The 144,179-nt window shown below is 39.6% G+C and overlaps 1 protein-coding gene across 2 annotated transcripts; it reads left to right on the top strand.

The window, feature by feature from the left end:
• The first annotated feature begins 52,151 nt into the window (after positions 1 to 52,151).
• Positions 52,152 to 140,992, top strand: LOC149237555 (auxin response factor 4-like). Of its 2 annotated transcripts, XM_089372691.1 has the most exons (13): positions 52,152 to 53,026; positions 53,215 to 53,310; positions 53,500 to 53,556; positions 53,667 to 53,828; positions 55,042 to 55,126; positions 55,278 to 55,368; positions 55,501 to 55,665; positions 104,586 to 104,705; positions 104,837 to 104,912; positions 138,646 to 138,772; positions 138,921 to 139,951; positions 140,054 to 140,244; positions 140,491 to 140,992. In XM_089372691.1, exons 1-13 carry the CDS (start codon positions 52,844 to 52,846, stop codon positions 140,675 to 140,677), a joined length of 2,571 nt encoding a protein of 856 aa, XP_089228817.1. In that variant the 5' UTR covers positions 52,152 to 52,843; the 3' UTR covers positions 140,678 to 140,992. The 2 variants fall into 2 exon arrangements, with proteins under 2 accessions (XP_089228817.1, XP_089228818.1); XM_089372692.1 differs by lacking the exons at positions 52,152 to 53,026; positions 53,215 to 53,310 and having other exon boundaries at positions 55,029 to 55,126.
• Positions 140,993 to 144,179: the final 3,187 nt, after the last annotated feature.

Raw genomic sequence — 144,179 nt, 5'->3', positions numbered from 1 at the left:
ACTTTAGCACAAATAACTTAGTATGAAAACAATGAAGAATCATTATATAAATTAGTTCCTTGGAGAGCCCTTAAGTGAAAGTCATTGCAAAGCTAGATTCCAATATTTTTACTCATGAAATCTATTTGGATAATATTTATATTTGATTATTCCATGAGTCCTTCTAAAGGAAAATTGGGTTTCAAATTTTTATTAAAGACAACCAATGGCTCAAGGAGTATAAACCATCTTGTCATAAGAAACTAAAAGAGCAGGCATATTGGTGATCAACTTGCGTACTTATACAACCCACTAAAACTAAAGTGACAACTGATAACACTTTTCTGCCATTTGGGAGAAAACAACCTTGTGGGAAAATTGGCTCAAATTATTTGTGTCGTTACTCTAGAGAAACTCAATTATGGTTATAAAATTATTGCAGAATGAAAAGTTCCCAGGGCCAGAAGGCTAAAAAGGTTCCCAAATATTCTTGGCGAGGATATTATCAGTGTAAAGGGGAACTTTTAAGGATCTCAACTCCACCTTTAATTCCATTGTACCCAAAACAAATGATCCGATCTTTGATCGCTTCTAACCTATTTGTTAAGTGCATTTACAAGCTTATTGCTAGAACAATTTACTGCAAAATAAAGCCAAAGATTCACAGAGGACTAGGCTAGAACCTCCCACGTAACTATGAAATAGGAGATAATGAAATTCAGATCTATCAATATAAATAGATTCATTGATGAAATGAGAATAATGGAAATTACGAAACATGATTATTAAGAATATCCAAAGAACTGGAACTCTAACAATTCATGATGGTAGGATATGACCATTTTGTGAATGATCATAAACCATGTCCAAAATATATTCAAGAGTATGGAGAAGCAAATCACTATCAAAAGCATTCATGACAAGAGTATTCAAAATCAATCTCGAAAATACTCAGTCAGTAATCTGTATAAGAAAGTAAACTAGAGAGAGCTTTAGTCTCCTTTAGGAACTAATGTTGTACAAAATAATTGTGTTTATTGTAATAGAAAAAAGTTGGGAAAATGGGTACACCACAAACCATTACTATATCTTAGAGATAAGTTTGCGAGGAGAAAAATATTGCACCCTTAGATGTTTGGACACCAACACAATCAATAAATCACTCCAAAGAGTTTGCAAAGCTTGTTGTTATTATAAACTAAATTTGTAGTTCACAAACATACCTAATTCATATCAATAGGCACGACCAATTTAAAGGACTGAAATTAACTTAAACTACTGGCTTTAGCTTCTTATAAAGCAACCTACAAAATTTGAAATGGAACTTCTTGATTATGCATTATTTTTTTTTTTTTGTTCATATTCAGACATCACTGTTGATAATTTACTATAGACTTTATAGGCTTTTGATAAATTTTCCTATGCACATAGATCATCATCAACTTTTTTGGACTTTACAAAATAACTTTGCGACTATACAAGAAATACTCTACCTTTATTTCATTAAAATTTAATGAAGCAATGGTAAACCTTCTTTACCTTCTGAGGTTGTCTTTGTAATGTCCAAAATCCACTCATATTATTCATTCCTAATATAATTTTCATAAAAGTAACTAGGCATTAGAAGTTATTTAAGATCAATGTTTGAGTGTTTCCAAACATGCCTCGACGAGATACAATGATCTTATGCACCTATGAGGAGACAATATTTATCTAAGCATATTGGATTAGCTTTGTTAAATAACTTGAGCATGCATGTAAGTCTTGGTTTTGTTGATAGAAGCAAATGTTTGTTTTGTAGATACAAAGGTACAAGTTGGACTATTATATCTGTAGGAGGTTAATAGAGTAAAGTTTACAATACCTCAACCTGAGATGAAAATATGACTAATGATCCTTGAAAACTAGGTCGAATTGGACTTCTAGGCTGGTTGTTATCTCACAAGTTTCATTCTTGGTTTTCACATGGTTTCTTCTTTAAATATTTGTCCTAAAATGAATTTGTTGGTGAAATGTTCATGTTCAAATCCCTTATATAGGGAATAATCAGTGAAGGTAGAGTTATGCTTGTCATCTCCATTCCTTTTTAACATTGTGATATGTAACATGTGAGAGTGCAATGTACAATGTGCATTATTTGTAGAGCAATCAAATGACTGAGGTACGCCCTATCTAGTGTTACAAGTTACACACCATTACTTTAACAATGTGATATGTAACATGCAAGAGTGCAATGTACAATGTGCATTATTTGTAGAGAAATCAAATGATTGAGCTATGCCCTGTCTAGTGTTGAAAGTTATACACCATTACATTAAGGATGTGTTCTTCCTATAGATATATATATATATATATATATATATATATATATATATATATACATATACATACATACATATATATATACATACATATAGTCCGGAAATGGACAACTATCCATATCCCATTGCACATAAATTTCTCTCTTAATAGTAAATTCCATGGTTGTTATGCCAACAGAGTTAACCATAACACTTGGAATTCGAAAATTCAAACCATGTGAAAACCTTGAAACAGATCGTCCTCTGTTCGAGTCACAAGAAAGTATGTCTTGATTCCCTAAAATTGTTTGAGGCATTAATTTATGAAGTGGGTTCGTGGTTGATACAACACAACTCATATGCTAACTTGGACACATGTTGGACATTAAGGGTTCTCATTATCGCAAGTGCGTTGAAACTACAAATGGTCTTATCACTTTGAATTCGCAGAGCAATTGTTTCTGTGAATAAAAAAAAATCGAGCTACTGGAAAATTTCTTGGTGGAGTTCAATGTTGTAGTGAGTATTTCATATATTTTATACACTCACATTTCAAAGCATAACATAAGCTATACATAATACCTTATGAATATTCCAAGCATGCCAAACACACACAGATTGTTGCATAAATCATACATAACATCTCACATCTCATGAACATTCCAAGTGTTCCATATAGACATAGTTCATTACTCAAAACAAAGTTTTACATGATATAACATCAACCAGGGACCACATTTCAAATATACATAGGTAGTCACGTTACACCACATATCCAACATACCAATAGCAACAATAATTCATTGTATATTCATGAGAGATTTTTCTCAAATGAAAACAAGCATCTAGGTCAGGGATAGTAACTCACCTCCCAACCATAGAAGGGCTACAACTAGGCCTCTTATGCAACTATCACACCCGAGCCAAATTCCATGGCTTAAGAGGATGATCCAAGGACAAACCAATTTGTCAATTGAACCAGGTATTCTAGACGTTCCAACTACTTCCACCCTTTACTCATAACATGACTCAACCCCATGCTAGTCCAGGGTATCCAGAAGTCTGCTACCTCCACCCACCAACCAAGGTGGGAATCTAGAGGTATGAGCCTCCACCCTCAATCAACACCAGGGACACCAAAGGCTTCACCTCCACCCTGAGTTAGTTTTCCACAATGGATCCACTCAATGAAGCGAGTCCATAGTATACTACCAAGATAGGCACTTTCTTTTCACCAGGAGTTCAAAGTGAAATCTACACCCTGACTGTCAAGGGAATCCAGATATCACTACCTCCACCCCGAAGCCTTAGGGGATCCAAAGATTTTTCAACCTTGCAATTACTAGCTCTTTAAATCTTGCAATTACTAGCACTTCCAATCTTGCAATTACTAGCTCCTTCAAATGATTGTTATGTAAAGTCACTCCTTACAGGCAAGGCATTACTTTAGGACAAAGTTTAACCTTGCGTTGGTGTTGTCATTCTAATATTATATGTGCAGCTTCCTTCATACAATTTCCTCCTTGAATCTTTAACCTATTGCACTATCACATGAATATACAAGGGCAAGAACTCAAGTCGACTACTCCCCCAGAGTGAGATAACGCGAACCTTTTTTTCTACATGCGCCTTCACTGATGATCCCCCCTATCCTTTTGCTGTCAGAATTATGTTCCTCGATGATTATTTCCATGGCCTAGGCCATATCCTATAGAATCAACCTTCATCCATTTGTCCCCTAAGGTTCCATATTCTTTTACTATTTGGCCTAGTCATCACTTAGATAGTTTTTATGTCTACTTGCTAACTCTTGTAGGCCAATGATCTTAATACCACATAACCTCCTGCTCCTTACCTACCATCTGTCCCAAACATAATACCCTCCTCAACCTTGAAATAATTTTTCCCTCTAATTCAACCCATATCTATATATATATATATATATATATATATATATATATAGATATATATATATATATTGCAACATTTGCATAAGGTTTTGTTGTAGTGGCTACAACCACCCTCCAAATTTTTTCCTTAGCCTTGTTTTGGAGCCTCCCTTATAACCTTCACAGCAGCTTGCCTTACTTTGTCAAGTTCACAAGCTTCAGTGTCTTTCTTGCACAAAGGAAACATGTCGGTCATAGCTTAACCCATTCCCCTCACAAGTTATTCACCTGAACTTGGTCCAGCTGCAAGCTGAGCAGCTTCCCCTTGAAAATTGGGAATTTCTAGAGGGCAACCAACCTTCCCTCCAAAAATTGTGCAATCCTCCCTAGCAACATGCTGGGCTCCAGGATTGTGCAATCCTGTGTGCAACCACTCCCAACAGGATTTGCGCAAATTTCCCCAGCAAGGCTACTCAGCTCAAAATTTGCGCAAATATGGGTAGTAGTCAGCCGCTCTGCCCAGAAATTATGCAAATCTCTTGGGAAGTCAGCCCAACTCCCAGTCAGAAATGCGCATTTCCTTCAAGCAATCAAACAGCCTCTTGCATGTGCAACTGAGTTAACTGGTTCCCTATGGGACCGAGCAAAACAGGCCTACATGCATAGGTTGCTTCTCCTAAGGCAGCATGCAAAGGCATCCCTTGTCTCAGGGATCTATGTTTAGCATTCAAAGGTTACATGCAAGGAGCAATTCAGAAACCTCCCACCAAGTATCGATTCGCTTCGATTTGTGGCATGCATGTCACAATCTTGATGCTATCAAAACTCATAAACCGGACGCTGTAGAGCTCATTCCTCATATCAACCTTGTAGCTCTAACATCCCACATCACATCTAGGATCAGTCAGCACATTCAGCTCAGCTGTTTTAGGGTAAGACCGCTTCCCATGCCTTATGCTACATTTCTGTTGCTTTTTGTGTTTTCGCTTGTGGGAGTATTGTTTGCTTGATTTCTTTGAGCACTTGCTGTCGTTTACATGTACACTAGCTTGTCCTAGCTCTGTTTCAGTTTTTGTTGCTATCTCACTGTTGTCGCATGCATGAAACTGTTTTCAATGGACGTTCGCCCAATCGGAGAACTGCCTCACCCACATGCATGTTGATCTATTTACTAAATCTTTCATTCATGTTTTGCATGCACAGTCAATCACTTTTGTTATCACTTAATGTTGCCATGCATTTACTATCTTAGTTTCTTTCAGTTGCCCGTCGGCGAGTCGGGCCAACCTTGGCACGGACTCTGCCTTCACTAAGGCTGCACTGTGCAATTTGGGGAAGGAAGGCTCACCTTCATCCCCAAATTTGCGCATTCCTGCCCAACACTGGCATCCATGACTATTTTGTGCATTTTTGTAGGACAGTGGCTGGTTGGCCCAAGAAATTGTGCAAATTTATCCCTAGGCCAACAGTCCTTCCCAGATGAAATTACAAATTGTGCAATCCTAGCAATCAACATCCAAACTAGACTGTGCATTGCATAGTTCCAGCAGTCAGTCAGTCTCCCAGCGGCCCAGATTGTTCCTTGTGCAGTCTTGGCAATTGGTCTCCCGACCTTCCGACCGAAATTGTGCAACCTTCATGATCAGTCACACAGTTATGTTGTAAGTCGGTTCTCAAAGTTCATTTTGGTTTTCGACAGACACATTGCTTGCCATGAGTGTTGCCATGTCCCCAAGTATTGCAGGTGCTCATCTGCCTCTCAGCAGTGCAGGTACAATGATTTCCAAGAGAGCAGAATTGAAGACACCGTTCAGAGCACACCTGGAGATGCAGTCGATCAAGTGTATATGAGCTTTCCTTCTCACGACGACGTCAAGTAGTACATAGACAAGGACATCAAGTAGCAACATGACATTGAGCAGCATCATGAACAGCAGTTGAAGGGAGCATACCGAATGCAACGAATGCAAGAGGAATGTTGTTGACAACACACAAGCGAAACAAAGTTGCAAGATCAAGCAAATCCACTGATAATGAAAGCAACTTTGGAGACTCGGGCTATGAGGTGACAGCACGTCATGAAGGTCTCGCGAAGACAGAAAATGGAACGAACAAGGAGTTGCATGTGCCGGAGCAGTAACTCAAGGAAGAACATGAAGTTCCACAGATAGATGAATGAGTTGCAGTAGGATCAGGAACAACAGTGGGCGCAACGTGCACTCACGGATGAAACTGTGCCCGTACAAGTTAAAGATCCATCCCAGCAGCTCACATGGAGTAGAAATGGTGGGCAGTGTTGTTGATCGCATGCAAGGGATTCAACGGCATGCATGTCATTGTGTGCACGCATGTAATCCAACCCATTCAACACACTCACCAATGGTAAAACAAGAAGCAAGTCCAACTGAAGCTGAACATGTACTTCGGCAAGTTGATGTGCATGACCACCAACACACACTTGAAGATCAGCACAGACACTATGCATCAGTGTGTTTCTGGTTCAACAGCACCCAAGAAGACCATGCACATGTTAGAAGATGAGTTGGATGAAGGAGCCAAACCAATGCACCGGTTGCAATGGAGGAAAGAGTTCGCTTCAGCAACATGTCACCATAAGGTGCATGCACACCATCACAGATGACCAAGCTTAGCATCATCTCACCACCTTCACCATCACAAGCATGTCAAAAGAGTTGGACTCATCACAACAGATCGAGTGTTAGTGATTTCTTGCAAGGCTTGCTCAAGCCATGTTGTCTCACATGAGTACATGTGCCTTGTAATGTTGAGTCATGTCAACTGTAATTCAAGTGTCAATAGTTGGATGTAACATTCATAGAGTAGGTGAAGAGTCATGAGGGTACTTGAACTGCCACAAAGGGGAATGTAGAGGTTCACCCCACCCTCTGCTATAAATAGCCCCTCACAACTCATTGTAAAGTCTTTTGGTCATCCAAGCTTCTATTAAGCCTATCTAGAAGAAAGCTTGGATAGTATTGTAACGCACCTTGGCTTCTCCACTGGAAAGAGCTAGTACATCTCTTTGGAGGAGCAGGCACATGTGGCTGTAACGTTTCACTGATGGGGCTAGCAGGTTTACATGGATGTATTGTATGATTGGAACTTACACTTTTTATATAATAAGAGCCAACACATTTTCATGCATATGTTGTTATTGTAGTTGGACTGCTCCGGTTGCCTTAATGATATATGTTGTTTAACTTACGTATTTGTGTATGAACTGATTCGTATGAAATTATATGAATCTTGTTGCAAATGTGTTGTATATGCTGTTAATGTTGTCCCATCCGTGTCGACTGCTCTGCCGGACACTAGACAGACCTTTCACATGAACCTTGTTGTAACAACCGTTGCACTCGTTTGGACTGATTCATGAGTGTTGTATATGTTATCTTACCTTGTATGTTGTGACTACCGCATCGGAATGGATTGCTGCGCCGGAAGTTGTGTATTCCCTTTTGTGTTTTGTGTTCCTAGTTGAGTTGGGACTGATCCCTTTCAACCTATAACTCACCTTCACCCTTATCTCCCCCCTTACGTGTTAGAACCTCTCATACACCTTCCTTGACTCACTGCATCAGTCACACCCTTGCTACTGATAGAGTTATCTTACTTGCCTCTGTGCGACATTATGGTCAAGGCATTACCTTACGACCCATTGCTGGGACTCCTACACCAAATGGTCCGAGGTCTAATTGGGAATTCTTACCGGGGAGATCCCCTTGACATATTGGGGGGTCCAGCACCATCAACATTTCTGGTGCTAGAAGGAGGGCCTGATGACAAGTTGTGTCCTCTCATCCAGTTTTGAATATTTGCACATCTTTCATGGAGTCTTGCATTTTTCTTCCCCCGCGATGTTTTTTGAATCGTGAAGATGTCTCCATCACGGGGAAGCTTTTCAATCTCTTGTCCACTCACACATATGATGGTGAAGGCGAAGTGGCCTGGCATGAGCATTTACATAACTTTATTTCCATGATTCATGAGCAAGATGAGTTTTCTGATGAACATGTTGGTTTGCTACTTGCATACACACTTCACGAATCTCCATTTCGTTGGGTTATCAGCCTACCGACTGACGTCGTGCACTCATTTGAGCACTTTTGTGATCTCATTGAAGACACATTCTATCATTTTTATCCAGACCATCTTGACCGGAAAATGTTACAGCAACGGAGGCCTCCGCATGAATCAATTATTGATTTTTGGCAGCGCTTCCTTGACTCGTAGTTTCAAGCTCCGAGGAGCTAGATGAAATTTGCTTATCTTTGGGACGAGTTTGAGTATTGCCTTAAGAAATCTGCCCATCCCAAGAGAATTTTTGAAATCAAGCCTCGCTCAACATTCTTCGTTGATGGAAATGCGCAATCTCATGTGTATGCGGACACTATCTCAACTGATTGTCGCCTTCCTCTCATTCAACAGCTCCACCACTACCAAGTGATGCTGAAGAGCATACTCACACACATGTTCATCCTTCGTACTCTCCCAACATCACTTCACTCAATTTTTGCACAGATGTGGTTGTGAGTCCTTTGAGTTCTCATATGAATGCTTGTCTACAACCTTCGTCTTCACAATCGGGTGTTCCTCTGAATGATGTTCTTTTGTGTTCGTCCATTCCAGACTCTTCACTTGTTGTGAACGAGGAACAACCCATTGACAGAGTTGGAGTTGCACAACCAACATGTGTTGTCATTCATGAAGAGTATGAGTGGGAGCTTGAGCATCAACACTCGGCCAAGGATGACTCCCTTCCATCCGAGCCCCCTCCGTTCTTTCCTAACCTCTTTGGTGAACTTGCCATCCATGATTGTGCATGTGTGTCTTCATCCACAGATGCACCCATTTTTTATCACTCGTAGGACTCACCGAATGTTCGTCCATCATTCAACAACGCAAGATATAAGTTATTCGTTAATAATCCACTTGATCCTTCATCTGTATTTTTCAAAAGCACAGAAGATGATTTTGTTCACTTTTCATTTACCCCTTTGTTCGACTCATCTGATCATGAGGATGTCGAAGAATTCATTGATTTTCTTGATTGTGCCGGTCGTGATCCATTTACTTCCATTTTTTATCACGGTCATGACTCTATCGCAGTTGATCTTTCGAAGCCATCAGTTTACGATGATTTACTTGATGATGAAGTTGAGACACCCAAGACTGTCGAGGCTCTTCAACTCGAGCTTATGGTTATGTCAAGTCCTCGCTCTCTTGGGGTTAGTCTCACTTCCGATCATGAAATTGTTCAATCACCTAAGGCTCCTCATCACTCATCTGTATGCATTGAAGATCCATCTCACACACAGATCACACTTCCTCCACTCGAACTGCGCGATCCCATTGCTCATGCAATGGAGGAGTCTTACATTGCAATCACTCGTGCACGACGCAAGTTATCTTTGTTTCTTTCATTTGCTTGTATGTCACAGTCAATAGTGTGCTTATGCTTCAAAGTTGCACGTAATGTCACACAACACCATGATAAGTCCACGAACTGCCCGTCATGCACTTGCACTCATCTATGTCCCATGGGCACTTTAAAACACGAAGTGTGGTTGTCTTCATTGTTATATCTTTCTTGCTTGCTAGTTCGCACAACTAGGTTACTCATGGACCAAGCCTTCACCAACATGGGTCTACCAATGCGCTGGTGGCTGCATTGGAAGTATCACTTCACGTGATCAGGCCCATGCACTGTTAGTGTAGGAGTAGGAGTAGTGTTTGCTTTCAGTTGTTTTCTTGCATGCTTGTTTGCCTACATGCTTTATTTGCTTGTTTTCTTACTTGCTTGTTTGTTTACTTGCTTCGCTTTCACTTTTCTTCCGCTCTTTCTTTGCTTTGTTGTTTGTTAGTTCGCTTGTTTCGTTCGTAGGTTAGTTTTGCATGAAATCATGTATGAATCTTGAAGCAAGCTGGGTAAAGTACAAGAGGGCTTGTACAACTATTACTACTTGGTTATCTGTGATCTTGCCTCTGTATGATGAGATTTTCCATGATACGTCAAAGGAAAATACGTACTGTTCGAAGTGAACCTTGGTGAAAGCACAACGCTTGCGCACTAACTAGTGTCACCTTCTATAGTCGATTGTTTGGGTTAAGCCTTGTCAGCTCAGTCAAGTAGAGTAAGGTGAGGGGGAAAACCTTAACATGCACGTCATAGATACAATAAACTACTTCTCTGTTGGAACAACCTCTTCTGCTCTCAATAAGTCGGGATCCCTCTTTCGCCTCTGAAATGAATAAGTGTTATGCACAGTGAAAATGAAAAAAGTAAAAAGTAAAAAGGTTCAAAATGAAAAATGAATAAGGCAAAAGAAGAGAAAGGCTTCCTGCACAGGGGGGTGATGCAAGTAACTCTGTCAGGGTACTGACTAGGCTCACTGGCAACAGAGCCATGCTTTTGTTCCTATGTGACTCCACCGGGGTACTGTTTAAGCCTGTTGGCAGTGGAGCAACACCTGAGATGAAATTAAGACTCTAACGACTATACTGCTTGTGCACCTATATACCCCCCAACACCAATTGAAACAATTGTGTTGCCTTGGCTTGGAATGCATGTCAATTGAACAAGGGTTTGGTGGATGCTACATCTTACAATCAAGTTAGTGTGAAACCAATATGAGCTAAGAACTGAACAATACTTTAGGAGGTGTTAGACTTGCTTTTCACGAACGAGGTCCATTCAGAGAGCTAGAGTTATACAAGTGTGTCACCAAGTGTTGTAGTGGGTACAACCACCCTCCAAAATTTTTCCTGAGCCTTGTTTTGGAGCCTCCCTCCAAACCTTCACAACAACTTGCCTTGCTTCGTCAAGTTCACAAGCTTTAGTGTCTTTCTTGCACAAAGGCAGCTTATCAGTCACAACTTGATCCATTCCCCTCACAGGTTGTTCACCCGGACTTGGTCCAGCTGCAGGTTGAGCAACTTCCCCTTGGAAATTGTGCATTTCTGGAGGGCAACCAGCCTTCCCTCCAGAAATTATGCAATCCTCTCTGGCAGCTTGCTGGGCTCCAGGATTGTGCAATCCCGCCTGCCAACACTCCCAGCAGGATTTGCACTAATTTCCCCAGCAAGGCTGCTCTGCTCAGAATTTGCACAAATTTGGGCAGTAGTCAGCCTCTCTGCCTAGAAATTGCGCAAATCTCCTGGGTAGTCAGCCTATCTCCCAGCCAGAAATGCGCATTTCCTTCAAGCAGTCGAACAACCTCTTGCATGTGTAGTTGAGTTGACTGGTTCCCTCTAGGACCAAGAAAAATAAACTTGCATGCATAGGTTGCTTCTCCTAAGGTAGCATGCAAAGGCATCCCTTGTCTCAAGGATCTATGTTTAGCAGTCGGAGGTTACATGCAAGGAGAAATTTAGAAACCTCCCACCAAGTGCCGCTTCCCCTAGATTTGCGGCAGGCGCGTCACGACCTCGATGTTATCAAAACTCATCAACCGGATGCTATAGATATCATTCCTCACATCAACCTTACAAATCTGATATCCCACATCACATCTAGGATCAATCGGCACATTCAGCTTAACTGTTTTGGGATAAGCCCACTTCCCATGCCTTGTGCTACATTTCTGTCACTTTTTGTGTTTTTCGCTTATGGGAGTATTGTTTTCTTGATTTCTTTGAGTTCTTGTTGTCGTTTACATATATACTAGCTTGTCCTAGCTCTGTTTTAGTTTTCATTGCTATCTCACTGCTGTCGCATTCATGAAACTGTTTTGCACGGACATTCGCCCAACCGACGAACTGCCTCACCCACATGCATGTTGATTTGTTTACTGAATCTTTCGTTCATGTTTTTCATGCATTATCAATCACTTCTTCTATCACTTAGTTTCGCCATGCAATTACTATCTTAGTTGCTTTTAGTTTCCCATCGGCAAGTCGAGCCAACCTTGGCCCGGACTCTACCTTCACCAAGGCTACATTGCTCAATCTGGGGAAGGAAGGCTCACCTTCCTCTCCAGATTTATGCATTCCTACCCAACACTGGCCTCCAGGACTGTTCTGCGCATTTCTAGAGGACAGTGGCTTCTTGACCCAAGCAATTATGCAAATATGTCCCTAGGCCAGCAGTCCTTCCCAGTTGAAATTGTGCATTGCGCAATCCCAACAGTCAGCAGCCAGACTGGACTATGCATTGTGCAGTTCTAGCAGTCAGTCAGTCTCCCAGCAGCCCAGATTATGCCTTGTGCAGTCTTGGCATTTAGTCTCCTAACCTCCCGATCGAAATTACGCCACCTTCATGATCAGTTACATAGGTATGTTGCAAGTCGGTTCTCAAAGTTCATTTTGGTTTTCGACTGAAAAATTGTTTTCTATCAGTGTTTCCATGTTCCCAGGTATTGCAGGTGCTCATTTACCTCTCAACAGTGCAGGTACAATGGTTTCCAAGAGAGCAGAGTTGAAGACATCATTCAGAGCACACCTGGAGATGCAGTCGATCAAGTGTTTATGAGCTTGCCTACTCATGAAGACATCAAGTTGTCCATAGATAAGGACATCAAGCAACAACATCATGAACAACAGCTGAAGGTAGCATACCGAATGCAGTGAATGCAAGAGGAAGGTTGTTGACAACACAGAGGCGGAACAAAGTTGCAAGATCAAGCAAATCTACTGATAATGAAAGCAACTTTGGAGACTCGGGCTATGAGGTGACGACATGACATGAAGGTCGCACGAAGACAGAGAATGGAACGAAGAAGGAGTTTCATGTGCTGAAGCAACAACTCAAATAAGAACATGAAGCTACACAGGCAGACGAATGAGTTGCAGCAGGATCAGGAACAACAGTGGCCACAACGTGCACTCACGGATGAAACTGTGTCGGTAAAAGTTAAAGATCCATCCCAACAGCTAACATAGAGTAGACAGGGTGGGCAGTGTTGTTGATTGCATGCAATCTATTCAACAACATGCATGTCATTATGTGTGTTAGCTACCTATACTAATAGGTTTCATATTTCATGATTGGCAAAGAAAGGTCCAAATATGCTCTGCTTTGGTGATGCAAAGATCCCATATTTCCAAGAGAAAACAATGTGTGTACATAGCTTGAGGTTGACTAAATTTTGATGGGTGGTCCAACAGCCTAATCTGGATCATACCATATTTCAATTTTCTGTTGTAAAATAGAGAAAGAAGTCTGTCCAAACTGTTTAACCTTGGCAGACAAGTAGCTTAGGTAGAGAAGTAAGGTTCCCAACTGCTTAATCTGGGACCTTGGAAGCAATAAGGGTGGTTCTAGATAGAAAATCAGAAGAAAAAAGCCAAAGAAAAGAAAAGGCACATAAGGGTCTGCAAGTCTAAGTGCACCCTCCAGGAAGTAACAAAAAATGCTAGGAAATAGATGGGTAAGTAAATGGGGTTGCAGAAATCTCATTCCTTTCAAGTGAGTGTTTGATAACATGTTTGCAAAGGAATATCAGTGGATTGAGAAGGTTCTCTTCTCCATCATGTTGCAGCAAAACAAAGGAGCATGTCTAACTTCCCATTTCCCCCTTTCACATTCATTTACTAACATCCCTTCATCAGTACAGATTAATGGAAGAATTTAAGGTTTTATGTTGGTTCTTGCTCCTATAAAAGCCACATTTCTTGTCTAAAAATTCTTTTCATTTTGATCTACTCCCTAATCTAAGTTGTTTTCATATAAACTTAGTGATATCACTCCTCATTCACCTTTTCCACTCATATTAACCCCTTACTTCTATTATCTAAATCCCCTATGTTACCTTTTCCCTACTATTATAACACCATGGTGTATAAATCCCTAGCTTTGTATAAATATCCTCCCTTTTTAGCACTATAGCTTAATAAGTTTGTCTAAAGGGAGACATTAGTCCACCAGGGACTATGGTCAACCCTGTCATGGGATTGCTCTAACCTCTGGTTGGAGTGATAACCTCCCCCTAAGCCCTCACCTCACCTCTGCTCAAGAATTCCACAAAAACCCCTTCCCTCTGGTTAAAACCCACTTTTTAACCCTTCTTCCCCCCTCAGATTAACCCTTGCCCCGAAAAACCCACAAAAACCCTTAAACCTAAAGTTCTCCACCCAAAATATTAATTTGAATATTTTAATATGTCGGCGGGACCCCCCCAACATGCACGATCCGTCGGGAGGCCCGCCAGCCGTCCATCGTCTGCCACCCCCGATCCAATGGTGGGCAGGTATTTTCAGATCTGGATCTGCCGACCTTTAGCGTCCGGGGAACGGTGGTTTTCCGCCCCGTACATGGGACGCGTGGCAGGTGGCGGGGTTGTTCGGAGCCCCCCTCCCCGATACCGCCTTTGCCCAAAGGTGGTGCGGGGAAACTGCTTACCACCTTCCCCGTTACCACCTCCCCCTTATGTCATCCATGCGTCATCATGACGTAGCACCATCGCCCGCCCCCGCGCCGCGTGGCCCTCCACGTAGCGCTGCCACCTTATCCGCCTGCCACCGTGTCCGCCCACGCTGGCCTACACCTCAGCAGCCACGTCACCCTCCGTACCCGGGCCCGCCATGACGTCATGCTGACGTCATCGGCGGAAAGGCGCCAATTACTCATTTTTTCCGAATTTGTCGTTAAAAGTCACGGTTTGGGCCGTTTTATGTCATTTTCAAGCGAAGAAGACATAGCCGTTGCCGTTGGTTCACTGCCAAAACGCCTCCGGATCTCCAAATTCAAATTTACGACCGTGCCAACTCATCAACTCAGCTACATTCAGCCTTCACAGTTCGGCCCGCAGGCTTTCTAAGCGATTTTATCCAGGTATTCACCATAATTCTCCCATTTCGCCCATACATAGCATTTCTCTGCAAATTCACCATTATAACACCTGTCAAGTTCCACAATTACGCATTGTCTGCTACTTAAATGAGAGCTAAAGTAACCTGCATTGCCCCAGCACTATAATTCGACATTGAAACAGTCGATCCGCGTACCAAAACTATGAATTTGTCCTCGAGGTGCCCGACACTATTCCCTTTTGCCGGGTGTAGACCAGCTGCAGCTTCTTACCAAAGTAAATCACATACCCTCTGCAATTTACCCCTAGCAATTCACAATCCCTATGAATTTACCAAAACTGCAGAAACCAGCCTGCCTTTTCCACTGTGAAAAACATTTCAAACATTGTCTACAGTGAGTCTATCACTTAAGCTCTGAGGAACCTTGCAATCCTTTGCACTCACCTTGTTCAAAATCAGATTATACAATGGCTGCCCCTGCACCCTCAGCCCTCAGTGTAGCTCCATTAAATCCACCAAATAAAGACCTGGAGGCCTTGCCCTTTGTTGACAAGGACTACCTCATTGAAGACTTTGTGGGTAACAGGGACTTCTTGCATACCTTCAGGCAGTTAAGAGAGGACTACCTGAATGGTCATGATACATATGGGATATGGGAGTCAAACCTATGTGTTGAAAACTATGATGTGCAGCAAAGAGCCATTAAGTCTCCATCTGGGAGCATCCTCTTTCACATAAATCCTGAAACTATCAATAAGATGCTCCACTTTGATCAAACTGAGCTGTTGTTCCCCTTTTCCATGAATTATCTGCTGGACACTGGTGCCAAGATGACCAGTGAGGAGATTCAGAAGGTCACCAGGACATTTATGAGACCTGAATGCCAGCCTGCAGGGCCACCTCCCTACTTGGATGTCTTTTTTACTGAGGTAGGCAGACTGTTGCTAGACATGATTGCTTATGTGTTGGGATACAGAACCAGTGAGCATGTGGACGAAACAATGCTGGTATTGCTAGCTGCTTACAGCCCAGGCCAACCCCCTACCCGCAAATATAACTTTGCCAAGTTCATAGCTAACAAGATTCATGATCAGTTGAGCAGAGTGGACAGACAGGGTGTCTTCAAGTACTCGGCCTATATTTACCACCTTTTCATGTACTATCAATCTGAGGTTTTTCCTTGCTACATCAAAAAGCTGGATTATAGAGGGGAAAGAAGATCTGTTATCTTCTGGACCTCTGTCTATCACAAAGTCTCAAATTCACCCTATTCCTATTGTGAATTTGTTGACCAATTTGTATACCCAGTCTCTTGCCTATTGATGAGGTCCCCTCCTCCCAGAATATCAACTGAGATACAGAAAGCTCTGCAGCTTTCCAAAAAATACAAAATAGGTGATTGGTACCTATATGAAGATCATATAGTCATCAGAGTCTATGGCTGTGAGCTCTGTCCATACAGGCTGCCAAAATATGTGCCTATGAGGTTATTTGCCTTGGAGTATTACAGGTAGTTGATTCAATCCGACCTCACCCACTTCCACAGCTCCAAAAAGAAGGCCCACCTCAAGTTAAAACACCAGTTGGGCCCCTTCATCATGAATAAGAAAGAAGGATGGGAAGATGCCGACCGAATCCTCAAAGATAAATACAAGCTGTCATATAGTTTTCGGTGGGTCCCTTATGACCCTCAAGGCTTCATCACTGCTAGAAGAACCAAGTACAGGCTTCTAGGTTATAGGCATTGTCAATACCCACACATTGAAAGATATGCCAACCAGCAAGAATGGCAACAGGATACCTTAGTTGAAAAATTAACTGAGGAAGAAGTAATGCTAAAGAATGTAAAGGAGCTTGAAAAAACTATTGACCTAGACTCTGTGCAGCAGGTACCTTTCAAACGGCCTTATTCAGCAGGAGAAGGGACCTTGGCCTCAAGGAATGCACCAGTCATACAGGCACCTTCCACAGCAGCACCAGCTACAGACAAAGGCAAAGGGATAATGGGTGCAGAAGAAGAAACAGTGAAAGAAAAACCTGCCCCTTCAAATGAGCAGCAGCAAGAGCCCCAACAAGGGCAGCAACCAGAACAGCAACAAGAGCAGACTGCCCCTCCACAAACGGAGCTACCAGCAGCTCCAGCAATGCAAACTCCACCTCCACAAACTGAGCCATTGACTGCTCCAATTTTGCAGACCCTAGCACATGAGGAAAGGGGTATGAAAAGAGATAGAGAAGAGTCCACTCCTATTAGTGGATCCTCCCAACAACCAGGAGCCAAAAGGCAAAGGGTAGACTCCCCAGAGGTAGAAGACATCACTGAAGATGTCCTGGACAGTGCAAGGAAAGACAGGGAGGGCAGCCAACAGACAGGTACAAGCTCCTTTCAGCAGGAGCAAGGATTACAACTTGGTTTGGAGGTGTCTTCCTCCTCCCAGCAGAGCAAGAAGCCCAAGAGCACTAAGGCTTCTTTCAAACAAATAAAGGCTCAGAATGATCTGCTGAGGGCAGAGGTCTACAAACAATTTATAGATGCAACACCAGCCCAGCAAGAAAGGCTAATGTCTGTGTATGACATTAAAGAGGAAAAAATGATCCTCAGTCACTTTAAGCCTACAATACCGCAGCCTAAGTCAGCTGCAGATTTTGTGAAGACAAGGGTGGAGTTCATGGCCAAAGATATCCATCCCATGGACCAAATTGAACTCCACAAGCAAGCTGGAGAGATGGTTTATGCAACCTTGGTGGAGAGGGCAACCATGGCCCATGAGCTAAAGGAGTCCCTGAAAAATACCAACACACAGTTGGATTTTGAGAGAATGTCCTCCCTGGCCAAAGACAATAGAATAAAGTCACTTGAGGACATCATTATTGATCTCGGACATGATCCTAGTGATCCAAAGGGTGTAAAGGCCCTTCTGAAGAAGAAAGAAGATGACCTAAATGCATTAAAGAAGAGGTTAAAGCTGCTGCCCACAGAGCACCCTCAAACAGCAGAACTACAAAAGGAAAAACAGGTTGATGACCAACTGGACCTCATAATGCAGCTAAACCAGAGGCTCCTGGATTTGGAGAAAGAGCTGGAAGGAGCATTACAAGATAAATAGGGAGAATCCACATCCCAAGCTCCTCCAACTACTTCAACAACAGCAACAACTACAGGGGCAGCAGTGGCCCCCACAACAGAAGCAGCAGGAACAACAACAGCTCCAGTTGCCAGCACAAGTGTAGAAGAATTGACTAAGGCCATCAAGGAAATGGAGCTCCAGGCAAATGAGATAAAGAAGGCCAATGAAAAATTGGCAGAACTGGATGCCAAGTATGATAAATCAAAGGTGACTGTGGCAAAGCAAAGCAGAGAAATAAAGGCCCTAAAAGACAAGATAAAGGCCTTAGAGAAGGAGCTGAATCTAGAGACTGCCATGGCCGACATAAAAAGGATTCTATGGGCCAAAATTGGCCAATCCATCACTCAACAATGGAGGTCAATCAAAACAATACATGAGCAGATGGACTTAATGGGCCAAGCACAAGCAGAAATTCATAAGGCCAAAACATTACTGGGAGACAGACCTGAACAGGCCAACAGAATGATAGACTTCCTGAACAGGCAGGAAAATGAGGAACTGGCAGCCATAGGCATTGTCAACAGAACAGAGGCTTTCCTCACTGCTAAGAAGGTACTAACTCTCAGGAACTATGTACAAACTGTGGAGAGGAAGTGCTATGAGATACAAGCTGATGTGGAGGAATATAAAGTCAAGATGGCAGTGCTGCAAGCAAAGGGATTGCCCAGCCTCCTAAGCGGTGCAGGAAGACTGATCTCCCGAGATCAATTTGCCAACAGAATGGCAACCTATATTGAAAATCAGATTACTGCATCTGGCAGTACATCTGAGCAAACAATGCCTCCCACGGGACAGAGCTTATATGATAAACTTGAAGGCCTGTTCTTCATTTAAAATGAGGTAAATCATCTTTTTGAAACTCCTCCTAACTTTTATAGATATACAGAAGCCGATGAGACCTTGATAAAGATTCAGAGACATCAAATGCCAAAGGAGGATTGGTGGCAAGCTATGCTTCAGATTTTGCCACGGTAGCCTCAGTTGTTTGGCCACTGCCAGCTCCAGGTCACTACAAAACAAACAGCATGACAAAGTCAGCATTAAAGGCAGCTGAAAGGTGACTCAGCACATGGACAATGACAGCTAGCCTAAAGGATAAGAAAATACGCATATTTGGACAGCTTAGCCTCAGCCGACTTCAACACCCACCAAGTCATCAATTTCTGACTATTTTTTACAGCTAAAGCAATAAAGAGTTACTGCAGCTTTTACTTTCTCGGCTACCAAGCTCCAGGAGTTGGCATAACATAAATGAGCCATTAACTCATTCTCTGATATTTTTCTTATGTAAATGTTGTATATATACCCCCTTGGCAACGCATTAGGGGTTGGTGATTTTGACTCTAAGGAAAATCTATTGTATACCGTCAGTTTATCTAATACAAAGGGTTGGACCAGCTCAGTGATTTCCTGAAATATTCGATGTCTGGATGATGCTATGAGTGCTGATGCATAATTCCTGTGCTGCCTGATGAAATAACAAGTTTTCCTCAATCTCTTTTCTTGTCTTCTTATGTTTATTAAATCATACTCATGTTACACTAAACTAGCAGTAAAGAAAAAGAATAGTGCAGGATTTGTTTTATTACACCTTGTGCTCAATTTTTACTGCTGTAAATGTTTGTCTTCAGAATTAACCATGGACATGAATTCTTAATTGCTCATGTTTCTATTAACTCTATAAGTATGAATGTTATCTATAAATTCTTCATTGCTTCCAGAATAATATTCTCACTGTCTTTCTTTAGCAGTTTATTGTAAGATTCTTAATTGCCTTGCATAAACTGGATACACCACATTCAATCACCATTTCAAAAAATTGTTTCTCAGACACTAATCTGGCTCTGCAGCATCACTTCATTATCACACAGCACATCAAGCAAACTAAAGGACCACTGACTCCATGCCCAATGCACTAAGACATGCTAGTAAGCACCTATATATATTGACTGGAATTATCACCAAACACATTCCAAAAACAAAACCTTGAACATCATAGCTAGCCTAAAATACTATCAGAACAGATATAAATCATAAAGAGAGAGCCCTCTCTAAATACAGTTTGGCTAGAAACTGTAACCCAAAGATTGGTTAGTGGTTACCCCGGCCGTATTCCCTTGGGAGTCATAGGGAACAACCTGGGTGTTAACATAAAATGGCGACTCCGCTGGGGACAAGCATATTTTTCAACTGTTGTCTGTCCATAGACAGTGGTTCTAAAAGCTGGAACAGTCCCTTAAAACAATCCTAAAAATCCTGAAAAATACTAAAAAGAAGTTTAGAAGCTGGCTCCTGAAAGGAAAAACAGACACACTAGGTCAAACACTGACCCAAATCCACCAGCTGTTTTTGAAAATCCTAATACAATCCCTAAAATCATCAGGAAACAGCAAAGGCAGGAAAATCCTAGTGATTTAAGTCCTGAGACAGCTCACCCTGAACTAGTTCCAACTCCTATCAAGGTTCTATTTCGATCTACCCCTGTCTCCCCCAGTTCACCATCTACATCTCAAAGCCCTCCTTTCACACCTTCATCCACTGCACATATTCCATTGACCAACACTCTAGTTTCTGCCGGTCCCATAAACCCTGTAGTACCCAGCGTCCCTGTTGTCCCACTTATCCCTGTCAATCCCATAAACCCTGCAAATATGGCCAATAGGTATGCACCCTTGCAGTTACCTGCTAATGCTGCAGCTCTACCCCAAGACTACCAATCTAAGATCTCATATTTTGACTCCACTGGCCCCTTCACAGCTATTCAGCATGCCAAAAGGATGCAAGATCATTTTGAGACCTATGAAATAGATGATGACAGTGTGAGAATGAGGATGTTTGTTCGAAGTCTGACTGGGGATGTAAGAACTTGGTTTAGATCCCTGAATGCAAATTCCATCACAACTACTGATGAGCTTTATCAAGGCTTTACTAATAGATGGGAGAAAAAGAAAGATCCTCTGCACATACTTGGTGAATATGACACTATCAAACGAGGTCCTCAAGAGACCGTTCTGGAGTATTGTGCAAGATTCAACAATGTATATAACGCAATCCCACAAAATTTAAGACCTCCTCCTGATTTAGCCTTATACAAATTTCCTAATGGTTTTGACCCTGATATGGCCTATCAGTTGAAGGAGAGAGCTCCTGAAACCCTTGCAGATGCTCGAAAGGTTGCTGTCACAGTGGAAGCTAACCTGATTGCCAAAAGAAACGGAGCAAGGTTGGAAAAGAGAACCACCTTCAAAGAAGAACCCTCAGCCTTTGATCAAAAACTGGATGCAATACTCACTGGTATGAAGAGATTGGGTGATAGAGTGGAATCAGTTGAGAGAAAGTCATCATGGGAAGCACCACAAAACAACCCTCCTAGGAATCCAAATTTTAGGAGAACTCAAAATCCAAACGTTGGCAAGGCCAGTTCTGACCCAGATATAAGACCCCCTTTCCAAGATAATTATGTTGAGACTTCCACATCAAGTGAACCCAATGAAGATCCCCACATTAATTTAATGGGTTTGGATGGTGAAAGTCAAGTCTTTTTAACACAAGAAGATCATGAGAATGATGAAATCAAGTTGTTCCAAACCAAATCAGGTGAGTCATTTGACTTTAAACAAGGCTATGACACAGCTGTTTATGAAGTCCATAAATAATACAAGTTAAGGAGTAGAACTGTAAATGTAACACAGCCTGAAAAGATAAAGGATAGCCAGCAGCCCAAAAGAGCCATAGTCACAGAGCCAAATGACACAACGGAATCAATTGCAAAGGAAGTAACCATTGAAGAAGTCACTGAACCATTTTCTTCAAAACAGCAGCCCATGGCTACATCATCCTTGCACCCTGACCCAAGTGTCACTCCTCAAGAGATGAGCAAGAAGGACAAGCCTCAAGATCAAGATAACAATCAAGAAGAAGAGTTAGTGAACAAGGAAAGAATTGTCATCCACAACCAAAAGACCCAATCTGAAAAACCCTTTGACCTGGAAACTGAAATTGGCAAATTGAAGGTAGTTATTCCTCTTTCAGAACTAGCCAAGCATGACATTTATAAACAACAAATCAAGAAGTCCCTTCAACTTACTAACAACAAAGATGATGTCAATGTGTTGGATGATACCCCAGAATTGCTGTTCGGTCCAGAAGTTGATGGAAAAACAGTAGTCACAGGGATCTTACCTTTTTATGTCAGTTTACATGTTCATGATAAGATATTGCACAATGCAATGTTTGACTCAGGTGCCTCTCACAACCTCATGCCAAAAGCAGTCATGGAAAGATTGAATCTAGATATTACAAGACCATATAAGGACCTATTCTCCTTTGACTCCAGCCAAGTCAAGTGCTTAGGTCTAATAAAAGATCTATGTGTGTCCCTTGTTCAGTACCCAAATAAAACAATTCTAATGGATGTTGTAGTTGCTGATATCCCTCCCAAGTATGGGATGCTGTTATCAAGGTCATGGGGGGCTAAACTTCAAGGTTCCCTACAACTGGACATGTCATACGCCACCATCTCTGTCTTTGGGCAACCAAAGAGACTGTACAGAGAAACACTAATGAAATACATGGTCAGCAGTGAAGAAAAGCCCCAAAGTTTTCCCATATATGTTGTCCATTCAGACATAGACTCATACATTCTCTTCAATGATAATACAACTCCCTCAAACAAGGATGTTGAAACCAATACACTCATACAAGAGGAGGACAGTGATGAACCAACCGCTACCCAAGAAATAATGGTTAAACCATCTCTAAACAAAGCTGTTGTTCTAGAAATCAAGCTAATTCAATCAAGTGATCAGACTGTCCTAGAAGACAAACCAGGTAAAAAACCAGAACTTCAACTTATGATCCCAGATCACAGAGAAGTTATTAAATCACCCCTAGAAAAAGAGAACCTATGGTTTCTTGAATTTGATGGGTCAGACAACAAATTAGGGGCAGGAGCTGGAGTTTGGATACATAATAAACAACACAGTCATGCAGAGGGTCAAGCCTATAGGTTAAACTTCAAATGCACCAACAATATGGCAGAATATGAAGCTCTCTTGTTAGGCCTTAAGCTAGTAAAATCCTTACAAGCCATAAAGGTTTCAATTATGGGAGATTCAGACTTGATCATCCAACAAGTAAAGGGAAATTTTGTTACTAATGATAAAAGACTGAGATCCTATAGGTCTGCTGCTGCTGAACTACTACAGTCCTTCACTGAATTCCAGATTACCAAAATTCCTAGAACCCATAATCTGCATGCCCATAGCTTGGCCACATTTGCAAGTACCTACAAGCTACCTTTTGAGCCTCACCACTGTTTTACAGCTGAGATAAAACACAGACCATCTATCCCAAACAATGTCAAGGATTGGCAAGTGTTTGATGATGATACACAAATAAACAATTTCTTGACTTTACAGCAAGAATTTTCAGGACTAAACATTGACACTGAAAGAGCAAGTCAATCACAAATACCTGAAAGAGCAAGTCAATCACAAATACAGAGTAAACAGAATAACAAAGCAATATCACCCAAAACAGCTAACCAAATGCTACATCCTACAATTTTCAACAAAGACAGCATACAAGAAATCCAACAAATTAGTTGTGAGGAGACAGCCGAAGATGAAGCTGAAGTGATACAATTGAAGGACAATTTTCTTCCAACAGGCTTAGCTCCTTTATAAGACATTTTCGACTCCAATGATGTTCCCAACAAACCAAAAATGCAGCCCCTCAACACTGCCATAGAAGAATGTAACATTGGGACTGCTGAACAACCCAAAATAATAAAATTGTCTGCTTCCTTACCTCCTGACCAAAAGCCTAAATACATTGACCTTTTTAAAGAGTTCCAGGATGTCTTTGCATGGAGTTATGAGGATTTAAAATCCTATGACACCTCTGTAATTCAACACACTATCCCTCTCAAGCCAGATCAAAAACCCTTTAAACAAAAATTGAGGAGAATCAATCCTATGCTTCTCCCAGCAATGGAACAAGAGGTACAGAAAATGTTTAAGGCAGGCATCATAGCACCAATCAGATTCTCTGATTGGATTTCAAACTTAGTCCCTACAAGAAAGAAAATCGGTGAAATAAGGCTATGTGTTGACCTAAGGAACTTGAATCAAGTATCCTTGAAAGATAATTACCCCTTACCCAAGATGGATCACATCTTGCAGAGAGTAGTAGGGGCCTCAAGAATTTCTCTACTTGATGGATTCTCAGGTTTCAACTAGATCTTAGTTCATCCTGATGATCAGGACAAAACAACATTTACAACCCCATGGGGAACCTTCAAATATGTTAAAATGCCTTTTGGGTTGAAGAATGCAGGGGCTACATTCCAAAGAGCAATGGATATTGCTTTCGCCAAAGAGATTCATGACTTTCTTGTCATTTATTTGGATGACCTCACACCTTTCTCCAAATCTGACCAAGAAAATTTGAAACATCTAAGGCAGATATTCATAACTTGTAGGAAATATGGGATTTCCTTAAATCCTAAGAAATCCCTGTTTGGTTTGGAGGAAGGTAAACTGTTGGGCCACATCATTTCTAAAGATCGCATTAGGATTGATCCAGACAGAATCCAGGCCATCTTACAAATGCCTCATCCAAGAAATGTAAAGGAATTACAAGCCTTTTTGGGTAAAATCAACTTCCTGAGGAGATTTACCCCAAATCTGGCCGAATTGAGCAGGTTACTAAATAAAATGTTAAAAAAGGATTCAAAGGTAAAATGGACGATAGAAGCAAGTCAAGCCTTTGAAGGAATAAAATTGGCCCTCACCCAAACTCTAGTCCTAACAAATCCACAATTTGATAGGGAATTTATCATATTTTCCTTTGCTTCCCAACACACAATTGATGCTGTCTTATTACAGAAAGATGACCAAGGAAATGAGAAACCCATTGCTTTCTTTAGTAAAGCTCTTAGAGATGCACCCCTGAAATACCAGATTATGGAAAAGCAAGCATATGCCTTGGTCAAAGCTATTAAAGACTTTAGGATCTACATCCTATACTCCCATTTTATAGCCTATGTACCAAGCCCAATTGTGAAAGACATACTTACTCAAGAAAACTTAGAGGGCAGAAGAGGAAAGTGGATTGCAAATATTTTAGAATTTGACATTGAAATAAAACCTACAAAACTGATAAAAGGACAAGGTCTGGCTAAATTAATGTCTGAAACAAATTTCCAAGCCTTGGACATCAACCAACTGGACAGTGAACCGGAGCTGGCGACTCCAAAGATCAATGTAGCCTTTGAACAATCCCCCTGGTACTCTGATATCTGTTATGTGTTACAAAACCTGTGTGCTCCCCCAGGATTGTCCAGAACTAAGTGTAGGTTCCTAAAAATGAAAGCTTCTAAATTTTGTGTTATAAATGGCAATTTGCTTTGGAAAAACCATGAAGGTATACTGTTAAACTGCTTGATTGAGAATGAGACTAACAATGTCACCAAAGAATTTCATGCAGGTGACTGTGGTGGACACTTGTATTGGAAGTCCACTGTGGATAAAATACTGAGGGCTGGTTACTATTGGCCCACTGTTTTCTCTGAAGTCAAGAAATTCACCACCTCATGTCATAAATGTCAAGTGTTTGAGGGAAAGAGAAAATTACTGCCACTTCCTTTGAGGCCTATTGCAACAGAAAGACCTTTTCAACAATGGGGCTTAGATTTCATTGGGGAAATTCATCCCTCATCTTCAGGCCAACATAGATGGATTCTAACAGCTACAGACTACTTTAATAAATGGATTGAAGTTGTTCCATGCAGACAAGCTAATGATTCCACTATCGTTCAGTTCCTTGAGACCAATATTCTTTCTAGATTTGGTTGTCCTGATAAGATAATAACAGACAATGCTGTTGCTTTCAGATCTAAGAGGATGGTGAATTTCTGCCACAAATTTCACATTACCTTGGGCCATTCTACTGCATACTATCCCCAAGGAAATGGCCTTGCTGAGTCATCAAATAAAAGTCTGGTCAACATCATAAAGAAAGCGTTAGAAGAAAATAAAAAGAATTGGCATAAGAAACTTGTGAATGCCTTATGGGCAGATAGACTAACAACCAAGAGATCAATTGGGGTCAGCCCATATGAGTTAGTCTATGGATTAGAAGCTAAATTCCCTTCATCACTAGGGATCCCTGTCATGAAACTTCTTCAAGAAAGCCAAGCTGAACCAAATGACATGCAAATAAGGATCAATCAAATAATTTGTTTGCAACAAACTAGAGATCAAGTTTACAGCAGGGTTCAAATTTTACAAGAAAAATTAAAGAAAGCTTTTGACAGAAGGACTAAGGCAAAAGATTTCAATATTGGAGACAAAGTCCTCAAGTGGGATTCAAGAAGAGAGGATAAGGGAAAACATGGAAAATTTGACTCCCTTTGGAGAGGGCCTTTTGTCATACAAGCAATACAGGGAAATAACACTTACTTTTTGGAAAATTTGGATGGCACTGACTTAGGTGAGGGTCCTGTGAATGGCAGGATGCTGAAGCACTATTTTGACTACCATCCATGAGTGCAGCCTAATTTTCCTTTGTACATAATCAACTGTATATATTTTCTTTCAGCAGATAAATAGTTTAGTTTGAGAAGTCACTATAAATAAACAGAAAGGGGGCTTTACATGCCAGAAAGTCCACAGAGGTAATAGCTTCTAGGTTTGAAATACAAAGAGAGAATTTTCAAAGTTTTGGCAAGAATAGATCAAGGGCCAAGGCATTCTGACCTGTTGTTCTTGGTCTTTCAAGAAGAAAAACCATCCCCAAGTGGAGCCACTATTAGCTACCTATACCAATAGGTTTCATATTTCATGATTGGCAAAGAAAGGTCCAAATATGCTCTGCTTTGGTGATGCAAAGATCCCATATTTCCAAGAGAAAACAATGTGTGTACATAGCTTGAGGTTGACTAAATTTTGATGGGTGGTCCAATAGCCTAATCTGGATCATACCATATTTCAATTTTCTGTTGTAAAACAGAGAAAGAATTTTGTCCAAACTGTTTAACCTTGGCAGACAAGTAGCTTAGGTAGAGAAGTAAGGTTCCCAACTGCTTAATCTGGGACCTTGGAAGAAATAAGGGTGGTTCTAGATAGAAAATCAGAAGAAAAAAGCCAAAGAAAAGAAAAGGCACATAAGGGTCTGCAAGTCTAAGTGCACCCTCCAGGAAGTAACAAAAAATGCTAGGAAATAGATGGGTAAGTAAATGGGGTTGCAGAAATCTCATTCCTTTCAAGTGAGTGTTTGATAACATGTTTGCAAAGGAATATCAGTGGATTGAGAAGGTTCTCTTCTCCATCATGTTGCAGCAAAACAAAGGAGCATGTCTAACTTCCCATTTCCCCCTTTCACATTCATTTACTAACATCCCTTCATCAGTACAGATTCATGGAAGAATTTAAGGTTTTATGTTGGTTCTTGCTCCTATAAAAGCCACATTTCTTGTCTAAAAATTCTTTTCATTTTGATCTACTCCCTAATCTAAGTTGTTTTCATATAAACTTAGTGATATCACTCCTCATTCACCTTTTCCACTCATATTAACCCCTTACTTCTATTATCTAAATCCCCTATGTTACCTTTTCCCTACTATTATAACACCATGGTGTATAAATCCCTAGCTTTGTATAAATATCCTCCCTTTTTAGCACTATAGCTAAATAAGTTTGTCTAAAGGGAGACATTAGTCCACCAGGGACTATGGTCAACCCTGTCATGGGATTGCTCTAACCTCTGGTTGGAGTGATAACCTCCCCCTAAGCCCTCACCTCACCTCTGCTCAAGAATTCCACAAAAACCCCTTCCCTCTGCTTAAAACCCACTCTTTAACCCTTCTTCCCCCCTCAGATTAACCCTTGCCCCGAAAAACCCACAAAAAACCCTTAAACCTAAAGTTCTCCGCCCAAAATATTAATTTGAATATTTTAATATGTCGGCGAGACCCCCCCAACATGCACGATCCGTCGGGAGGCCCGCCAGCCGTCCATCGTCTGCCACCCCCGATCCAAGGGTGGGCGGGTATTTTCATATCTGGATCTGCCGACCTTTAGCGTCCGGGGAACGGTGGTTTTCCGCCCCGTACATGGGACGCATGGCAGGCGGCGGGGTTGTTCGGAGCCCCCCTCCTCGATACCGCCTTTGCCCAAAGGTGGTGCGGGGAAACCGCTTACCACCTTCCCCGTTACCACCTCCCCCTTATGTCATCCATGCGTCATCATGACGTAGCACCATCGCCCGCCCCCGCGCCGCGTGGCCCTCCACGTAGCCCTGCCACCTTATCTGCCCGCCACCGTGTCCGACCACGCTGGCCTACACCTCAGCAGCCACGTCACCCTTCGTACCCGGGCCCGCCATGACGTCATGCTGACGTCATCGGCGGAAAGGCGCCAATTACTCATTTTTTCCGAATTTGTCGTTAAAAGTCACGGTTTGGGCCGTTTTATGTCATTTTCAAGCGAAGAAGACATAGCTTTTGCCGCTGGTTCACTGCCAAAACGCCTCCGGATCTCCAAATTCAAATTTGCGATCGTGCCAACTCATCAACTCAGCGACATTCAGCCTTCACAGTTCGGGCCGCAGGCTTTCTAAGCGATTTTATCCAGGTATTCACCATAATTCTCCCATTTCGCCCATAAATACCATTTCTCTGCAAATTCACCATTATAACACCTGTCAAGTTCCACAATTAAGCATTGTCTGCTACTTAAATGAGAGCTAAAGTAACCTGCATTGCCCCAGCACTATAATTCGACATTGAAACAGTCGATCCGCGGACCAAAACTGTGAATTTGTCCTCGAGGTGCCCGGCATTGTTCCCTTTTGCCGGGTGTAGACCAGCTGCAGCTTCTTACCAAAGTAAATCACATACCCTCTGCAATTTACCCCTAGCAATTCACAATCCCTGTGAATTTACCAAAACTGCAGAAACCAGCCTGCCTTTTCCACTGTGAAAAACATTTCAAACATTGTCTACAGTGATTCTATCACTTAAGCTCTGAGGAAACTTGCAATCCTTTGCACTCACCTTGTTCAAAATCAGATTATACAATGGCTGCCCCTGCACCCTCAGCCCTCAGTGTAGCTCCATTAAATCCACCAAATAAAGACCTGGAGGCCTTGCCCTTTGCTGACAAGGACTACCTCATTGAAGACTTTGTGGGTAACAGGGACTTCTTGCAGACCTTCAGGCAGTTAAGAGAGGACTACCTGAATGGTCATGATACATATGGGATATGGGAGTCAAACCTGCCATACTACTGTCTCCCCTCTGTAAATGTTTTTCCTAAGATCATTCGCCTATGTGCTGAAAACTATGATGTGCAGCAAAGAGCCATTAAGTCTCCATCTGGGAGCATCCTCTTTCACATAAATCCTGAAACTATCAATAAGATGCCCCACTTTGATCAAACTGAGCTGTTGTTCCCCTTTTCCATGAATTATCTGCTGGACACTGGTGCCAAGATGACCAGTGAGGAGATTCAGAAGGTCACCGGACATTTATGAGACCTGAATGCCAGCCTGCAGGGCCACCTCCCTACTTTGATGTATTTTTTACTGAGGTAGGCAGACTGTTGCTAGACATGATTTCTTACGTGTTGGGATACAGAACCAGTGAGCATGTGGATGAAACAATGCTGGTATTGCTAGCTGCTTACAGCCTAGGCCAACCCCCTGCCCGCAAATATAACTTTGCCAAGTTCATAGCTAACAAGATTCATGATCAGTTGAGCAGAGTGGACAAACAGGGTGTCTTCAAGTACTCGGCCTATATTTACCACCTTTTCATGTACTATCAGTCTGAGGTTTTTCCTTGCTACATCAAAAAGCTGGATTATAGAGGGGAAAGAAGATCTGTTATCTTCTGGACCTCTGTCTATCACAAAGTCTCAAATTCACCCTATTCCTATTGTGAATTTGTTGACCAATTTGTATACCCAGTCTCTTGCCTATTGATGAGGTCCCCTCCTCCCAGAATATCAATTGAGATACAGAAAGCTCTGCAGCTTTCCAAAAAATACAAAATAGGTGATTGGTACCTATATGAAGATCATACAGTCATCAGAGTCTATGGCTGTGAGCTCTGTCCATACAGGCTCCCAAAATATGTGCCTATGAGGTTATTTGCCTTGGAGTATTACAGGCAGTTGATTCAGTCCGACCTCACCCACTTCCACAGCTCCAAAAAGAAGGCCCACCTCAAGTTCAAACACCAGTTGGGCCCCTTCATCATGAATAAGAAAGAAGGATGGGAAGATGCTGACCTAATCCTCAAAGATAAATACAAGCTGTCATATAGTTTTCGGTGGGTCCCTTATGACCCTCAAGGCTTCATTAATGCTAGAAGAACCAAGTGCAGGCTTCTAGGTTATAGGCAATTCTCAATACCCACATATTGAAAGATATGCCAACCAGCAAGAATGGCAACAGGATACCTTAGTTGAAAAATTAACTGAGGAAGAAGTAATGCTAAAGAATGTAAAGGAGCTTGAAAAAACTATTGACCTAGACTCTGTGCAACAGGTACCTTTCAAACGGCCTTATTCAGCAGGAGAAGGGACCTCGGCCTCAAGGACTGCACCAGTCGTACAGGCACCTTCCACAGCAGCATCAGCTACAGACAAAGGCAAAGGGATAATGGGTGCAGAAGAAGAAACAGTGAAAGAAAAACCTGCCCCTTCAAATGAGCAGTAGCAAGAGCCCCAGCAAGGGCAACAACCAGAACAACAACAAGAGCAGACTTCCCCTCCACAAACGGAGCTACCAGCAGCTCCAGCAATGCAAACTCCACCTCCACAAACTGAGCCATTGACTCCTCCAATTTTGCAGACCCCAGCACATGAGGAAAGGGGTATGAAAAGAGATAGAGGAGAGTCCACTCCTATTAGTGGATCCTCCCAACAACCAGGAGCCAAAAGGCAAAGGGTAGACTCCCCAGAGGTAGAAGACATCACTGAAGATGTCCTGGACAGTGCAAGGAAAGACAGGGAGGGCAGCCAACAGACAGGTACAAGCTCCTTTCAGCAGGAGCAAGGATTACAACTTGGTTTGGAGGTGTCTTCCTCCTCCCAGCAGAGCAAGAAGCCCAAGAGCACTAAGGCTTCTTTCAAACAAATAAAGGCTCAGAATGATCTGCTGAGGGCAGAGGTCTACAAACAATTTATAGATGCAACACCAGCCCAGCAAGAAAGGCTAATGTCTGTGTATGACATTAAAGAGGAAAAAATGATCCTCAGTCACTTTAAGCCTACAATACCGCAGCCTAAGTCAGTTGCAGATTTTGTGAAGACAAGGGTGGAGGTCATGGCCAAAGATATCCATCCCATGGACCAAATTGAACTCCACAAGCAAGCTGGAGAGATGGTTTATGCAACCTTGGTGGAGAGGGCAACCATGGCCCATGAGCTAAAGGAGTCCCTGAAAAATACCAACACACAGTTGGATTTTGAGAGAATGTCCTTCCTGGCCAAAGACAATAGAATAAAGTCACTTGAGGACATCATTATTGATCTCGGACATGATCCTAGTGATCCAAAGGGTGTAAAGGCCCTTCTGAAGAAGAAAGAAGATGACCTAAATGCATTAAAGAAGAGGTTAAAGCTGCTGCCCACAGAGCACCCTCAAACAACAGAACTACAAAAGGAAAAACAGGTTGATGACCAACTGGACCTCATAATGCAGCTAAACCAGAGGCTCCTGGATTTGGAGAAAGAGCTGGAAGGAGCATTACAAGATAAACAGGGAGAATCCACATCCCAAGCTCCTCCAACTACTTCAACAACAGCAACAACTACAGGGGCAGCAGTGGCCCCCACAACAGAAGCAGCAGGAACAACAACAGCTCCAGATGCCAGCACAAGTGTAGAAGAATTGACTAAGGCCATCAAGGAAATGGAGCTCCAAGCAAATGAGATAAAGAAGTCCAAGGAAAAATTGGCAGAACTGGATGCCAAGTATGATAAATCAAAGGTGACTGTGGCAGAGCAAAGCAGAGAAATAAAGGCCCTAAAAGACAAGATAAAGGCCTTAGAGAAGGAACTGAATCTAGAGACTGCCATGGCCGACATAAAAAGGATTCTATGGGCCAAAATTGGCCAATCCATCACTCAAGAATGGAGGTCAATCAAAACAATACATGAGCAGATGGACTTAATGGGCCAAGCACAAGCAGAAATTCATAAGGCCAAAACATTACTGGGAGACAGACCTGAACAGGCCAACAGAATGATAGACTTCCTGAACAGGCACGAAAAGGAGGAACTGGCAGCCATAGGCATTGTCAACAGAACAGAGGCTGTCCTCACTGCTAAGAAGGTACTAACTCTCAGGAACTATGTACAAACTGTGGAGAGGAAGTGCTATGAGATACAAGCTGATGTGGAGGAATATAAAGTCAAGATGGCAGTGCTACAAGCAAAGGGATTGCCCAACCTCCTAAGCGGTGCAGGAAGACTGATCTCCCGAGATCAATTTGCCAACAGAATGGCAACCTATATTGAAAATCAGATTACTGCATCTGGTAGTACATCTGAGCAAACAGTGCCTCCCACGGGACAGAGCTTATATGATAAACTTGAAGGCTTGTTCTTCATTGAAAATGAGGTAAATCATCTTTTTGAAACTCCTCCTAACTTTTATAGATATACAGAAGCCGATGAGACCTTGATAAAGATTCGGAGACATCAAATGCCAAAGGAGGATTGGTGGCAAGCTATGCTTCAGATTTTGCCACGGTAGCCTCAGTTGTTCGGCCACTGCCAGCTCCAGGTCACTACAAAACAAACAGCATGACAAAGTCAGCATTAAAGGCAGCTGAAAGGTGACTCAGCACATGGACAATGACAGCTAGCCTAAAGGATAAGAAAATACGCATATTTGGACAGCTTAGCCTCAGCCGACTTCAACACCCACCAAGTCATCAATTTCTGACTATTTTTGACAGCTAAAGCAATAAAGAGTTACTGCAGCTTTTACTTTCTCAGCTACCAAGCTCCAGCAGTTGGCATAACATAAATGAGCCATTAACTCATTCTCTGATATTTTTCTTATGTAAATGTTGTATATATACCCCCTTGGCAACGCATTAGGGGTTGGTGATTTTGACTCTAAGGCAAATCTATTGTATACCGTCAGTTTATCTAATACAAAGGGCTGGACCAGCTCAGTGATTTCCTGAAATATTCGATGTCTGGATGTTGCTATGAGTGCTGATGCAGAATTCCTGTGCTCCCTGATGAAATAACAAGTTTTCCTCAATCTCTTTTCTTGTCTTCTTATGTTTATTAAATCATACTCATGTTACACTAAACTAGCAGTAAAGAAAAAGAATAGTGCAGGATTTGTTTTATTACACCTTGCGCTCAATTTTTACTGTTGTAAATGTTTGTCTTCAGAATTAACCATGGACATGAATTCTTAATTGCTCATGTTTCTATTAACTCTATAAGTATGAATGTTATCTAGAAATTCTTCATTGCTTCCAGAATAATATTCTCACTGTCTTTCTTTAGCAGTTTATTGTAAGATTCTTAATTGCCTTTCATAAACTGGATACACCACATTCAATCACCATTTCAAAAAATTGTTTCTCAGACACTAATCTGGCTCTGTAGCATCACTTCATTATCACACAGCACATCAAGCAAACTAAAGGACCACTGACTCCATGCCCAATGCACTAAGACATGCTAGTAAGCACCTATATATATTGACTGGAATTATCACCAAACACATTCCAAAAACAAAACCTTGAACATCATAGCTAGCCTAAAATACTATCAAAACAGAGATAAATCATAAAGAGAGAGCCCTCTCTGATTACAGTTTGGCTAGAAACTGTAACCCAAAGATTGATTAGTGGTTACCCCGACCGTATTCCCTTGGGAGTCATAGGGAACAACCTGGGTGTTAGCAATGTGCACGCATGCAATTCAACCCATTCAACACACTCACCAATGCGAAGACAAGAAGCAAGTCCAATTGACGCTGAACATGTACTTCGGCAAGTTGATGTGCATGACCACCAACACACACTTGAAGATCAGCACAGACACTATGCATCAGTGTGTTGCTGGTTCAACCGCACCCAAGAAGACTAGGTGCATGTTAGCAGATGAGTTAGATGAAGAAGCCAAACCAATGCACCAGTTGCAATGGAGGAAAGAGTTCGCTTCAACAAGATGTCACCATAAGGTGTATGCACACCATCACGGACGACCAATCTTGGCATCATCTCACCAACTTCACCATCACAATCATGTCAAAAGAGTTGGTCTCATCATAGCGGACCGAGGGTCAGTGATGTCTTGCAAGGCTTGCTCAAGCCATGTTGTCTCACATGAGTACACGTGCATTGTAATGTTGAGTCATTTCAAGTGTAATTTAAGCGTCAATAGTTGGATGTAATGGTCATAGAGTAGGTGAAGAGTCACAAGGGTAGTTGAACTGTCACAAAGGGGAATGTCAAGGGTCACCCCACCCTTTGCTATAAATAGCCCCTCATAACTCATTGTAAAGGCTTTTGGTCAACCAAGTTTCTATTAAGATTATCTTGAAGAAAGCTTGGACAATATTGTAACGCGCCTTGGCTTCTCCACTGCACGGAGCTGGTACATCTCTTTGGAGGAGTAGGCGAATATGGCTGTAACGTTTCACTGATGGCGCTAGCAGGTTTACATGGATGTTTTGTATGATTGGAACTGACACTTTTTATATAATAAGAACCAACACATTTTCATGCATATGTTGTTATTGTAGTTGGACTGCTTTGGTTGCCTTAATGATATATGTTGTTTAACTTACGTATTTGTGTATGAACTGATTCATATGCAATTATATGAATCTTGTTGCAAATGTGTTGTATATGCTGTTAATGTTGTCCTATCCGTGTTGACTGCTTTGCCAGACACCAGACAGACCTTTCACATGAACCTTGCTATAACAACCGTTGCACTCGTTCAGACTGATCCGTGAGTGTTGTATGTGTTATCTTACCTTGTATGTTGTGACTACCGCATCCAAGTGGACTGCTCCACCGGAAGTTGTGTATGTCCTTTTGTGTTGTGCATTTCTAGTTGAGTTGGGACTGATCCATTTCAACCTAGAACTCACCTTCACCCTTATCTTCCCCCTTATGTGTTAGAACCTCTCATACACCTTCCTTGACTCACTGCATCAGTCACACCCTTGTTACTGACAAAGTTATATTACTTGCCTCTGTGCAACATCACGATCAAGGCATTACCTTACAACCCACTGTTGGGACTCCTAAACCAAACAGTCTGAGGTCTAATTCGGACTTCTTACCACGGAGATCCCCTTGACATGTTGGCAGGTCCAACACCGTCAACAGGTTTACAACAATATATGTGTGTGTGTATGTGTGCAATACTTTAAAATGTTCAAAATGCTTATAATATTTACATAAGTTCTAAGTGCCCAAGAAAATATTTACAATATTTATACAAGTGCAAAATGAGCAAGACAATATTTACAATATCACCAAGGTCATCACATCAAACCCTTGTTGAGCATGACTTTCCTATGTGGATAAGGAGGAAGAACAAAAAGAACTCTATCAGTCATCATGCTAACTCATTTGTACATTAGAAGCCACTTTTGATAGCAGGCAATTTGATGAGGATAATCTGATTGACAATTTTGTGCAAAATATGTATCTTGTTGCCATGCAAATTAATGGTTTGAAAGAGGAACCTTTAGGACAACCTGAAGAGAAGTCATGGGTAGATTTAATCATTGTTGGTTCTGATCAAGTTAGTGTGAACATTGTAGAAATCAACCCCTCTAGAATTTTGAAAATCAATGCTTTTCTTTTTGTTGATCAAGAACAACAGTTGCTCATTGTTTTAAGGCAAAATCTTGATGACTTTCGCTTGGGATTACAAAGAGATGAAAATATTTCAACCCTCTATCTATACTCATCATATATACATTAAGGAGGACCATAAACATGTTAGCCAACATCAGAGAAGAATGAACACTGCACTAAAGGACATTGTAAAAGAGGAATTGCATAAATGATTAGATGTAGGTTTTATCAATTCAATTTCAGGCAATGAATGGGTGTCAGTTTAGTAATTGTGCCTAAGAAGAATGGGAAATGGAGAGTTTGCATTGATTACAAAGAGCTTAATAATGCCACCAAGAAATATCACTTTCCTTTACCTTTTATTGACCAAGTTTTGAATGATCTTGTAGGAAAGAAGTTTTTTTTTTCATTTATGGAAGGGTTCAACAGGTACAATTAGATCCAAGTCAATCCTGAATATCAGGATAAGACTACTTTCACCTACCCATGGGGGGCCTTTGCCTACAGGATCCTTAAATTCTACTTGTGCAATTCCCATGCCACCTTCCAGAGGGTGGTAGTGAGTATTTTTATTGATCTTGTACATGACTCAATAGAGATTTATATGGATGACTTCACACCTTATGGAGATTCTTTCCAAGAAGCTCTCTCCAACCTATGTAAGGTTTTGAAAAAAATTATATAAATGAATCTCTCCTTAATCCCTGAAAAGTGCCAAATTTTTATGAATATAGTAATTGTTCTAGACAACTTCTTCTCTAAGTATGGAACTTAGGTTGATCCTAATACAATTGCAATTATTAGAAAAGTTATTGTCCCACAAACACAAAAAGATGTTAGGATCTTATTAGGACTTGTTGGATACAATAGAAGATTTATTAAAGATTTTTGTAATTGCTTCACCTTTGTTTGCTTTATTAACAAAAGACTCAGATTTATGTTGGAAATACCTCTGTCAAAAGGCATTTGAAGAGCTCAAAGACAAAATGACAATTGCATCAGTCCTTGGGGCCCAAATTGGGCCTTTCCCTTCCACATCCACACAGATGCAGAATACAAAGTAGTGGGGGAAACTAGAAGATAAATTTCCTTATGTTATTTATTTCATTAGTAAAAGCATATCCAAGGTTTAACTCAATTACACAGCCACCGAAAAAATAACTTTTGTATGTTGTACATTCTTTAAATAAATTTAGACATTACATTACTAAATATCAATTTTTTGTGCACATTGATCATGCAACCATTAAGTACTTGATGAATAAACCTGATGTCAATGCTCGAATCATTATATGGTTATTGTTGTTACAATAATTTGATCTAACCATTGTTGATAAGCCAGGGAAAGAAAATGTTGTTGCAGATTTCTTGTCTAGACTAACCTTGTTTGTAGAAAATGAAGATATGGTGGATGACCAGCTTCTGTATGAGAACCTCTTTGCCATATCATTGTTGTTTCCTTGGTTTTCCAATATAGGAAACTCTTTGGTTTCTAGCTAATTCCCCCATAACTTTTCTTCAGAGGAAAAGAGCAAAATTGTCATGATAAGTGCTCCTTATACTTGGAATGGGGGAAACCTCTTCAAATTCGGGCTTGATAAAATCATAAGGAGATTTGTAAGAGAATATAAGGTACATGACATCCTCTTAGCATGGAATGATGCACCCTATGAGGGCCATTTTGTTGCTAAGAGGACATCCTAAGAGATTCCTCAAATAAGATACTACTGGCCTACCCTTCATCAAGATGCCAGGAGGTAAACTGCATAGTGTGATAAGTGTCAAACGATGGGGAAACCTACTCAGAGGGATGAGATGCCCCGACAACCTCAAGTGACTTTCCAACCATTTGAGAAGTGGGCATGGACTTCATTAGACCTATTGACCCCCCATCTAGAAAAAATAATTATATCATTACATGCACAAAGTATCTGACCAAGTGGGATGAAGTAAAGGCAGTAACAACACAAAAAGAAGCATAGTTCTTAAGGGATTACATTTGTTACAAATTTGGTTTCCCAAGGGGACTAGTGACAGATCAAGGTGCTCAATTAACTTCCAATATGATAGAGGGGATAAAAAGGCAACATCATATCAAGACATAAAAGATCCACTCCATATCACCCTCAAGAAAATGGGCAAGTAGAGGTGACCAATAGAGCATTAGAAAGCATTTTGACTAAGGTTGTTAGTAGCAACAAGAAAGATTGGGTAGACAAGCTTGTTGAGACCACTTGGCCTACAACACTACTTGGAAGAAAACCACTGGATTCGCCCCCTTTGAGTTGGTTTATGGTAAGAAATCTGTACTGTCCATTGAGTTTGAGTACAATACACTGAGAATGGTAGCACAGCTTGAATTAGACATCAGAAAATCTCAGGAAGAGAAATTACAATAGCTAAATTATCATTGGTGAACTCAGGTTGCAGGCTCTTATGCACAATGAAGTGGTTCAATTACAAATGAAATTTTGGCATGATAATCACATCAAGGCTAGGATCTTCCAAGAGGGTGATTGGGTCCTCTTGTATGATTCTAGGTTCAAATATTTCAAAGGAAAACTCATGACCAAATGTATGGGTCCTTACCTGGTGGAGAAATGCCATGATAATGGCTCAGTTTAGATCAGGACAATTGATGAAGAAAAAATCATGCTTCTAGTGAATGGCTATAGATTGAAGTTTTATAGGAAGCCCCTCTCAAGGGATGAGTTTGCTAATTCAATAAGCAGAGAAATAAATGTGATTAACTACATCAGGGCTTCCAATCCATTTAGCCCCTCATTCAAAAAAGAGAGCAAGAAAAAAACACAAGTGAAAACCTCATTTGGGGCACGTGAGGCAGGCTCATTGAAAATCCCCTTCAAGCAACCAATGATTTTGTTTGAATCTCTCTCTCTCTCTCTCACTATATATATATATATATATATATATAGGTGAAAACCCCCCTTGAGGCACCTGGGGTAGACCCACTTAGGTGGAAAACCTCCATGAGGTAACCTGTGGGCCTCAGAATAAAAAAAATAAAAAAAAATAAAAAATGAAGACACAAAAAGTCACCTCTATTTTATCTTTTCTAACAGTGATGCAATACAACATAATTCTAGTAGTAGTTTAGAAGATCAACATGCAGTCCAAGCACTCACCTTTAGAGCATTCAACAAGCTTCTCTGCATCCATCTCACTCATGCCCACACTTTTTCTAAGGCTCATTCATCACTTTTAGATCTCTTCTATTCGTTTTAATCATTGTCCTAAATTGATATAGGAAAGATCATGTATTGCTATATGAAACCACCAAGCACAAAAAAAGGGTGTAGAGCTGAAAATTTCCATTTATGGGCAAGGGAGAAGGTCTCTAGAAGCCCCTAACACCTACACATCCCATCAACTTTCAATTTTTACATCATTGTTTCACTGATCCCCCACAAAAATCCAACCTTTCCACCTCTTTTTCTCCAATCATCAACATAGAATGCCTCTCCATCACCACAAGTAGCCTCCGAAATTATAAGAATTTTTGAAGGCCCTAGCTAGTATGAACTGTAAGCCTAAGGAGATTTTGTGGCTGCTATAGGAAAACACACAGTCTTGTAGCAGTCTACAAAATCCCTATATGCCTAAATCTGCAGTATCAACCAGAGGAGCTATGAAGTCCACCATATTAAATGAACTTAGAAAACAAGTTTGAGTAGCTATAGGATCTCCTATAGCATGCTACATGATCCTTAATTACCAGCAATCAACAACATCAAGCCACCCACAACAACAATACTTCGGCCATCTGAACCAAAATAGTAACAACAATAATAAAAAACTCTAGAAGTAAGAATAACAACATTAAAACCTCCAGATATCATCACAGTCAAATTTAAAACCATCAAAGGAAGCTTCAACAGTCACATCAGCAACCTCAATATCACCTGGAAGAAAACATCAAGGGTAAGACCCAGATATGCAATCCTCAAAACCTCCATAGCGAACTTATTTTAGCTTGAAAACACATTGGAAGTATTTGAAGGAAAAGGTTTTATAGGCCAAACTTAGTTAGACTAGTCTCATTCATATTTAGAATTCAACTTTAGTCCTCTCCAATGTCACCCACATGTGCAAATTAGGAAAATGAGAAAAATGGGGAGATAACTCGAGGAGGTGGACGAACGTGCCTACTCATTATGAAATGTGAAATTTGACGTGGGAGGTAGGGGCCAACTCACATAGTACAATCAACCCATCACCTCAACGAATAACCACTTAAGTCGCCCCCACCTAAATCTAATCTTGCATGAAAAGTTTATTTTAAACACCAATGAGGCCCACTGGTGCTACAAGAGGCCGACAAAGCCAAAACATTTCCTACGTAGGCCGCTAGAGGAAGCTACAGGGTTATGTATACCAATGCTACATTAGTATTATTGTGTGCTACAAGAAGCTCATTTCTGACCAAAATTGCCATCAAACCCTAAAGAGGAGAGGAAAAACCTTAGGAAGATTGTAATTATAAATTCTCCTCACTGACATTTGATATAGGAACTTAAGAAATCATTTCAATTCTCAGAAGAAACAAAAAGCACTTTGTAATTCTCTTAGTTTTAAATTTTAGTAAGGAAAACACTTAATTGACTAAGCATTTACTTTAAAGATATGGTGGGTTGAAAGGATAAGGTGTATTGAGTGAAGAAGAAGTGCATGTTGATTTTTTCTTTCCCTCATCCTTTTAGAACAACTGTCAAATTTACCTTTGTTTCAACACGTTCCACTTTACAAGAAACCTTAGGATCCTGTAGCAAGAAAAGGAAAACTCCTTGTTCCACTATAATAAAATATTATTGAAGCCATGGGAGGGGGATTTAATAGAAAAGAGCCTACAGACCCCTCCAGGATCCATCAACACACTGATGTCAGGAACATTCTTACAAACTGTCAATGGTTAGGGTTTTATGAGAGGCTAGGAGGCTTTAATGAAGAATTTTACTAAGAGTTTTCCTTAAATCTATAGCAACCAGAAAGATATGATTCCATCATTATAGTTAGAGGCCCCGCCATTTTCCTAAACAAAGAAATTATCAGTAGGGTCACCACACTTCCTAGGGGAGTAAAATGGAACAAAGAAGAGAAACCTAAAGCCACTAAAGCCAAGAATAATTTCTTCCTTCTGGATGAACAACCCATATGGATTTGTCTGTCTAAGAGAGGCTCAACATCCCTCACTTACTCCAATCTATCAAAGAAATGAGCCTAAGGGTGAGGGTAGGAAAACACCATTACCTAGCTCACATGGATTGATAAGGTTGATAATACTGGATGCTTTAGAGGGCCTACAAAACAAACCTTTTTCTTGGATTCATTTTATAGACATGGATGCAGAAACATTTTTAGAAACCCAAGTTCAACCTCAGTTAGAGCTAGAAGGGACAAAAACAGAGGAGGAACTTGAAGGAGAAATAGAAGTGGAAACTGATATTGAATAAGAAAAATCAAAGAGAAAATCAAATGAGGAGATAGAAAATGAAGCAGAAGGAAGGTCAAACACACAAATGGAAGCAAAGGCAGAGGTAGAAGTGGTTGAGGAAGGACTGGCTAAGCTCAAGTTGATAAAATCAAAGGATCAAAATCCTGAAGAGGCTATTGGGACATCCTCAAGGTCACCAAAGAAAGAAAAATGCGAGAAAAAGGGAGCACTTCACAAGGATATTTAGAAGAAGAATTCATTGCTACCCTAGGAGCTTTAAGTACCCCAATAAAACCCAAAGGGAGGAAGCCAAGGGAAAGCCCTTGTACTTAAAAAGGAGAAAGGGTAACAAAATAAAGCAATGGAAACCTCAACCACCTTCTCGAACTCCAATCACCATTGAAGAATCGGTCAACCATTAGGAGGAAGAATCCCAGAAGGAAGAGAAACAAGAAGTTGAGATGACCTCCACATCAATCAAGGGAAAAGAGCCACAGACTCAACAAGAAGGGCCATGCACTTAGGAAACAGTGCTCTAAGAACATCACACAAAGCTATAGGAGAAGCTTGTAGAACCATAAGGACATATTGCAGAATGACAGGAAAAAATTGTGGAACTACAGGAACAAAATCTAGAACTACAAAAAATAGACCCTCAACCAGACCTCAAATATTACTATGCTTGGATTGAGGCAAGGAAGGTGCTTCCCACCCACTTTGCAGTCCATATATTCTTTGAATTGGAGAAGGAAAGAATCAAAACTTATAGATGGATGCAAATTACAAAGTATAAAGGGGTTGAAGATGTTGGCATTGTGGTATAAAAGATGAATAAAATCGGGGAAGAGATGGCTAACCTTAGGTTCAGGGAGGAAAACATAAGAGACCATCTACAAAAGGAGAATAAGGAGCTGAAAGCCCATTGATTTGCAACAAATTCAAAGGCTTCTATGGGAGAAAGAAGAACAAATGGACACAATGGCTAGTTTATCCATAGAAGCTATGCATTAGAGGTACCTATCAAAAACATATTCCATGTTCCTAAAATACCAATGGTACCAGTTTCAAATTAGGACATTAGCCCAACAAGGCTCCCTTCCTTTGAAAAATGTGGAAATTCCTTGTTTTTTGCCTCAAATGTAGCATTGAATATAGGGCAAAGATTGTAGAATTTTATATGCATAATCTAGTATTGCATGATATGAATATTTGGGACCCCAATTCTCAACTAGGAGATGTTCAACCAATGGCTTTAGCTTCACAACTGAACCATGAGGAAACCATGCCAAGGAGGTATAAGCGACACTTTTGATCATGGCAGGACTATCAACCCCTCATCGCATCATTGCTAACTACATACTTATAGCAGAAAATCCAAAAAGGGCAGTTGTCTATAAAGAAAAGAAAGAATGGAAAATTCTTCATTTTGAAGATACTTTCATATTATTGGGAGATGAAATCCTATAAGCATTCCAAAGGAGGTGGCATAACTTGCCACATAATTTGAGAATAAGAGAGTTCCATTCACCAGAAAATACATCTATACAAAAGAATCATCCATAGACTTGGAGTCCATTGGATTGGGCTCAAGTTCAATCCCCCTCTACTATTTGGCCTACATGAGAATAAGGATCCAACAAAGGAGTGGAAAAAGATTAAGGAGAATGCGGGATTCCATCCAGAGGGGGCCACCACATCTGAGACAACTTGGGATGTCAGGAAAGCCACCAGGGCAATGAATGAGGTTCAACAAGATGACTAGGTTGCTCAAAGGATGAGCAATATTTTCAGTAGGGGGGTATGATGGGCCTCCTAAATCAGTATGATTTAAGGCCCATCTGATCATACTTTGGCAAATTTAACCTTTCCTTTTGCATGTGATAATGTCTTTTTCAACTTTAATATGTTCTTAGGAGGGTTAATAGATATTTTCATATTGTGTGCCTAATGCATTAAATGTGTAGGATAGTGAGGATATCTAATGCAAATAAAATATGAGTCCAATAGGACAAAATTATGGGGCTTGTCCCCTGTTACAAGCTAATCACAACTCAACTAGCTCAAGAACATTTACTACTTCCATGGGCCTGCGAAAACAATAGGGAACCAAATCCACATTTTTAGGGGGTTTGGAGGGAAGCAATCCTCCCTTCAAGGAGGCTTCCCCTCAAGCACTTTTTGTATAAATAAGGGGCCTTAGCAACCCAGTAGGGATTCAAAACTCTAGAGGAAGATAATCAACATTAGCAAAAGGTTTATGCCTATTATTTCAGTTTGAAATGTCTCATGTATGAACACTTTTGAAGATTAATGAAAAACATTCGTTTTTTCTCAATCTGATTTTCTTCTAAGGGACCTGAGTTTGTTGCATTAGGCACCAACCTAGGTGCTCAAGCATCCTTCTTGTACATTTCCTTTCCATGCATTTAGTTTAGTTGTATTTTTCTACAAATCTATAATTAAGAAAAGTATAGTCTTTGGAGGGTTTATAAGTGAGCTCTTTTCTGAAGTTTGGTTATGTACCTTATTCTGATGAGCACAAAAATAGTTTCCTTCATGCAATAATAATCTTCATTCCAAATTCAACTCATCCTTCCCATTGTTAGTGGTTTAACAATTGTTTATATATCTTACTTTTATCAATTAGCCTGCACTTTGCTTTCATATATATAGGTATTGTTTCATGAGAAAAATTAGTGTTTTTTTTATGCATTTAGTGCACTCTCATCATCATGTTTTCACCCACTACTTTAAATCTATGCAAATTTCCAGCAAGCTGAACTTTGCCTAAACGAGCTATAAGAAACCCTTAGTTTTGTCTCTTCCTTGTATGATCTGGTTCATTGAGTGTGCCTAAACTTGGTAAGGACCTATTTTCCCTTCCACAACCTTCTCCCACCTTTTCCACTCTTCAAACTGCATCCAGAACTCATAAAGTTTCTCTCGGATGTTTCCTATAGAAAATCAGGGCCATCCTATAGCAATATGCATATTGCCTTAGAAAACCTCCAAAATTACCCCATAAGCTTGTCTATCATTCCTCAACATTTTAAAACATCCATTAGACCTTGGAGATGGAGTTTATAGGTTCAAATACCCCTTAGGAACTTTTCCCTAGTAGTTGTATCTTTCTTCCTACAATTAGGGTTTGTTGTTTTTATGTCTTCTTTCAGCTCCATTAATTTCTTCAATAACATGCTCCCAAAAATGTCATGATTTAGAGCTAGGTAAACTCTACTCTTAAATTAGATCACTAAAGTTACAACTGGATTGCAACAAATTGATGCTAAAATTTTCTTGGATGACATTGATCTTACGAAGCTAACGTAGGAAAATTACAACTGAAATCTTCAGTATAATTGTGATAAATTGATGCATTGTCTAGAACTTTGGTTGGCCCTTAAAACTAGAGAAAATAGCTATGTGGATCATGACAACTAGTGTAAGCCCTAACCATAAGAGGGGTGTTAGCTTCTTTTGTCTCAAGTATATTCATCTCCATTCCTCTTAGCTTCATACTCTAATGAATATATTTTAACAATTAGTATTTATAACATATAATTTTTTAATCCATATATTTAATGCATTATATAATACGCAATCCAATACCCATATTGATGTAAAAATAAAAATAAAAATGGATAAATGTAGCTATGAGGTGAACATCAAATTGAATGAGAATTACGTGTAGGCTAAGTTTGGGATGAAAGAGGAGGAGGAAGCCAAGGGTGGCTATAGTTTTTCTTGGTTGCACTCGTTTTTTAACTTGTAGGCTCGTTTTGTGTTCAAACTCACTGCTTCTTATCGCCTCTCTTTAGATTCCATTGGTGCTAGTGCTTTTGGAGTTTTTCAAGTTGTCATTCTTTAGAATAAAGTTCAAAGGGATACTTATGGTTGGCCATGGTGTTTCTTTTATGATGACAGTCATATATGGGGCTTTTTTTATTTCTTAGGTGTGGTTGGGGGTGGGTGATTATGCAAATGTATACAACTATGAGAATTTTTCTTTGGGTTCTTTGAGGGCTTATCGACATTTGTGAGTTTGTTTATGGAGGTGCATTGTGGGGTTGCATTGGTTACCTATTGGGTTCCTCTTTCTTCCTTCGATAGCATATTCCTAAATAGGGCGACTTCTTTCCCTAATTTGATAAATTTGTTTTAGTAGGTTGGTAAATGGGGGTTGAGTTTTTTTGCGAAATTTTTTTCCTTAGCAAATTTTGCAGGGAATTCTAAGACTTTGGCCCTTTGGTTTGTTACAAACATTTGATATAGGTGGGTTTTGATTGTGGATTGTTATCCTAAGTTTCCAAAAGTTGATACGCTCTTGATTCTTGGATCACTCACCCTTGTATGGGTTGTGGTGTTTGGGTATATTTTTAGTGGGTTGTGTATTTTTGGGTCTTGGTCCACATTGTTGCACTTTGGTACTTTTTTAATTTTTAATTTTTATCTTAGTTGTCTACTTGCAACTCTATTTTTGGTTCTAGTGTCTTTTGGTTCATACTAAATGTAATATTGCCATTTTTTTTAAAATAAAGAAATTGCAGTCTGGTTTTTTCAAAGACATGAACATTAAAAATCAACATCACTTCAATAAGACAACTACAATTACTTATAGATGAATATTTTACTAGATGTACATAAAACATATGACATTGACATCTACATATGTAGACATGTATGTTATGGGTAAAAAATCATGAGGGTCGTTGTCCATCTAGCTCATTGAAAAAAATATTGAGTAACATTCAAGATAATCAAATATAGTTAATAATGAGAAACATGATTAAGATGAAACATGGTTTATGCCCTTCCCTAATAAAATTACATCTAAGAGTTGGGTTATTTGTTTTTATTTCATTAATAATTAATATTAAGTCTTGGGTGAGGGAATGACCACATGTCATTGTCATGGTAATGGAATCTCCTAAATAATTATGAAATACCAATTTGCATCTTTGTAATATTACTATGAATGATTAATGATTGAGTAAGAGATTTGTCATGATTTGTAGAATATTTTTTGGAATCTCATTTTGGATTTATGGTTACAAAGATGAAATACATAATGATAAGAGTCCATGAAGGAATGGACTTTAAAGTGGAGATAATAAGTGCTTTTGTGTTTTGGTTATGGCTTTATATTCACAAATAAAAAGTCTCAAAGTTTCAATTTATATGCCATGATATTGTATCATGGCATTTTCGTGTATAAGAACTATCAAAGTTTAATGATATTGGATATTTTGTTGAACATTATAGTTTGATATTTTGGGTAAGAATATAATCACATGGAAGAAAAATCTTCAATTCCAAATAACTCATGTTATCGTATTACAACATATCTATCTTACAGAAGTAAACAAAATAATGATATAAGTGTTCTACCAATATTATCGTATTATAACATATTGATGTATAAGAATAAAAAATTAATGACATCGGTGTCTTACCAAACACGATGTTTTTGTCAAAGACTCATATACATAGGTAAAATGTTTTGAGTTCTTAAATTTTAAAAATGCACTACTACATTTTTACTAAATAGAAAATAATTAAACAACTTCTCTTTGACTTAAAGAATAAATCAAATCAAAAAATAACATTAGTAAGAAAAAGATATTAATATGAAATATTATCCAAATAAATATACTAAAATTATCATATAAATAAGAATGAGTAAAATAAAACTTATAATATATAAAACTAAAATTAATAATAATAATAAGTATATTTGATTAAAAAAATACAAAATAATAATATAAAATTTAATTATGTATGTAATTATTTATATAAAAGAGTATTTCCATTTTTTTTAATAAAGTGTAAAAGAGTAAATGTGTAACCAGTTTTTTTCATAAAAATTAATTATTTTTAATATTTTAATATATAATTTTTTTGTTTTTTTAAGAAATATAATTTAAAAAAATAAAACATTATCGTTAAAAAAATTAATATATGCCTTTTACATTTTAGAAAGATATATACTATTTTTTTTGGTTACCCTGAAGTTTATAAATAATATTTAAAAAATATAAGTATTAGATATTTAATATTGATTATATATAAAATATTTTTAATTTTTAATTTTTATATCTATATTTATTTAAATTATTTATATTTTTTATTAAAAATTATAAAATAATTAAAATAAATTTATATTATTTTGAATGGGTGATTATTAAGATGAAGGGCGAGATGTTGCTACTTTATTGAGCAAATGAACTATGGATGTGGCCTCTTATTTTCGACAAAGTTAAATGTAACCATCAACTTGCAATCAATATGTTATAATGAGAGAGCGACAACAAATAATGGGTATTGAGTTCAAGTTTGTCGATCGTGTGATGGTAGAAATGTTTAATTCCCTGCTAAGGAAGGCAAAACTCCCCGTTGTAGGAAATGTGAAGCATGAGGTGGAGGGGAAGGTTGTTTTGCTGGCAACGAAGGCATTAAATGACTAAACATAGGAAAAAATCATGTAAGACTAGATAGGGCAAGGCGTTTACTCCTCTAATTGGAATTTCCTCAGGTAGCAACCAACATTTTCCTCCATACTTTGTTGCACTCGCAACAAATGGGTATATTTGTGTCAATTTTTTGAATTATCCTTTTGCAGTTGTTTTGGCTAGTCTGTAGGGTGGCCAATGTGATTTTTGAGCAGAGGAGATGGTCTACGTTTTTCCCTTTTCGGTCCTCTTCTCCCTATCATTTTCAATGTGTTTTTTCTTTGGGTCCTAGTGTTGGTAACTTTCCCTATCGGGTCTTGCATGTGTTGAATGTCTCGACCTTTCTCCCATTCTTATCAGTGCCATTTTCATGCCCCATTACCTAACCACTAATCTAGAAGGGATGTGTGTCTAGGTGGGTATCTGTTACTGTTTCTCTCAGGTGTCAGGTGGAGAATTGTTGGTCGAAGTTTCCTGAGATGACCCTCCCTTTTCATGTGTTTTTATCAACCTTGATGTATCTTGTGTCTAGCCTGATGTTTTTGATATCCTCCTTTATTCTTAGTAGCTTTTCAGATATCCTCCCCTATTTGTTTGATAACTTGGGTTGGGCTTGGGCGCCTTTGAATTTCTCTCTTTCTTGTAGTATGCTCCTCATGTCGTGCCAATGGGCTAGAGCTCGAAGAGGGGCTGCTTACTACCAAGAGCATGCAGAGAGAGGTCATACCTGAATGCACCATTAGATAGAATATTTTGCCTCACGCTACTAGGAGCTCACACTAGCTAATGTTCAGGAGGGACTCACCTAGACTAAGGGGGAAACATCCTCCCATAGGATTACCCTTTCGAACACGAAGGTTCTAATAGAGTGGGCTAATTGGAACCTAAATATAAGGCGCATGAGGGGATGTTTTAATCAATGCATGTAGATTGCGGATCTTTGCCAGAAGATGAAGTTTCTTTTGGGATGAACTGAATTGGATAGGCACGAGAGTTGCATGGATATCCTTCACTCTCTTTAGCACTTGCATATGCGTCCGAGGGGTCTAGATCGAAGAATGGAGAGGATTGAACAACATCTTGACATTCCTCTAGCGGTGGGAGGACTTTTAGAGGATCCAAAAACACCAATCCAGGTTACAAAATCAGATTCAGATCCCTCAACTTAAGTGTGACATGTTTTTGGCTATTGATTTTTTGTTTTCAGATGTTTATGTATGAGGTCATTTAGGCCAACTTCTTAGTCACATTTTGTTAAATTTTGGAACTATTAGAACTCAATTATCCATCTCCTCCTTATGGAGAGTGTACTTTTGGATTTGGTCTGGCCTCCCTGGTGAGAGACAAACTTCACTGATTGTAAACCATGCTGTATATTTCAGCTTTAGGCGGTAATAAAATTCATCTTACAATTTTTTTTTTAAAGATATAAAATAGTTAAAAGTATTTTTTTATTATATTAATATGTTTATTTTATTTTATTTTGAAAGTAAAAAAATTCTTTTTAATTTAAACATTTAAATATTATATTGCTTAGTATGAGATAGATATATAATTCATTCTATATTCATAATGAATAAGATAAAGTGGAAAAGTAGCAAGTATGTATAACTAACATAAATTTATATTAATTTTAAATTTATTATACATAAAAAAATTTGATTTCAATTAAAATATAATAAATTTATAACTGGTCCAATCATATAAATTAATTTAGTCCAATCATATAAATTAATTGGATGATGAACAAAACATGGATGTGACAAGAAAGAAAAATGTGGCACAAGATTGGTAAAAATCCAAATCTTAAAGTTGGAAGTCAACTCGCTGGTTAAAAACTTTTTATAGTGCATATAGTCACAAATCCACATTTATAAAATGCAAGTAACTTAATAAAATTAATCATAACTTGTCATTATATATATATATATATATATATATAGTAATTAATTAAATCTTGAACATATACATAATATTTGTAATAAAAAAGTCTAAAATTTAACATGTCCATCAATATAATAAAATTTGACACCTTTTTTCAATATAAACACACCTTTTTTTTTTAAATAGTGGGAAAACCTGTCATCACTGAGTTGTCAAATCAACAGTAAGGATAACCATCGCTCGCTCCTATCCGCAAATGTAGGTTGACTCATCACTGTTATTCAATGAAAACCACACCACCTGTAATTACCCGTGAGTGGTCCGTAAGAGGGCATACTTTCACTCATGACAGATGCCTCTGGGTCTTGGGTTGTTAATAATTTCTTACGTCCAAGAAAGACGAGCTCTTAGCCAAGCAAAAGCAGTTTTAGGGCATATTGAAGTTCCATTTTTATAGTAGGAAAATCTATCATAACTCAGTTGTCAAACCAACAGTGGGGATAACTATCACTGACTACTATCCACGAATGGAGGTTGACTCATCACTGTTATTTAAGGGAAACTACACTGCTTGTAACTACCCACTGGTAGTCCATAAGGGGGCAACCTTACACTCTTTTCAGATGCCTCTAGGTTTTGGGCCATGAACTTGTTTCCTTACGTCTCTGGGTTTTGGGCCGTAAACTTATTTTCTTACGTCTAAGGAAAATGAACTCCTAACCAAACAAAAGCAATTTTAAAAACTTACACTAAAACCGATATATAAATATACTTATCCACATAATTAAAATAAAATAAATATACATTAAAAAAATAATATATTAAAATTTTATAACACTTTTCCAAAAGAAGGCTCGTGTGTAATCTTGGTTTTAATTAAGTGAAAATGCGTCAGACCTTTTATCCATGAAAAAGATCTCGTGGTAACGAAATACGAGAGCATAGCTTTTTATAAAAGATTTAATACCCAAACCTTTTAATTATTATCGACAAGATAAAGTTTCAACAAACATAACAGTAAGGTAATATTTTAATGAGACATGTACCAACGTCGACCATGCATTATTGATTGAGATATATTTTTCTCAAAGAAAGTGAATGATTAGGCTACACACATAAAAAGAGTTTGTTTGGTTGGTAAGTAATATTATTTGAAAGGATTGTTTGTTAGGTAAGGCTTACATAATTGCAAGTTTATAAGATTGATAATTATGTTGATAGGTGAAGTGTTAAATTTTATATTTTTTAATTATAAATATCATTTGGATATTTAAGATTAATATTTTTTTTTCCATTATTTAAACAATAATAATTTTTTTATTATTTTTATTCAATTAAAAATTGTATTCAAATTTATTAGGTTATTTTTATCTTATTTATGATTGTATTATTAAATTTTTAAGTTAGAGAAGTCATTTTTAATTTAGGATTTAAATTTTTGCTAATTTTATTTGTGGTTACAATGGTCTTTTTCACTTGTGTCAATATCTTAAATCTATAAACATTCATCAATAATTTGATTTATTAGATTAATAATAATTTAAAATTGCTTTTTATATATTTTCGTAAATATGATAATTAATATATATATGCAATGAAAGTATAGAACGAGAGTATTTATAGCACAAAACGAGAATATTTATCTATATTTTGTGGATGATAAACAAGGTAAACAACGATAAATACCAACAATATCAAAAACTTCACAACTGACTCTAAAACACTAAAAAAATAAAAAAAATAAAACTCATGACTACCAATAAAATTAAAAAACTTCACGTACTCTAAAACACTAAACTAACCCTTAAAACTACAATTATTAAAAATAAATATAAAACACAAACAAATATTTTGAAAACCTTTTTTGGATTTTAATTTAAATCGATTGCCACTCCACAACCAGAAATTCGAATATTCAAACCATTTTTTAATGTTCATAATTTGTGTCTCTCTTAATCCATCTCTAACTTTAAAATTGACAAGCATGGAGATCTTTTTTCTTTCCCGATTTCATTTAAATAGTATAAAATGTATTTTTATTTTGAAATATATTTAGAGTATTAATGTATGTTAAAATTGATTGATATTTTTAATTAAGTGTTACCATCCTGCTTCAAAGCTGTTATTTTTTTACCAGGCATGCAACTTAAAAAAACAGCTTTACTTCATGAGCTCAGATAAAAAAAACTCGCAATGTTTTTCTCCCCCATTCTGAAATACATATTTTGTGGTTGAATCATAATTTCTGTGAATGTAAAGAGCGTGGCTTGATTATTAAACTGTGCTGATGACAAATATCTGCACAAAGACATTAACGAAAATAAAATTACAATGAACCTTTGCACAGTAATTAAAATAAGGTTTATTTGAAATAAAAGGCAAACAGAGACAAGGTTGGACAAGTGTCAGAGGCGGACAAACAGAAGTGGTGGGCGGATGATGAGGGCAAAGCAGAATGTGTGCAGAGTGGGAATTTATACAGACAGAAATACCTGATATACAAAAGTCCTCCCTACTATATGTATATTAAATGTTTGTGTATATATATAAAAGGAGGGAACAGAAACAGAGGCAATGTGCAGGAATTGCACATGGAAAGAGGAGCACGGAGGGCCGGTGAGTACTGGACACATACTCACTGTCTATGCCATTGAAGAAAAAGCAACCAAACGGTTCTGAAATGGACAATAATTTATCCAAACAGGCTAAAGGAATTCGCATCACCATTTCATAAAAAATGAGGGGATAACAGGACAGAAATACCCGATAGAGATTTGTACCGAAAATTGTGATTTAAGGAAGGATAACGAGATTAAGTTGAGCATGTTGAGTAATGGGTCGGTTGCAATGGACATACCTGAGGTTTCTGGGATTGTTCGGAGCTCTGAAATAGGGTGAGCTTGGCTGTGTTGTTATCCTTGGGATTAATCAATCTTCCAAGGCAATTAGAGGTTTTATCGGATACGTTCTGCATATACATAAAAGATCCCGAGCAATTGCTGTTGGGATTTTTCTTTTCTCATCACCTGTGTTGCATAAAATTAGATTTGACAAGTTCCAATTGGAAGTTCTAAAGACCCACTTGGAGATTCAAGCTAGTGGGCTTGCTCAGGGTGGAATTCAAGCTGGTTCATGGAGATTGCTGATCTGGAAGGTGGTGATGGGTTCAAGCCTCTTGCAGCAGAGAATAGTGGCAATGGAGAAATGGCAGTGCCTATATGCTCCGAGCTCTGGCATGCCTCTGCGGGTCCTCTCACCTCGCTGCCTGCGAAGGGCAGTTATGTCGTGTATTTCCCTCAGGGTCACATGGAGCAGGTAATGTTTGATTGATTGTCTCTGTGCTATCCCAGAATGCAGTTTCTTGTTGAAATTTTGACCCATACAAGCCATTTTTCTGTTGAATTCATTGAAGTTAGAGCAAAATGCAGTTCCGTAGCATGTTTTGATGCTCATTTTGGTGAGATATTGTGTTAAAATCCATCTGGATACTTTGAAATAAGCAGGTGGCTGCATCCCTGAACCAGGACACCGATCAACAGATGCCTTCATACAACATTCCGACACAAATCTTCTGTAGAGTTCTCTGTGTAAAACTTCATGTGAGACTGGTTTCTCAACTGTTCAAATTTATGAAAATTAATTATTGAATCGTCAGTTGTATTTATTGGTTGGCTTTGATTTTCATTGCGTTTTAAGACTTGTATTCTGTTTGGTTTCTTGCACATTACGCACCATGGCTGAAGGTTTTGCATTTACATATGTGTACTTGTTGTCTCTTGTTTTACCAGGCTGATCAGGAGACGGATGAGGTCTATGCACAGTTGACATTAGTTCCTGTCCCAGAGGTATTCTTATTCAATGTCAGAACAAATGCTTCCTTACAATAATTGTTAACAAATCTTTTATATCCCCTATATGGATTTCTTTGTAACTGGGTTGATGTATTTTCTCACAGCCAACAGAGAAATCCTTAGAGGAAGAGGAGGAACAGCAAGTGAATACATCCAGTACTAGCATTCCTCATATGTTTTGTAAGACTTTGACTGTTTCTGATACAAGCATCCATGGTGGATTTTCGGTCCCCAGAAGAGCTGCGGAGGATTGCTTTCCTCCCCTTGTAAGAAAATTTCCCCTTCTGGTATTGGAAGCACTTTTATTTTTGTTATATTATGGTGGGAAAGGCTTCAAAGAGTTATAGAATGCCACTCTTGGAAGGCAGGCCTTTCGTTACATCTCAGCAAGAACAGCTGACCTCAAAATGTTTCCATAGGTGGAAACAGGTAGGATTTAATCAATTACGACAGGTGAGCAAGGTCAGTGAAAGCGGAGAGCTGCTATGGCCTCCACTAAGGTTTGGATGGACCTAAAAATAGTGTTATGTTTGCCCATACTCACCATATATGAATTCCAATTCAGTTTCGAATTGGGATTTCATATGATTTGGAAAAATAAACCTATTGGAAAAATATAATTTGAAGAAAAATTGGAAGTATACAGGTCTGTAATGGGAAAAAAACATATGATATTGAATTTTTTTTTTGTGAACGTGTTTTAAAGTGCTTTCTGTAAGCAGAGATTTTGTAATACATTTTTTTGTATGTCAACCTTAATATTCGTAGTTATAGGGGATTTGAATCGGTGACCTATAACAAGGAGTGCCTTGACCATGTACCCATTCCATGTACCCATTCTAGCAAGGAGTGCCTTAACTATACCCATTCACCTTCAATCCAAAGGCCCATAGACATGTCATAATACACTTTATTTACGGAATATTTTGTCCATTTCATAAATCCAAGCCATTTTAGTTTAATTATTATTAAATTAAAATTTTAGTTAAAAAGTTACTGTTTTTATTATAAGATTTTCTATGGTACGAATCGAGATTAAGGAGGAATTTGTCCGAATTCAATTATAAGCTGAATTCTAAACAGAAAGGCTCATTTTGGCCAAATTCTGCTCCTATAGTTCGCTTTGCGCAGGCTGATGCATCATCATTAGGGGGTTGCTGATTAACATGTCATTATGATCATTAAGTCACGTTGGATGGTGATATGCCCCTGTAAAAAATGTATAGAAACACCTGTCTCTTGATAAGTGGTTAGCGGTCAGCATCTAGATAAAGAAAGCGTAATCAATTTTCATTTAGGACCCAATCTCCATGGAAGTTTACAAGTATTATTCTGATAATATATGGCATCATTTTGTAGCATTGTGGAATAAGTTGAGCTTATGTTGTAAGAAGTTCTTAACTTTTTTTGTATGTAAGTTTAATGTTGATGTGAATACATTTTGAAAGCTAAAATGTTTTTAATAGTATTCTGTGGCAGGATTACAAGCAGGAGCGGCCTTCTCAAGAGCTTGTAGCAAAGGACTTGCATGGAGTTGTTTGGAAATTTAGGCACATTTACAGAGGTAAGTAGCCAGGGTAATGAATGCCAATTTTGAATTTGGTTTTGCATGTCATTTTGGATTTTTTTAAAATATGGAGTGATAGGAAATATTATACATGGTCGTCGTAATCTGTCAGTCTAAGGACAGTGGGCCATTTGCAATTAATTTGCAGGTCAGCCACGCCGACATTTGCTGACCACTGGATGGAGTGTTTTTGTCAGTCACAAAAGGCTTGTGTCTGGAGATGCCATTCTCTTTTTGAGGTCTGCAAATGTCTTTGAGAAATTTGCATATATTGCTTAATGAAATATTTACCATATTTGCATTTTGAACACTGTTGTGTAAAGTGCATTTGCCTTATGCATATAAATGTTTGATTCCTTTGCCATGAACAGGGATGAAAATGGAGAATTGAGGTTAGGAATAAGAAGAGCTGCACGGCAGCAATGTGTCATTCCTTCTTCAGTGCTTTCTAGCCGAAGTATGCATCTGGGTTTGCTTGCTGCTGCAGCTCATGCAGTTGCCACAAAGAGCATGTTTCATATTTACTATAATCCAAGGTATACACAATAACTAGTGGGGCAGGGGAGTGGGGGTCGGGTGAGTGGGGGGTCTAGGATTGATATAGCAACTGGCTGGGTAATATGCTCACTATTAGAACTAGCATTAAATAGATATGCTAGCTGAGTAAAGTCTAACAAAAATATGCATATGTAGTTGTTATTATAGTTTAATGACATTGTATAGCAATACTATTGTATTATGATGAGTATTATAAAGCTTAATATTTTCTGTTGTTTAATGGTTGAAGTGGTCTGCCCTGGAATATTGGGGATTATAGATGAAGCTGTTGTTTGCATGACTAATTCTAACTGCTTATAACTCTGTCCTCCTTCTCCACATGAATGAGAAAATTGGTACACCGGCTCTCTTAACCAATGTTATAGTTCTAACCTGAAAATATATGAGAATACAAATATAACCAGAAATAATAAGATAGAAATAGATAGAAATGTTTCTTTATTGATATCAAACCCTTAAGGTAGGGCAATACCATACATTCACTCCTTAAGGAAAGAGAACACTCCACAAGCCATATGCCTGTTCATACAATATTCATTGACATCTCTCAATGAGGAGTCTTTAGCCTCTATATAGGCCTCATACATACAATACCATGGGTCATTACTATGGTTCCCTCAATACCATCTATCTAATACCATGGGTCCATTACATTATTACTAACTACTTGTGGTCCCTTACATGATACGGGTTAACCACCTTATTTATTACTATGGCCCATCCCATTATTACATTATTCCCTTGGGTACCTCCCTTTGTACCCCATATTATCCCCCCTAGGTATACTACATTCCACCCCCTTAACATGTTTCGTCTCCGAAACATGGGAAGAACACAAATAATAAGATCTACTCAAAAGAGTAGTCCACTGGTACCATGGACGTGCATCTAGCCATCCAAGAGAAAGGTGAACCCTCGATCTTGCTGGTGCCTCGCTCGCTTGAGATGAAAGTTGACCTTGGCAGCTCTTCTGTGTTGAGGTGTAGTAGGTGGATCTTCGCTCCTCTCTATTTGTCATGCGGGGGTTGCTGTCTTTGTGGCTAATTCGTTGCCATCTTGTTGGTTGTTTTCTTGTGGGGTGATGTGGGTGGTGATATGCTGAAGTGTTAACCCACGGTGTCTTTTGCTTTAATTCACCACCTAATGGAGCCTGAATGGTAGCTGGTACATGTTTTGGCGTCTTTTGTTGCTTATCTTCCAATATTACTTCAACCACTGAGCCTTCATCTGATGTATCAACACCTGTAACTTTTTCTGCTTCAGTCTTTGTTTATGTTTGATTGTCGATCATCAAAGGCTCATCATCTGATGTGTAAGTTTCATTAGAGCTTTGTGCTACTGCCTCTTAGTCTTTGTTTGTGGCTTAATGGAAATATTCTGCAATGTAATTTTCTTCTTTTTATACCAGATCTTTAGGAATTTCTTCTGCACATTAATATTGATGGTACCCACAGATTCCATCCAAGGATATCCCAAAACAACATCCATGTTAGCCATATCTGAAGTATAAAAATCACCATGCAACACATACTTATCTATAGAAAGCTTCAAATCCTTATAAACTTGAACATCCTCATTATCAACCTGTGTATTTTCAATGTGTTTGGCTGGAACTTGCAATTTTTTTAATATTGATAAAATTATGCCTGCAACTAAAATTTATAGACACAACGATCTTCTCCTGCTGAATCAATCCATGAACCTGCAATAAGGAGATACTAACAGAAAATAACCCCTTCCGTGTCTCATTTTCCTTTTTCTAGCACGAGACCATTTGTCTAAAAGGACTCTTTCAAATTCGGCATCTGAAAGTTTGGTCAACTGCTTGTTGTCAAGTGAGAACCACCATTTGGCAGCCTCATCTTTGAAACTAAGTCACACTAAATCCTTCCAATCTTTTGCAAATACTGACTTTTTTTGTTTTATGTATTCTTCAATAGTAAGACCATTATCTTTTCCTGTAAAACATAGAACCGCCATGAAGAGGGTTTTGAAAAAAAAAATTCACTTGGCGAAAATTTGAAATGGCCACAATTTCGTCAATATTGCTCAGAATCCCTATTATGACCTATTTTCGGAAATGGAACAACCATTCTGCATCTTCCCATGTGGTAGAAATCCCGATCTAGGCATTGGAATTGCCGATCCACGCTGCAACTGTCCCGCCGTCACAAAAAATTGCTGAAAAATAGTTGATTTTAAATCAGCGATATCTCCCTCATCCGGGCTCCGATTCGACTGATTTTTTGATCTTGGGTATTTTTTCATAAGCAATTTAGATCTACAATTAGATTTTTAAGATTTTGCCTCAAATCATATAGATCTGATTTGCAAATTTGTTGCCTCGAAAAATGTCTGCAACACCATTGATTTTTAGATCAGCGATATCTTTTTTCATCCGGACGTAATTTTTCACAAAGAATCCATATCTGCAATTAGATTCTGCAGATTTTGCACCAGGACATCAAGATCTGCGTTGCAAATTCGCGGCCCCGAAAAATTGTCTGCAACACCACTGATTTTTAGATTAGCGGTATCTCCCTCATCCGGACTCCGGTTCGGTCGATTTTTTTTTGAAATTGGGTATTTTTTTCACAAACAATTCAGATCTGCAATTAGATTTTGAAGATTTTGCACCAAAACATACAAATCTAATCTGCAAACTTGCCGACCCAAAAAATTCCTGCAAACAATAAATAAAAAATTCTCCACTTTTGCCAAGAAAGTGCTCTGATATCACTTGTTATAGCTCTGATACCACTTGTTATAAATCTGATATGAAAATATAAGACAATGCAAATAAACCCAAGAAATAACAAGATAGAAATAGATAGAAATGCTTCTTTATTGATATCAAAACTCTTAAAGTAGGGCAACACCATACATTCACTCCTTAAGAAAGGAGAACACTCCACAAGCCATATACCTGTTCATACAATATTCCTTAACATCTCTCAATGGGGAGTCTTTAGTCTCTATATAGGCCTCATACATACAATATCATGGGTCATTACCATGGTTCCCTCAATACCATCTATCTAATACCACGGGCCCATTACATTATTACTAACTACTTGTGGTTCCTTACATGCTACGGGTTAACCACCTTATTTATTACTATGGCCCATCCCATTATTACATTATTCCCTTGGGTACCTCCCTTTGTACCCCATAGTATCCCCCCTAGGTATATTACAACCAACCCAACTAAAATATAAATGATTTTTTCAACTATTTTGCTGGAGAAAGTGATTAGAAACTCTTGTTCAGTTTCTTTTTTAAAGTACGCTTCTTACACTCTATTAAACACAATAAAAGTACTACATATGTAATACAGCTACAGGCTGCAGGGTTTCAGAGTGCAGATCAACATAATAAAAACAAAATTAATTTTAGAAGTAACACAACATGACTCTTTCTTGATTCAAATTCTCAGAGAATCACTTTGTTAAGTTATGGTATATTCTATGCTTATAACAATTTACTCCTTTTCCTTATTATATTCCACAGATTAGCAATCACATGTACATAAAGTAAAGTGCAAATAGAACATTAAACGATTGACAGAAAATGAGCCAAGACAAGAGACACAAGATGTGGCGGCTAGCCAGGGACAAATCCCACAATGTGTGGGGAAACCCTTTGATCAAATCTTCTTTTATCTTCAATAATTCAGCAGAGAGAAATAGTACAATAAATCTGATTTATATCAGTAGTAGAAAACCCTAGATCAGCAACATCAACATTAGCGGCTTCATTGTCAAACTAGGGTAGACGATATCTCACAAACCGACCGTCGGATCGGCTTGATTCCACCACCAAAAGTAGCAAACCCTAAATCAGTAGCATCAGCGTTAGCAACTTCATTATCAAACTAGGGCAGACCATATCTCACAAACCGACAGTCGGATTGACTTCATTCCACCACCAAAAGTTTCGGCTTCCAGAGGAGGTTCAGATGAACCTACAGCGCAGTTCAGATGAGGAGATCTTCTAGGCCACGCAAATCAATCTTTACTTTTGCAGTTGCAGCTTCAGTTTCAGTAGTTTTCGGCTTCAAACTAGGGCAGTCGATATCTTGCAAACCGTTCGTCGGATTGACTTCATTCCACCACCAAAAGTTGCGGCTTTCAAAGGAGGTTCAGATGAACCTACAGCGCAGTTCCAAGGAGGAGATCTTCTAGGCCACGCAAGTCAATATTTCCTTCTGCTGTTGCAGCTTCAGTTTCAGCAGTTTCTGGCTTCAAACTAGGGCAGTCGATATCTTGCAAACTGTTCGTCGGATTGACTTCATTCCACCACCAAAAGTTGTGGCTTTCAAAGGAGGTTCAGATGAACCTACATCGCAGTTCCAAGGAGGAGATATTCTAGGCCACGCAAGTCAATCTTTGCTTCTGCAGTTGCAACTTCAAATTCAACAGCTTCCGGCTTCACATGTGTGAGAGAGAGAGACCCATTTCAGCGCAGTAGAGAAGAGACTCATATCTGCGCAGTAGAGAGAGAGAGATGTGATGAGATGAGTGAGTCCAAATGAGGAAAATTCCTCTTATATTTATACACAACGTTGGTGGGTGAATGGATGCGACTGTTGGGCTTCTGAGCCTACATGAGTTGTAGGTCGGCTTGATAATAATTCCATAATCAAAATAAATTCATATCTCCATGAATACTTATAGGAATTGGATGATCTTTACATCAATCCTACACCTCTCGACGAGAGGAATCTAATAAAAATATTATTAGCCATGAATAAGATGACCCACATGAAGTTTTGCCCTGGTTGCCAATTTTAACAACATGTGAATGGGACATTTACACCATGGAGCATTGAGGATGCTCAGAGAGACTGTTACAGGAGTACCAGTCCTTAGTAGTGAACATGATGACTTATGCAGAGGGTGTGTACTAGGGAAGTACGCTAAAGCAACTTTTTCCAGAAGTAACAATAGAGCAGAATGTGTATTAGGATTGATACACTCAGATATTTGTGGTCCTATGTCCACAAGAGCTCTTAGTGGTGGCGAATACTTTGTCACCTTTATTGATGATCACTCCAGAAAAACCTGGATCTATTTCTTAAAGACCAAGGATGAGGTCTTTGATCATTTTCGAGAGTTTAAAGCTCGTTGAAAATATGCCAGGGAAAAAGATAAAAGTATTGTGTTGAGAGAATGGTGGAGAATATACAAACAAATACTTCACAGATTTCTGTGCAAAGGAGGGCATCAAAAGAGAGTGGACAACTCCATATAATCTGGAGCAGAATGGAGTAGTAGAGTGGAATAATAGAATTATTGTTGGGGCAGCTAAAGCTATGTTGTATGATCAGGATCTACCTAAGTATCTATGGGCAGAAGCTTGCAACACAACTATGTGTATCTAAAATAGAACTCCTCATAGATATTGGGGAAGAAAACGCTCGAAGGGGTCTTCACAGGGAAGAAGCCGGAAGCCAATCCTCTCAAGATATTCGAAAGCGTGGCTTATTGTCACATTCTAGACGAGAAGCGCAGTAAATTGGATCAAACTGCAGAAAAGGGGTATCTCGTAGGATACAACGAGACCTCAAAGGCATACAAAATCTACATTCCTAGTAGCAGGAAGATTGTAGTGAGACAGGATGCACAGTTCATGGAGGATAGAGCTTTTAGGAAATTTCGTGAGATGCCTGCAGAAGTTCAGTGAGGAGATGTTGCACTAATCCAGGAGCAGTAAGGGCAGCAAGGAGGACATGCAAGAGGACAAACACCTGGATAGAGTACAATGACCAGTACCAGTATCTCCTCAGAAGGAAGAAATCCAGGTAGTTCTCAACAGATGGAACAACAAGATCAGGAGGAGGAGTTAGTTGAGCCTCCCACCACTAGTAGTAGAACCACCAGGGAAGTACAACAAACATTGAGGGACGTAGAGGAGTTCGTTGGAGCTCCTAGAACCGAGAAAAGGCAGCGTAGACAACCGGCAGATACTAGGCATTGGTAGCTCAGGTTGAAGAACCCTCTAGCTTTCAAGAAGCTATTCAACACCAAGTATGGGTGGATGCCATGGTAGAAGAATACAAATCTATCATGACGAATGATGTCTGGGAAGTAGTACCTAGACCAAAAGATAGATCAGTTGTAGGATCACGATGGATCTACAAGATCAAGTATGTTGCAGATGGCAGTATAGAGAAGTACAAGGCTAGGTTCGTGGCAAAGGGGTATGCTCAAAAAGAAGGAATAGACTATGAAGAGACCTTCGCCCCAGTTGCTTGATACACCTCTATTAGATCCGTTATATCCATAGCAGCTCAATTGGGATGGGAGATTCACCAGATGGATGTCAAAACAAAGTTCTTGAATGGGGTGATAGAAGAGGAGGTGTATATAGAATAGCCCAAAGGCTTCAAAACTCATGAGAAGAGAACTCATGCTTGTAGATTAAAGAAAGCCCTGTATGGGCTCAAGCAGGCACCCAGAGCATGGTGTGGTTGGATTGATAGTTACTTGCAACAGTTGGGATTTGTCAAGAGTGATGTTGATCCCAATCTCTACTATTTGATGGTAGAGAATGAACCACTTATTTTTGTATTATATGTAGATGACTTGTTCCTAACTGAGTCATCTAGGCTCATACAGGATTGCAAGAAGAATCTTGAAGCTGAATTTGACATGATGGATATGGGGTTGATGCATTATTTTCTAGGATTGGAAGTTTGGTAGAATAATGGGGAGATCTTCCTTGGACAAGGAAGATATGCTACATAAATTCTGAAGAGATTCAGAATGCAGGATAGTCGACCCATGGCTACTCCAATGATCACCAACTGGAAGAAAATAGATGCATTAGGAGACAAAGAAGTTGACCCCCTTGTACAGGCAGTTCATTGGGTCGCTCATGTATCTAGTCAATACTAGGTCGGACATTTGCTTTGCAGTCAACACTCTTAGTCAATTCATGGTGGAACCAAAAGGGGTGCATTGGGCGGCAACTAGACACATTCTTAGGTATGTGCGCGGAACAGTCGAATATGGGTTGAAATACTCCCGAGGGGAGGATGTTAGATTGAATGGGTTCACAGATGCAGATTGGGCAGGTAGTTCAGTAGATTGAAAAAGTACCTCAGGGTACTGCTTTAGTGTTGGATCAAGAATGATATCTTGGTGCAGCAGGAAGCAAAAATCGGTAGCTCTGAGTTCAACAGAAGTAGAATATATGGCAGCCAACACAAGCACGTGCGAAGCTATATGGCTCAGAAAATTGCTTGTGAGCTTGTTCAAAAAAAGGATGGAAGCGACCAGGGTTTACTGTGATAATCAGAGTTGTATCAAACTCTTTGAGAATCCAGTATTTCATGATCGGTCGAAACACATAGATATCAGATGTCACTTTATCAGAGGCTGTGTTTAGCGTGGGGTAATACAACTACAATATGTCCCCATAGGAGATCAGGCAGCAGACATACTCACAAAGGCTCTCAAAAGGGATAAGTTCATTTAGTTCAGAGAACATATGGGTATGGTAGAGAATCCGTTTCAGTAGCAGCAATAGTTTTGCAGTGCAATGGCAGTGCCAGCAGCAACACAGATGCAAAAATTAAGAGGGAATTGCAGTACAGATGCAATGTTGACGGTGGCAGGGTCAGCAACAATATAGATGCAACATTTGCACAGTAGTTGATGGACAACAGGGCAAACATCAACAACATAGAGGACGATGTTATGAAGTCAGAGTGATGCTTCAATAGATTGCATTGCTAGATCACTTTCCTCGCTAAGAGGGAGTGTTGATTTTTGGTTGCATCGGATGTGCTCTATGTCTCAAAATTTGTAGGGAGGCTTAGACACATGCATTTTCCAATACCCAGAAATCATTTTGGGAAATTCCACTTGGAGATAGTTTTATTAAAATAATTAATTATTTTTAGTGGGACCCTAAGTCTAAACTTAGGAAATTAAAATAATTAATGGGTATTAATCTAAACGGTGGGTGAAACTTCTAGAAGAAGGCAGATATCTAGTCAAAATGATCCTAGCCATTGATTAGGATCTAATCTAGGCCGTTGATTGATCAACAAGAGGATTATAAGAGGAGGCTTGATGGGCACTTGGAGAATACACCAGAGGCAGATACTCAGTTACCTGAGTAAGATCGATTTTTTCACTGGTCGAAGTTCGGCAAGAGAAAATCGAATCAGAGGGAGAGTTGCAGGTGAGAAAGAGAGAGAGGGCATCAACATCAGTCGGGAGTACAAGGCAAGAAGACGCAAAGCAGGGAGAGCCAGTGCAGATGCGTGACGGGAAAGAGGCAACACAGGTCAAGTTGATGCTGGGATTGCGTGAGCAGTCTAACGCTGGGCCAACATGAGGAAAAGTGACACAGGAAGATGCAAAGGGATTCAGAGGGTTGAGGAGCACTTCTCCTGGATCAGAGATTTGTCAAGAAGCGTCTATAAATTTTCTCACTTCTATTCTGTTGGTTGTATATTGTACAAGAGATTTTTGCTGAAGAATAATAAAGAAACCCTCATCTGCTGCACCGGTTTTCCCACATTGGGTTTTTCCGGGGATGATTGTCCAAAAATAACTGTGTCATTGTGGTTATTCTTGTGTTGTTATTGCATTCGCTTTCAGAATTTTATTTGTGAAGACTGCAGTAGAATTTATTTTGATATTCACCGTAAGAACACTGTGAATAACTTATTTCTGAGTTAATAAGTAGAAGAAATAATATTATCACTGCAGTAGGATTTCTATTTTGAAATTTTCATAGGAAGGGCTTTGACTGTGGTTTTGTTCCCTCACCTTAAATGGGGGGTTAATCCTCGATACTAGTCACGTGAGATGTCCCCTATTGACCTATGGTTTTAGGAGAGGCACTAATTGGGAAACCCCGATTTTGGTTGTGTGGTCCCGTTTTCCTGTTCTCGGGCTTGGAAATGTTGCCTTAGAAGTTGATGCAATGGGAAGAAAGATAAAAGCGTATCATGGCAACAAGCAAGAAACAAAAGAAAAAGAATATTTTAAAATGCAAAAGATGGTCGGGATATTAATTAGCACATGGGAAAAAGCCAAGCATGGGCTCTACCCCCTATCATGGCCCTCACCTTGGTTTCTAGTGCCCCCATGAGTGCCCCCACATCATTAAGGAACCCATGCACGTCCCAACCCCTGGTGGGCGATGAACTGCCCCACCTTAAGGAGGTAATAACTGCTCTATATCATTCACAACATGCTCTCATTTCTTGGAGCCTCGAGCAGTAATACAAAGAAAAATCAAGAAAAGACAAAAGAAAAATAAAGAGGGGTGGAAAAACAAAGGTCGGGGTAACTCATGTATCCATGATTGCTCCCTCCTACATCTATATACCCAATATGTGGACATCCCTCATTATTGCTATCCTTGTACCCATGACATTTGGCCTTGAGACCCTTGTGACCCCATCCATTTCATCATCATTCATATGCCACCTATCAATTGAAGGATGTACCAAGGACCTACCTTTCCCTTAGGGATTAGGAACACCTAATAAGGTCGTTTATTAACCATTCCTACCTAGGGAGGTAACACTATTACGAGATCAAAGCCCCAAATTTGGAAGGGAAGCCCCATATGAAGTCTTAATGTGCCCTTGATTAACAAGCTTGGTTCACTTAGATGCACTAATGAATTATTGTACCTGATGGTGAGGATGCAACATTGGACATTATATGTGATTGGTAGGTGGTTTCATCATGGGTTGGGCAACTTAATTGGGGCCCAAGTCCACCAGAGGATCATATTGACACCCCTAGGTGAAGCATTGAGAGCCATGGGACTCCCATCATGTGCAGAGCATCATTTCACGCCATGGGCACCTTCAACACCCTCAATAGTCTACTCATTGCCCCACATTATTCACGAGATGATGCACTTGGACCAGTGTGCCCCAACTGGCTTAGCATTTACCATGTGGTGTGGCAGTTGATCCAAGGCCCAGAGGAGGTTTGTCTCACCCCTTGAGACATGGGAGGGAAAGCACCATCATCAAAGCCCTCAATATTGGAGCATTACAGGCTATTCTATCATCAGGAGACCCATGAGACCAATTTTTGTGCCCCAAACACAAAATTTGGGCCCACATGATGACTTACATGGAGAGTTAGGGGCCATCCCCTAGTTCGAGATTTATGGAGCCCTCTCACACATTTTGGCACAAAGAGGACTCAACGTTGCCTTCCAACAGCCGTACATTAGCATGACATCATCATTTTCGGCTTGCATTTGGATGGCTAATTCATATTTTTGTAAAGCTACTTAGTCGACTTGTGACCAAAGGATGTATGTTGCCCTTTTTTATAATGTTGAGTGGCTTCTAAGCTAAAATTACAATTTATAAATCATGTATAAATAGATGAGAGCTCATTTGAGTTACTCATCATCATCACACTTGGACTGGATCTCTTGAGAATGTTAGTTTTTCTTAGGGCTATATTATTCTTTGCTTTGATAATTGCATTTCTTTATCAACACATTAAGTTCACCCCATAACATCAAAACATTATTCGGATTTACATAATTATTCATCATCATTTGCAACTATGTAGAAAGAACAATATCATCATCATCAATGTAGCGAAACATAAAGGAATAATAGAAGAAAAGCATTCACACATAGAGACACCAGGATTGGTCGGAGACCAGGGCAAAACCCACTATGGGGAAAACCCTTGCAAATTCTTCTTCTTAGATTGTCATCAAATGATTCAGCAAAAGAGAGTACAATGATCCATATCTTCATCTATGCAACTAACCAACAAAAACAACTACAACATCCATAAATGAACCCAACAAAGTTTATACTCAAGAATCTGATTATGAAGGTTGTAATGAATTGTCATCGTCCGCAGTCAACAACCGAACCCTGCAGTTACTGAGCGAAATCTTCGGAAGACTAAGATTTCATCTTTTAGGTCCCGGTCGAGTGACTATAGTTGCTTGGTCGCTCTTTGAAGCACTGTAAGTGAGCGATTGTGGTCGGATCTACCTAGATCTATCTCAGAGTTTTGGTCGCACCCTTCAAGTTGTTATGCGAGTGACTTTTTCTTCCGAGTCACACTCTAAAACACTGTAAGCGAGCGATTTTAACTTTCCGGTCGCTCTCTTAAGACTAGTTTGCAAGCGACTGGGGTCTGCAACTATAAATCTGAAACCCCAACTCCCGATCGCATGCACAGTGAGTTGTCTGTGCGACTGGAAGGCTCCAGTCGCACGCATGAGCCTCTGTGGGAGCAACTGTGGTCGAGATCCTTCTGTGTTGTGCCTACGACTGTGGCCCAAAACCCTAGATCTGAAATGCGAGCTTCAGACCCTGCAATTTCACCTCAGAGCGAACCTATTCCTCTGCGAATGAGTTTTAGAACTGTGCGAGCCAAAAACCAAGATAGAAGAGTGTCTCATGATTGTGTCCAAATGAGGTAGAGGTCACTTGTATTTATAGCCTTCCAAGAGGGTCCACTTTGCTTTAGGGCCGACCTTATCAAATATGCACATGTGGGTTTTTATTCATAAATACACTTTCCCTTATCCAATTTGAGTGATCTTTAGGTCAATTTTGGTCCTCTCGAAAATAGGAATTCAATGCAATCATTATCTCCATCAAGTGAGCTATCCAAAGTGGAATTTGATTGCAGTTGCATATTTTTAACACTCCCTCTCAACTAGGGAGAATTCCACCTATCAATATCTATCCATCAATCAATATCTCATCCTGACATCATATGTCCTATCTCAAGTATCCCATCATCTCGAATCATCAATGTTCATCTTGATTCATCTCTTGCTTATTCCTTCTTATCTCTTGATTGTCCCTGCTCATATGCTGAACATTCTCGAATCTAAAAGAAGAATAATTTGTCATCGAAGGGGAGCATAAGCTACCACCTTTTATTCGTCGGGCTACTACTTAGAATCTCTGCCAGCAGCCTACTACTTGGAAACATCAGTGGGGAGTCAGATCTATGACTCGCATCATCATCGGAGAGCATATCATCAGGGAGCACATCTCAACTTGGAACCACATCGGGGAGTATATCTTGACCCAGAATCTCATGGGGAGCTATACATCTACAACCCCATATCGAGCAATAGGATATCTAAACACACAGCATAGCACATCTCAACCCTGGTATCACATTGGGAGCTCATTCTCAACCCAAAATCGCATAGGGTTATCTCAACCCAATCCTATTGCCTACTAATCTCCACTTCAATGACTCTAAGCAGTCATGTGGTAGAACACCTGCATCATAATCGACTTGGGTTGTACACCCCAAGTACACTCTCAACCCGTTGGCCAGACAGGGAGTGATATTCCCAACAAGCCCTGCTTGTGGGTATGATGCCAACTGGGGTATACTTTGCATAGACCAAATAGGGGAGCAGCATCTCCGACCCTATGAAGATAGGGGAGCAACATCTCCAACCCTATGGGTAACAGATAGGGGTGATACCCTATTGTCCAGAGTTCCCTCAACCCTAGGAGCCCTCCATCTCAATTCCACACCCTGGGAGCTCAAGCAGGGGAGGAAGAGTTGGCTCAGTGTCCTTGATCAACGATGCTCTCTATAAATCATCAACATATCATCGTATTCATATCTGGAAATCATCATGTCTCAATAGCAATTGTCTCCTGTTCATACAGGGCATCAAATCAAATATCATGTTAGAACATAAATAATCATATAAATCACAAAAGATACCATATTCATCCTCCCTCTCAAGGAGGTGCCAACCACAAGCCTAAGCTTGTCTCGTACAACTGCACTGTCTCAATATATGAAAGTATCTCGGTCCCAACTATATATGGGATTCTCTTCCAATTAGATCCCACTCTTTGTCATCGCAATGTATCCATGTCATATCCAGATCATGCTCAGACAACTCTCTAAGGAGCTTCTTCATCCTGCCTCACAACTAGCCATGCTAGCAACATCGTACTCAACCTCGGTCATGCTACGGACCTCTCATCCAAGATATCATGGCAGATCTCATACTAAAGTAGCATCCAAATGTGCTCATCAATAATAATCCCAAACATCATCAGTACATTCATGCAACCACATATTGTAGGATGAATATCTTAGATCAAAATTGATCGTCTCATGCAAGTATCTCGAAGGGTGCTCGGTGGCAACTCAATGTGTATGAAGCAGCTCAATCAACTCAGGTTCTATGCACATCATATATATATATATATATATATATATATATATGGACGAATGTTCAAAACAGAACATCAATGCTTCAATCAACCATTGATTGCCAAGTTTGAGTTCAACAAGATTTCTTCACATTATCCAAGGATTTGCATTTCCACTTTCCAATACTTCTTCAATAGCTTCACAATATAGATTATCTTTTCCCAATTTCAAAAATCGATTCATCATGCCATGATTCATCATTTCAAGCTTCAGAAGCCATCTCCCTCTTACTTAGATCATCAGAGGCTCATTACCTGTCAATAATAGACCATCGGTATATAAAACCAAAACCAAAATCAAAGTCATAGCTTGGAACATTTTTGAAGTAGAGGTTTGGATCAACACATCTTCTTGGCATCACCATATAACAGTCAATGCAGACATATCAAGATCAAGGAGCTTACTTCATATAGTGCTCTCTGCAAACATAATACTTTTCCAAACCAATATGCGCAGACTCACAATATAGTACAACCAAATTAGCGAATTTAGCTTATCAAAGTTTAGATGCCAGGTCATAACCAATATCAAAATCATTACAATATCACAGTATCAGATTCTTTAGACCAAGTGACATGTAGAGCTCTCATCAAGTCATGAATTCTTCTAATGTCATGCCAACAAGTTGCCATTTACGAAGCAATATCAAATCAAGTCATCCTCATGGTCATAATATAAGTCACTAAATGCAAATGCATACACCAAGGACAAGTTATGTAGGTTCCATCCATTCATTGTGAGATAGCTTCATGCTAAATCACAACTGTCAATACTTCAACCAATGTGCTAAGAATGAGGAGGCCAATATAAACCATTATCGAATACCAATATTAGTCACTTAAGGTCGTTATGCCCACATAGCATTGTCATCAAGGCAAATCATCAGACGAAATCAAATTACAGGTCAAATCCCAAATTCACTATCATAGTGAGATTTATAGTCCAGAACATATCTCAATCATCAAGTCAAAGTTCTTAAGTCATTATCAAACATCATGTCAAAAACTCCAAACACAACTCATCTATATCAATCAGCCAAATCATGTCAACCTCTTGTAGCACAAAATTAAATATAATGACATATCTATATGCATATCCCGGTCATCTGCAAACACAAGTTCAGTGTTCATGTTCATATTATAGTAAACATTCGCACCCATAGGCCTTCCTTTGAGTTGTTGGGAGATTACAATTGCACTCTTCAAGATGTTATGCAAGCGACTGTGGCTTCCCAGCTGCCAAACCCTAGCTCAGAACTAACTTAGTGCCTCGGTCGCACCCTTGAGCTTGCATCCATGTGACTGGGAGGCTATAGTTGCACCTATAGGCTTTCTTACGTGCAACTGAGCTTAGGTGAGATAAAACTATCTTACCTCAGATTAGACCTTTCTTGCAAATCAACAATGTCAGATATCTGTCTATTCATTCCCATAAATCATATTTCTATTGATCAGTGGTTGTCATTGATGTCAACCCAAGTAGCACCAGGGGCTACCCTAATCCTACATGGGAATTTTGAGTTGACAACTTACTCTATTTTGAGTTAAGGATCTTCTAGATGGATTCTACTCGTCGATATGTTTCCGTTGATATATGGCATGCCAAATAATTCTTCACGGTTTCAGAGATATTCATGTTTGAAGTTAGTAACCCCAGTTAGTGGGCTAAAACCCCAGGGGGTTGTGGCCTGGCACTCATAATTGGTTGTGGTCATTGCATAGTCAATAATTAATAACTTTTTTTTGCTCCTAAAATCCCTCCAACGTTTACTTGTTGAGGACCTTCTCAACTCAAGACATTCATATAAATAATGACCCTCATATCCTCCTCTAGTAGGGATTTTGTGGCTTCAAACAAGTCATCGTGGCATTTTCGCTATAACTTTCTTTTTGCAAAGCTTCAGAAGCTGAAATTAAAACCCATTTGAGACGAAATGTTGATGAACCTTGTGACGGAATTTCAAATCTTGGTTCGCTATATTTTTAGAGATATGATCTGAGGAAGTTAGGGTTTTTGCAGGTTCCCAAATTCCAAGTCAAACAGGTGACATTGGAAAAATCGTCATAACTTTCTCTCTGAGAATTGGATTCAAATTTCGTAAATAGTCATAGAAAGAGGACAAATTGTAGTTTGTTGAGTAGCGTTTTCAGGGCCAAAGGTTGCAACAGTGACACGTGGCACTTCGTACAAGTTCGCTCTACTGAACCAGTCAATAATCAGGTCATCGTGGAAGATTGGGAATAATTTTTTCTTAAAGAATCCAATCTTGATCAGTCTTGTGGGGTTGGAAAGAGGACTTAGAGGGCTACCATAGGATAAAATTTCAGACCCTGGAGATCTGAAATTACATAGATACAACAGATTCAATATCGAGCTCCTAGAAGGCAAGAAAAAACATGCATTCAAGGATCACTGTAGTAAGGACCACACATCAACAGTCAAGGGTATGTCTCCTACAACAAGGTATGTATGATTAGTGTTTACATTTGAAATATGAATATCATCTCTAACATATGTTTTTTTAGGACAACATAAGTATATACAGGGTCTCGGTTATATCTCTGTCTCTATATGTCACAGTTAGTTTTGATACCACATTTCAGATGTCCTATTCTTGATACTACACATTTGATGCTACATATACTTGATGCTACACCAAGTCTGTTAAATCTATATGATGTTGTAAGTTCATGTTACTTGTCTTGTCATAGTTGATAGAATGGTCTTTGTTGTTGTACTTAGAACTTGGTTCATCACAAATCTAGGGTTTGTCATCAGTTTTTATTGTATATTTTTAGTGAAAATTCTATCACTGTAGCAACTGATTTACTTTTCCTACTTATTTCATCATAAGTTATTCATGAAATTACTTCAACAAACATTAAAATAAATACTGCTGCAGATATCACATTGTAATACAGAAACAAAAATATGCACACATTGACAGTTATTTTGGACTAATGTCCCCGGAAAAACCCAATGTGGGAAAACCGGTGCAGCAAGGGAGGATTTTATTATTCAGCAATTTTCTTGTACAACAGGGTGCCAAACTGGCTTACCCACAGATAGACAAACTTCTAGCACTTTCCTAAACCCAGTGTAGGCCCTATTGACCTCTGCTACAGCCTGAAACCCTCTGCGTTAGCCTGAAACCCTCTGCGTCAACCTACTGAGGCTCTGCGTAGCCTCTCTGGGCTTCTGTGTCACTCTTGCAGCCTCTGCGTGGATGACGCAGGCCCTTCTAGCTCTGCGCAGTCTCTGCTGCCTCTGCGTGGCTTCCTCTAGCTCTGCATCTACTTCTTCTATGCTGATCTCCCGTCTCTCTGTTCCGTACTTATTGCCTCTTGAGTGCTCTCCAGACCACTGGTTTAATTTCTCAGCAAACCCCGCTCCAGAAATTGCACTGATTGGTCTCCCTTAGTATATTCTCCAAGTGCCCCTCAAGCCTCCTCTTATACTTTTTCTGTTGACATCTCAACGGTTGAGATTAAATCCCTAATCAAAGGCTAAGATTAGATCTGGCTTGCTCCATGTCTTTTTGGACCATTCTAACACAGATTCATATAAATACACATTAATATTTTATTTTCCCTAAGTTTAGACTTAGGGACTCCATTAAAAATATTAATTATTTTAATATCTCCTGATCTGTATAGAATTTGCCCAAACCCTTTCTGGGTATTGGAGATCTCATGTGCCCCAACCTCTCCACCAAATTTCGTGGCTAGAGCACATTTGATGCTACCCCAAATCAACACTCTCTCTTAGCGAGGATTGTGCTCTAGCAATACTGAGTATCACTCTAATCATCCGGCATCGGTACCTGTGCTGATGCTAGGCCTCCCTGCCCAACATCCTCTGTACTGCTGCCCATGGTTTTGCTACTGCCACTGCTGCATCTGTACGACAACTCCCTCTGCATCTGTGCTACTGTTGGTCCTTTTTCCCAGCGTTGCATCCGCACTGCACCTTCCTCTGCATCTGTGCTGCTGTTGGTCCTTTCTCCCAACACTGCATCGGCACCGCAACTCCCTCTGCATCTGTGTTGCTGTTGGTCCTTTCTCCCAACACTGCATCGACACTGCAACTCCCTCTGCATCTGTGTTGCTATTGGTCCTTTCTCCCAACACTGCATCTGCACTGCAACTCGCTCTGCATCTGCGTTGCTGTTGGTCATTTCTCCCAACACTGCATCTGCACTGCAACTCCCTCTTCATTCGTGTTGCTAACACACTACTTCTGAAAGGGGTTCTTTACCATCCCCATCTTTTCCCTAAAGTAGTCAAATTTTGACTTTCCGAGGGCCTTGGTGAGGATATCTGCCACTTGTTCCCCTATAGGAGTGTAGCTCAATTATACAGCTCCACATTGGACACAATCTTTGACAAAGTGACACTGGATATCAATATGCTTTAACCTATCATGAAATACTGGATTCTCAGAGAGTTTGATGCAACTCTGATTATCACACATGATCCTAGTTATCTCCATATTTTTTTTGAATAGGTTTACCAGCAGTTTTCTAGGCCATATGGCCTCACATGAAGTTGTGCTCGCAGCCATATATTCTGCCTCAGACGAGCTCAAAGCCACGAACTTCTGTTTCCTACTGCACCAGGAGGTTATTCCTGATCCAATGTTGAAACAGTACCCAAAGGTACTTTTTTGATCCACTGAACTTCTTGCCCAATCTGCATCAGTAAATCCACTCAACCTGATATCCTTCCCCTTGTTGTACAAGAGCTCATAATCAACTATTCCTCGTAAATACCTGAGAATGTGCTTGGCTGCTGCCCATTGAGCCTTTCCACCATGAATTGACTGAGGGTGTTGACAGCATAGCAAATATCTGGCCTGGTATTGACTAGATACATCAGGGACCCTATGAGTTGTCGGTATAGGGTGGGATCGACATCCTTGTCTTCTGATGCATCAATCTTCTTCTAGTTGGTGATCATTGGCGTAGCCATAGGTCTACAGTGTCCCATCCCGAACTTTTTCAGAATTTCTGTAGCATACCTTCCTTGCCTAAGGAAGATTTCTCCTTTCTGCTACCAAATTTCCAACCCTAGAAAATAGTGCATTCGTCCCAGATCCTTCATATTGAACTCTGTGGCTAGATTCTTCTTGTAGTCTTCAATGAGTCTGGATGATCCTGTCAGGAAGAGATCATCCACATATAATACTAAGATAAGTGGCTCGCTCTCTACGACTAGATAGTAGAGATTCGGATCCGCGTCACTCTTGACAAACCCCATCTTTTGCAAGTAGCCATCTATTCGACCATACCACGCTCTTAGTGCTTGCTTCAGCCCATACAAGGCTTTCTTCAGTCTGCATACATGAGACTTCTTCTCATGAGTTTCAAAGCCCTCTGGTTGTTCAATGTATACTTCTTCTTCTATTACCCCGTTCAGAAATGCCGTCTTGACATCCATCTGATGGATCTCCCATCCCATTTGGGCTGCAAGAGATATCACGGTCTTAATAGATGTATACCTGGCTACTGGGGCAAAGGTTTCCTCATAGTCAATCCCTTCCTTTTGAGCATACCCCTTAGCCACAAACCTGGCCTTGTATTTTTCAATACTGCCATCCGCAACATATTTGATCTTGTAGATCCATCTTGAACCTACCACAGATCTATCTTGAGGCCTTGACACCACCTCCCAGACATCGTTTACCATTATGGAGTTATACTCCTCCACCATCGCATCTAGCCAGACCTGATGCTAAGTTGCCTCCTTGAAGCTGGCAGGCTCTCCATCCTGAGCTACTAACGCCTGATACCTGTCTGGTTGTTTTCGCTCCCTTTTATTGTTCCTTGGCTCTCCGATGAAGTTCTCTGCATCACACAGAATCTGATGAAGTTCCCTGCTGGTTCTTCCTCTGCCAACAGGTGCTTCTGTTTGCTCCTCTTCCTCATCCTGAGAATCTTCCTGATCTGAGGAAGGATTCTTCACTTCCGTTGGTTGAAGAGGCATGACCAACGGATCCTCTTTCGGCTGCTCCTTGGAAGGCATTTCACGAGATCTTCTGAAAGCTCTGTCCTCCATGAACTTTACATCTCGTTGTACTACTACCTTCCTGCTCCCTGGAAGATAGATCCTATATGCCTTAGCGTTCTCGCTATATCCTGCCAGATACCCCTTTTCTGCAGTCTAATCCAGCGTCTTCCTCTTTTCTTCGGGTATGCGACAATATGCCAAACTCCAAAATATCCTGAAATGACTAACTGCAGGTGTCTTCCCAGTGAAGACTTTCTTTGGAGTAATCTTGCCCAATGCCCGATGAGGAGTCCTGTTCTGAACGTAGACAACTGTGTTGCATGCTTCTGCCCATAGGAATTTTGGCATATCCTGATCATACAGCATGGCCCTCGCTGCTTCTACAATAGTCCTGTTTTTCCTTTTTTCCGCCCCATTCTGCTCCGGATTGTAGGGAGCTGTCCACTCTCTTCTGATGCCCTCCTTAGTGCAAAAATCACTGAAGTCCTTATCGACACATTCTCCACCATTATCTGAGCGCAAGATTTTTATTTTCTTACCTGTCAGATTCTCCACTAGAGCCTTGAACTCTTTGAATCGATTGAAAACTTCATCCTTGGGTTTCAAAAAACAGATCCAAGTTTTCCTTGAGTGGTCATCAATGAAAATAAGGAAATACTGGGCACCGCTGAGAGCTTTGATGGACATAGGTCCACAGATATCTAAGTGTATCAATCCTAGTACACTCTTGGCCCTGTGGTTGCTCCTAGGGAATGCCGCCTTGCCATACTTTCCTAGAGCACATCCCTTGCATACATCATCTCGTTTTGTACTCAGATCTGGAACTCCTGGTACAGTGCTCCTAAGAATTCTCAGAGCTCCATGGTGCAAGTGACCCAGCCTTCTGTGCATAGTTCATTCAAGTCTTTGTCCCCGTGACTGCCTATTAGTGCCATTGGAGATTGTAGTTGTAATCTGTACAACCGATTACTTTTGATCCCGATCTGCACTTTCTTTTTCCAGCTCGGGTGTTTGACGTATACCTTTTCCTTGATGAAGTAGACGTCATAGCCCTTGCCTTGTAGTTGTGACACGGAAAGTAAGTTCATCCCCAATCCTGGCACATGCAGCGCATTTGTGGCACGGAATGGCTCTCCCGATTTTGTCTGAAAGACTATGGTACCCTTTCCTACTAGGGTACATTTTGCCTTGTTCCCCATGGTGATCTGAAAGTTCATCTTCTCTTCTTGATATTCTGAGAAACACTCCTTGATTCCCGTCATATGCCACGAGGCTCCACTGTCTATATACCATACTTCTGATGATGCAACACTAGTCAGGATGCCACTTCTTCTTCCAACCTAGAAGCCAACATAGAGAAATCGAAATCTATCTCTCTTGTGCAATCTTTTGAAAATCTGCGTGGGTCTCCCGAGGTGGATGCCTCTGCATCGTGGTCTCGACCCATAACTGATTTTCCCTTTCTATCTCTGATTACTTGCTATGATACCATGCGAAAATTCTATCACTGCAGCAACTGATTTACTTTTCCTACTTATTTCATCATAAGTTATTCATGAAATTACTTCAACAAACATTAAAATAAATACTGCTGCAGATATCACATTGTAATACAGAAACAAAAATATGCACACATTGACACAGTTATTTTGGACTAATAACCCAATGTGGGAAAACTGGTGCAACAAGGGAGGATTTTATTATTCAACAATTTTCTTGTACAACAGGGTGCCAAACTGGCTTACCCACAGATAGACAAACTTCCAACACTTTCCTAAACCTAGCGTAGGCCCTACTGACCTCTGCTACAACCTGAAACCCTTTGCGTCAGCCTGAAACCCTTTGCGTCAGCCTACTGAGGCTCTGCACAACCTCTCTAGGCTTCTGCGTCACTCCTGCAGCCTCTGCGTGGATGACGCAGGCCCTTCTGGCTTTGTGCAATCTCTGCTGCCTCTGCGTGGCTTCCTCTGGTTCTGCGTCTGCCTCTTCTGCGCTGATCTCCCGTCTCTCTGTTCTGTACTTGTTGCCTCCTAACTGCTCTCCAGACCACTGGTTCAATTTCTCAGCAAACCCCGCTCTAGAAATTGAACTGACTGGTCTCCCTCAGTATATTCTCCAAGTGCCCCTCAAGCCTCCTCTTATACTTTTTTCTGTTGACATCTCAACGGTCGAGATTAAGTCCCTAATCAACGGCTAAGATTAGATCTGGCTTGATCCATGTTTTTTTGGACCATTCTAACACAGATTCATATTAATACACATTAATATTTTATGTTCCCTAAGTTTAGACTTAGGGACTCCATTAAAAATATTAATTATTTTAATATCTCCGGATCTGTTTAGAATCTGCCCAAACCCTTTCTGGGTATTGGAGATCTCAAATTTCGTGGCTAGAGCACATCTGATGCTACCCCAAATCAACACATATTTAGGTCAGTTTTGGATATAGTCTTGCATAGAGTCCATGCCTATATCAAGAGTGGGAGTCTTTGTCTACTGCTACAACAAGTCAACAACAAAAGTGACAAACACACTTCAGGCACGCATTGTAATTTTAATTTGTATTTATTCATTATTATGCACTTACATGTGTTTTGCAAGCAAAGGTAAGTTGAAGGGTATTTTGTTTTGTTTTGGGATTGGTTTCGCCGGGCAAATTTTGCATGCAGGTAGAAGAAGATTCAAGTACAACTTCAAGCAAGAATTCAAGAGCAGAAGTATCAAATCAAAGGAAGCATTGCAGCGGAACATCCTTTGAAGACGTGACAGCCATCCGCATATTGTGAAGAAGTGTCAAGGCCAAGAGTCATCATTGTAAAGTTGTAAAAGAGTCATTTGTAAAAGTGTCATCATTGGAAGAATCATTACTGTAAAAGAATTAATCTGCCTAGAGTCGAAAAGGCATTATTGGGAGGTGTAGGAGTCTCTGTTGGGATGATGTCATGGTTGGGTTGCAGGCATAGTGTGATTGGGTGTTCAGTCAAGATCATTGTAAATCATATTGTATCGTGGATCATTGTCCTTGGTATGGGAATCCACATTCTTGTTTCATTTCAGTCATTATAGGGTGGCAGGGAGGTGCTAGGCTGGTGCATGAAATCGCCTACAGGTTGGGTCCTGTGAACACTTCAGGGTGGTAGGTTGGTCTAGGATATTGGGGCATCCATTCAGTTGAATACTGAAGAAACTAGGGCGTTGGGGCGTCCTTTCAGTGGGAGCTGGAGAAGAATGCTTTTCTAGAATTCTAGGAAGTTGTTGCTTTCGTTTCAGTTGGGGCTGAAGATTAAAGAATTTATTAGAAAAACGTTCGGTGGTTTTTGACCCGGAGGGGGTTTTCCACCTAAAATTCCTGTGTTTACTGTGTTCTTTTATTTACTGTTATTATTACATAAACATTAATAATAATTGAATAATAACTAATGCTCTGAAAAGATTTAAAAGTGCTAATTGCTAAGGAATATTGATTCACCCCCCCGCTCAGTGTTTCCAATAATTTCAACAATTAGAATATACATATAATGCAAATGGTAATAGGAGTAAGAATCTTATGGAGAGATTCTCCCTCTGAATGGGAAACCACTTCAATCATCTTCATTCATGTCATCAACCTGACTATAATACTGTCACACATCAACAGATCTGTTAGATCACAAAGTCAAACATATACCCATCATGGTCATAACATGCTAACATCAACTACTACATCATCACATCATGACATCAATCTTTCATCAAGGGTTAGAGTCAAGTGATTAGGGTAGCAGACAGATGTAACATCATATTTCAAAGATCATGAACACAATATTACTTCTATCAAGTCAATCCATTAAGTTAGGGCATTCAATTTTATCATATGCCATAGTTACTAATCACATCACAACATAATCACAGTTAATAAAAGATCTAGAATATCAATCTCATAGTTATACTTCTATTATCATGGTTACCATGTGAAAATTCCAAACTGGAATCATATTGCAGCAACTGGTATTATTTCTCCTAACTGATACATTAATTATTCAGTTTATTGTTACCACAACATCGAAATAAACACACTGCAACCTTCACAAATAAAATTTCATCGGAAAAATAAAACGTTGTAAGCTAAGAAATGTTATAGCACACATAAAAATTGACACCGTTATTTTTAGACAGTTGTCCCCAGAAAAACCCAACTTGGGAAAAACGGTGCAGTAGTGAGGGTTTTTATTATTATGCAACAGTGAAAATATGAGTACAATCTGTATGCCTGAAACTGGAAATCCACATCAAGAAAATCTGGGCAAAATTATTGAAGGGAACTACCCTTCCTCCATAAGCGATCCTGACACACCCTGCCTACAAAGAACCCGACCTCCTGAAGCCTCGGTGTTAGCCTCTATGCTGCACTACGCAGTCTCTATGACATCAAGCCTCTGACTGGTCTCTGATGAAGTCGTTCTGCCTTCTGCTGCTGAGGAAATCCTCTCTCCGACCCTTTGGAACCTCTGCCTAACCATTGGAACTGAGAACGAATTTTCTCCCCAGCAAATAGAACTGCCTTCTTTGAAGCTACTGCGGAGTCCTCTACGCTACCTCACTGGGAAAACTTGGCCATCTTGTTGCTAACTCTCCGGATCTGGAAAAACTTCCTCCGGATCACTGTCCCTGCCCCTCACTCACTACTTCGATCTTTGGCTCTCTCTCTGAAAATTGACTTCTGCTACTCAAGGAAATCGATTTGCCAAGGAAATCAAACTGCTCAAGTGTTTCTGGTGTCGTCTCCATCACCACATCGATCTCCTCTTATAATCCACTGCTGGACCACCAACGACCAAGATTAAAACTTAATCAATGGCTAGGATCATCTTTGGATCGATCTGTGTGAGTTTCTAGAGAATTCTCACCTTGACCTAATTATTTTAATTAATTAACTATATTCCTTAATTTTAGACTTAGGAAATATTTAAAAACTGGTTAGTAATCTAATTAAGCCATCTCTAGGTGGAATTTCCATAAATGATTAATGGGTTCTGGAGATCTCATTTATTCTACCCTCTCCACCAAATTTTGTGGCTAGAACACATCGGATGCTACAAAAACTAACACTCCCTCTTAGCGAGGAATGTGCTCTAGTGCTGCACACCTTGTCACAACACCCTGTATCTGTATCATCTCCTATCACGCTGCTGATGTCTGGTAAGAAATTCTACTGGAAATGACTGCGCTGCTCCCTCAGTCACAGTGTTGCTCCCTCAGTCACTGTGTTGTTTCCTCAGACACTGCGCTATTCCCTTAGTCACTGTGTTGTTTCCTCAGTCACTGCCCATCAACCACTATGCTAACTCTGATTCATCTGCCACTGACTGTAGCTGAACCAAACTGCGACATCTGTGCTGCTGCTGACACTGCCATACTGCTGCCAACTCTGCATCTGCATTGCAATTTCCTCTCTTCTGTTGATGCTGCAACTGCAACAATTGCAACTAAGAAGCATTTGAAAATACTGAATCAACTGTGTTTAGTATGATGCCTTTGTCTCCCGAGTCTTTGACTACTACTAGCATCTGCACTGTCGCTGAAGAATCTACAATGCTGTTAGTGACTGCATCAACTTCCACTGATCCATCTTGCTACTGAATACTGTGGGCCCTCGTAGCAAGGTAATGATCCATGAGGTGGACTCCTCAAGGACCCTGCCCACACTCTATAGCTCTTTGGGGCTACAACTCCAAATCACCCCACCTCACTCTTAGAGGTATATCTGCGACCATAACAAACTCTGATCTACTCATACTGCTGCCAACTACTGTAATAATGAGTTTGATCTCTCCAGATCCTAAAGTACTAGCTTCCATAGGGTTGCTCCCTATGAAACTAAACTCCTTCTGAGTCTTGATCTCCTAATGGGAAATCCCTCTGCTCCCTCCTGACAATTCGCACTACCCTTTACACTGGAAACTAGACTGCGTAGTTCTGCTCTAGGAACCTCTTGGCTGGAACTGCACCTAGGCAATTCGCACTGCTTGTGTCACTGCATCTAGCTCTGTAACTGTCTCTTGGGTGTTGACTTCAACTAGATTTGTAACTGTCTATTGATAGATTGCATCTGCTGACACTGAACCTGCTACTATGATACTGTAGGCTCTTGTAGCAAAGGTGATGATCCTGCTGCAACAACTGGAACTGATCTAACTGATCTCCTTGCTGCGTCTGCACTGGATCTTGCCCACCTGGCACGCTGGAGTCTCATACTCCTCCTCCTAGATCTGGTGCCCTATTATCTCCTTTTGAGCCTTGTCCCTTACTGGGACCTTTCTTTGCTTTGCAACCCACACTAGAAAACTCGCACTTCCTCTGGTACATGTCTCTGACAATTGGGAGTTGATCTATTGCCCAAATCTGCATTCTGGCTAACTTGTACAACCTCCTCTGGCAATCTCGTATGGTCATCTCTACAAAGCTGCGAAACTCAAAAAAACTGGAGAATTAAACAAGAATCTCCTCCCTTTCCTACTCAGCTACCAGCTTTGTGTGAAAATTTCTAATTAGAAATCCAAATGTAGTGATTAATATTATTTCTTCTACTTATTAACTCAAAAATAAGTTATTCATGGTATTTCTACAACAAATATCGAAATAAATTCTACTGTAGCCTTCACAATTAGAATACTGCGGAAAGTGAATGCAAAGAAAAATACTAGCACAAGTTTAACCATGATGACACAATTATTTTTGGGCAATTGTCCCTTGAAAAACCTAATGTGGGAAAACCGGTGCAACAAATGAAGGATTCTTTATTAATCTTCAACAAAAATTGCATTTACAAGATACAACTAGTAGAATAGAAGAGGATTCTCTTTGAGAAACTTTACAGATACTTCTCAGCGAGTTTCTGATCTAGGAGAGGACCTACTGCCCCCTCTGCGTGGGGACTATGCAATCCCAGCGTCACACTGCGTCTGTGTTGTCCCTCCTCTGCGTCATAGCCTCTGCGCTATCCTTCCTTTGCTCTACGTCTTCTGCTCCTGCACTCCCGACTGATGCTGATACCCTCTCTCTCCTTCTCACATGTAACTCTCCCTCTGATTCGATTTTCTCTTGGCAAACTTCGACCAGTGAGAAAATCGATCTTACTCGGGTAACTGAGTATCTGCCTCTGGTGTGTTTTCCAAATGCCCATCGATGTCCTTCTTATAATCCTCTAGTTGAGAACCAACGGCCTAGATTAGATTCTAATCAATGGCTCAGATCATTTGGACTCGATCTTCGTCTTCTTCTAGAAGTTACACCCACAGTTTAGATTAATACCCATTAATTATTTTAGTTTCCTATGTTTAGACTTAGGTACCCATTTAAAATAATTAATTCTTTTAATAAAACTGTTTCCGGATGGAATTTCCCAAAACAATTTCTGGGTATTGTGGAATACATGTGTCTAAGCCTCCCTGCAAAATTTGAGACTTATAACACATCCGATGCTACCAAAAATCAACACTTTGAAACTCGCACTCCCTCCTGGAATGCACAAAATTGCTACTGTCTGCCTAGCTTTGCCTTCAGTTTCTCTCTGAGACTACTCACTCAGCCTTTCCGAATGCCCTTCTCTGGAAACTGGCACACGAACTGCAACCCCAACAACTTGAACTAGTTTCTTTAGCAAACCCGCACTGCCTGCTGCAACTAGAAATCTAGGATCTCCTCCAGAAAACTAGATCTGGAAACCCTTTGGAAATTACTGTGTGTGTGTGTCTTTTCTCTTCCACCCAACATTAATTTTGCTACTGCAAAACCCTCTGCGTCCAACCAGAAATCTGCTCAGCGAAAATTTGAGCTGATGTTGCTCCCTCTGCCTGCTGGAATCACTCAATCCGGAAAGTTGAATTTTTCTGCCACTCTCGAACTTCCCCGAGCAACCCAGCCCGCCTGGCAATGGACTATGTTACCTCTAGGAATTTTGGCTTGCTGCTCCTACTGAACAACAAAATTCCCTCTTTCGCTTTTGAGCTTCCTGGTTGATCACTCACGCTTTGATACCACGTAAAAATTCCAAACTGGAATCCTATTGCAACAATTGGTATTATTTCTCCTAACTGATAAATTAATTATTCAGTTTATTGCTACGACAACATCGAAATAAACACACTGCAACCTTCACAAATAAAATTCTATAGAAAAATAAAACGCTAGAAGCTGAGAAATGTCAGCACACACACATAAAAATTGACATCGTTATTTTTGGACAATTGTCCCCAGAAAAACCCAACTTGGGAAAACTGATGCAACAGTGAGGGTTTTTATTATTATGCAACAGTGAAAATTTGAGTACAATTTGGATGCCTGAAATTGGCAATCCACAACAAGAAAATTTGGGCAAAATTATTGAAGGGAATTACCCTTCCTCTACAAGCAATCCCGACACAACTTGTCTACAGAGAACTCAGCCTCCTGAAGCCTCTATGTCAGCCTCTCTGCTGCACTACACAGTCTCTATGACATCAAACCTCTGATTGATCTCTGATGAAGTCTTTCTTCCTTCTGTTGCTAAGGAAATCGTCTATTCGGCCCTCTGGAACCTCTGCTCGACCATTGGAACTAAGAATGAATTTTCTCCCCAACAAATTGAATTGCCCTCTCTGAAGCAATTGTGCAGTCCTCTGCGTTGCCTCACTGGGAAAAGTCGACCCTCTTCCCGCTGCCTCTCCGGATCTGGAAAAACTTCCTCTGAATCATTGTCGATGTCCCTCACTCACTGCTTTGATCTCAAGCTCTCTCTCCGACAACTGACTTTTACTACTCAGGAAATCGATTTGCCAAGGAAATCGAACTGCTTAAGTGTTTGTGGTGTCGTCTCCATCACCACATTGATCTCCTTTTATATTCCACTATTGGAGCACCAACAACCAAGACTAAAACTTTATCAATGGCTACGATCATCTCTGGATCGATCTGTGTGAGTTTCTAGAGAATTTTCACCTTGAATTAATTAATTCTAATTAATTAACCATATTCCCTAATTTTAGACTTAAAAAATATTTAAAAACTGGTTAATAATCTAATTAAGCCATCTCTAGGTGGAATTTCTAGAAACGATTTATGGGTTTTGGAGATCTCATGTATTCTAGCCTCTACACCAAATTTTGTGGCTAGAACACATCTGGTGCTACAAAAACTAACATACCATGCTTATCATTATCAATAGGATCAAGCCAGGTCATTTAGTAAAACTTTACCAAAACAACAAGAGTGTCAAACCTTTTTTCCATACTTTCATCATGCTCATCACAAGCATCATCAATAGTATTGTATATAGAAATCAATGAACTAACCTTCTATATGAAATCCATCATGTCTTATGCATGTCAAGTGTCAAGAGTATCATCTACTAGAATCAAGGTGCTAACCTTCTTTATGGGATCAAGATATCCAAAATGGTAGATGTTAGCCAAACATCAAGTATGCCACTATATCAAAGATCAACTTTAAGTAGCCTCATAGAATCAAGAAGTAAGATACTTGTTCAATACTTAGTGCACCATTTTATCATAAGAATCAAGAATTCAAATCACTTTCATATGCACGCGTGAACCATTTGAGAAGGAGATATTCTTAACATACCTTAGGGCTTACCTTGCCATTTCAATATTGAAAGGGACAACAGAAGCTGAAGCGAAAGAAGGAAATTTTGAAGATGAAATGTTTTAGTTGTGGCGAGATGGGCCACTATGCATCCCAATGTCCTTTGAAGAAAAATGACAAGGATGAGAAACATGATCCTAAGGCTGCTTTAGCAAAGATTGATGAGGATGAGTTTGCCATGAGTACCCACGCATCTCCAGATGGGAGATGGGGCGATATTGAGCTGTAGTCGGGAGGACTATATGTGGGAAAGATCATTGAGGAGACTACCTCTTGGATCAATTCCTTGCTACGGGAGCCCAAGATTCAACAATAGCGAGATGGACTTAGTGTCAGATGATACGGTGGAGCGTTTGGAGGACAGATGCAGTAGCTGGGGACCAAACACTGATCAACGCAGAGCAAGGTTGGCAGCAGTGTAGTTGGTACAGTGCAGGATTCAGCAGCAACGCAGAAGGTTCAAAGGGTTAGAATTAGTAGGAGTCAGATTCCAACATTCATTGTATTATGCTGAACACAGTTAAGTTCAACTAATTTTGGATGTTTTTTAGTTGCTTCTCTTAGCAAATGAGTTGCAATACAGATGTAGTGTTAGTAGTGGCAGTTCTAGCAGCATAGCAAATGCAGCGTTTGAGAGGGAGTTGTAATAAAGATGCAACAGTGGCAGTAGCCGTGTCATGGGCAGCAATACAGTAGCAATAGTAGCACAGTGTTGGTGGCAACAACAGTGCAGAAAGGAGGTGCTTCAAAAATAGAGCAACATGCAGGTGGACATTGTTGTTAGAGCACTTTCCTTGCTAAGATGTGCTATGGCCTTGAAAATTGGTGGAGAGGCTAAGGCACTTGAGTTCTAAAGAACCTAGAAACCGTTTGGTGAAATTCCACCCGGAGATGGAGTTCCTAAGTTCAAACTTAGGGAAATTAAAATATTAATGGGTATTAATCAAAATATGAGTGAGAATGATCTAGAAGGCGGATCAAGTCATGTTTTAATCTTAGCCGTTGATTGGAGACTTAATCTCGGCTGTTGAAGACTCAACAGGAAAAGTATAAAATGGAGGCTTAGGGTTCATTTGGAAACAAACACACAGAGAGATTGAGGAAATCGATTTTTTGAGGTGAGAAGTTCTCAGGAGGAAAATCAATTGGGGAGATCTTGCAGCAAAGGGGTAGTGAGAATCTGGAAGGACTTTCCGGAGAACACTGAAAGAGAGGTGGAGAGAGCTTGTGGAGAGGCAGCGCAGTAGTCGGGAGAGCTGATACCGGGCCAGTCTGGGCCCACACAGTCCTGACGTAGAGCCAAAAGGGCCAACGCAGAGCAGAAAAGCGGCCTGTCACGCAGAATCTAGAACTGTCGGAACAACTAGGAGAGTAGACGCATAGGTCAGAGAAGGTGATGCAGAGCCAACACAAAAATAACCGGGGTTAGCCAGTCTTGTGCCAGATTAGCCAGAATTCTGCTAGGTGAAGTGGGGTAAAACACTCTCAGATTTTCTAGTATTTTCTCTGTAAAGATTGCTAGATGAGCATTTTAGATTTGTATTTAGATATTTCTTCTGCATAATAATAAACCCTCAAAACTGTTGCACCGGTTTTCCCACATTGGTTTTTTCCGGGGACTATTATGTCCAAAAATAAGTGTGTCCTATGTATCTTGTTCTTGCTCAGTTTTCTGTTTCATGAGATCAAACATTTAATTAGTGTAGGTTGCAGAAGTAATTTGCTTCTGTATTCAGAAGAATAACTTGATGAATGTAATTTAAAAATCAAGTAGGTGAAGTAGATTCAGGTTTGCTGCGGTAGGGGTTCCTTCGAGTGTAGGAATTTTCAGTAGTGACGCAGTTCCCAGAGGGTGTGATGTTGGGCTGACGTAGTGATTGCGCAGAGGCAACCAGGGGTAGTGCATTTAGTGGTTGGATCACCCAGGATTTCTAGTGATAGTGTGAGGTAACCTCACTTATCTCTTTGTCAGTGATATTCTCTGTAACTGGATTGTCGGGAAGGCATCCAGAGATTGTATTAAGAAATTAGTCCTGCATAATAATAAAACCCTCAGAGTTGTTGCACTTGTTTTCACACATTGGGTTTTTCCGAGGACATTTTTCCAAAAATAATTGTGTAGATCTGTTGTATTTATTTCTTGTTCAGTTTCTTGTTCCCATATTTTATTTAAATGGTGAAGGTTGCAGTGCGTTTGTTTCAGTGTTTACTGTACGAAACAATAAATAATTTGGTTCAATAATTAACAAATAGGAGAAACGTAATCAGTTGCTGCAGTAGGATTTTGGGCATCCAAATTTTCACACCTCCAAGCATAAACTTGGTTGTAAGAAGATAGGACAACCTTTTTCACCCAACTTGCAAAGTTTAGACCCTCATTTGTGGTTAACACAGGTGACCTTGGAGTTCTCTTGCGGACAATCCCTTGTAGGAATGAAGACACTTGGGTGGTGTTGTCACGTAGATTGACACGAGAACGCTCAGACTGGGGGCTGTCACTCTGATCCCCGATCTCTCCGTTTAAGCCTGTCTCCCGCGGCTAAGGGGGGTAGACCCTATAATATGACGAAGACCAACTGTCGACCAGTTGGTTGGGAGACACGATATGAAAAGCGCTGAATGGATTTAGAAGTTAAAAGACCAGTGCCTTATGGGTTTGAATTTTAAATGATCACTTAGTAAATAAAAATGTAAACCATGTGTAGCAATCATTTATCATCAAATGACTAGAACAGATGCAGGATATTCGATAAATACACAGAGTTCTTATAATGACCAGAGCTTTAATAACGATATCCAGTGATTTTAAATTTTGAAGAGATGAATGCGTTGCAAAATCATGAATCATTAACCAGATACAATTCATGTGCAGACCTGTCTAAATAAGCATTTATTCCAAATTTTGAATCTCAGCGTGATATTTCCCGAGAACAACTGGATCTGGCAAACAAGGAAATTTTCCACAATTTTTTTTTTTTTTTTTTTTATCTAACTATTTGATCAAAATAAACTAAATCAAAAATTAAATTCCTAAACTTAGATTTTTTTTTTGTTTTTTTTTTTTTAATTCTAAAAAATAAAAAAATTTAAATCTCTAAAAAAAAGAACTATCAAAATATATAAAAAACTTTCATTTATTTCCCTTTTTTATATATTTTTTTTGTTTGATTTTATATCTAATAAAAAAAATAAAAATAAAAACTATTTAAAATGAAAATAAAATCTACAAAGACACATTTTAACTATGACTAAACGCTAACTAGAAACCCTAATCCTAAACATAACCACGCAGCCTGAAATCGAAACGCATCTAATAAAACGCTATACGACTATGTCTAACTGACAAAAATCGTAACCCTGATATCAAAAAAAAAAACTTGACTGGACGCGTAACCTATATCAAAACTGATTAACTATTCAAACCTGAAGAAAATCGATAAATTCATTGCTCTGCTATGCAGGTCGACGGAGAGGCTGCGGGATGGAGAAAGGCCGAAGTTATGGACTGCGGGCTTGCAGATTGACGCGGATGGAATGATTGCAGAATCGAATGGGCAGATAGATGCAGCAGGGATCGATTCTTGGCGATTTGATTCGGGTTTGCTATTCAACGCAGTGGGCTGAGACTGGCAGGAGATTTTAATGGCGGAACGCATCAAATCACCGATTTTATTGTTTTTTATATGCTCGTTAGCTTGACGGCAGTAGGAGAGCCCCCAGAAAAATGTGACTGCATGGCAGTATGCGAAAACCTTCGTTGGTATCTCTTTTCGGGCCAGGTTTGCCAGGAAATCTGAGACGGAGGCAATTAAAGGGAACACGCAGAGCAATCGCCTGAGTTTTTGCTTGAAAGTGATGCGTTGAGTTCTTAACGTGGATGGCTCGTTGGGAAATTTAAATGATTTTCTCACAGATTTTTTGTGCAATTCGAAAGGCAGCAGGAGAACCACACTTTCGATGCGTGCTTCCACCCACGCTATTTCATTCAAGAATTCTTCTTTCTGCGCGTGGACACACGTTGACAATCGCCGCTTTTTCCTCTTAACTGGCCAGATGAATCCAGAATATAAATTAACCCAGCTTAAAAATTTTGCTGAGGACTCTCTTTGGGTACACGCAGGATGGCGTGGATACTGCTTGTATGTGAAGAAACCCACACTGAATTGTATTAACCCTTTGAATAATGAAGTTTCGAGCAGACAGGGGCTACGCAAATGTGAATAAAACAGTTTTGATGAACCCTTAAAATTTTTCTGAATCGCGTGTACCTGTTATCTGCAAGAGGAAAAGAAAAACCCCAGCATAATACATGCATAAAACAAAATTTGAGACCCCAAAAAAGAACTGATTAATTTACAGATTTTGGCCCCTTAACAGCCAGATTCAGCAATAAGAACAGAAGTATTTTAAAGAACAAAAATTTCAGATTTTCACTATGAAGAACTTCAGAAAATCTCTCATGCAAATTAGGAAAAATAAACTGAATGATAGACCCAGGATCAAATCCAACTGGGCTCAGCAAAAAATGCTTGCGGGAGTTGGCTGGTTCAGCCGAGAACTTCCCCAAACGCCCACCAATCTTCTTCAGTAAGGGTTTTCTGCACAGCTCAAAACAACCATCAGTAAAGAGGGCAAAAATGCTGCTAGATCCCAAAAGTAATGGAGATACCTGCCATTACTTCAGAAACCCTAACACCACTCAAACCCTAGCAAGTGAACAAGATACCTGTGCTCACAATACTCTACAATAAGCTATTATTAATGGCTGAAAAATAAAATATGCAGAAACTAAATTAGCTCACAGCACTTCTAGAGAGTAACACCAGCAAGATTTGGACCCCAAAGTCTTCTTTTATTAACCAGAAACAGATTACAAGAGAGCTTCTTCAGTACAAGACTCACAGATCCAATCTTCTGAAATGACCCCTAGCACCCTATTTAAAGGAAATGATCCCAACGGCTAGTTCGAGTGATCCATGTCGAAATGATCTCGACCGTTGATGAGAATCAAGACATCTCTTAATCTCATCCGTCGATTTATTAAAAAATGATATTTTACATGCATTCACTCAAAATATTATTATTTTATTATTTTAGGGTTTTTGCTTTATTTTATAATTTTTTATTATTTTTTTATTTATTTCATTTTTTAATTTTTTAATTTTTATTCATTTTATTATTTTATTATTTTTATTTATTTTCTTAAATGGATCATCGAACTAAGCCTTTGGAAACATCACCTAGGACCTAGGACTTAGGACTCATGAGGGGATTTAAAACATTTTCCAACCCTCAAGATACATTACATCATGACTTTTACAATTTACATCTTAAGGGGACAAACCCACTTAACATAGACCCTCATAAACCATCCAGTTCTGCGACACAACTATAATCTAGCAGATTAACACACTAGGATTCTCCTAAAATTTTAATGACAAAATCCATCCCGGCTTTGGGGTCAGGCTGAAGGAAAACTCTGCCGATCATGGATCGGTGAGATGAAAAGCCTTCCGGGACGTAGATTACCGCTAGAAAGTTAGGTCCACCTAGGCAATTTACATACACGACTCATATCTGCTAAGATTATTTACAATTCATACATGCAGACTGGGTTTACAATTAAAATGATCAAGCTGCTGATGACTACAGGATGGCACGGACACGTCGATCATGTGCTACCCCTTTTTGCAAAAAAAAAAAGGGGGTGTACTGCATGGGTAGTTGACCGGTAGTGGTCAACAGGTGGTTATAACCCCACGGGATGTATCGTTAATGAGGCCATAGCCTCCTCCTTGTTGGCTTCTCTCTACAACCTACATTTGAGACTAACTTCAAAACAATTGAGAGAAATAATTCACCTAGATAGGGCATTTAACTAAAATTAACCAAGAGTCTGCATCTCACTTAGTACTAGGACTTGCACTTCATTTATGATAGATTTGCATCCTGCAACAACTGTTCATCCAGTAACTTGGATTCTAAACTATATTGAGCAAGTAAATAATTTGTCAAGGCACTGGTCTCATGCTTAAGAGATCCTTAAATCTAATCAAGTTGTGCTAAATAATCAAACTTGCCAATTTTCCTTAACCAAATTGCTAGGCCATTGAGTCGTGTCTCCCAAATCCATCATCTCATCCATAGGGACTACCCCCCTTAGCCTGCTATAGGGAGACAATTTAAACGGAAAGGGCCGAGATCAGAATGACAACCCCTACCTTGAGTGTGGTCGCATTCTTCTGTACAATTTGAATGACAAGAAGCCCCACCATGAAGGGGTGTTACTTTTGGTCCAAAAGTCACCCCTTTGACAAATATAAAAACACAAGTTGACCTCCTCATTTGGACCAGTTTGAAATACACATTCTTCTATTTTTTGATCCACATGTGCAAAGTCAAGAAGAGGAGATCTGAAGTTTGACCAAGATAAAGAAGCTGCCATTTGACTGAGTTTGACCTGGTTTGTTTGATCGAGAATCCACTGTGTTTGATTGAGAATTTGACTGAATTTGATCGTAGAAAAAGGGGCAAGTTTGACCATAGATTTGGGCCATAGTTAACCACAGTTGATCGCAATTGACTGCAGACCCTTTGACCGCAGGACCGAGCTGACCTCAGGCCGAAATTCAAAGTATTTACTAACATTGAATAACACTAATTTCTCTGATTTTTGGAGGTTTGACCAACATTGACTAGCTGGTATTTGACCAGGTTTGACTAGTATCTTGGACTTGGATTTGTGGCACAAATTTCTAGAATTCTCTTGGAATTGTAAATATTGCTGAAGAACAATTTCTCCTTAGAAGAAAAGTTGTTGGGTTTTTCCCAGGTAAATTTGTTGTCTCTATTGTGCTTGGTTGTCTCTTTATGATCCTATTGTTTTCATTGCATTACTGTTGATATTTTTTGTTTATAATTGCTTAATGACATATGTGACATATGATAACTTGATTGGAAATCATCGGAAGTAATTATCAGATCAGAAAATCAGTTTCTTCTTTGCATTATTGTAGAAAATTCAACAGGTATGCCAAGTTTACGAACTTTGGAAAGTGACACATCAATTTCCTCCACAGGATGATCACATGTATTGCCAATTTCATGTTGATGTAATGGATGATCCACAACCTGTTCAAGCTTCACAATATTGTGTCCCATATAATGGCTATTAGTGCATTGGCGATTAGGCTTTGTTCAAATGATGGAAGAAAATAAGTTATTCTAAGGTTCATAACTCATGAACTAGAAGTGAAAAGGAGTTGATTTGGAGAGACTTTGTGGGGAAGGATTTTTGGAAACTTTTTGAAGGGTTTTGGCTTATTTTGGAAGGTCTTTTGGCACACTTTTTGAAAATTTCAGTGCTAGTTTAGGGCCTTTTGAGGCCGAGTTTTGTTGATAAGGAGGTCGAGTTCAAGGATCATTTGTTGAGGGAAGTTTTATTTCTAAGAATGTCATGTTTGGGAAACCGAGTGCTTGTGTGAAGGATAGAGGAGCATCTGCCAGGAGGGTAGACTTTCTTTGACTAATATTGACTCTTGTACAAGCTTTGGTGCTTCCTTTCAGTTGGTACTGATAAACTAGTGAGTTGGTGTTGATAATTCAGGGAGTCGGTGCTTCCTTTCAGTTGGCGTTGATCAATTTGAATGTACTCTTTTTATATATTAAGAAAAACATCCATGGTTTTCACATAAAAATCTCTTTGTTCTTTATATTGTTGGAATTTCTAAGTCTGACATGTTAGAAACCCTTCATGCACTTCACTGATTTATTCCTACCCACTTGTTCTGTTAATTAACAAGTTATTTACCATGTAAATACTGGAAATAAATACAAGTACATGCTGAACACATTATAGATCATCAACTAAAGGAAATAGAAACAAACACACAAGTGACACTGTTGTTTTTGGACTAATGTCCCCGAAAAAACCCAATGCGGGAAAACCGGTGCAGCTATCTGAGGGTTTGATTTATTAAGCAGTTTCAGAATACAATCTGGGTGCCAAATCCGGCTCACCCAACAGAGAAAAATCTCGGTAGTAGTACCTCTCTACTCGGAAGCAGATATTCCGGCTGAAACCCCGGATAAACACTCCGGCAGCTCCACAGCTCCAATCTGCCCCACGAAACCCCAGCGTCAACCTCTAGGGACTGCGTTAGCCTCTCTCTGGCCCAGCGTTAGCCCAACGTCACTCTGGCTTGGCCTGCGTCAGCCTCTGGAGGCACTGTGTCAGCCCTTTGGCCCTCTGTGTCACCCACGTTGGCCCTCTGAGGCACTGCGCAACTCTTGGCTGCCTCTGCGTGAACCCTTGGCTGCTTTTGCGTCCCTCTCTCCGGCTACTGCGCTGATCCTCCCGGTGCTATCTTTGCTTCTGTATTCACTGTCCCTCAGCTGCAACTTTGATCACTCTCTCAACTTTCTCAGCAAACCCAACCTCAGAAAGTCGAAATCTTGATCTCTTGGTGTGTTCTCCAAGTGACCCTCAAGCCTCCTCTTATACTTTTCTCATTGACAAATCAACAATCGAGATTAAGTCTCTAATCAATGGCTAAGATTAAATCTGGCTTGATCCATGTCTTTTGGACCATTCTAACATAGTTTTATATTAGTACAAATTTAATATTTTATTTTCCATAAGTTTAGACTTAGGGACTCCATTAAAAATATTAATTATTTTAATATCTCCCAAACTATTTAGAATCTGCCCAAACCCTTTTTGAGTATTGGAGATCTCATGTGCCTTAGCCTCTCCACCAATTTTCGTGGCTAGAGCACATCCGATGCTACCCCAAATCAACATATATTTATGTGCTTTGGTTTATACTTGTGGATGCATTTACAAGTTTTTTAAGTTAAAAATTGTATATACTGGTTCTCCCCCCCTCTTAGTATTGCCGAATATTCCAACATTTATCCCCAAATTAGGATTGACGTCTAGGCTTAGTTTGTTGTTCTATGCATCTTAAACCATTAAAAACTCCAAAAGTTTCATTTTCCCTGGGTTACCTTTTGATAACCTTTAATATTTTATTAAATCTATCTCTTAGAGACTATTTCTTGGCTGCTATATGCTTTTGTATGCCATGAACTTGCTTATAAATAAAACCCTAGTTAAAGCAACCCTCTCCTTGTCTTTGGAATTGGTGGAAAGAGTGCTTGATTACTTGTGTGTCATACCATGGCCATCAAGGCCCTGCCATCACCTTCCTTCTAAGTTGCACTGAAATGGATACGGATATAGGGTTTGAACCGATACTTCAAATTTTCAAAAAATTCGGATACCATATGGCAAGGAAACAACACACACAAATATATATATATATATATATGACAAAATAAAAATTTCATATTACCATTCATCTTTTAGAATCTAGATTATATATTTAAAAATACATAATCATGATCATGAATTCAACATAAACAAATCATTATCATCAATTCAACATAAACATTGTCATCATCATTAGTGATTATTATAACTGATAACATTTAACATATCATCAAGTTTCTCTTTCCAATTTCAATCATCAACATCATCTCCAAAACTAATAATGCACACTACATAGTACAAATTACAAAATGAACTATGATTGGCAGTTTACTATCATATGACATATTATGGTATTCAATGTTCATCGGTCAAAAATGGAAACGCCTTTGTCTCTCTTTGAGTGGAAACAACATTTTCCTATATACTTGTACTCTCTCTATGAGTGGAAACAACTTCCTCTCGACAAATGGAAGGCCTAATCTCTTTTTTCCCTTTGTTAGCGGGTCCCCTTACCTGAATCAATTCTCATCGCAAAACCTTTATATATATGATATATATATTTTTATTATAAATTTTCTGATTCCATTTTTTTCAACTATATAAAATTTCTTACATATTAAATATTATATTTATAAAGCGACATTTATAAATTTATAACTTATATAATTTATGTTATATATGTTATATATCTAAGTATTTGTGGCTTTCAATAGTAGCAAGACATAAGATAATGTGTTAAAGGATTAGTGCATGTTTATATTAAAACATTACACTGATACGTCTTCCACGGGAGGGAATACCTATTCACGCTTCGACTTCGAGCCCAATATCTATAAACAAAAGGTCCTTGCCATGGCACTGCCGGTGGTATATTCAACGACCATGTATGCAAATACAGAGCACCAACGGTCTCGTATATACGCCATAGCAAATGGAAGGGCTTTTGACAACATGACCAAAAACAAACCAATCGACTTTTACACATTGCTCGGTGTCTCCTTTCGCAATGATTGAAACATATATTGAAAGTAAATTTTAAATAGTGGCTCGGTTGATTGGCGGATTGATGGGTTGGAATTTTTGAATTTACGTGGCTCCTTTGTGAAAGTGGGCGACATTTCAACCTACTGGATTGAAATTTGGATCATGCAGCAATTTAGTAAACATGAACCTGAACGAACATAAACGATCTTGAACAAAGTTTTCGGCATTTACGGGTGGATCTATTTCTAGACAGATCACTAAAAATCGTGATCCATTTCTAGATATCTAGAAACAAATCCAATTTTTTTTGTCTTGAAACGTTTTGAGACTTGGATCCTGTGTGTCCAAAAATTGAAACAGCTTGGAAACATTTCGATGGTGTTTCGAAGGCAAATTGTACCCATTTTGGTTTCGGAAACGCCGAACAACGTTTATGGGGGTTGGGAGGGACGTTTCCAGTAACGACTTCCCTCCCTATCTTTTAGACCCTAATATCACCCTTGAGCCCTTGTTTGTTGAAGATTTTGTTAGGGAAGCCTCCCTTGTGGGGATAACATCCACCACTAAATAGCTGGGGAAAGGCCATTGAGGTGACAATGGTGGTTGATCTTTTTTGCCATAAGACCTAGGTTGCCTACTGTGGATTTGCACTAGGCCTATTAGATTTTACGGTAACAATATGATGAGGGTAACTACAAATAACTAGTTAGGTAAACACTTCTCTCCCTCACAACCATAAGGTAATAGGTCACTTCTCTTTCCCTCGAGGCTTAGTGTCTCCATGATCTCCAAATGCCTCTCAGCTAGATTGCATAACATCTAAGAAATCCCTTCACTGCTCGATAGTCTCTTTATGACTTCTTCTTCGCATGCTGCTTAGGCTCACCTAGCAAGCATCAGATCATTACCCTCTCAGCTCATCCAGGGTCTTAGAGGTTCCCTTCTCAAATTCAAAGGCAACAAATCGAGCTTCTTTGATTTGCACTTGTGCATCTCTGCAATAGACTATTTTCCTTTTAGCATTTATGAGCCTTTGCGCTCTGCAATCTTGTTATATACATAAATATGTATAAATTAAATATAATAATGATGATAATAATTAATACAATATAATTAATAATTATGAAGGGACATGTCCCAAAGGACATTACTCTTTATGAATGGGCACACCCACTTAGGTATTTATACGGGATCCCAATTGTACTTTCTGTTAGTTTTTGTAGCATCAGATGTGTTCTAGCCAAAAAATTGGTGGAAAGGCTAGAATACATGAGATCTCCAAAACCCAGAAATTGTTCATGGAAATTCCACCTAGAGATGGCCTAATTAGATTATTAACCAATTTTTAAATATTTCCTAAGTCTAAACTTAAGGAACTTGGTTAATTAATCACAATTAATTAAGTCAAGTTGATAATCATCTAGAAACTCACATGGATCAACTTCAAGATGATCCTAGCCATTGATTAAGATTTAATCTTGGCCATTGGAGTCCCAACAGAGGATTATAAGAAGAACTAGATGGGTACTTGGAGAGTACACTTGAGAACACCAGAAGTTCTATTTTCTTGGCAGATCGAATTCCAAAGTAGCGATAGTTAGCTGTCGGAGGGCCAGAGATCGAAGTAATGAATGAGGGGCAGGGACAATGATTTGGACGAAGTTTTTTAGATCTTGAGAGGCAGCAACAAGTGACAAAAGTGATCCACGCAGAAGCAACGCAAAAGACGATGCAAAGAAGTTTGATTTGGCTGAGGAGGAGTTCGATTAAGTCTTCCAAAGGGCCAGAGAGTCACTTCTAGTGGCAAAGACATGCTAGACAACTTGCTCAGAGGTAGAATTGAGCCACACGTGTGAGAGACAGTGCAGAGGCAACGCAGAAGGGCTCACGCTGGGGTTTGGACGACCGATTTTCTGTAGAAGCCAGTGTCGGGATTGCTTGTGGGGTGAGAGAATTTTTCTCTCTAATTATTTCTGTCAGATACTTGCTGTTTGGATTGCCAGTTGGGCATCCATAGATTGTACTCAAAATTCACTGCTGCATTATAAAATAAAACCCTCATCAACTGCATCGGTTTTCCCAAGTTGGGTTTTTTGCGGACTTTTGTCCAAAACAATGGTGTTACTTTTTATGTGTGTGTGCTAGTATTTTCTCAGTTTCAACGCTATTTATTTTCCGCAGTTTTATTTGTGAAGGTTGCAGTGTGTTTATTTCGATGTTGTTGTATCAATAAACTAAATAATTAATTTATCAGTTAGAAGAAATAATACCAGTTGTTGCAATAGGATTCCAGTTTCTGGAATTTTTACATGGTATCAGAGCGTAGGTGATCAACCGGGAAGCTTAGAAGCGGAGAAAGAATTTCGTTGCTCAGAGGGAGTAGCAGGCCAAAATTCTTGAGGCAACGCAGTGCTCAGACAGGCATGACGAATTGTTAGGCTAGCAGTTCGATTTTCAGTTGCAGCGGTGCAAAAAATTCAATTTGCCCAGGAGAGTGATTCCAACAGTTAGAGGGAGTAGCTGCAGCTCAGATTTTTGCTGAGCAGATTTTTGGTTGGATGCAGAGGGTTTTTGCAGTAGCATAACCAACCTCGGGTGGAAGAGAAAACACACAGCAAAGGGAAAATTTATTTCAGGGAACTTCGAGTCTCAGAAGTTTGATATTTTCCTTGCAGATTGACAATAGTTGTGAGCAAATCTTCTCACTCGAGAAGGGAGTGCGAGTAGCAGAGCAACTGCCAAAAAGAGGGAAAGAGGGAGTTTTCAACAGTTTTCGAGATGGCCACTCTTGGGCTTAGAGATCAGGCTAGGTTGGATGGATCTGTAGAAATTTCATTGTAGATTAAACTGATAATGCAATGTAACTAAAGCAATATACGTAATCTACTTCTACAATCAAACTTGCAGAAGCTTAATCGATTTTGAGCAAGATCAAATAGAACACATATAACAGATGAAGAAGAAATCAATCACACATGAACACAGAAGAATACTCTGGGGAAAGCCTCAGCTAAAAACCTCGATCTCTGTATTATCATACAAGTAGAAAAATCTCAGGATTACACAAAGCTTTAGCTCACAAGCTATCCAGCTCTCAGTACAATCCCTCACTGCTGCTCATGGACAGAATAGACAACACCTGTGCCTTCCTTCAGTCCTCCAAGCCTCCTATTTCCTTGCGCAGTTTCTCCTGGGTCCTCAAGTTGCCACCTGTGTGTAATTACCTCACACATTGCTCACTAACCTCTGAAATAACTGCGCAATCCTGAAGGAGATAATTCCTTCTGCATGGATGAGTTTCCTATATAGGAAAATTCCTCCAACTGATAGTACACTGTCCCTTCCTTTAATCTCAACTGGGTCTTTCTTTGAACTGACATGCATGAGTTATTTATGAGAGAATATTCAGTTATCTGGAGAACACTAGTTGCATGCATGCATGCATTAACTGACTGAACTCACAATTAGTTCCTCCAACTGTTTGGAACTAATTTAACTGGACTTAACTGAGCTAACTAATTACAACTCAAATACAACTCATCCTTATCTTCTTAATTAAGGGATAACTTCCTCAATTAAAGGGATAATTGTTGCATGTCTTCACAAAGACTTCATGTTTGATTTTCTCCAACTAATTAACTCAAGATGAATTAATTAATTATTTTTCAAACAGCTAGTGAGACTAAATTCGAATTTTAATTTTCAATTTTAATTCAGGGACTAATTAAAATTGGAATATATCCTGAAATGCTATTTATAGCAATGCTATTTTTAGCATTTCTATTTTATCATTCCTTGTTGCTATTTTCAACACTGGTACATTTCTTGTTGCTATGTTCAACACTTCCTCTTCACAAGAAAGGCATTCAACTCGAACCTGATCTTGAACCTTTGTAATGTTCTGCATGCAACGCTTCTCCCTAGTGTTGTTGCTCCAGCGACTCTAAAAACAAAAAAATATCCAACCTGAATTAGAATGATGCCTCTGCCATCAAAGTCTCTGATTGCTATTGCCTCTGTCGACTGAAAACTCTGCACCTCTTTGCCCTTCAGTATTTGACTGCTCTAGCCTCTATCACTTTGACCTCTGACTGCATCAATCACACTGATTCCTCCTGCTGCATCCGTGTTGTTGCTGGTCCTATCTCCTAGCACTGCATCCACACTGCATCTTCTCTCATCATGTTGCATCGTGCTGCCCAATGCTGCATTGCAACTCAGTTACTGAGAAGTAAGTAATTGATCTCCCAACTGACCTCCCTGTTGGGCTAGATTCTAGAAACAGCCTCTGATGCTAAAGCTCCCTCTGCCGCTCTATCCGCATTTGTCTCTACCCACGCAGCCAGTCCTGCTACTCCTCGTTGGGGCTTCCGTAGCAAGGTATAATCAAAGAAGTTGGGTACCTCAAGGATCCTACCCCTATTTTAGCCTTCTTGGGACTATCACTTCACATCGCCCCACCTCACACCTAGAGGTATGAATGCATGTGATCTCTCTGCTCACTTGGCTTGAAATTTCCCCCTATTGGAGGTCTCTGCATGAGTGGATGCCTCCACTCGATCTCCTCTCGACTTCTTCAGTTGTGGTTGCTCCATAACCTCCTGAAGCTGCTTCACTAATTGTGGCTCCTCCACAATTGTCTGAGACTTCTTCTGGCGCTGCATGTTGAGAGGTAATGTATTCTCCCTCTCAACCACCAAGTCTCCAACAGTGGCCTTGCTCCTCAAGGCTTTGCATGCATCTTGAACCTCAAGAGCATACAAGTTCTTGACTTGTGAACCGATCTGCTTCACCTGTCTCGTGGTGATATGTCTAGGAAAACCTTTCCCTTACTGAAGACTACATCATAACCTTTGTCCTCCAGCATCGCGACCGATACCAAGTTCTTCTTCAGTCCTGGCACATAATTCACATTTATCAAGGTAATGCGAGCTCCATGCTCCCTCTGAAAAGAAACCGTGCCCACTGCTGAAACACTATATTTTTCATCATTACCCATCTCTATGACTATCTTGAGGTCTTTCTCCTCCAAGGTACTGAACAAATTCTTATCGCCAGTCATGTGGAATGAGGTTCCACTGTCAAGAAACCAACCACAACCCATCATCGATGAAACCATGCATGCGATGAGGGTAAAATCCAATTCGAACTGAGAGGCCAATGCCTCACCTTCAGATCCTTCTGAGGATCCCTTCTTGGATTTCTTCAATGGACAATTAGTTGCATAATGGCCCACCTCATGACAATTAAAACATCTCACTTTAGATTTGTCAATCTTCTTCCCTCCATGAGAAGAACTTGATTTGGGATGAGAATCCTTCTCCTTCCCTTTCCTTGCCTTACTCGCTAAGGCGCAATTTTCTTCATCCTCCTTGGATGAAGAACCATCTTTGGTGCTTCTCCTGATCTCCTCCTGCATCAGATCCGACCACAGTCATTCCCAATCTGACAGTTTCTCTCTTCCATTCACTGAGTCCTGGTAGCTATGCTAGCTCTTAGGAAGATCGAGGAGAGCAAGACTCACCATATCATCATCGGCTGTCGTGATTCCTACACTTCCAAGCTCATCTCTGTAGGTGGTGAGCTTGTTAAGATATGTAGAGATCGTGTCGCCCTTTTCACACTTGATTTTTCGAAGCTTGTCTTTCAGCGCCAACTTCCTTTGATCGCTACTGTTCTGATATAGATCCTTCAATGTCTTCCACATTGAAAACGGTGTTTCCTTCCCATGGAGACTCAAGACAATATGGTCTCGAACTCCCTCCAGAAGAATCCTCCTCGCTCTCGCCACACATTTCTTCCATTCCGCCAATTCTTGGGCATTAGCTGCTGCTAGCTTGGGGACTTCTTGATCAATGAAATCTTTCAATCCGTTGTCCTCTAATACCCCTTCCATGCGATCCTTCCAGGCTATGTAATTCGAGCTGCTATCCAGGGCATACTCGAGTCTCAAGCCATTGAACGCCATTGGTGAATTTTGAGATGTGATAAAAGATCGATTTTGTACCTATAATCAAGAACTTAAAAACTTTGAACTTATCCCTTCTTTGTATACTGTTCTCCGTTTTGATCACCTTTGCTCTGATACCATGTAGAAATTTCAATGACCAAAGAAATGTGGGATGCTCTCTCCACACTATACCAGGGTACTTCCGAGCAGCGGAAGATGTTCCTGGAGGAGAAGCTAAGATGCATCAGGATGCAGAAGGGGGAAGGCATAGATCCCTTCCTCACCAGGATTCAGGAGGTCCGAGACCAACTTTTAGCTGTTGGGATAGCGCCTCAACCTTTTGAGCTAGTACAATTGGCACCCAACAATGTCTTAGAGGATTCGCAGGTCTTCACCTAGAGTATATTAGGCAGAGACACGCTAGAGGATGGGACAAAATGTGGGCCGATTTGCAGCAAGAGGAGTTGAGACGAGCTCTGTTAAAGAGCTCCATTAGTGGAAGCAATAGTAGCAGATTGAAGGTGGTGAAGGGGGAGGAGAACGTGGCCCTCGCATCTAAGGGTACTAGTAAGGGGCAGGGGGAGAAAAGAAAGAAGAAGAAGGACCTGTCAAAGGTCAAGTGGTTTAGATGTTGTGAGCTCGGTCACTACAACACGCAGTGTCCTCTCAGGAAGAAGGACAATTCGAAGAAGTAGGACTAGTAGGCAACGTTCGTTGAGATCGACAAGTTGTCCTCTAGATTGGAGGAAGACTTCGCAATGTTGGCAACCATACCTCCACAAGTGAGGTGGGGAGACTTGGAGTTGTAGCCTCAGAGAGCTACAGATTGGGCAGGGTCCTTGAGGAGTCCACCTCATGGATCATTACCTTGGTACGGGGGCCCACAATATTTAATAGCAGGATGGATCAGTGTTAGAGGTGCAGTCAATAGTCAGAATTCTAGAGTGACAATTGCAGACAAGGTGGAGTCAAATACTGAGGAGAGGAGTACTGAGTGGCACAGTGCAGAGTCAGTAGCAACGCAGATTCTTTAGCGACAGTGCAAATGCTACTAACTGTCAGGACTTGGGAGATAGATGCATCATACTGAACATAGTTGATTATGTATTTTGGATGCTTTTCAGTTGCAGATGTTGCAGTTGCAGCAACAACAGATGAGAGGGGGTTGTATTAGAGATGCAGTGTTGGCAATAGTATGTCAGTGTCAGCAACAACACAAATGCAACATCAAAGTCGCGCAGTGGTGGTGGGCAGTAGTAGCTAGACATCAATAGTGTGACAGGAGGTGATACAAAGACAGGGTGTTGTGGTAGGATGTGTAGCACCAGGGTCCAGAACACATTCCTCGCTAAGAGGGAGTGCTATTTTTTGTAGCATTGGATGTGTTCTAGCCATGAAATTTGGTGGAGAGGCTAGAATACATGAGATTTCCAAAACCCAAAAATTGTTTTTGTAAATTCCACCTAGAGATGGCTTAATTAAATTATTAACCAATTTTTAAATATTTCCTAAGTCTAAACTTCGGGAATATGGTTAATTAATCATAATTAATTAAGTCAATGTGAGAATCATCTAGAAACTCACACGGATCGACTTCAAGATGATCCTAGCCATTGATTAAGATTTAATCTTCGCCATTGGAGTCCCAACATAGGATTATAAGAAGAAGTTGATGGGAACTTGGAGAATACACTTGAGAACACCAGAGGTTCGATTTTCTTGGCAGATCGAATTCTAGAGTAGTAGTAGTTAGTTGTTGGAGGGCCAAAGATCAAAGCAGTGAGTGAGGGGCAGGGACAGTGATCTAGAAGAAGTTTTCTAGATCTGGAGAGGCAACAACAAGTGATAGAAGTGATCCATGCAGAAGCAATGCAGAGATTGCGCAGAAGCTCACGTAGAGCACTTCGATTTCGCTGAGGAGTTCGATTAAGTCTCCGAGAGGGCCAAAGAGTCACTTCCAGCAGCAGAGATAGGCTAGACGGCTTGCTCAGAGGTAGAATCGGCCCACACGTGGGAGACAGCACAAAAGGGCTCACACTGTGGTTTGGATTGCCAATTTTATGTAGAAGTCAGTGCCGGGATTGCTTGTGGGGTGAGAGGAATTTTCTCTCTAATTATTTCTATTGGATACTTGCTGTTTGGATTGCTAGTGGGGCATCCATAGATTGTACTCAAAATTCACTGCTGCATAATAAAATAAAACCCTCATCCGCTGCACCAGTTTTACCAAGTTGGGTTTTTCCGGGGACTTTTCTCCAAATTTCCAAAAACAATGGTGTTAATTTTTATGTGTGCGTGCTAGTATTTTCTTAGTTCCAATGTTATTTATTTTCCCTAGTTTTATTTGTGAAGGTTGCAGTGTGTTTATTTCGATGTTGCCGTAGCAATAAACTGAATAATTAATTTATGAGTTAGAGGAAATAATACTAGTTGCTGCAATAGGATTCCAGTTCCTGAAATTTTCACACTTTCATCATCCTATTTTCTACTATCAATTATTTATATACAATTTATATTTTGTGCACATGGATTTCTTTATATTCCAGACATTTTGAATATTACATGTGATAATGAACTTTGTTCATATCAAATCTCAGCTCCCACTCTCTCCCACTGAATTCCATACTCTCCTTTGCTCTTCATGTATATTCTGCTAGTCTGTCCACGCACACACTCATGTGATATTCCTGCACACTCATATGGGTATTCTATTCCTCTTGAGATTCCTTTGACCGTATCCCATGCTCTGAAATCTCTTCTGCAGCTCTTTGCTCATTCCTCATGTGTCTCTGCACTCTCTGAGCATCTGTCTTCTCACATGTGCTCTTCTTCATTCCACACTGAATCTTGTGCAACTGTTATGAATCAAATACATAAAAAACCAGAAGTACACACTATGTACACCAATGTGAGTGTGGAGCGAAACTTCAATATAGATAGTAGAGATAAGTTACACAATAACTCCTTAAAGAATTGGAAAACCTCTTTCAAATACCCAAATACATCCATACAACCAAATCACCTCTCTTCAATAATAATTACATGATCCCGATATATACCTGTTCACACATTGCACATGTGGTCTCTTATTATTAGGCTGACCATATTACATATACATTCACACATGACGTGCACATTTAAATCCATATATGCCTCCCCTCGGGGTCATATCATATACATTTAACCCCATATATGTCTCCCTTGGGGTCATATCATTTATGGTCAATGAACACATCAATTGAATCTAAATTTTGTGGAACTCTTTGTTATTGAAATATGCAAAATTTAACTAGAGGCAATGGGGCACTGGGAGGTAGGTATAATGTTTGCTGTCCAGTTTCTAACATTTACTGGTTTTTTACAAGGAAAAATCTGAACTGGGAAAGTGGAAGGAGAGCTATTAACTATGGTAATGGGATACATTAATGATGGTGAATCTCTTTTAGTTTCCTGATACTTTCTGTATAAGATGGTGCATGCTGTCCTAACACAAGTGCTTTTACCATGTTAATGAATATCGAATAGAGGTTTTATTTACACACTATCTTTATTCTAACCTCACACCTGGTTTCCATATAGTGATTGCTAACTGTGGGATAGTTGCCTGTGACTTCATTTCATAACTAATATATCATCAATGTGTTTATTGTGGTCGGTGGTTTAGTAGCAATTCTTTTGTGTTTCCTAACTTGAAGTTTTGTCTTCTTTTTGATTTATATCTTTGCTATTTACTATAGCTAGAATAGAGATCCTGTACTTCATGTTAAATAGTTGATGACTGCTTGGAACCCTGACTACTAGGCACATATAGTATGCGTGATTGCCAATTGTTCGTTTTCAGGACAAGTCCAGCCGAGTTTGTGGTTCCTTATCAGAAGTATGTAAAGAGTCTCAACCAACCAATATCAATAGGAATGAGGTTCAAAATGAGATTTGAAACTGAAGATGCTGCAGAGAGAAGGTTGATCATCTTTACTGGCACATGTAGATGCCTTGATGGTTCCTGAAAATAATGTATTTGGACTTATGCTGAGTTTTTTATTTTTCATATGAAAAGCATTGCTAGATTTTAAGTACCTTCTGTGTTAATAGGTACATTGGCACAATCACTGGGATTGGTGATGTTGAACCTTCCAAATGGCCTAGTTCAAAGTGGAGATCCCTGAAGGTAACCTCAATAGCTATTCTATCTCTGCTGCCTAGAATTAAGTATATTCTTTCATTTTGTGAGGTTCCTATGATTATAATAAAATTAGTAAAAGATGGATAATCTAGGATTGTCTTTATACTATTTCAGAGGTTAGCCTGGGTACTACTTAAACCTTCCCATAGTTAGTAATCATGAATTTTGATAGCATGTTCAGACACCTAAACTCTGGTAAAACTTGAAAACTTTTATCACAGATCGTCTCAGGTCTTGGTATGTAATATGCTTGTTCTAGCTTCTTTGATGACATCACCAAGACATACTGGCTCCAGTGTAAGACTGACTTCTAGTCTAGGTTGAGTAGTCAGGTGCCTATTACTAGATATCTGTTCTTCGCCTCAGATTTTAGGAGAGTTCCCATAGGTAGCTCCTGGGCACCTAGGATTAGCCATCCCGGTTTGCTCAAACTCTAGAGGAGATTATTAGCCTTTGCATTGGTACCTTCATGGTCATTGGGGATGACAGAGAATAGCTCCTCATCTGCTTCTTCTACTTCAGTGTAAAGTAGCCCTGCCCCCAAATTGGTGAGACCTGCAGAGAGCAGTCCTTGACAGTGAGATCCATGTGGGGTTTTGAGGCCTCGGGACATTTTACACTACTGGTAGGCAGACCCCCTCTACCAGCTCTCAGCAATGGGGAACCTCTTTTAGATAGAGAGACATCCCTTGAGCCAGATCTAGCTCCTCTACCCAGATTTCCATACATAGATTCTTTCCTTTGTCCTCAAATGGTAGGAGAGCTAGATTTTACACTACTGGTAGGCAGACCCCCTCTACCAGCTCTCAGCAATGGGGAACCTCTTTTAGATAGAGAAACATCCCTTGAGCCAGATCTAGCTCCTCTACCCAGATTTTTATACATAGATTCTTTCCTTTGTCCTCAAATGGTAGGAGAGCTTCACGTTCAATTTCAAAGGAGGAACTCTCTTACCTTGGTCTAACTGTAGGCACCTAGAGCACTAATGCTTCTCTTGTATTGGGCTCTTTTACTGCCTCAATGGTATGTGTGTGATAAAAGCGACAATCCACAATGCAAAATCTGATGGGGACCTTTTAGGAAGGTCACCCACTGTCACCTCAACAACTTGTCCTCTTGCTTTAGGCCAGATCTCCTTCAACTCAAAGGGGCTTCCCTACTAGGATCACTAAGGCATAGTCAAATAGGGACAAGGTGATGTCAACGGTACCCTCAGCGAAACATTATTTTGGAGATTTTTAGGGGTTCTTGTAAAAAGAGGAAAAAGGGTGATAGAGGGATATGAAGATCAGTGCCAATATCCTATCAGGTCTATGGAGTCAAGAGGAATCAAGTGGGAAGATGAGATCAAGAAAAAAAACCCTTTTAAGTTGGTTATTTGGTGTTTGTCAATTATGGCAGGAGGATGGAACCTAACAGCTAAATTAACCCCTTGGCCAATCAAGAAAAATCATCAAGTCGTGCCCACTCGAAGGTATTCCTCTAAAGGGAAAGCCCCCAACCACAAAATCGACTATGGCATGAAATAGAGTCAACAATCCTTACTAAGGAACTTTAGAGTATGACCTAGCAACGAAGATTAAAATTACGCCATGAGAAAGAGCCTCTAAATGTCTTCCCTCCAGGTGACAAAGTTTCCCTTCAAATGGATTGATCTTTATAGCCTTATGGTAGTCTTGAGCAATCACAATAATGCCTTTAATGATGTAGAAGAAATAACCAAGAAATAACAGCTTCTAAGTCAAAAACATTCACCACATAGATAAGCCCTTAACACCAAAATTCCTCCAATAAAGATATTTCCATTAAGCTCCAAGGAGAGAAGTGCTCTCACAATCCAACCATGAGTAGAAATGAGGAAGCTCTCTTCTATTTATAGAGTGAGATTTAACTTCTTTTACAATAAATATCATTATTTGATTTAATTCCTTAGATCTAGCCTAAGAAAATTAAATCCAACTAACTCTTAAAATCAAGTAATCTAACACAACATAAAAAATAAAGTGGTCAAGCCACATGTACAATGATTTGATGAGTAAATGCCCTCAAAAGTGTTAGTTTTGTAGCATTGTATGGTGTTCTAGTCTCGACAGTTGTCAGAGAGGTTAAGGAACAATAGAATTCCAGAACCCATAAAAAGTTTAAGGATAAGCCACCTAGAAATGCCTCAATTAAGTTCATTAATCAGTAATTAAATTTTTCCTAAGTCTAACTTAGGAAAAATGATTAATTAACAACAATTATTTGAGGAAGGTGATATTTCTCTAGAAACTCACACGGATCGACTAGGAAATGATCTCAGCCATTGATTAAGTTTAATCTTGGTTGTTGGAGTCCCAAGTGGAGATTATAAGAAGAGTTCAATGGGTAGATGGAGGAACACACTTGAGGTAGAGTTTCCTTGGGAAGTTCGATTTTCCAGAGAGCATCATTTTGTTGGAAGAGTTCGAGCTAGAGAGGGGACATAGAGACAGAGAAGGGTAGGGACAATGAGTCGAGAGGAAGTTTTATAGTGGGGAAATGTGAACCCAGGTGGGAGAAATGATGAATGGGTTAATAATGAGTAGAAGGAGGGTAATATAAGCATATAAGGGAATGGGACCACACAACCAAAATTGGGGTTTCCCTTGAAATACCATATGTAAAGCCAAATTGTCAATAAAAGGGATCCCATGAGGCTAGAATGCAAGGTTAATATTCAAAAGGGGTCTAGGGGAAAAGGGTACAAAGCTGACCCATTCTTTCTGCCAAATCCCCCCATTAATCCATGCCTAAAAGTGTCCATGATAAGCAAACTACAATACTCAACTACCAAATGACAAGGCATACCTTTAGGTCCAAGAGGCTCACCTTCAAACATATGAACATGGAAAATGGGCGAGGGACCACATGGCTGGCTCAGGTGGTGGAGAAATGACACAATGAACTAGCTGGATGCTGCAAGGGGTTGCTGACTGCCGGCTGAGGACCATCTTGGAGAAAATTTTTCTCCTAGGGTTATCACCTACAAAATGGTGGATAAAATCTAGTTCCAACTGGGACGTGATATCTTGAAGAAGTGGGCGAAGCTACTCGAATGGGAGGTCACGAGAACTCCAACAATCTCTTGGTTACCGTAGACCCGCTACCTAAACATGTAATAGATGGAAAGACACGGGGCATCATGATTTCACGACATCTCATGATCGCACATGCTATATGTCAGGCCATAAAATTAACAGAAAATAAAATATGCAAGTATGCATCTATCTATCATGAGAAAAATCATATGACGTTAGTTTTAATGCGGAAATCAACATGCAATGCATCCTACCCTAACATGCATATGACGAAGCTATTATTAAAATTTAAGTGTAATCATAAAGCCAGTGCAACCAACATATCATCAAGTCAATACAAATATGTCCGCCTATATGATTACTCATGCAACAAATCCCAAAGCGAATGCAAACCCTAACATGTGGAGGATGTTGTGGGTGGGAGGTGGGAAATATGATGCCCACACATGGATGATTATGTGAGAAGAGGTAAGAAAATGATGTAATCTAGTCCGTGAGATCTTCTTTTGCAACAAAAATATAGAGATATCAACAACCAGGCTCATAAACTTTTGATGGATGGAAACCTCGGGCATATCACTTCCACCATTGTCCTTATTATTTATGTCATGGCTTATGGCCTTCATTGGGTTATGATTAGTGGGAAAGAGAGGCTGACGAGATGGATGAACACAAGTAGGTTGCACATGATGATTACACTGGAGGGGAGGCTATGGAGTGATCAAAACCTTGAGGGCGCATCCAAGGAGAAAAAGTATAATCAATGAAGGCTTCTCCTTGACACTATACTTGGGAGGGGGGAAAGGCTCATAGTTACATGAGATCATATGACTAGGTATGAGGGAATCACTTGATGAAGACTCAAGATGATGACCAATAGGAAAAAGGGAGAAAGAAATATTGTATTCAACGAGTTGTGCTTTCCTAAAGTCATAATCTAAAGGCTCAAGTGATTTGAACATAGAATCATACTCAAGAGAAGTGGGAGCCTTATCAATTTCTTTAGTATCAAAGATTGGGTCTCTCCTAAAAGGAAAATTGATCACTTCCAACTTCCCCTCTTTATGCAAAGGGAAATGAAGATTCTCCTTCCTAAGGGTATCAATGGGTATGTCATCATAAATAGTGCATAAGGGGAAGGGAAGATGAATCTCATCCTCATCCTCCTTGTCGGTGTCGTAAATGGGAGCACCATCAAATTGAGGACCAACAGTTTCCCATTTCTCCTTTTCAATGTGGAAATAATCTTCAATGTCATCTTTTAAGGGGCTAATGGGATCATCTCTCTCAAGGTTTTCAAAAGAGGATTCATCGCGAATAATATCCTCGAGAAAGGTAAGGTTGGTCTCAATTTTACTTTCCATAAATTCATCCTTCCCAACACGTGTTCTCAAAATCATCATTTTCATCATGTGGACCCAAGGAGGACTTGTCTTCTTGCTTATTAACTAGACTCTTAATGTCTTGATGATGCTCGATGAAGGCTTCCTCTTAGATGCTTAATGTAGGGTGTACTTGAAAATGTCTAGGAAAGCCATCAATGAACTCTTCAATAGATGCGATGCTCCTAGGTTCATGATTATGCAGCCATGATTTATGACCACCGAGAGATCCCATGAACAATAACATAAGGACATCTTGGTGGAAAACCTTCTCTCTTGAAGTATGTGCATTAAATCTTTCTACGTGGTTAGTTGTGGAGAGTGGATCACCATCAAACATGGTCACCCCACATACCATCCTTTTCGCGACATGATTAGGATGCTCAGGGATGCTAGCAATGTCCAAAGCAGGGAATTTATCAAAGAATGACAACCTATTTGAGGTATACATGAAAAATATGTAGGAGTCGCAAGGGTGAAATTAAAGATGCCTAGACAAATGCTTGTTTCACCCTACAAGCATTGACCTTAAAGTTCAATGAAGAACTAGGGCTTCGTTCTTCCAATGGAGTTTCCAATAATGATATGTCAATATGTTGTATGGGCAAAAAGACATACTTTTCGTGTCCCCGACAATGATGCCAAAATGTTACCACTCAAACTAGCAGGGGACCTAAAGGGCAAATACTAGACCAAGGGCAACAAATGGAGACTTAGCCCACTGTCACCTCAACTAAGACTCCCTTCTATTTATGGACTTTCACCGATGGGAGGAGACTCGGTATATTATGGAGTCATCGATGAAGGATAAGTCAATGAGATGATGGGGTGACCCTAATAATCTCTTTCCTGGAAGAGTTAGAATGATAAGGCTTGCTTGCTTTTTAAGCAAGGTACAATGTCTTCTAGGGAAAGGAAGGGAGGATTTAAGGGTTAGGTTTATGAGATATGACTTATGAAGGAACTTCCCAATCCCCAAATTCCTTATTGTGATTAGTATCTCTGATGGTTCTTAAAGAATTGTCTTTTCAAAGGAGCAGGACTACACGGGACCAAGTGGACCTGGTCTAGGATAGGAGGAATGAGTATGGCAACCAATGATGTTCTAACTTCTTACCCTAGACAAGGTGGGGAAAGGAACAAAGAAAGGATTTTCACTTGAAAGTGTTGATTTGACCCTATGAGGTGCTAGCCTTGGGGATGCTAAGGCAAAGTTGGATCTCGGATCTAGGGCTTGGCTTCCCTCCCAACTCCACTTTTGGAATGGCTTCAAAATTGGAGACATTGAGGAAAGACCAACACATGAGATCCTAGGAGATCGAACTTTTTGGAGGGCTAACTTGTCGGGAAATTGATGCCCTAGGTACCCCAACTTGGCTAGACCTGAATGAAGGTGAAAGTATGTGATTTTTGGTGACCACCTTTTGGTAGATTAGTGCCTTAGTCTTGGGAGAATGGAGTCTATGATAAAATAATGAGTAGGATTCTTGATTCTTGGTCAAGGAGGCCTCAAGATCACTTCGCTAGCCTTCTAGGTCAAGGAGAAGCAATCTTGTAGCTTTTATACTTCGATGTGCAAAGGAGATGGCTTATCGAGGTTGAATTCTTTTATAGAATTACCCCTATGAGATTTTTTTCATATTACATGGCCCATACATTGAGAGATGCTACAATAGAGACAAAATTCCACAATTTTAAGCAGTAAATGCATGCAACAATTAGTCCTAGAAACAACGAACATCCCAGTCTAATGTATATGAAAAAGTAAAACAAGAATAACATTAAAAACATGTACTAACATGTAACTGAGTATATCCAACCATCCACAATTGACAAAAGAGAAGCTCCAAGATAAGATATACCAATATCCAGACATCAAAACTCATCCATGAAGCACCAATTCATCCTTTAGAAAAAGTGCGAAATTCTCAAGAGAGAGAAGAGATCCAATCCAAAGTGATGATGAAAGAATGAACTCATCTTACTTGTATTTATACACTAATGAGGAGTTCGAATTAGCTTCCTTGGCCTACATAAGCCCCAAAAATAAAATAATGTTCTAATAATCTAACTTTTGGTGACAAGCCCACCAAACTAGCTCATAAATGAAAGAATAAGCCTCTCAAGAGGTCAAATAATAATCTATGCATGTCGTAGGGCCCTTTAAGAGGCCTAATGAGGTCCATGGGTGCCATAATGAAGAGTAGGACCCTCAAAAGTGATGGACAAGGGGTTGGCCCCTTGTTCTCCAAACAATAAACCTGCAGTGCTCCCAATGGGTGTGGGGGCACAATGATAACATCATGGGTCTCCAAATGAGTTGAGGGCGCCTGTAGATCGTTTGTAAGGGATCTGATGATGGTGCAGGGGATGCCACATCATCCTACAAGTCCTGGGTCAGCTGCCAAGTGCGTGGTACATCTGTGGGGTTGGCTGGGCAAAGGTGAACCAGTTGCATCATCCTCGTCCAATGGGAGTATATCGAGCATCTCTGATCATCCTCGGGGATCCATGGAGTGTTGTCTACTGTTGTGGAGGCCCATGGCTCTCAACACACACCCTACATGTGCCAATGTAGCCCTCCGGAGGATTAAGACCTTGTATAGGGAGACCAAACCTAAGATGGAGACCATCTGCAATCTTGCATAAGATCCAATGCGTCCCTTAGCCTTCCAGTACAATAAGTCATTAGAGAAATTGAGTAAATGAGCTTACCAACCATGAACCACAGGTGGGGACTTCATAGTGGTCTGCCCTTCCATAATGGGCTTCAGGATGTGCTAATGTCTCTTAAACTCCAAATGGGGTTAACCAAGTATCCTATTAGGTGGTTTCTACTTTTAAAGGGAATAATATGCTCAAGGTACACCCTTCAAAAGGTGGTGCCATGTGACAGATAGGTGAATGAAGTAGGGGATGAGAAGGGGCAACCTTGGGCCACATTTTGAGGTACAAGGGTAGCTAATAAAAGGGAAGCCCACACTTGGGTTTATAATGTATAGGAGGGAGCAATCATGGTACATGAGGTGCCCCGAACTTGATTTTTTTGTTAGTTTTTGGTAGCATCGGAAGTGCTCTAGCCTTGAAAATTGGTGGAGAGGCTAAGGCACATGAGTTCTAAAGAACCCAGAAACCGTTTGGTGAAATTCTACCTGGATTGTGTTTTATTAAAATAATTAATATTTTTAATGGGGTTCCTAAGTCTAAACTTAGGAAAATTAAAATATTAATGGGTATTAATCAAAATATGGGTGAGAATGGTCTAAAAGGCGGATCAAGTCATTTTTTAATCTTAGCCATTGATTAGAGACTTAATCTCGGCCATTGAAGACTCAACATGAAAAGTATAAAATGGAGGCTTGGGGTTCATTTGGAAACAGAGAGAGAGAGAGAGAGAGAATTGATCTGGAGTTCGATTTCTGGGGCTAGGAAGTTGAGAAATTTGAACTAAGTGATCATTTAGTAGCAGAGGGGCAGTGAGAATCTGGGAGGACTTTCCGGAGAACACTGAGCAGAGAGGCGGAGAGAGCTTGGAGTGGCAGCGCAGTAGCCGGGAAAGGCTAACGGTGGGCCACTCTGGGCCCACGCAGTCGCTACACAACGCCAGAAAGGCCAATGCAGAGCAAAAAAGCTGTCTGTCAAGCAGAATCCGGAACTGCCGGAATAGCCGGGAGAATTGACGCAGAGGGTAGAAGAGGTGACGCAAGGCTGACATAGAGCCTATGCAAGGCCAATGCAGAAATAGCCGGGGCCAGCCAGCCTTGTGTCGGATTAGCCAAAATTCTGCTGGGTGAAGTGAGGTAAAACTCAGATTTTCCGCCAGTATTTTCTCTGTAAAGGATTGCTGGCTGAGCATCCTAGATTTGTATTCAGAGATTTCTCCTGCATAATAATAAACCCTCAGAACTGCTGCACCGGTTTTCCCGCTTTGGGTTTTTCTGGGGACTATTGTGTCCAAAAATAAGTGTGTCCTATGTATCTTTTTCTTTGCTCTGTTTTCTGTTTCATGAGATCAAATATTTAATTAGTGTAGGCTGCAAAAGTAATTTGCTTCAGTATTCAGAAGAATAACTTGATGAATGTAATTTAAAGAAAATCAAGTAGGTGAAGTAGATTCAGATTTGCTGCAGTAGGGGTTCCTTTAGTAGTTGGAATTTTCACATTTTCCACCCTTCTTTATATGCCTTTTTCCTTTTTATGTTTTTTTTTGATTAACTGCTCGGGGTTCAAGGGGTAAGAGCATGATGCATAAGATATAACAGTGAATACCCCCTTTTAAGGTAGGGCAGTTCATTACCCATTAGGGGTTGGGACAATCATGGGTTCCTATATGATGAAGGAGGCTCATAGAACTTGTAGGAATCGGGGTGATGGCCATGATGATGGGGTAGAGATCATGTATTGCGTTTTATCCCCGTGCTAAATGTGTTTTTCCCGGCCATCTTTTGCATTTTGTGGTACATTTTCCTGTTGAATGTGGCCAAATATGCGTTTATCTTTCTTTTTAGCTGCATCAACTTTTGGGGCATCATTCCAAGCCTGACCAATGGTGTGGGCAAGGGGAAGGGGCTAGCTAAGACAAAATAAAATCCCAGATCCCACATATATACAAAAAATTAAATTGAAAACCCAAACCCCAAGCTAGAGATTAAAAATTATGTTACAAAATTTTAGATCTATACAAATAATTTATAGATCTATCAAATATAAGGAGTATGAGTCCGACTCCACTCCTAGATCTGTAAATATAAGGCTCTTTCTAGCTAGATCCAACTATTTAGCACATATTTTAAGAGATAAGTAAATTTTTTAATTTAGGTACTAGCCCAAAAATTCCCTACAAGAAGAAGTTCGTCAGATAACCTTAGGATTTTAATCAGGAAGGCTCTCTCGATCTTTTGTCTCGAGAGTCGGCTAGTCCAACCAAGGACTTCCCCAAACGCCTATTTCTCAAGTACAAATAATTTCTGCAAACACTAGATCAAATTTTCAGATCGATAGAGATATAAAATAACAATATAATCTTAAAGAATTAGAGATACCTGCTAATTTAATCAAATTTAAATTTCTACTTTAGATTCAATAACCTAAGCAAGATACTTGTGCAATAGATTATTCCACGAGAGTTATTAATCGATAATTTATAAATAATATTCAACAGAGCATTAAAAACAATATTACCGTAAAATACTAGAGAGGAACACTGGCATCGACAAAACCCCAAATACTTTGTGTTTTTTATTATTCCAGAAATATTACAAGTCAGCTTCGAGAGCCAGTACACGATCTAAAATATCGGATCATTTGAATGACAAGTGACCTCTAATTTATAGATTAATTCTTAAAATTAATTAAAATTTTCTAGACTTAAAATCAATTAAATCTTAAGACTTAAAATTAATTAAATTTCTGGCTTAAGATTTTAATTTATTTTTTGTCAAGAGATTTAATTAATTGACTCATGGGGGGATTAATAATTTTTCTGACTCTCAAATATTTTAGTCATGGTGTCTAAATATGAGGGACCATGCACTAAGATATTTTTTACATAAAGATTTTACATTTTAATACATGAAGGGGGAAACCTGTTCGTTATAAACCCTCAATTATTTACCCAATTCTACGACTCAAATATGATCTAGTAGACCTAGTGATTTGTAATGAAACAATTTAACCAATTAGCTAAAATTATTCCCAAATCACTTTACAGAAGACTTGACTAGAACACTAGGACTTATCTAAGATCTTGACGACAAAATCCACCTTAGCTTTGTGGTGAGGTTGGAGGCAAAAACTCCGCCAATCATTTGTATTTAGAAACATGCATGAATTGGTGAGACGAAAAACCTTCTAGGATAGAAATCGTCACAAAAAAAGTAGGATTATCTAGGTTGTTACATACATAGATGGCCTTACTAGGATCATTTACATTATAAACTTGTAGAATGAGTTTACAACTTTTAAACAATGATGGAAGAAGATGATGATGAAATCTGGATGATCTCATTGTTCGATCATGATGGAATCTTCTTGCGAAAATGTATACTACTATAGGGTAGTTGACGCGGAGTGGTTAACATCTGGCTCTACTGGGGAATGTGTTGCTTCACTGAAGGAATGTGAGAATCCAGAATCTGCACCCAGGCAACACACAAAATCACATAAGTAGTGTCCATCCAAATGTAATCCAAAAATCATCATATAACATTAAGTGCATGATATAGAAGCTCTGAAATGTACAACTAACCTAAAGACAAAAGTGAAACTTAATCTATGAAATAGAATGCTGAAATAGAAACTACTCTAACAACAAAAATAACAAGGAGTAGGGTTAGAAATACAATACAGAGGATGCCCTATGGCATAAGATGTGTTCAATATAATGCATACTGAGCGTTTTCCTGCTTTCTGGCAAATCAGTGGGTTGTTTTTCGGATGTGCCATGCCCGATCATGCATATTGTAGGACTTTGTCTAATTTGAAGATCGAGCTGCTCTTGGCTATCAGATGCATCAAACCGCTTCCTTCTTCTTTTCTTCTTTTTGTTCTTCTTCTGGGTGGGCTGAGATGTCAATATTGAGACCACTATCTATTCCTTGTCCTAATCTTGAAAATGCTTGGGCGAAAGATATGAAGAATTTGACGTATGCCCAATCTTACTCTGAATATAATCTGTTAATGGTGACACATAAGCTTGGTCTTAACTTTCTTTGTAACCATGGTCGACTTGTCCTTAATGAGAAAATTGACCTTCTTGCAATGAGATGGGAGTTGCTTTGGCGGACTAGGAGATTTGTGAGTCGTGATAAACCCTTTGTGCTTTGGTTTGAGTTGAAGTCTCGGACCCTGTGCCTTTTTCATCATTTGCAGCTTATCCTGAATAGTGGTCTTTTCAATTCTGATGGCATCAATCTGGTTAGAGTGTCCAACCTTCATGGCACTAATTTCCTTTGCATGAATTGATTCCATAGCTGTTATTAATTGTACTTGCTTTTCCTCCATGGCCAACAATCTATTCTACAGACATATCTGACCAACTTCCATGTCTTTTATCATTTTGTTATGATTTACTTGAATACCACTCATTTATTTCACATGATTTTCTTCCATGGTGATCAAATGATCCATGGTGGATATCTGATTAACATGTTTTCTTCTATAGCCAACAACCTCTTCTACATAGAACCCATTTCCCTGGCGTGATCTTTTGTTAATCTAGCTTGGTTAAGTTCCATGTTCTTAATGAGTTGAGCCTGGTTGACTTCCATATTCTTGATTACCTGTGCTTGATTCAATTGCATATCCTTAACCATTTGAGTTAACTGCTTGATAAGATCATTTTCAGTTTCTTTAGTTTCCTTTACTTCAACCTTCGCTTTGACCTTTCTCTTATCTCCATATTTATTTTCAAAGGCATCAATGATTGATTGTAAAGAATCAAAAGTGTTATCAGGAAACTCAGCAAACCATTCTAAGGCATCTCCATATAAGGTGAGAATGAAAATCTTCATCTTCACATCTTCATGGTCAGAATATGGGTGACACTTGCTTATATAGATGCTGAAATTCTGAAGGTGAGTCTTGGCAGTAAAAGCATTGTCACCTTGAAAAGGAGGAAATTCATCGATGATTTCACCAACTTCATAAGGATAATCATGCAGATCTCCCTGAATGTTAGTAAAATCATAAGGAGCAAACAAATCATCCATGATGACTTGCTTAAAGGCCACATGGATGATAGAGAGAGAGATCCTTGCTCAAGAAAATCTAGAGATCCACAGTAAGCGAGCATCTAGCAGAAATTCTTGTAAGAAATGAAAGAAGTGGAGTTGCCACTTGAACATGAATCTATTTCCAAGATCCAAAATGAAAAACCCGAAAGATTAGTCAGGGAGAGGCAGCTGGATATCGGGGACGGCGTCTTGTCTGAGAAATAATGGATGAATAAGTAGAGGCGCCACCCAAACAGGGAACCAACCAAAATGTCTCGGTGCTAAAGGTGCAGATAGAGAAGATGAAAGGATTAGTGAGAGGAAAAAGATAAGGCAATGAAAAGATGAAGAGATGAAATAATGATGCCAAAAAATGTTATGCCGCTTGATAGGCTAATGAATGGTGGAAAAGATTAGATGATTAGAGAAATGTCCTAAGGACCAAGGAGAAAAAAATTCTATCCTCGGCGAGAGATGAAAATATGAGAACGATGAAAGATTAAAGATGAAGAGGAAATATGAATGTTGTAAAGCCAAGGTCCAATAAATTGGTCCCCGGCAACAGCGCCACAACATGTTGTCGCATAGAATGTCTAGGCACCGTGACAACGGCTTAGATCGGGGGCTGTCACCCTGATTCCCAATCTCTCCGTTTAAGTTGTCTCCCAACAACGGACTAAGGGGGGTGGACCCTACAAAAATGGAATGATGGAGGACTAGTTGGGAACCAACCAGTCCGGTAGACACATTTGACTCTTTGAGCGACCAAATACTTGTTTAGATCTAGCAAGACTTAAATGATTCGATTAGATTTATAAGGTTGATGCTAGTGCCTTGTGGAATCAACTGTCTTGCTAAGAAATTTAGGAACAAGTACAAGATGGACAACTGCTGCTAAAGAAAATATTATTATGATGAAAAAGAGATGCAAGATGCAATTAGCAAAGGGATGAGTGAGTAGTCTTGAGGTAAGATCGTTTAATGTTTAAGTACTTAGTATAAATTAACCTTATAACAAGAGTACTCAATGAAGATAATCCTACACAAGACGAATGCAAATAGGATACAAAGATGCCAAAGATGTAATCGTTCAAGTAAATAACGCCTCTTAAAGAAAGGTGCCAAAACAACCATAAACCAATGATTTTAATGTCCAGAGAACTAGATAATTAAATCATTTATCCAATATAATTGACAATTCTTCAAGATTAACAATCTCAGGATTTTTCCAAGATAATGCCAATTATGCAGATTCTCAAAATACTCAATTTTAGTAACTGAAAGATATACAATTTTCCACAAGTCCACAATAGAGTATTCAATAGAAATGCTGATCACAATTACTCTTAAAATTCTCAAAACTAATTCAAGAAATATCCCACAATTCAAGTAAATAAATGCAAGCTTAGAGTTAATTTCCTTCTTAGAAAAAGGACGATCTAAACAAATATCAAGCATTAAAACCAATGATTACAAAACTTAGCTGAATCATGCAGATAATAAAAGCTTAAGCACTTAAATTTCAACAATTTAATATTTTAGGATAACGGTGAAATTTAGATGCTAATTAGTGCCCAAAACATCTCTTCAAATAATTCTGGAAATTATTAATTTTTCTAATTTTTCATATCGAAAAAAATATATTTTCTCATATAGTCATACTTACAGAAATTTAAAAAAAATTTATTTGTTGCCTTGACTATAGGAAAATTTAAATTTTTACCCCACAAAGATTTTAAAGATTTAAGGCCCCAAAACCTTTATCACAAAACTAAAAAATGAACTTTAGATTAGAATTTGTCATGCTTAAAATTTTTTGCTTTAAGATTTATGTGATAATAAAAATTTAATTTTCTCGAAGGGGCAAAAGTGATGAATGATTTTTTTAATGTGGTAAGGCAAAAATTTATTTTTTAAAGGGCCAAAGGCCATCTTTTAAAAAATTAAATCGAAGTATTGCTTATGAAAAAATATTAAATTAAATTTTTTCATGGGCCAAAGGCCACGAAAAAAATTTAAATCAAAAAGGTGAAATGAGGTTGACTAAGTTAGTGAAAGGGAAAAGGCGTATGCAGGTCAAGAGGCTGGAGCAGCAAGGAGGGACAAGGGCCGAGCTCGCAACGAATTGGAAGAGGAGCCACGACAAGGGAATCGAGGCATCAGATGGGCAGGGAGGAGCTAACACGAAGGGTAGAGGGAGTCACGTGGAGGTGAGGTGAGGATGAGAAGGGACGCAAGCAGAGAGGACACTGAGAAATGCAAAAGATTAGGGCCACAAGCTAAGAAGATGAATGCAAAGGATAAGGGACACGACGGGCTGAGGAAGCTGTGAGGAGAGCTGAGGGTTAGGGAGAGAAAGGAGAAATGTGAGCTGAGAAAGAAAGGATGAAGAAAAACGCAGAGGGGAAAGGGATCCGCGAGGAGAGAGAAAGGAGAGCAGGGATGAGGGCCGCGTGAGGGAAAACACGCAGAAGAGAAAGAGAGCAAGAATTGCGGGAGAGAAAAGAATGGACAACGTGAAAGTTTAGGACAGTGATTAGATTGCAGGAATGGAGGAAGCCAAGGGCTGTAAACAAAAAATTAAAATTTTATTCAAAAGGTTTGCTAAAAAAAAAGCAATTTCCTTCTCAGAATTTACTAAGATCTGAATCTTCAAATAAATGATTTCGTTGTTTTTTATCCTTGCAAACAAAAAATTGAGGCAAGATCTTGCCCTCCAGAGCTTAGATCTGCTTCGAAACCACAAATTTTCCTTGACAATCTTCAGATTTGAACTTGTACAAAACAAAATAAAATCCCAGATCCCACATATATACAAAAAATTAAATTGAAAACCCAAACCCAAAGCTAGAGATTAAAAATTATGTTACAAAGCTACAAATCTATACAAATAATTTACATATTTATCAGATTTGAGTGGTATGAGTTTGACTTCGTTCCCAGATTTGTCTAAGGCTCTTTATAGCTTGATCCAACTATTTAGCACAAATTTTAAGAGATAAGTGAAATTTTTAATTTAAGTACTAGCCTAGAAAATCCCTGCAAGAAGTAGTTCGTCAGATAATCTTAGGATTTTAATCAAGAAGACTCTCCAAATCTTATGTCTTAGGAGTCAGCTGGTCCAACCGAGGACTTCCCCAAACGCTCAATTTATTAAGTACAAATGATTTTTGCAAACATTAGATCAAATTGTAAGATCGATAGAAATATAAAATAACAATATAATCTTTAAGAATTAGAGATCCCTACTAATTCAATCAAATTAAAATTGCTATTTTAGATCCAATAAACTAAACAAGATACTTGTGCAATGGATTATTCCATGAGCGCTATTAATCGACAATTTATAAATAATATTCAGCGGAAGATTAAAAACAATATTACCATAAAATACCGGAGATGAACATTGTCATCAATAAAACTTCAAAGACTTTGCATTGTTACTATTCCAGAAATATTACAAGAGAGTTTTCAGAACTAGTACACAATCTAAAAGATCGGATCATTTGAATGACAAGTGACCTCTAATTTATAGATTAATTCTCCAACAGTTAGTTGGCTTGATCCCCGTCAAAGTAATCTCGACCGTTGAAAAATATTTAATTATCTTTTAATCTCCTCCGTCGAAATTATTTTATTTTTGAGGAAATTCGATTTTTTCATTTAATTGAATTTTAATCAACTCAAAATTAATTATTTTGAGTTGATTTTCTCAAAAAATTGACTTTGACTTAACTATCAAGGCCCAAGGGTCCAAAATCTCTTGAAATTTTCAATATTCCCTTGGCTAGAGACCTCCAAAATTTAATTTCTTCGAAACCCACAAATTTTACCTTTTGGAGAATTGATTTTTCCTAAGAGTTAATATTAATTAAATTTCTGGCTTAGGATTTTAATTTATTTTTGCTAATAGATTTAATTAATTGACTCATGAGGGGATTAATAATTTTTTTGACCCTCAAATATTTTAGCCATGGTGTCTAAATATGAGGGACCATGCACTAAGATATTTTTTACATCAAGATTTTACATTTTAATACATGAAGGGGGAAAACCCGTTCATTATAGACCCTCAATTATTTACCCAATTCTGTGACTCAAATATGATGCAATAGTCCTAGTGATTTGTAATAAAACAATTTAGCCAATTAGCTAAAATTATTCCCAAATCACTTTATAGAAGACTTGACTAGAACACTAAGACTTACGTAAGATCTTGACGATAGAATCCACCTAGCTTTGGGGTGAGGTTGGAGGGGAAAACTCTGCCGATCATTCATGTTTAGAAACACATATGAATCGGCTAGACGAAAAACCTCTTAGGAGAGAAATCGTTACAAAAAAGGTAGGATTACCTAGGTTGTTACATACATGGATAGTCTTACTAGGATCATTTACATTATAAACTTGCAAAATGAGTTTACAACTTTTAAACAATGATGGCTAAAGATGATGATGAAATCTGGATGATCTAACTGTTCGATCATGATGGAATCTTCTTGTGAAAATGTATACTGCTATAGGGTAGTTGATGCAGAGTGGTCAACGCTGGGGATCCATGAAGTAATATCTGCTATGGTGGAGGCCCATGGCTCTCAACGCTCACCCTACAAGTGCCAATGTGGCCCTCTGGAGGGCTAGGACCCCATATAGGGAGATCAAGCCCTAAATGAAGACCCACATGCAATCTTGCATAAGATCCAATGCGTCCCCTTACCCTCCAATACAACAAGTCATTAGAATAATCAAGTAATAAAGCTTACAAGTCATGGGATCAATGGGGCACTTCATGGTGGCATGCCCTTCCATAGTGGGCTTTGGCATGTATTAGTGTCTTCAAGCTCTATAGGGGGGTTAACCAAGGATCCTATTAGGTGGTTTCAACCTCTGAAAGGGGTGACATGTCCATGGTACATCCCTTAAGTGGTAGGTGGCAAATGATATAATAATAGAATGGAGTGGGGATTAGGGAATCATCCAGTGCACACATCAAGGTGCAATGGTAGCTATAATAAGGGAAGCCCACACCTGGTTATATGAGTGTAGGAGGGAGCAAATCGTAGTACATGAGTTACCACGACCTTTGTTTTTCCACCCTTTTTCATATACCTTTTGCCTTTAATTGATTTTTCTCTATAACTGCTCGGGGGTCCAAGGGATGAGAGCATGATGTGTAATATGTAGCAGTGGATACCCCTCTAAGGTGGGGCAGTCCATCGCTCACTAGGGGTTGGGATGATCATGGGTTCCTTAATGATGAATGGGGCTCTTCTAAGGCCCATAGGAACAAGAGTGATCACCATGGATAAGGGGTAGAGCTCCTGTTGGCTTCTGCCCACGTACTAAATTTCCATGTCTCGACCATCTTTTGCATTTTGTGGTACCTTTCTTGTTGTGAATGCCAAATTATGCTTTTTTTATTTTCTTTTTAGCTGCATCAACCTTTGCGGCATCGTTCCAGGCCTGACCCAAGGTGTGGACAAGGGGAGGTGGAGGCTAACCCTATGTGGACCTTGTGGACACATGTGGATTCGAATGGGAAAAATACTGAATGGGGTTAAAATGAGTTGAAAGGGGTGATGTATATGGAGTCAGGAAGTCGAAACACACAACCAAAATCGAGATGTCCCATGTAGTGCCAACCCTGAAGCCAATGGCCAATAAAGGAGATCCCACTGGACTAGGATACAAGGGTAACCACGGAATCAGGCAGTGGAGACAAGAATACAAACCTAGCCCACTCTTTCCGTTGTATCCCCCCACCAATCCATGCCCAAAAGTGCCTATGAAAAGTAAACAAAATTACTCAACCAAATTGCAATGACCCATCTACCAATACAAACAAAATGTAAATCATTAGCATGTATACGAGGCATGCATATGATAACTACATATGCATGTGTTGCCTACACTGCACTAGTATTCATATTAAATTATGAAGAATTTCCAAGCATAGGATAAAAGATGTAATTGTTGAAGATACTAAATAAATACCTAACTCGCAAAAATATAGTGAAATATGTATTTTAGTGTGTCGTCATCATAATAGGTAATAATAGAATATTATGCAAAATAAAAGATTAATACTCTATACTATACAAAATTAAAAGGGATAAGTATAAATAAAAGGAATGAACATTTAAAAAGGATACTATGCATGTTATACAAAAATAAAAATAAAAAGAATATTAGATAAAGCAAACAAAAGGGAATATAATATGTTATTTTACCTAACCCAACCAATTCATAAAGGCACATTACAATATTAATATTATGGAGGGTGAGTAATATCATACGTATAGGTTCCAAAAGTAATGATAAAACTGTCATCTTAAAGAGAGACCACCGCATCTAATTATAAATGCTTTACCTTCCTCACGAAGCCAACACAAAAGAGAAGCGGTCATGCAACCGACTGAAAGTTCGAGAAGAGCCTCATGGAAAAATATAAAGGGAACATAGATGATGTTTTTGAGGGGGAGGAAATTTTCAGGAGAAGGAAGGAGAAAATTTTTAACAGAAAGTTATAGACAGTAAGGACTGAGCCTTGGTTGTTCTTGAAGTTTTTGGGCACGGGGGCCAGATTGCATCAATTGGGAAGCATTCTGGAACTGAGTACTTAGGTTGTACCTAGTTTGGCTGGGAGGTTTTGGTCTTTTAGTAACCAGCGCGAATTTGGAGCCACAACATCTCAGGATCGACTTCATACACGGAAACTAGGTAGGTGTCTGTGCATTAAAATTGATAAATTTCTTGCTTAAATTGTAGTTGGTAAATTTTAGAAGAACTTCGAAATTTAATTTGGAAATTATATTTTGTTTTGGGCATTACATGAATTTAGGAATTCAATTTGTAAACTTAAATGGGAAAATTTTGGTTTAAGCACAACACAAACCAATGAAAAGTCATGCCTTTGGGGTCGGGAAGCCCACCCTCAAACATACATTCATAACAGATGGGTGAGGGACCACATGGCTGGCTTAGGTGGCAGAGAAAATGAAACATCGAGCTATCTGGGGCTGCAAAGGGCTGCTGGTTGCTCGCTGAGGACCGTCTAAGAGAAAAATTTTCTCCTATATACACTACCCATGGGTGGTGGGTAATAGGGCCTCTACCCCATTGATAGCACTTTATTTAGCTTTTGTCTTATAGGGTTTCCCTCTCTAAGGCCTACTAGATTTTGTGGTAATAGGTTTTGTTGTCACTCAGATTGTACAGGCATCACGACAACGGCTCAAGGCGGGGGTTGTCACTCTGATCCCCGCTCACTTTGTTCTAGCTATCTCCCAACAACAGGCTATGGGGGGTAGTCCCTATGGAAATGTGTAGGTGGAAGATAAATTGGCAACCAACAAGCCCGGGAGACACGATTGAGTGGCTTAGCTACTTGGTTAAATTTAGCAAGACTTAAAGATTATATTAGATTCAGCTATGGGACTAGTGCCTTATGGAGTCAAAATTATTGCTTGTTATAATTTAAGACCAACTAACCGAATGGACAACCACTGCTTAGATGCTTCATTAACTTATATGAGATGCAAGTGTTGATTTGTGGTAGCATCGGATGTGCTCTAGCCATGAAAATTGGTGGAGAGGCTAAAGCACATGAAATCTCCAAGACCTAGAAATGGTTTGGGCAGATTTTAATCGGTTTGGGAGATATTAAAATAATTAATATTTTTAATGGAGTTCCTAAGTCTAAACTTAGAAAAACATAAAATATTAATGGGTATTAATATAAAACTGGGTTAGAAGGTTCCAAAAGTCATGGATCAAGCCAAATCTAATCTTAGTAGTTGATTAGAGATTTAATCTTGACCGTTGAAGGACCAATGAGAAAAGTATAAGAAGAGGCTTGAGGGTCAGTTGGAGAACACACCATAGTGATTAGTCATTCATTTTGCTAGAGCAGGGTCGCTAAGCAAAGTTGAATCAGTGATCAACAACGAGAGGCAATGAGTACAAGATAAAGAGGTAGAGATAGTACTGGGAGACCAGCGCAGAAGCAGAGAGAGTGAGAGCAGCGACCAGTCCAGGCTATGTAGAGCCCAGCAGAGTCAGTGCAGAGGCTAGAGGGACTACGTCATCCATGCAGAGGCTGCGCAGTGCCTTAGAAGGCTGATGCACAGGGTCCTGGGGCTGACGCAGGTCAGCAAGAGGCTGACACAGAGGCCAGAAGGGCCAGTGTTGAGCTTCAGTTGTGCCGGAGAGGGTTTCGTGCGACAGGTTTTCTGAATCCTTGTTTCCGAATATAGAGGTATTGATGTAGTGTATTTTTCTCTGTCGGGTGAGCCGGTTAGGCACCCAGTTGTACTCAGAAAGACTGCATAATAAGATAACCCTTAGAATAGTTGCACCGGTTTTCCCGCATTGGGTTTTTCTGGGGACATTTGTCCAAAAATAACGGTGTCACTTGTGTGCTTGTTTTCTTTCAGTTGATGATCTGTAGATGTTGACTGTATTGTGCTTATTTTGGTATTTAAATGTATTAAATAACTTATTCAGAATTTACAAGTAGAAGAAATAAACCAACAGAATACAGATTAATTTTCTAATGGATAGACTTAGAAAATTCAACATGGTATCAGAGGGAAGTTGCAGATCACAGGGAAACTGAAGGCATCAACTTAGTAGAGCATTTGTAGCAGATTCAGCTGTCTTGAGTGACAGAGTTGATCCTTGCAGAAAGCGATAGAGGAAGGAGTGACGCAGAGGGACTACGTCATCAGTCTGAGCCAGAAAGAGGCAACACAGAGGCTGAGGAAGGCAGAAACAGGCTCACGCAGAGCCCAGGTGGGTTGACGCAGTTGGCTGAGAGACCTGTTTTGCTGGTGCCTGGATTGCGTAGAGCCAAGAGGCTCAATCCTTCAGTTGCTGGGGCATAGGAGGCTGTGGGTAGTTTGCGGAGCGAAGCTGGTGGGGTACTGTGGTCAGAATAGTACCTAACAAGGCAAGACCAAGGTGGAGGGAGTTGGTGTTGAGGCGGATTTCTAGCCAACGAATCTGGATCAGTGTTGCAGTTGCACAGATGATGGGAGTGGGGCAACTTGATGTTGGCAGAAGGATTTCTAGGAGGGAAATCGGGACTCAGAGGGAGTCCAGAGAAGAACTTCCAGATGGGAAGTAGAGAGACTCAATAGGAGTTGAACAAAGGACTTCCAGGAGGGAAGTAGAAAGACTCGGAGGAGTGGACAGAAGAGCAACGAGACGGTCGTGAATGGGCTAAGGGATCAGGGTAGGCTGGACGGAGCGTCCAACTTTGTGGTCTGGAAGGCTAGGATCCTGTCCATTCTAGACAGACATCGCATCAAGGGCTTCGCGTTGAGAACTATGGCTATCCTAGTTGAACCGGTAGTTAATGAAAGGTACGAGGAGGCAATGGCTAAGGCAAAGTGCATCATCCTTGATGAGGTCAAGGATCATGTGGTCCAACATATCGCTGAGAAGCAAACGACAAAGGAGATATGGGACACTTTGAAGACATTGTACTAGCATACTTCCGTGCAGAGGAAGGTGCTCCTTGAGAATCATCTAAGGTCATACCAGATAAAGAAGGGGGAGCAGATAGATCACTTCCTTGGTCGATTGAAGGAGATCAGGGACCAGCTGACTTCCATAGGAGCTATGTCGGATGAAGAGATGATGGTTAGGAACGTACTTAACGCAGTCTTCGAGGAGTGGGAGACATTTGTCCAGAGCATATTGGGCAGAACGAATCTTCCAGATTGGGAAGAATTGTGGGCGGCTCTTTGCCAAGAAGAGATCAGAAGGCTTAGCAAGAAGGGAAGTAGCAGTAGAGGAGTCCAGATCAAGAAGGAGGAGGAAGAGGATGCGGCTCTAGCATTTGCAGGAAAGTAGGAGAAGAGGTAGAAGGACCTCTCCAAGGTCAAGTGTTTCCATTGTGGGGATTTGGGTCACCATGCGAACTAGTGTTCGAGGAAGAAGAACAAGGGAGAGGCTTCTGAGTCTAAGGCAGCGCCAACGAAGGTAGAGAATGAAGTTGAGGAGGATGACGATTGTGCCATGAGTGCTCATGTGCCACTTGAGAAGAAGTGGGGAGATATCGAGTTGTAGTCAGGAGAACTACAGGCGATGAGGGGCAGGATCCTTGAGGTACCCAACCTCTTGGATTATACCTTGCCACGGGAGCTCTGAAGAGGAGTAGTGGGACTACTAGATGTGGGTAGAGACGAATGCGGATGAAGCGACAGAGAGTGTTACAGTGTAGGAGTCCCAGGGAGTGCGAGGCTAGCAGGCTGCAACAGTGCGAGAGGCACGGGAGTGTTGCAACGGTGCAGGATGGCACAGAGAGGGTTGCAATGGTGCAGGATGGCACAGAGAGGGTTGCAACGGTGCGAGATGTAGGGAGTTGTTGTAGTAGTGCAGAGGTTAGTAGAGGGAGCACTTGTTAGCGGAAGAGGGAGCGTCAGCATTGGGAGTGTTTTTAGCCCGACAGAGATGTCATAAGTTGGGTGGATCAGTTACTTACTTCTCAGCAACTGAGTTGCAGTGCAGTAGCAGTTAGCAGTAGCACGATGCAACATGATGAGAGGGGGTTGCAGTGCTGAGAGGATGGACCAGCAATAGCACAGATGCAGAGGGAGACGTCGTATGAATGCAGTAGTGGCAGTGGCAGGGCCATGGGCAGTAGCACAGAATGCAGCAGTGCAGAGGATGTTGGGCAACAGGCCTAGCATTGGCACAGGTACCGGTGCTAGATAATTAGAGTGATGCTCAATGTGGAGTATTACTAGAGCACAATCCTCGCTAAAAGGGAGTGTTGATTTGTAGTAGCATCGGATGTGCTCTAGCCATGAAAATTGGTGGAGAGGCTAAAGCACATGAGATCTCCAAGACCTAGAAATGGTTTGGGCAGATTCTAACCGGTTTGGGAGATATTAAAAAATAAAATATTAATGGGTATTAATATAAAACTGGGTTAGAAGGTTCCAAAAGTCATGGATCAAGCCAAATCTAATCTTAGTAGTTGATTAGAGATTTAATCTCAGTCGTTGAACGACCAATTAGAAAAGTATAAGAAGAGGCTTGAGGGTCAGTTGGAGAACATACCAGAGTGATCAGTCATTCATTTTTCTAGAGCAGGGTTGTTAAGCAAAGTTGAATCAGTGATCAACAGCGAGGGGCAGTGAGTACAAGACAGAGAGGTAGAGACAGTACTGGGAGACCAACGCAGAAGCAGAGAGAGCGAGAGAAGTAGCCAGTCCAGGCTATGTAGAGTCTAGCAGAGTCAGTGCAGAGGCCAAAGGGACTGCGTCATCCATGCGGAGGCTGCTGGAGTGACACAGAGGGTCCTGGGGCTGACATAGAGGCTAGAAGGGCTAGCACTGAGCTTCAGTTGTGCCGGAGAGGGTTTCGTGGAAAAGGTTTTCTGAATACCTGTTTCTGAATATAGAGGTATTGCTGCTGTGTATTTTTCTCTGTTGGGTGAGCGGGTTAGGCACCCAGCTGTACTCAGAAAGACTGCATAATAAGATAACCCTCAGAATAATTGCACTAGTTTTCCCGCATTGGGTTTTTCCCGGGACATTTGTCCAAAAATAACGGTGTCAATTGTGTGCTTGTTTTCTTTCAGTTGATGATTAGTAGATGTTGTGACTGTATTGTGTTTATTTTGGTATTTAAATGTATTAAATAACTTGTTCGGAATTTACAAGTAGAAGAAATAAACTAGTAGAATACAGATTAATTTTCTAACGGATAGGCTTAAAAAATTCAACAGCTAGTCCTAAGATCTAGATGAAATGCAAGGATCTTGGTCACTTTTAAGTTATATGCCTAGTCTAAATGGAATCTCCTTCTTAACTATTTTGAGACTAGTCTTTAGAGTAGGTTGTGGGATGGAAGCCAATGGGAAGCAAACAAATGATTGATTAACGATACCTCCCCCTGTGTTCCAACCACCTAGTGCCTCCGACGCTGCAGAGACTATGGCTCTGACCACTGCAAGGTCACTGTGTTAACCACTAAAAAGGTGTTGAATCGCTCAAGCTAAGTGAGAAAGGGTGGCCTTAGAAGTCTATCAACCAAACTTATGCTTAGAGGTAAATTATTAATGCAACTAGGCCTAGAATGCTTATGAGTGAGTATTCGGTTTAAGATTGGCTTAATGTTCAAGTACTTAAAGTTATAATTAATCTTCAATGACAAGAGTACTTATCTAATAAATTGAAAGCCAATCTTATTACCAAGAGTGTGCAAATTATTAAGTGCCAATGTCAAATCCACAAGATGCTTAATTAAGAGCAATTATTCACTTAACAATTTGCCAATAATCATCAACACAAGATGCCAATTGCTCAAGATATTCCAACGATGATTATAAAAAATCTTATTCCAACAATAATTATCTAAGGCAATGCCAAGATTATGCTCTTTAGACAATGCCAATATTGAAAGATGCTCAATTAGAATAACGGTCAACAAAACTTAAGATGCCAATTGCTTAAGATAGACAATAAAATTACCAAAGCTTCTTAAGATTGTGAAAGAGCACAAGATTATGAACTTAACTTAGAGCAATTATCCAACAAATTCTTAGCAATGTTTAAACAAACTTAGATCTTAATAACTGAAACCATCAACAAGATTAGGGTTTAGATGTGTAAGTGCTTATTTAGTGCAAAATTGTGATTGTTATGAATGATCTTACAAGAAACAAACAAGTGTTAGCTTTCAAATAATCAATGTTTTAGACAAGCTTCTTCACAAGAGCACTAATTAAACTTTAGGACAACAGTAAGCTACTCACTCTAAATCCAAGAAATAGCAAGCATATAAGAAACTAATATGACCAATGAAACATTAAATGACTTGCCAAGTGAGTATGCAAGAGAGCTACCCTTCTTATGATGGATTATTCAGAGATATATCAGATCTGAAAATACTTATTGCAGCAGTGAGAAAATTATGCAAACAATGAGCAATCAATGTGAGAGTGTGTGCCAAATTGTGCCCAACAATTGCCAAGTGATAAAACAACTTTGTCAATATGGAATTGTGAGTTTTTAGCCTTCTCAAAGATGTAGTATTCAGAAAATATAAGATCTGATCACACTTTTATGCAGAGATATCAATCACTACAAATTGGAGATTTATGCCAAAAACTTGAAGCTCAAGACACTTAGATGTTAGGACAAAGTGCTAAATATCGCACCAATCAATTTTATGCCTCTTAATGTGTTCTTTCCAAGTTATATCAGATCTGATCTATTTGATTATGCAGAGATATTCCAGCCAACAAACAAGTAGATCTAGGCCTAATGAACAATGCCCAAGTAGCCAAAACACAAGTAAAATTTTACCATGAATTTTTTAGTGTGTTTGAACTATTTAGATGAGATTTTAGGGCACTTAAATCATTGTTATGGTGAATTTATTACCACTGTAGAGAAGCCAAGGGTTTAGAGAGCAAACCCTAGGCCCAAGGCCTTGAAGATGACTTGTCCAATTTGCCCAAAATTTTTCCAATGAAGATGCCACCTGAAAACACAAGATTTGAGCCAATTTCTTCTTGCAAAACCCACCAATATTCAATCTAGAAAATTCAGAGATGGACAAAGGGAAAACTAGGGCCAAAGAAGGGTTAGCACTAGGTTCAATGGGGCAAGTGTTGAGCTAGAAAAGGCCTAGAAGGCCTAGCAGCATAGGAAATGAGGCTAAGGAAGGGATGAAAAGGGGAAAAAGAGGGCAAAAAGGGAGAGCGAAGGGCATAAGAGGAGGAATCAGAGGGGCCGAGGTTAGGAGAGGGCTTGAAAAGCCTACGACCAACCCTAAAGGCTACTGTCCAAGCCCAAGGAGGAAGGCCAAGGCCTTCTGGGCTCATGCCCAGGCCAAAAATGGCCTAAAAATCGGATGCAGGGGTAGAGGAAGAAGACCGAGGCCCTCTGGGGTTGATGACTAGGTTCTGGAGGGCCTCTAGGGGTGATGCAGGCCCTGAAAAGTCTGACGCTGGAGGTGAAGAGGCTGACGTTGGGCCTGGAGAGGGCAGATCTAGGCCTGAGAGCCCTAAAACTTGAAACCCTTGCTTTGAAAGATTTATTTTCTACGGATCCTCAGTTTTACTGCAAAATCTTCAATGGTTGACCCTGCAAAAAAAAATTTAGAGGCTAGATCTTATCCTGAAGGGCCTAGATCTAGTTCTAATCCAGCTCTTGTCACTTGATCTTATCTGCACAAATGAAAGAAAAACGTCCAAAACCCCAATATATACAAAAATTCAAAAATAAGTCAAAGACCAAAAACCCCAGTTGCAAAACCAATAATTTACTAGTGTATTATACAACTTATTTACAAAATATACATGTAAAATGCTTAATTTTTTTTTGGAATTTTTATAAATCTTTAGTAGTGGCTAAATGTATTTCGAAAGATAAATAATAAACTACAGCCTTAGCGAAGTTAGAACATCATAAAAATAATTACAGTCCGAACATAGTCAGTTTCTATCCAAAGTTTGTGAACTTGGAGTCCAAGGGCTAAGGAACCTGCAAACACTATATATTTCTAACGAACAAATCGTTAGGGCACCCAGTGAATCAGATCACCTAAGATAAGCCCACAACTTACCAATAGAATGTGCCTATCACTTATAGTGAAATACCGCTCAAAATATTCATAAAGCACAATATAGGAATGCCCGTACCCAACACGTACCACAAATCATCAGATCAGAGACACCATGATTACACCCAAAAGTCTTTATTATGATTATTCCAACGTTCCCAGCAGGACAATAATTTACATCAGCTTTTCAGAGTTACAACAACCAAAACTAGATGGCTTGAGACACAAATGACTTTCAATTTATAGATAAATCCTCCAAGTGGAAAAATAACGGCTAGTTGGCTTAATCCCTGTCAAAATAATCTCGGTTGTCGAAAAATATTTGATCATCTTTTAATTTCCACCGTTGAAAATATTTATTTTTGAGGAATTTTCGAATTTCTCATTTACCCATTTTTTATTAGCTCAAAATTAATTATTTTATTTTGAGCTATTTTCCTCAAACTATCGACTTTGATTTGACCACCAAGGCCCAAGGGTCCATTTTTTATTGAAATATACAATATTACCCTGGTGGGGGACCTCCAAAAATTAATTTCTTTGATACCCACGATTGTTTCCACTAATAGAATCTAATTTCTGTAAGACTCTAAATTTGATTCTAATTAATTAATTTTCCAGCTTAGGATTAATTTAATTTTGGCAGAAAAATTAATTAATTGGCACTTGAGGTGATTAATTTTTTTTTCCACCCTCTAATATTTTAGCCATGGTGTCCAAGTATGAGGGACCATGCACTAACATATTTTTTACATAATATGATTACATTTTCAACCCTCAAAGGGGGAACACCCGTTTGGTATAGTCCCTCAAATTACACACCCAATTCTGTGACACAACATGATTTAGTAGACCAAGTGATTTGTAATAAAATAATTTAGTCAATTAGCTTAAATTATTTCCAAATCACTTTTACATAAGACTCGACTAAAGCACTAAGACTCACCTAAGACTTGATGATAAATTCCACCCTAACTTTGACGACAAAACTCTGCTGACAATTCGTGTTTAGAAACATAGATGAACCAATGAAACGAAAAATCTCCTAAGATAAAATTTTCGCCAAAATAATATGCTTACCTAGGTTGTTACATACATACATGGTCTTACTAGCATCATTTACATTACAAATTTGCAGAATGGGTTTACAATGACTCAATAAACTGATGTCCTGACAATCTCAATCCTTTGAAAAAATTGGTATATCTACTTCTTTGGAACTTTGACAAAAATGAGTGCAACAGGTTCAACACCCAAAAAATGGTCAATTATCCCCATGTTCACCCGAAGGCTCCAATGTCCCTCCTTTTTGGTACAACGACCTCATGAAGACTCCACCAATGGGGCGACGGCATCATGATTCATAACAACTCCATAAACCAAGTGATATAGTGGTCAAACGTCTGCAAATAATGCTCCAAATGGAGTTCCATGGTCATGCTTTGGGTGAGGGCATCCCATGAAGTATTGGGGGTGTTTGTACAAGTCAAAATTTGGGTCATAAAATCCCCATACAGCCAAGTAACATCAATACATAATGGAAGCAATCTTCATTCTAGCTAATTTATCTCCAAGATATTTTATCCAAGCTACAATCACATCATTCCAAGAGGTCTCAAGAGAGTGACAGATCATTTACATCACCCTTCCAAGTCAGCAAAAGCTGCAATAATGCCCCACAGCTTCCATGTGCACAATCTGTTCTCAAACTATGTGAAAATCTACTCCAAAAGTGACCAATGAGGAGAAAATGCTCCAACAATTTCCATGCGGCATGCATAGGAGGTGTCCGAGTGTCCACAAACAGCCCCAAAACTGCCTCGAGAGGTGTGACCAATGGCTCAATATACATGAAGTGCTTTGAACAATGTGAAATTTCTTGGGAAACCTGAAAGTCCCCTAAAATCATAATGCAACTAGATAATCAAAGAGGGCTAATCTATGTCACCAATCTGCCTGGCTCATCAGAATCTGAGTGATAATGCAAAAAATTTATGATGGCTACCCTTACTAAAAGGAGGGGTAGCAACTGGCACAAACTGTGGGACACATGCTCTTCTTGGGGGCATGTGAGAATCTCAGAATCTTGTTACTGTACATGTAAGCTCCACATGAACACATCGATAAGAAGGCTGCTATGCTACTGTCCAAGTGGACTTATTTTGCTTGTATACTGTAGCAAGTGCCAGATGAAGTTGTCAAGTAAAACCAGATAACCAGTGCAGCTACCTCAGCATCTTATCATTCCACTGGCTTCTTCCTTTGTGCTTAATCATCAGGGAAAACAACGCAATGTCAAAATCTACATGATCATCAGCCACAATCTTTGACACTGCTGACCTAGGAATGAATCTAGGCACCTGCCAATTAGGAGCATCTTTAGACATATGTGAATATTCATGCAGGTCACTACGAACCCCTTCTGTCCAACATTGGAGGCGACTGTTGTAGCCACTGTTGAGGTCTATAAATTTTCCTTTGCCATCAAACACAACTTCTGCTCTACCTACATGCAAACACACAAGACCCTGTTTAAAATGCTTTTGCTGAAAATTTGTTCTGAAGAAAATGTAGAAGGCCTAAAATGATGTGATAAAGGGAAAGTGATATCTACCCCACTGGTTACTGACAACTGGTATGTGTTTAGATTTATCCTTGCCAGGGCTTCATTCATCACTTTAATATTGCTGAGTATACAGTAGGACAGTTCAGTGAAAGTGTGACAATCGATCCATGATCTAGCTAGCTCTATAAATTGGTCTGCATTGATTGCACTCTTGATACAATCATGCTGAATAGAGTTAGAAGGTGCAATACTATAGTTGATGTCTGAAGCATCCCTGAACCTGAGTATAGGTTCTTTTGAAGATATATTATCAACTATAAAAAAATGCCATATCTGCAGTTTTATTCTGTTGTTTCACAGCATGTGAAAAATCTTTACATTTTGCGCAAGTGTCCACCTCAAGGTGACTATCCCTGGTGGAATACTTCGCTCGCATTTCATTTGTCTATTGAAAAATGGCCATCTCACAATGGGACTTCCCCTCAGTGTCACTCTCGAGTGATACAAGGATATGCTTGATTGTGAGTCCCTCTAGAGAGAAAATTGCAACTTTGGGGCCACCTATTGCTTTCCTTTTGTCAAGTCATCCTGTCATCGGATTACATGGATATCCTCTGCCCAAAAATTCTATTAAAAAATGTTTGTTGCTTCCCCAAACAGTTCTATGTTGAGACACAAATCAACCACGGGGTCGGGGTCTGTATTTCTTTGCACGATTTCTTCATCACACAAATACGGGTTTGACAGTTTTATAGGCATCAAACTATTCCCTCTGTCGAGTATCTTTGTTTCAAGGAGAGGGGGTACCCTATTTTCAAGTGATGAGATTCCCCTGTGCTTTTACATTGAACAACTTCCTTTGAAAATTGGTGTTCATACATTTGCATGCCGGAAGAAAAACCAAGGTGCGGGCCCGACTTTTCATGGGTAGGGTATATGTCATAATATTCATCAATGAGGGAAATATATCTGTGGCCCAAGCTGGTGTAATCATTGGCCCTATGATCTTTCTCTGCGCTATGGTTATCAATTCTGTGACCAAAATTGTCACAACACCATGTTTTCCATTTGCCAAAAACAGATACAAGCAAGCTCCTTTTTGTTCAAACTGGAAGCCTGCTTTGTCGTCATGTACAGAATCAATGGGAGAGGAATAGACTTTGCTGGCACTGAAGTCAATACGATCATTATAACTGTGTTCATCATAAATAGGGGACCCATCAAATTTCAACAGTAGGATTTGTAGTTTCTTCATTTGAATTCGATTGACATATCTGTGGGATTTATGTCACCAAGGCCTTCCAAGATCATGTCACATCCTTTAGTAGAATGACCACTGGTATTGTCTTCAAAGTAAGCATGGAATATTTTTTGGGTTTACAACACGGTTGTTACCACAGTGATCACTAATGTTGGATATGATATGACTAGGGTCACTGGAACTTAGCCCGAAAGTTTGGTCAACAAGCATATGAGTGCTTATAGTTCTATTGTGTTCAAATTCTGGCTCAGAAAAGTGTTCAAAGTCCAAAACGGGGCTGGTCTGTTTGGCTCTGTCCTCACTGTGATTAACAGTAACCAGAGGGATAAAATTGGTTACTTTTTGAATGAATCTGTCAAGGGAGCAGACCCATCTTTGCCATGATTAGGATGCTATAGTACGACCTCATTATTGTTCTGTTCTAAATATGGGTTGTCATCATGTTTAAACCAATGTTGCACAAAACGGGGATGAAATGGGGGTGTTTTTCGGAAGCGAAGCATCATTTTCCAAAAATTCTCGGAAGCGAAGCATCCTGGGAGTGTATCTTTCTCTTTCTTTATATATATATATATATATATATATATATATATATATATATATCTATATCTATATATATATATATATCATTGCATTTATATTCAAAAAAACATCCAAAATACCAAATTGGTTGCAGAATATATCAAAGCATGCATATTGTACACAAATCAAGATAGAAGTGGCATCCATCATACATTAATGATTAATGATTCGAGCATCAACTATCTAGAATCTAGATTCTTCTCTTTTCTAGCCTTTGCCTCTACCTCGATTCTCCAGGGATATTAGTCAACATTGCCCAATTTTGATCAAACTGCCTAATCCAAGCCTTAAAATATGGTAGAGAAAGCTTAACATGCGTGATCAATGATTTTGACTTGAGTGAAGGGTAAACTTTTGCTAAGGCCATGACAAAGGAGTTCAAAAGTCAACACTACCAACACTAGGGTACATATAGTGCGTAGTGCTCTTGATTAAATGCAAATCAGATACCCTCATACATGATATGATCTAATGAAATGCCACAATCCAATTGATCTTGAAATCCAGTGAAAACTGTTATGTCTGCTGAATTTTGAATGTGATATGAAATTCTAATTTCTCCATATGAAGTCCTATGAGGTTGGAACCACTCTAAAATATCGTGAGTCATTTCATGGTAATGTTAAAAGTGACATTCTCATTTACCTTTTATTTTCATCCTTTTACTTAAAATATTAAACATTACCATTAGGGAACATCTAGGAAGCATCTAGGGAGCATCAAGGGAGCACCTTGGGAGTGTCTAGAAAGCCCCACTTTAACCATAGGTCAATGAAAAAAATTAAGACAAAGTGAGTCGTGGAACCGCGTGGGTGGGTCCCGGAACCACTTGGGAACCATGGCGGAATTGTGTCGGAACTGCGGTTTGGGCTTGCGGAACTGTCACAGTTTCAAATTTCCAAGAAGCATATTTTTTCGGCAGAACCACGGTTCCACCAATAGTTCGCCGACGGTTTTGAGTTACGAACGGGGGGGGGGGTTACGGTTCCTAAAATGACAATTATGAAGACCTAACCTAGTTACAATTACAACACAAAGCTCAGTCAAAAGCTCAGAGAATTCGGTGAAACTGACCTCAGAATGATTCGGTCTGCTGTCTAGAAGAATGTTAGGTCAACGGTGGTCAAACAGATCAGAATATGCTGTTCCAGAAACTCGTCATCCTCCTCCTTAACTCACACGTGTGAATAGAGAAAAATAGAAGATATGTTGATTCGAATTCATGCCAAAGAGGGAGGTCGAATAGTGCATATATAGTAGTTTAGGGTGCCCCAAGGGGCACCTCCCTTTGGCTGGGCTGACTTAAACAATTGGAGCTGACTTGACTTTTGGAGGCAATTTGGAAATTCAAAAATCATTTTTTCCCTCTTTTAATTTTTGAGCCGATTTGAATCCAAAATCTATTTTTCATTCCTTTTTATCTTTGTGGGCTAATGTAGCTGGGGAATACCTCCCACAGCTACCCAAAATTCAACAGACTAGAGTCTAAAACAGAATTTGCTAAAGATGGACAATCTAAAAATATGGTCCTTAATAAATAGGGAAATGAAAGAAACAATAGTTAATCACTAATCTATTGGCAGTCTAAAAATAGATGTTCCTAAAATAGGAAATCATCTGGACAACAGGATCACAGCAACAAAAATGAACACAGTAATGGCATATTTTCTGAGTGCTTGGAAGCTGAAGCTGTTGAGAGGGGTCCCCACAGTCAATCCCAACGAAAGGATGTCCATAATTGTGTTAGTGTCCAATTTGTTTTTATGAATGTGCTTTCCTCTTGCCTTTAAGTTGAAAATGCCTATTAATATGCAAATAAAACTTCTTTTGAGCTTAGGCAGGATGTCAAGGACATGGCTAGTCTGTAGATAATGGTAACCCTAAACTGCTATGATGTTGAGAACATAACTCAATGGAGATACGTATTGGTGGAAGATAATCTTATTTCGTAATTTGAATGGTCCTTTGAGGCCATGGACCTAGAAATTAATCTTTTCCAAAGTTCATTTCTGCAGGAAAAATACTGTACAGCTTCAAGCCTACGTTACTTAAGAGCCAATTAATCCATCCTGCAAGTTTTTCAAGGCCAGTTTGCAGTTTTAACCTCCATTATTGGGTGGGTTACAACAAGCTGCATGAACAAGCTTTGGCCAATGGCATTCAAACGAAGAAGACAACGAAATGAGGCAGACAGAGAGTTCTCTGTCTGAACATGTAAATGCCTTCTTTGATTTGGTTGGAGTGAGGGGTTTTAGAGACTGTTCCTTGAGGCTGCTAACCATGATTGAAGGAGGAAAGGCAAGTGATGACTCCACTGTTGAGTTTTTCATGGCATTGACAAACATGATAAAAATGACATCTCTTGAGGGAGCAAAGAACAAGAGAGAATTACTGGCTCTTAGCAGATAGGAACTTTATGAAGTAAAACCTAGTTCTGCTTTCTTTTCACCCTTTTTCAAAAGAATTGCAACCCTACTCAACTAAATTCATCCTTTACTGGCAGTATGTGGTTATGTTTTGTATGCATCCTTGTCATTCTGTTCCACTTTCTTGTATTTCTTCTGTTTATACAGGTTGAATGGGATGAGCATGCTGCAAACGAAAGACAAGAAAGGGTCTCTCCCTGGGAAATTGAGCCATTTATTTCAGCTGCAGGATTGAACCATTTGGCTGGTCCGAGAATTAAAAAGCTCAGAACAGGTTTGGCAACTGCACCAACATATTTGATCTGTGTTATGGTGTCTGGACTATACTATTGAATTTCCAAAACTTTTGATCAGATATAGGTTATAATTGTGGGTACAAGTTTTAGTGCTAATCATTTTTCCATCTTGTGAAATGAGTGCAGATAGGGGTAGGTTACTAGACTTTGGAGAATCTTCAGGATTCCAAAAGGTCTTGCAAGGTCAAGAATTGGTTTTTTTGAAAGAACATGTCAGAGATGGAGTCAGTTTGAACAAATGGCAAGATGGAGACTATAAACTGCAAGAATCCTTGTGTGGAGACTTGGTGGTAAAAAAGACTGGTAGTGAAAGTGGGACATTTGGAACATGTAATATACCACATTCCTCGGAGTTATTCTCTAACCAAAAAAATTTTGGGCCATCATATCAATCTGAGGCTGTAAGATCTGTTGAATATTTGTCTGCAAGTGCACAATGCACTGATATAAATCAACAACATCGTAAGTTCATCATGCAATTGCAAAGAAAAGAGAATGCTTGTCCATTGCCTTTCAATACAGTAAACTATGGATCGACAGGATGGGGGGTTTCACTTTCTTCATTCCACACGTCGCAACAAGTTTACAGTTCAAAAATAGAGCTGGTTGAAATGCCTCCATCATTGGGTATCAGTGCTTATAAGCAAGGTGATTCACATACTTTTCCTTTTATTCATAACTCATATGTTCCAGAAATGGCAACAAGATGGCAGGCTTCCTTTGCCTCACCCTCTGAATTGGAGGATACCCAAGGTGCTTCTCAAACAGCAGGCATGCTGTCAAGAGACCTCTCTGTTGGACTGAAGAAATCAATTCCATCAGAAAACCCTCCCCCTCAGAGAACTGATCTGGCTGGAGTTGAAGGAGACAAAAAATGCAAACTTTTTGGCATCTCTTTGCTTGATGAACCTACTTGCATAGACAGTGTAGCGACTAGAAAAATCTCAGGAGGTCAAAGTTCCAATGACTTGCAAGGAACTTTGGGCCATAGAACTTTAGAGCCTTTTACTTTAGCACAGCACGATGGCCTAGAAAAAGTTTCTCATGATCACTGCATGCAACTGACAACTCTGGAGTCCTTAGAAAGAAAAGCAACTTTCCAGAAGGCTTCAAACATTCAAAACCTAGTTCAGTCTTCTGGGCGTAGCTGTAAGAAAGTATGAACATTTTGCTGTTAATTTGTTATACTCTGTATTTTAGATTTTATCTAATACTGAAAATGCTGGATAAAGCATTTAAATCTGTTATTTGTGGTATAGGTTCACAAGCAAGGCAATCCAGTAGGAAGAGCAGTTGACCTGTCAAAATTTGATGGATATGATGGACTCGTCAGAGAATTAGAGCAGTTGTTTAATATGGAAGGTTTACTGAATGATCCTGAAAAGGGATGGCAAGTTGTTTACACAGACAATGAGGGTGATCTGATGCTTGTTGGAGATGACCCTTGGCCGTAAGTACCTTTAAGATGCAGTTTAATGGAGTTCTAAATATTTTGAAAATGGGCCATGTTTGAGGTTTGATGTTTATGAGATGAATTTTTAGTAACTTCTCTATCAATATTGCAAATACGACATCGTTCTTCTCTGTTCATATTAGAACACCTCTCTATCAAACCCTTTGATCATTTTCAAAGATGATAGTCTATATATCTTATTTACTTGCCTCATTTTGTTTTGCTTTATTTTCTTGCATTCAGCGAATTCTGTAAAATTGCCTGCAAAATTTTGATATATACTGTGGAGGAAGTGCAAAAGATGACACCAGGCTATTTTAGTAACGATGCTCTCAGCTGTTCCGAGGAGCAGCCTGCTACCATGGAGGTATCTAAGCATTCAATTCACCACCAGGATTCATCTTCACGAGTCACGACAGGAATGACATAGTCCATAGTTTTCTGCTGTTCTCAGATTTGAATATTCATCATGAGTGCTGGCCGTAAGGCAATGCATGATATGATGACTACTAGCTATAAACTTGTAATGTTGGTACCGACCTTGGTATTAACCTATGGGAAAGGATAACAGCATTTGACTGTAAGACATCAATCATTATATAGAGTTATTAAAAAGATGAATTTATGTTTAGTTTAGGTTGAAGTAGTCCTTGTGTGCTTATTTTGATCAGATTGGCATATCTGGGGAAGTAGTTATTCTTTCCTGAAAAGGTGTTCATTTATGAGATAATAGGCAATATTAACATGAAGCATATTTGCTCGGCATTTCAGACAGTTGTGCTGGGGGTTGTAGCAATTTTTTTGAATATTGATAGGAATTTACTGCAGTTAGATATTGTGTTTCCTTTATAACTTTTTTGTATATTAGGAAGGATGATCATGTCTTTCTAAACTGTGAAACCTCAAATGGTCTGATCATGTTATTTTGTCGAGGTATTGTATAGAGTAGGCCACTAGCTTTTTGTAATATCAATAGTGGCTTTTTTATAGGATTTCCTTCAGGTGTCTACCAATAACCTCTCTTTTTTTCTAAATGGCTGCCTTGGTGGAGCCAATTCCTTGTTTCGCACTGTTGGGCTATTGTTGCATGTATCTAGTATATGATTTGGAGGATATTGGCAGTTCTACGTCTAACTTCCATGTTCTCATTGATTTCGTTGATTCTTGGATTTGGTAAGGAATGCATTGACAAACATGAATTGTCTTATGTTTGGACAATTAGATATGTTAGGATCTCTTTCGTCCCATGTTGTGAATATCTTGTAAAGTCCAGCATTTGTTGGATTGTTCACTACTCATTATGAATCACTCTCCCTTTACCGTGCGATATCAATCTCTCTTCACCCTACGATCACAAATTTCTGTATAGAGAATACTAGAAAGTTATCATCCAATGCATCCTACATAGACTCAGGAAATTGATGAGACATCATCATGGTAATGCATTTTGATAGAAGTACATATCTTTGACAAAAGAGAGTACAAGATAGATTTAAAGCAAACTGATAAAGTGGATATGTAATGGTAGGGACTAATAAAGTACTTTACTCATTTTACGTTATAAAGTGAATGTTAGAGAAATAAAGTCGATATTGTTATTAATTTTAAATTATCTTAAACTTATATGTTATCAAGTGTATGTTAGAACAGTAAAGTCATATTGTTATTACTTTTAGAATATTAGGACCCTTTTTCATTAGTGTTTGATTAAATGGAATATAAAGAGCCATGGAATGGAGAGACCTCGAATCGAGCGAGATAAACATCGATCAGACTAAACCCCGACTTTGAAACAGAGGGTAAGAAGCCAGATACCGGTCTAACGAAATGTGCCTAACTGAAAGAGGGATAAATCAAAAAGAAACCCTCACCATATGAATAGTGAGTGACTCCGTCCCTTTTCTTTCAAAGGGGAAGTGCATTGAAGACCTAACCCATCTTAAAGGTCATTGCAAAGATGATGGACACCTATCCCCGCTAATACAAGACCTTTCCGTAGAGAGACCTCGGTTGAGCAACCCCGATCTTTCTTGTTGCTGGCCATTTTGACTTCCCATTCCATCGGCTTTCTAACGGCGGATGCGATTTCGACTAAGTAGAAACCGGCAGGTCGAGATCTTGAAGAAAAGTGCGTTCAGTTGTTTCATGCCTTTTTCCTCATTTGGGAGCTATATCCTCTAAAGAGTGCACTGAAGCCGCCTGCCTCGTTCCCGCGAGAGAAAACCCTCACCATATGAATAGTGAGTGACTCCGTCCCTTATCTTCCCTCCCTCCCGGCAACAAAGGTTGAGTTATATCAAGCCCAAGAAGAGTTCGTTGGGTCGAGTGATCGCCTTACCATTTCAGAAGGGGTTCAGGAGGTCAAGTCCAACTGGAAAGGGCGATCCAACGGAGGTCGAGTCGATTCTTTCCTTATTCATGGGGGAAAAAGACAAACTTGGTCTTTCAAGGTCAAGTCCAGAAGGCCCTATCCCCGTTTTATTTAATATAGTTGCCGCCGGCATAGTCTTTCTCATATAGACCCGCTTGAGTTGCTCGAATCGTCCATATAGCGAAAAAAGCCTAATACGTTACGTCTGGAATAGGTGGTGTCTGTCATTGAAGCACTCAACTGACATTATGTTGTATGTAATAACGATCACTCTTCTTGCTAGATAGGGAGAGAGCTTAAATGGAAAGCACTCATCAACTTTCCAGCAATGAATGAATGGATGGCCAACCAAGCTCGACTGCCCATATATGTTGTACTTTAAAAAATAATTAAATCCCATTCGTTTCGTCTCATCTCCATTGTTGGTGTATTTTCTTTTTGCAATTGTTGTATGCATTTACTAACATGTGTCGAAGTTAAGGATTTTGGCATCTAGGGCATGATGAAAGTTGGAGAATCAAGCCTGGAGCATTGTGGTAGCAACATAAGGGGTTGTGGTCAAGGGATTCAATGACACGTGGAGGGAGTGATGGAATCAAGCAAGGAATAAGAGAAACTAGGTTCAATCTAAGGCATTGACACCATCATAGTTGACATGCACAAGAAATTAGGATAAATCAATGTTAGAGATTAAATAAATATAATAAGATGTAAGTTTAGAACTTAGGAAGCTATATAGTGAGGTACACTAGCACAATACATAAAATAGGCATGCAAGCCAAGGTACAATGAACATGCACACATTTCAAGGTCTATAACAAGAAGAAAATAATGTGTCTTGAGGTGAAGAACAACAAAGTAAATTCATGCATTTTGGGAGAATGAACTATAGTGTGTAGGCATGAATTTCAAGGTGCAATACTATGTAAGTTTCAGAATTTTGGCTTTCAATGCAAAAGAAAATATCATCTTACAAGGAGGTTCTTGGATCTAGTCCCTATGAACTATGAACTTTTGTCTTATGACAGATCTGAAATATTAGTTGACATTGTACAACAGGAAAAATAGACTATTTTATTGCATCTTAACCCAACACACTAGGCAGACCAAAAGAAAAGATACTAAACATATGCTAACAAGTTTTGGCCCTCAGGGCACACTTTCCTAAGCATCAATCAGATTTGAAATTCACATTATGATAACAGAGTTTACAACAGTGAATCTGTTGTATTATGTACAAAATGTTTGTCAAAACACTTAACAATTTAAACTTATGTCAAATCAACAAGACATACGAGTGCTGGAAATTACTAAGTCACGAAGACAATGAGAGACGAAAATCAAATCTGCAATTACACGAGTGGATAGTCAAAATTTTCATATACATATGTGATCTGAAAATCACCCTATGAGTGATCTCAGTCAAAGATTTATTAAATGAAGGTATTACAAACTCATGTGATGGTGCGTGTCTATGTTATTTACACAACGGATCGATCAGATTGCAAATACACAGACACTTGAAATGGAAAACAACAGAGAAATACAGTAAGCAAATATA

The sequence above is a fragment of the Pinus tabuliformis genome, chromosome 8 (genome assembly GCF_031772625.1).
Source record: "Pinus tabuliformis cultivar Carrire ecotype Pingquan chromosome 8, CPIR1, whole genome shotgun sequence".
In the NCBI taxonomy this organism is placed as follows: domain Eukaryota; kingdom Viridiplantae; phylum Streptophyta; class Pinopsida; order Pinales; family Pinaceae; genus Pinus; species Pinus tabuliformis.
This window is presented reverse-complemented; position numbering and strand designations above follow the sequence as displayed.

Excerpts from the sequence above, each read along its gene's own strand:
- LOC149237555 (XM_089372691.1), top strand. The coding sequence starts at position 52,844 with ATGGAGATTGCTGATCTGGAAGGTGGTGATGGGTTCAAGCCTCTTGCA. Across the intron at positions 55,127-55,277 it reads ATTTAGGCACATTTACAGAG|GTCAGCCACGCCGACATTTG; the intron begins GTAAGTAGCCAG and ends ATTAATTTGCAG. Across the intron at positions 104,913-138,645 it reads CAAAGTGGAGATCCCTGAAG|GTTGAATGGGATGAGCATGC; the intron begins GTAACCTCAATA and ends CTGTTTATACAG.